Source organism: Camelus ferus, chromosome 6, assembly GCF_009834535.1.
Source record: "Camelus ferus isolate YT-003-E chromosome 6, BCGSAC_Cfer_1.0, whole genome shotgun sequence".
Lineage (NCBI taxonomy): Eukaryota > Metazoa > Chordata > Mammalia > Artiodactyla > Camelidae > Camelus > Camelus ferus.
Window position 1 is genome coordinate 88,686,935 of NC_045701.1, and position 144,179 is coordinate 88,831,113.

A 144,179-nucleotide genomic window follows, 5' to 3' on the forward strand; every position below is an offset into this window, starting at 1 on the left:
TGGAGAGTCAGACTGAGTTAAGTCCACTGGGGACAGCGAATCTTCTCCACTTCCTTAAAGCACTCGGGTGCCTTGTAAATCTCTAAAAGGAGGAGCATCTGCCCTGCCCCTGCCTCCTGGGCCTCCTTCCACACACACTGTCCTTCCAGGCATGCACTAAAGGGGTGAGGCGCTGTCGAAGGGGCTGAGGGGGGCCTGCCCGTGGAGCCAGGCAGACCCAGGCTGCAGCCGGGCTGGATCACCGTGAGCTGGGCCGTCCCGAGCATCCGGGCTGCGTCACTGTGAACAAGATGCCTAACTTCTCTCTATGCCTCAGTTTACTCATCTGAAAAGATGAAATAATAAAACCCAGCCCCTCGGGTGCCTAAAAGGGGGAAGAAATGAGCCGACGGATGTGAATCGTGGACACGCTTGCACTCGTTGCACTCTCGGGCCGCCACGTGCCCTGGCCGTCCCTGGAAGGGTGCTGGCCAATGATTAGTAGCAGCCAGTTCGCCAGGATTCTCACCGCATCCTCTCCAGAGAGACCAAGGCAGGTCAGACCAGGACAACCAGAACCTGGTCTCTCATCTTGACTCAAAAGAGTCACATTGCCTTTTTGAACATGGGTTTCCTCATCTATCAAATGGGCCTGCTGAGTCCCACCCCCAGGCCGGGAGATGAAAGGGGACAAGAAATGAGACCCAGTTTGTGAGTCACGGAGGACCAGGCGGCCAGGAGGGAAATGGATGACTTCTGAGGGCATCGGGCACTCACATCACACACGGCCCTGTCCAGGGCGCCCGCCAGCCCTCCGAGCGGCCACTGTGAGGTCAGGCCCAGGCGGCAACTCCAGACGGCCACGGGTGAGAAGGTAAACGAGGCAGGAAGGTGTTTGTCTCGGCGACAGGAGCGGACGGGCCCTCAGTCAATCCAGGAGCACGGCCAGGATGTACGACCTGGTCCTCTCTCCCCGCCCGGAAGGGCCTTCGTGTTTCACCACCTGGCGTGGCCTCGGAGCCCTGCAGACGGAACCAGAAACAATTTCAGCCCTGAGCAGCATGGCCACGGCTTAAACAAAGCACGATCAACGTTCCTGAGACCAGTTCGCTCCTGGGACAGCCACGCCGAGCCCTGCAGGCGACCTGAGGGAGACCCTCCCAACGGGCAATGGGAAAAAATGAGTACGTTCGAAGTCAGAAAGTGCCGGCCGCAAATCCAAGCTTAGCATCGCACACTGTTCGGTCAGCTTTCCAGAGGGGTCTTCAGGTTGCCCTGAGGTTAAGGGAGGGAGCACGTCACCCAGGGCACCTCCCCACCCTCCACCCTGGTCTGGAAGCTCAACGGGCCCTGTGGAGGGGCTTGGCAAACGACTTAGGCGTTTCCAGGAAAACAGGGAGGCCGGCCTGAGGCCGTGGAAAGCACGGTCCCCAATGCTGAGTCAGTCCTGAGTCATGAGCTAAACACACGCTTCTGCCAGTTGCAGCTCTGGGCGGCCGTGATTAACACGGGGCTGACGAAAACTGCGTTTTTCACTCAGCGGGGGAGGCTATCTCAGGTAACAAGGCCTAACCTCCTGTATCGGCAATGCGCCTTTCCACGTGAGCTCTGGCCGCCACGGCCCGGCCCTACCTCCAAAAATAACTTACACCCACCTTAACAACAAGATGTGTCTGATTTCAAAAGATTGCCCTTCCTCCCAAAGGCTTAATACACAAAGGTCCTTAATGGGTTTGTTCTAATCCGCCAGCTTGAGCCTCTCTGGGGGAATCCTCACCTGGGCTAGGCAGCCCCCCGGCATTGGCTGCCAACTCTGCTCAGAGCAGAGCCCGGAGCACAGCATCCCATGGGCTGGAAAGGAGAGGGAGGGGGTGGGGGTGTGTTTTGAGCCATCATTCATTTATTCATTCATTTGTTCACATCACAGCTACCAGGGAACCCACTGTGCACCAGGCTCTGGGCTGAGTAACAACTCTGAGAGCCCAACACGGAGGAATTCGAACTGGAGACACAGATGTTAGAGGCCCATCACTTCCTCTACACACGGGAGCCCTAAGGTTCACCTGGCAATGGGTGGCCGAGCGAGGAAGAGAAGCTGGGTGCCCCTCGAAGGCCCGGGGGTCCCAGCTGTGCCTGCCCTGTCTCCTGCGAGGCAAGGGCAGCCCCCCCAGCCCTCACCCCCCGGACAAATGGAGATCTCCAGGTGTGTCTCAAACTAGCCCAGGAATGCTCCTGACAGATGGTTACTTGCAGAACAAGGTCCTGCCCGCCAGGCCCCTGACTAACCGCCAGTCTCGCCGACCAGGCCCTGTCGGCCTGCAGGACGTCCCCGGGGGGAGCTCCCCCGTTGCCATGACTCAGGTGGCCCGCCCAGGACAGTGCAATTCCTCACTCCAAGCCGATGTTGCAACGTCCATTCGTGAGGCAAGAGGGACATTTGGTATCTGCCAATCCTTCCAGAGAAGCCCGGGGGAAATTGCCAAAAACTAGAATCTCCCTAGGGGCTGACTCCCGGCTCCCCTGCCCTCTACCCCTGCCTTTTTTTACCATCAAAACCCCTTTTCCCGTTCTTTAACTCTCACAACTTCTCCAGAGAGATGGAAATAAAAATAACAGTTGGTGCTGGCTGAGCAGGACACCGGGACCTTAGCACCAGCATCTGGGGGTGGGGGGCAAGGGGTGCTGCCAGCCCCACTTTATCTTGCCCCGAGGATCAGAGACTTTAAGGGATTCCCGTGGTCACCCAAGGAGTGTGGGCAGACCTCGGTGTGGAAACAAAGGTATCTCATCGTAACAGTGATCATTCCAGCTGGCGACGGGTGCTGGCTGCGGGTCAGCCCTCGTGGGGGTTACTCGTTTAATCCTCACAGGAGTGAGGTGCACTTTCCAAGCCCAGGCCCTCCTGCCAGGCAGGGCCACCTGCTCCGTCCCGAGTCCCGACGCAACCCTGTGTGCCTGTGGGCGGGTCACTTCCCCTCTCCGGGCTTCCTGTTTCCTTCTGTGAAATGGGACCAGGATGCCTCCCTCCCGGTGAATGAGACGAGAGGACACGGTGAGGAGTCCGTTCTCTTCTCCTGTCACCTCCACCTCCAAGCCCACATCTTGCTGGAGGCCCGCATGTTCTCAAAGCCGGGATTAACGCCATCAGTCCTGGAGACACCAGAGGGGCAGCTACTTTGTGAGCGTACCGCCATGTGCTGTCAGCCTGAAGGCAGCTGGGGCGAGCCCAGGCGTGGTCACAGCCACTGGCCGCCCCCTGGCAAGGCCCTTCCCTGAACCGGGCCCACTGTTCTCACCTGAGACGTGAGAGCACTGGGTCAAAATAATCAGTGTCCCCTCCAGCTTTACCATGTTGTGGTTCTAAAATTCCAAAGTGATTTGTTTTCAAGTTTCTTATGTCCTAATTCAATCACCTTGAAGTCTAAATGTATTCATTTCCCTCTCTCAGCAAAAGGCAGCAGAAGACCTTTTGCTGAGCACCTGTGGTATGCCTGAGGAATAGTCGGTATTTCTGGAGAGTATAAATGCACTCATTCACAAAATGCTGCTTTGTGCATTCCCTCATAAATAAGTGGTGGATGGATGGATGGGTGGGTGGATGGATGGTCAGATGCGTGGATGGGTGGATAGATGGTCGGATGGGTGGATGGGTGGCTGGATGTGGGGATGGGGGATGGATGGGGAATGGGGGGTGGGGGATGGATAATAGATGGGGGATGGGTGGAGGATGGGGAGATGGGTGGCTGAATGGATGAACAGGTGGACGGATGGACGGATGGATGCGTGGGTGGGTGGATGGATGGAGGGATGGGTGCTCTTCCTAGGCCCAGGGCTTGCTGCTGTAATGGATGTGGACACCAAATCAGCCACATGAATGCTCGCCCAGTGCCCTGCAACTGAGGGTGCAGCTGCCCGGCTCTCTCGCTCTTGAGCAAACTTATGACAAGCTCTGTACCTTCGCTCTTTTCTCTATAAAATCGGACTGTCAATGCCTATTTGAACCAGGTAGTCGTGTGGATTCAATGAGGCGTCTGGCTGCGCTCAGTGTGTAGTAACTACCGCCGTTATCTTTATCATAAATCACTAGAATTTAAGGCAGAGGGATGAGTGCCAGTCAGAAACTCCCCTTCTCTCAGGGACAAATGGTTTTGCGCAGAGCTGCCTGCAGGGGGCACTTGGGTGTGGATGCAGGAGCGGGCACTCCAGGGCAGGGGCGTGGGAGGAGGCAGGGCCGCAGGGGTGGCGGCGGGAGGAACTGTGGGTCAGGACGGGAGGGCTGCTTCAGCCCTTCACCCCATCACAGGGCTGGCAGTCCAGGTCCAGGGGGATCACGGACAACGCAGGTCTGTGTGTGTGTGTGTGCGTGTGCGTGTGTGCGTGTGCGTGCATGCGAGTGTGCCCCCGCATCCAAAGGGGAGATGGGATGAGGAGGGAGACGTTCACACTTAGGAGGAAGTTGACAGCCCACGCGTGGAGAGCTGTGACTCCCACACTAAGGAGTTGACATTCTCTTGTTAGCAAAGGGAGCCATGAAGGATTTTGCACCAGGAACGTATACCAGTGAAAACCGACTTGAAAGAGATACACTTCATGGTGGTTTGAGTAAATGATTTGACCCAGGAAGACCTGGAGTGATGAGGAAGAGAGGGCGGGACTCTGAGGAAGAGATGAAAACAGCACAGAAGCCATGGATGAAGAAACCATTTAGGGACTTAAATCCATCAGGACAAGATGTGGGGCTGGGGGAGAAGACCAAAAGGGCCCGGCCTAGGGCATGAGAGCAAACGGGGCCTGCAAAGGGGCTGCTGGCTGGGGAGCCCAGGTCCGGGCACGTTGCATTTTGAGCTGTGGGTGGGACACCCGGGGGCAAGGGTCTCACCAACAGTGGGAATTCAGGACAGTGGCCCCAGACAGAGATCAGGGCTGGAGGTAGGGGGTACCATGCTGTACACAGAGTGTACAGAGTGGGGAATAGTGTCATCAGCTCCCCTGGGGCACAGATCGAGCCAGTCCAGGGTTGCTGGGGAGACAGCCACGGGAAAGCCACCAGGCCACACTTAACCCTGACTCCAACATGAACCAGCCCTTCGTACATCTTCTGAAATAAAAAACCTTTCTCTTAAACTGAATATGGCCTGTGTGTATGTGTGGGTTTTATTTTTGAGACCCACTGGAGACCTCATGTTCTGGTTACAAATAAAAAGGGAAAAATATTTGGTTTCCCTCATGTTAGAGCTTCTCAGCCTCAGCAAGGTAGATGGTTTGGACCAGGTGGTTCTTTTGTGGTGGGAGGGGGGCGCTGTCCTGGGCACTGTAGGATGCTTAACAGCATCCCTGCCTCCGGGCAGTACCAAACATCCCCTGGGGGGCAAGATTGCCCCCAGCTGAAAACCACTGTCTTCTATAAAGGGGTGCTTGCTTTCAGGGTCAAGCTGTCAAGTTTCATGAGATTTTTGAGAAATAATAGTAATAACAGAGGGGACTTTGCAGTCAGACCCCAGAACAAAGCTGCCCCATGGCCCCCTGGCCACAAGGCCACAGGTAAGTGGTTGCAACCACCCCCGACCTCAGGGTGCTCATCTGTAGAATGGAAGGAGGTGAGCAAAAGGCCCCCCGGGGACAGCGCTCCCACCGGCACCGCACGTCGGGAAGCTACCCCGCCTTCCCCAGGAGGCTCTGGGCCCTTAGGCACCCCCCTCTTCCAGCTAGAGTCCCTGTGACTCAGCTGGCCGGGATGGGGCTGCTCGTGAAGGAGGCTGAGTCCCAGCGAAGCAGGAGCTGGCACTTGCCTGGGAGCTGGACTGGTGACCAGAGCCCTTCCTGGCTGACGAGGAGCTCTCACTTTCTAGAAATCTCTGCTGCCCCAGCGACAATTGCAGCACAAGAGTTAAGAGGACTCGGGCCTCGGTATTTCTTGGTGCTCCCTGTCTGGAGGCAGCCGGCATGGAGGGGCACCAGGGCTACTCCGTGGAGCTCAGCTGGCTCTCGGGGGGGCCTCAGGAGGGCGGCCACTCCGGGCCACCACAGCCCCTCTTGGGAAATTGCTTGTCAAGTCTACATTGGACACGGGCAGGTATTTATCAGGTGGGTGGGAGTAGGAGTTGGCAGGAAGGATTGGGCCCGCAAGCGTCAGTCACAGGATGGTAGCACTGGGAGGCACCTGAAAAAAATCACCGTCTGCTTTGCTCAGGAGCAGAGAGGACGAGGGATGTGTACACATGCGGGGAGCTTGCGCCCTGTTGGCTGACGGAGACCAGCGAGGACCCAGAGCCAGAGAGGCAGAGCCAGTCTCCTGAGAGCTCCGCCAGCGGGGAGTGGCACCCAGGAGTTCCTGACCTCAAAGCTGCTTCCAGACCCCGGCACCCTGTCCCAGCTGGCTTTTGGCTTTACCAAGGGGCTCAGTTTGGAGCCACCCCACTGCGCTCGAGCGGAGTCCTGAGTTAAAGCCTTTTTAACTAAAAGCCCAACCATGTAATCCCACCTGGCATCTGAACTAACTTCCACGGGGCAACGTGGGAAACAGGCCATCGGGGAGTGTGGCCAATGGGTCCAGTCAAGACGGGGAAAACATTACAGTCATTAAAAATCATTAGGATGGCTGGGCTCTGAGGTCAGATCAGCAGGATAAACACACTCAGAGGAACCAGTTCTGCCTTTTCCTTCAGCTGCTCCCACTCATCCAAGCCCTGCACCCAGCCAGCGAGACTCCCAGGGACTTGCCATGGGGCTCTGGTCGGCATCCTGCTCAGCCCCAGCTCTGAGCAACGTCTTCGAAGCCCGCTGGGGACTTGCTGCATTTTTGGTGGTCTTTTACAAATTGGCAGGATAGAAAGGCCACCCAAAGAAATGTCCTGGGGGTCAGCTTCCTCCCAGAAGTCCCCAGGCCCACCTGCCCCACCGGTTACACATGGAGTCAGAAGGAGGAATGCGCTTTCCCACGGGACAAGTCGCTCTGGGTTGTATCTGCCCGCCCAGTGTCCCCACAAGAGGCCAGCGGCGCTTAAGAGCAGGGGCCACGGCTTAGTGCTAAGGCTGCTGCCATTTGCTCCGTGCACCGCGTGTTTCACGTGCATTACCTTTAATCCTCACAAACAACTCTGCCAGGGAAATATTATTATCCTGATTATCCAGGTGAGGAAACTGAGGGCTACAGAGTTGAAATGACTTGCCCGAGGTCACGGTTAATAAATTGCAGGGACCTAACAGGCCTGAAGTTTGCCCTTTCCCACAGCCCCAAGCCCCCTCCCCGCTCTTTTCAGCATCCCTGGAAGCAGCACCAGACCTCACACGTAGCAGGTGTTCACTACTTGTTTGCAGAAGTGAAGGAGTGAATAAATGAATAAAATAAATTCAAACACTTAAAGGACTGAATTTGCCTTTTCAAAGATGAGTGTATCAGTGCTGCTGTGAGGAAGAAAACAGACTGCTGATTAAATAATCTCCTGGATTTTTTAAGTCAGTGAAAACAATCTGTAAATAATTTTGTGACTTTTGGCCCCTTCTTAGCAAAACAAAAACATTTTAATTAAAGTTTATTCTTAAGCCAACTTTTCTTTCTTAAGAGATGGGGAGCTAATGTTCACTGAGCATCTACTATGCGGATGCACAGCACTCGGTCTATATTGGCACACTCGCTCTTCCCAGCAACCCTGCCAAAGGGCACTGATACCAGGTTCCAGAGGAGGAGACTGAGGTTCAGAGTGGTTATGTGACTTGCCTGAAGGCATACAGCTAGGTGAAGCCAGGAAGGTCAAAGGCCAGGACTGTGTGAGTCCACACACTGCCCCAAACACCTTTCAGCCCCAGCTTTCTCTCTTAATGTGGCAATCTGCAAACTGGCCTTTTTCCAGAACCATCCCTTAGCCAATAGGCCTTTGAAATGCATGCTCCTTAGGACATCAGAGAAGCAGAGACACCCATCAATGAATAAAGGGAAAGAATCCAAGAGTCTAAAAAGAAGCTGCTTGTTTTTAGCATTCATTAACATTTAGCATCATTTCGGGGGGGGAAAAAAGTGTCTCCTGGGGTTTGAGTATTGACTATTGAATGGCAGGTGGGAGGTGGGGAGGAGACCTCAACCTTTTCAGTATTAGGGCCTCAGTATCCAGCCCTGTCTCTTCCAGTTAATGGGTCTTCAACCACCAAATGTTTCCAGTGGAGGGAGGGCACCCCATCCCTCAGTTCTGACAGGAGGATATACACACACACGCAAACACAGCCCTCTCCCCCTGACACCCCCATCCAGGTGATCCCACCCCATTCCACACCCACTCCAGCCCCAGGACCTGCAAAGGCTGCCAGAGGGCCCCCCAGGTGCCCCAGACCCAGAGGCCAGCCCTGGGGCCAGTCAGGGGAGTCGTTGGCAGCCAGCCATCCCAAGAGCAGCTGGAACCTGGTGGCCCCCGTGTGGGCAGTGGGAGTGCCAGAGGGAATCCCCGCCCTGGAACCAGGAGACGATCCCCATCCCCCGTGTCTTGCCATCTCCCCACCCTGGCTGCCGGGAGGCAGCCCAGTCTCCAAGATGCTGAATAGGCCATTTGTTGGGAGATCAAAGGGCCACCTGCGGGAAGCGCATGCTGCCCCGAGCAGGCCTGGGCCTCGTCCTGCCCAGCCCCCGCCTCCCGCCTGGCTTCTGCAAACAGCCCACCTTGGCCGGGCATCTCTCAGTCCCCACCTCCTACGCTCCTTTCTAATGACACCTAACCACCCTCCCGCGCCAGTTCTCTCGGGCTCTACGCCTCTACGCGTGCTGTTCCCTTGGGCGCCCCTTCCTTGCTTTCTGCAGCCAAATGAGGCTCAGGCACCCAGTCAGGCGGAAATCCTTCCCTGGCTCCTCGGGGCATTCAGGGCTCCCAAAGGGCAGCGCGACCTCCATCATCTCTGCCCGGTTCCCTCCCAGGACCTGCGGGGCTGGGGGCCGCTCAGAGCCTGCACGGCCGCAGGTATCCCTGGAGCCCCCAAGTCCAGGTGCAGCCCTCGTGTGGTTGGCATCAAACTCCAGCGCACTGAACGGGGAGGCAGAGGACACCTTGGCCGCATTCCTGAGAACATCAGCAAAGAATGGACACAGGGCACTGCTCAAAATCACATCTGGAAACAAGCTGAGATAGAGCACTGAAAACTTAACTCCACATAGACCGAGCCCTGCCGCAGCCCTGCCTTAGCCACATCCCTGCCCTAGGACTAACGCCCCCGGTCTGCTCTGCCCCTGCTCGTCCAATCAGGCCACGCCAAAGCCACGTCGTCTTTTCAAAATGCCAGTCTGATCACGGCACACACCCACCAAAAACATGCTCATGTTCCTCGCCAGTGCTTTTGAAGTACAGACAGGATCTTCACCCCTGGCTCACAAGCCTTGAGATCAGGATCCCAGGTTCCCATCTTTCGGGACGTATTGGCTTTTCCTAAATTTCTACCATGTTCTTTTTTCGTACTTCTCCCCAGAGTCCTTGGGCCCACAGCACAAATGACTCATTTTAATCCACATCCTCCACTCTTGCTAGAGATGCTCTGGTAAATTTGAGCGAGGGCTCCCCAACCCGAACGTCAGCTCCATGGGGCAGGACCTTGTCTTGCCCACGGCGCTGGGCACATACGCCTGTCCAATGCACACATGGGCATGATCGGCCACTCCATCTCGCAGACCGTCTCTGCAGAGCTGACCATCCCTGCTCAGCTCCTTAGCTGCCTGCCTCTGCACCTGTGGCCTCCCAGTGGCGGGGTGGGGGCCAGGCGCCCCCTTTGTCGGCCTGCCCCACCCCCAGCCCAGAGCAGGGAGCCCGGCCCCTTGGAAGTGCTCCCTGGGGGCCCGTCCCTGCTCGCTGCCAGAAGCCGGGGGCCCGCCCGTTCTGCTCCATTTCACTCTCCCTCGGTCCCGCCCCTGCTCTTCCTGCCCCATCTTCCCTGAAGGTGAACCTCTCGACTGAGTGGGAAGTGAACTGTGGCCAGCTGGGCCATGAAGGGACAGAGGCTCCCTACTTGGAAAAAAGGATGTTTGCCTCTTGGCAGAGAGGAAGTGCTCAGATGGGATGTTTCTGGCTCCACCTCATCACCAGCTGGGCCTCAAGCCCCAGCCCCAGCCCCAACTCTGCAAGACAGAGAAGAATGGTTTTAGGAGCAATACATCACCTTTCACACCCTATCCCAAAGGCTCCCTGCTCCCGAAGCCCTCCTGCATCCCTTGGGGGGTACCACCGATGGCTCTGGGCTCCCCCGGAGCATCAGCCACCCCCGCCCGTCAAGTCTGGTCGCCCTGCACCCGCACTTGTTCCTTCAGGCCGGGGCTGTGATCTCTTTCTTTGTGGGTCCGTCAATTCATGTAACAAACCAGGCCTTTATTCTCTGCCTCCTCCGGGACTGGGCACTGGGGAACACAGAGGTGAACTAAACGTGTGCCCTCGAGGAGCTAATGACCTAGTGGGAAGTCAGAGAATCACCCCTGCCAGGCAGCATGATCAGAGCACTAATGATGCCAGCCCCAGGCTGTGACATCAGAGAGGCCACTGACCCAGCCCAGAGGGAGGGACGTGCAGGCCAGGGAGCAGTTCTTAGAGGAAATAACATCTGAGTGGGGTTTTTAAAGATGGGCGGGGGCAGGGGGGTTTGCAGAGCCATTAAGGAGGGAAGGTGCAGCTCAAGTTCAGGAGAAGTTGCCAAGTGCTTGAGCACAAGCAGCCTGGGGACAGCCCCATCACAGGGAAGTGTCACAAATCCTACTAAGACAGTTCTTCTTTTTCTTGTTTACCTTTCCAAGGACCCGAAGAACGGCGAGGCCAGTGTGTGAGACACAGAGGGTGCTGACAGAGCACACGTGCGCTGTTCGTACAGCTGGATTTCTCCCACTGCCCCCAGCCCCCGGGAGATTAGAAGCTTCTAGTTGCCAGGTTCCATATACTTGTCTCTGTGTACGTCCCCACGGCAGTGGGCACAGTCATGACCCTTTACAAGTGGCCACTCGATATCTGCCTAAACCAGCAATTGCCCGGTGCCCTGGGTTCTTGTGACATAGGGCAGCTTTGCCCTGCCCTGAGCCTGGCCACGTGTTAAATCCTCTGTGTGGGCTACTCGCCTGACGTCATTTGATTCCCCGTAACCACACAACAAGGTGGACATGCCACCTCTAATTTGTAGGTGAAGAAACGAAGTGTCGGGGGGGCAGCTTGCAGGTCTGGCTGACTGTGCGACACGAGACCTGCACAGCGGTTCCCACTGCGCGGGCGGGGCAAGGCGAGCCCACAGCCCTGCCCGGGTGGAGAGCGGCAAACTCAAGAAGAGTCCCCGGAGCGCGATTTGTTTTGCTCGGCGGAGTTCACAGCTGAAGGGGATGGGACGGGGACAAGCATGCGTCATCACTCAGGGTCCTTCCATGGTGAATCCTCCCAGAGCCCCGCGGCCAACGGGCTCCCCCCACCGAAGCCTCCCAGCCCAGCTTCAGCCGCTCGGGCTTGCCAAGGCCCCGGCCACCGGGAAGGGCCTGGCACCCGCTCGCCCACCCCCTGCGCGGCCCTGCCCTGGGGAAGACGACCTCCCAGCCAGCTGCCTGCAGCCCAGGAGGTGAGAGTAAACGCATCAAAGTCGGCCCCCGTCCACCCTTCCATCCCCCGCAGGCCTGGCTTCCCCAGGCCACAGGGCTGAGGGTGGCCCTGACACAGGCATGCCACCTGTGCCCTGCCTCCCTGTGCCTCAGTTTCCCCACTAGTGGAACGGAAAAGCCACACAGACCTTCCCTGCGGCTGGGAGCATAAAAGGAAACAGAAGCAGCTCGGACCAGCCCAGCTGCAGCAGAGTCTCCCGGGGGGAAGCGGGTGGGGAGGGCACTGTAAAATGCAGGTTCCCAGGCCTGGCCAGCTCATCTGAGCGTGGGGCCTGGAGAGCTGTATTTCCAACAGACCCTGCAGGTGACTCTGATGAGAAGCAGGATGCAGGATGCAGCGAGGCCACAGGCATAGGAGACCCAAGCACCGCCAGCCTCCAGAAGACTCGGGAAACGGTGTTAGTCCTGTAGGCTCCGGTCAGTCCTCAGCCTCTGTCTCATGACACCACCAGGCCAGGGGCCAGAGCATCCTCCCCCACCCCCTCCCCACTTTCCCATCAGTTTTCTCTCCAGCAAGAACCTCGGACCCTCTCACTCTGCTCTCCTCTCTTGCATCCCTGCAGTGGCCACCGGGACCAGACCCTTATTCACGCTCCCTTGGCCAGCACGGTAACCCCTAACCTCCCTGGCCTCCAGCCTCTCCCCAGCGCATCCAACCTGCCATGTTCCTCTTCCCCAAACACGGCCCTGCATCACCCCTTCCTGTGAACACTGACGTCCCAGAGAGTCAGACTCTTTCGCCAGCAGGGAACCAAGCCAGGCCTTCCGACTCACCTGGCTCCCAGGCTCTCATCAGACCCACGCCTGCTCCCCCTCCCTCCACCCCTACTTGCAACCTGCAGGCTTCCTCCTCTCCAGCCTCGTGCCTCCTCTGGGACTTCTGCCACTGCCACCAGCTCCATCAGTCCCAATTCTACCCCCATCAAGACCCTCCCAAAGGTCAGACCCTCTACAAAGCTGCCCCTGGGTCACTTACGAGCTCTGGATACGTTCCATAGCTGCCCCCGTCCCCTCACTGAGCCACACTCCATCCCTGCACCGTCTTCCTTTGCCTCTCCCCATCTGCCTTCCAGTCTCCTCCTCCAGGCCCAGGGAACTGATCTGAGAACTCACAGCCCTGGCTCCCCAGCTCCCTCCCTCAGGCTGCTGCACCCCCACCCCCTTAGGGCTCCCTCTCTCCCCACCTTTGGACCAGATCGTGGGGCACCCCTTTGCAGATGGCACATCTGCTACATTCTCCTCAGATGACCCAGTTTGAGGGTGCTGTTTCCTGCCAGACCCTGACCAACACACATCCTGTATCAAGACAGCCACATTAAAATGGTCGTGTCAAATCAGCCCTCCGAAATATTCCACCCACTTCCCCAGGGAATATAAAACCATTTCTCCATCCTGGGGCACCACTATCTCCCTAGAGAAATAAACTTCTAGACCCTCCAGGATATCCAGTGAGGAGCTCACCTTCTGGGGATGTGGGAAGCTCTCTTGTTTGGAAGCAGGAAGGCGGGGCTGGCCTGGGGCTGTCAGGACTTTGGAGCCCATGCCCCAGAGAGGACAGGGGTGTGTGGGTTCCCCAGTTAATTCTAACTTCTAGAGGAGGCTTCTGCAGGCCCCTGAGTGGCAGAAAGGTTGAGGGGGAGGTAGAAGAGTGGAGGGACGAGGTAAAAAGTCCCTGGACCCACCCCACCCACCCCACCCACCCACTTAGCATCTCGAGGGAGCAGCGGGACATGTGAACATCTCCAAAGTTCCCCAGGTGGTTCTGATTAGCGGCAATAAATGACTTGAAATTCTTACCAACCCAGCATACAGTTCTATGATCTAATAATAATCAGAGTCCAAGAGGATTCCAAATTCGATTCTATTCTGGTCCTTGGAATGGCCCAGAATGAATTCAACAGGAGTATGTCATAACCACCCCAAATCTCCTCTGATTTCCCAGCCACTCTGCGCTGTGAAGACACGTGCCCCAAATTCAGACTCCATGAAGAGCAAAAGATCCCCGAACTCAGGTTCCAAAGAGGCGCAGACATTGTTGCAACACCTCGACCCATCTCAGGCATAAATTCCATCAAAGCTCCATGACACAGTACGTACACATTTGAATTAATACCAGTATTTATTGGGGTTTGAGAAGAATCCACACTTATGTGTATCTCTGAGCTTCATCTACGTGTCCTTTATAGAGTTATTAAAACACCAAAATATAATTTTAATAATAAGCAGGAATTTAATTAACGCACAATAAAGATTCCCATTCAATCGGACTCCTCAGATCCAGAAAGTCATTACTCATTCACGACACTTAATTTGAAATGTTACCACAGATGTGGCTCCTGAAGCCACAAGAAGTTAGATCATAATATTTCTTGTTAGAACTTACAGAGCGAGTTCACTTCAGAGTGAGGATGGAGACCAGGTCCAACGGAGGCAGGAAGAGATGCGAAGACCCAGGACCAGCTGTGCTTAGTCGAGCTCATACACATTGCAGGCAGGGACACTGAGGCACACAGAGAAGGGATTCACCCCCAGGGCTCAGTGGCGTGGTGCCACCACCAACCCCCAAATCCCAGGACTGTGCTTTTTTGCCTTCTAGAGCAAGGCTACTCTGATCTGAATGCACGTTAATGTATTCTTACAAGGATCTGTTCTGGCCCAAAGCACCAAACATCATGGCCAGTTAGTGTCTCCAACTGAAGGGAGAGAGGGGAGCTGAAGGCAAGCTTGTGTATTCCCCTTTCCGCAGCAATTTCAAGGATGCTTCCTAGAATAGTGCTGCTAAAAAGGGCTTCAGAGGCATCCAGTCCAGCTCCTGCCACTTGCCCTGGAAAGACTGAGATCAAAAACTGTAAAATTACTTGAGCAGATATGTGGTCATGATCAAATGACAGGTGCACCTAAAATGAGCCCTGACCCCTTGTTAGCCACCCTCATGATTAGGGAAATATTCATGAAGATGGACACAAAGGAAGCCATAGAGAAAGGAAAGAATGAAATTGATATACAGAAAACCAGATCAGTGCAGTGGAGCATTGGATATGGAAATCCTCCCCCACCAAGAAGAAGGATCCACAGCCAGTGTGATGAGCAAACTGACATAAGACGAGAAAACTCTTGTAACACAACATCTACAAAACAAGAATTTCAGAGCGTCCAGGCCAGACAGAAAGTCAGCACTTATTTAAGGACTAACAGAAAAAAAATTTCCCTTAGATGAAGAAAATCTTTTTGTGTTGAGTTTTCATGTTCTAAATACTAGACATTTTTTTTTATTTTTATTGAAGTCTAGTTGATTCACAATGTTAGTTTCACCTGTACGGCAAAGTGATTCAGTTATACATGTACATTTTTTTCAAATTCTTTTCCATTACAGCTCATTACAAGAAATTGAATATAGTTCCCTGTGCTCTGCAGTAGGTCCTTGTGGTTTATCTATTTTATATATATTAGTGTGTATCTGTTAATCCCTAACCCCTAATTTATCCCTCCCTGCCCTTTCTCCTTTGGTAACCATAGTTTGTTTTCTATGACCATGAGTCTGTTTTTGGTTTTTAAATAAAATTTGTATTTTTTTTTTTTTTAGATTCTTAATATAAGTGATATCATATGATATTTGTCTTTCTCTGTCTGACTTACTTCACTCAATATGATAATCTCTAGGTCCAGCCATGGTGCTGCAAATAACATTAGTTTATTCTCTTTTATGGCTGAGTTATATTCTGTTGTATATACACATATATACATCACATCTGCTTGATCCAGTCATCTGTTGGTGGACATTTAGGTTGTGTCTGTGTCTTGGCTATTATAAATAGTGCTGCTTATGATCATTGGGGTGCAAGTGTCTTTTCAGTTTTTTTTTTTTTTTTAATCTAAAAGATGAAAAGAAAAAATTCCACACTAGGGTTAAAAAATGATTTGGCATCAGACTTCTCCTCCACATTCCCAAATGACAGAACCCATTTTACCTTCTCCATGGACAAGGAGAAACAGTGACCCAGAGAATCTATCCCTACCAAGAAACTGCTGACTGATGAAGATAACAAAAGAAATTTCAAAAGGCAAGGACTTTGAAACTATATTCTTCACATGCCTTTGAGAGGTAAAAAGTAAACTTGAAAGAAGTTCTCTAGACAAGTTAAAACTATCAAAATACACAAAAACCAGAAGCCGTATTGATGTTAAAGATATACAACATACATTTAACCTCACTAGTACATAAGGAAAGGTAAGTGAAGATAAATGAGGCATCATGTTTGCCTATTGGTGTGTTAATTATTTGTTTAACATAGGTTCATAGTTACTTATCTGACTCTCCCAAGGCCAGATGTGTTCACAAATTAAGAAATTTTAAGATTCTAAAAAGGAATTTTGGTGCCTGTGGGCAACCCTCCACCATGGTCTGAATGTTTGTGTCACACAGAGTTTCGTAGCCCCTTCCCCCACATGAGAACACAACAGGAAGTCTGTGTCTGGTAAGAGAGCCTTCACCCAACCCTGCAGCACTCTAATCTCTGACTTCCAGCCTCCAGAACTGTGAGAAATAAACATTTGGTTTGTATAAGTCACCCAGTCTGTGGCATTTTGTTACAACCGCCCAAATGAACAAAAACACCTCCCTCATCCCAAAATATTTGAAGCAGCACCCCCAAATCCAACGCTGGGATAGCTCCAAAGCAAAACACGGATATTCACGCTAAATGATGTAAGCAGAGGCAATAAATACTTGGATATCAGTTGAAGTCAGAGTTAGCCACCAAATGCATAATGAAACAATGTTCATTTTCTGAATGTTTTGGATTTGAGAATTACAGATAAAGGCTGGAAACCTGTAAATTATACCTAGGATGATGAGGTGGGAACAGATTCCTTCTTGTACATGAATGGAAATTTCCAGTCACACAACTTTTTCTGAAGTTTAGTTTGGAATGTTGCTAAGCCTAAAAAAACGTAAATACTCTTTGTTCTAGAAATCTACTGCTAGGTATTAATCCTAAGGAGATCATCATAGATGTGTATAAAGTCTCCACTTTAGGAAGTTCAACATACAATTATTCAAGATGTCCAAAAACAGAAGATGGCTAAATAAATCATGGCTCGTCTAAAAAGGAAAACTTGGTAGGCATTAAAAAGTGGCATGATAGAAGAATATTCAGTTATGTAGAAAGCTGATTACAGAATAATGCTAAGTGAAAAAATTAAAAGACAATTTATTCTGTATAAAGCCATTTTATTTTAAAAAATAAACATAAATCTATGCATAACATAAATATATACACAGAGAAGAAAGACTAGAGGTTGTATAACCAAAGACTGAAGTGGTCATTTCTGAGCAGTGGGAATCTTTTTTAATGATTATGTTTTCTTCTTTTTGAAAATCTCTATCTTCCAAATTTTCTGTAAGTAGTATACTATTTTTATAACAGAAAAATCATTATGAAAAGTAAAATTCTTTTTTTTTTTTTTTACAAAAAATGACATGATCTTATCAAGAAAAAGGACTAAATTTGCAACTTGCCAGACACAGACAAAATATCCAATGTGGCTCCTACAAGGACGAGATTGAATATAGTCTGGAAAGGTAGATTTATTTAATGTTAGAATTGGAAGGCAAACTACTAAAATTCCATTTACAGCTGGGAGACTGAGGCCTAGAAAAGAGGAGGGAGAAGAGACTTGACCCTGAGGCAGCCAGACTCTCAAAACTCTTCAGAGACCCGTATCTGACTGTTTGTGGTGTTTGTGGCTTCTCCCCCTGGGTTCTATCTTTGACAAATCGGTTGGGCTCAAATGTGAGTACCATAACTGTTCAAATGGTAATAGTCACCATAAGGGAGAAAAATTGATCAGAAAGCATGGGGATTGTCTGTCTAGTTCCCTTTTGCTGCCTAAACTATATATGCAGACATAGACTCTGGAATTTGAGCCAAGGAGACGCTGCCATCTTCCCCTACAGGATGAGAAAAAGGTCACCTATGAGGAAACCAGACAGAGGTAACACAAGCCAAGAGGACTGAAATCTCCATCACAGTTTCTGTGCATCTATCTCTTCTACCCAACAGGAAAGGTAGCCTTGACTTCAATGCAACGTGGAAACCCCAAACTTTGTCATTGAGGCATAAAAGATATTAATTTTCCAGTAGCAAAAGGCATTTATTCATCATCACTGGTTCAATGAAGGGCTATATTCTCAAGGTTAAAAACTACATAGCCTCTCCTCCCCAATCATGTGATTCTTGCTAGTGATAAATTACCATCCCTCATACACTGTCCTTCAATTTACTCATTATCACTCCTGCTTCTAGGATGGAGAATCGGCCACATTGGCTTCTGCCTCAGTGAATGGCTGGGCACAGGACAGATTCCTCTATGTTCCTGTGAAATATTCCACACAAAAGAAACAATTCTAAATCCCACCACCCCTCCCACACATCCCCTGAGAGCCTTGGGGAGCAGCGGAAAGGGAATTGCCAGCAGATTTGTGGAGACTTGAGACTGTCCTTCAGTGAGTGGAGGCAAAATAATGTCTTTTCAGATGTACAAAAGCTGAAAGAATTCATCACCAGCAAACCCGCCCTAGAAGAACTGTTAGAAAAGGTTCTTCGTGCAGAAGGAAAATGACACTAAATGAAAACCTAGATTCACACAATGAATGAAAAGCACCAGAACTGGGAACTCCACGGGTGGACATAAAGACGCCTTTCTTAGTATTCAGCACTCTTTGAAAGATAATAAACTACTTAAAGGACAAATAAAAATAAAATATCGTGGGGTTTATAGCACACAGAGAAGTAAAACGTTTGACAATAACACAAAGGGCAGGAGAGAAGCAATGGAAGTGCACTGTCGCAACGTACTTACACCACACATTAAATTAAAGATGCGTATTCAAGGCCTTAAAGCAGCTAGTAAAATAACTCAACAAGAAGGTAAGGCTAATAAGCCAATAAAGGAGGCAAAGTGGAATCATAATAAAAAAATACTCAATCCAAAGGAAGGCAGAAAAGGAAGGAAAAGTTCACAGGACAAGACAAACAGGAAACCAATACCAACATGGTAGATTTAAACCATAGTGATAATGGCATTAAAATTAATGATCTAAACACCACAATTAAAAGGCAGAGTTTGTCAGACTGTATTAAAAAAAAAACAAACAAAGTAAGACTCAACACTATGTTGCTGACAAAAATATTCACTTTAAATTTCAAAACCCTGCTAACCCTGCACGAAAGAAAGTAGGTGTGGCTACGTTAATATCAGACAAAGTCGATGTCAGAGCAAAGACTAACAAAAAGACAACAAAGGACATTTCATAATGAAAAGGGGTTAATTCATCAAAAAGACATTCTATTCCTAAATTGAAAAAGCACTTCATAACAGAACTTCAAAATATATGGAGCAAAACTGTTAGAACTGCATGCAGAAAAAGACATATTGGCAACTTTAGTTAAGATTTCAGTGTCCTCTTTTCAATAACTGACAGAACAACTCAACAGAAAATCATTAAGAATACTTGAACACTCTCAACTAACTTGACCTAGTTGGCATTTACAGAACACTTCGCCCAACAACAGTGGAATATATGTTCTTTTCTGTTCATGAAACAGTCCCCCAAGTAGGACACATTCTGGACCATAGAACAAGTCTCAGTAATTTGAGTCATAGAAGTAAGACCACAGTGGAATTAAACTGAACATCAATGACACAAAGATATCTAGAGAATCTACAAGAATTTTGGAACTAAATAACACACTTCTGATAACTCATGGGTCAAAAGAGAAATCAAAAGGAAAATTAGAAAGTGGTTTGAACTAACTGAAAATAAAACCAATCAAAATGTATTGGATGTTTCTAATGCAACACGTAGGGTATGGCTTTAAATGCCTGTCTTAGAAAAGGTGATAGAAAGGTCTCAAATCAATTATCTCAGCTTCTACCTTGAAAAACTAGCTGAAGAAGAATAAATAAGACCAAACTTAAGCAGACAGAAAGGAAATTAAAATAATCAGAAGAGGAATCAAAGAAAGAAAACCAATAAAAATCAATAGAAAAAAATCGGTTAAACTAAAAACTGGTTCTTTGACAAGATCAATAAAATTGATGAAACTCTAGCCAGACTAATTAGACAAAAAAGAGGGAAGAAACAAATTACCAGTATCATAAAAAAAAAAAAGAGGTGACATCACTACAAATTCTACACATATTAAAAGGCTAGTCATGGAACATTATTAAAAATTTTATGGCAATAAAGAAAACAACTTAGATGAAATGGGCAAGCTACCAACACTTATACAAGAAGAAATAAATAACCTAAATAGTATTTTAACTATTAAAAACATTGACATTTTAGTTTAAATCTATGCCAAAAGAAAAGACCAGGCCGAATGATTTCATATTGGTGAATCCTACTCAGACATTTCAGAAGATAATACCAAATTTTCCAGAAAATAGAAGAAGAAGGAACATTTCTCAATTCACTGTATAAAGCCAGCACAGCCCTGATATGAAAACAAGATTAAGATATGACAAGAAAACTATAGTGCAATAGCCCACATGAAAATAAATACAAAATTTTTTTTAATTTTAGCAAGCCAAATCCAATTACGTATGTAAAAAGACATCATGTCCAAATGGGTTTTCTCCTGGGAAGACAAGGTTAGTTTAATTTTCGAAAATCAATCAATATACTTCATCACATTAACAGACAAAAAAATGAAAAACTATATGATCATCTTAATCAATATATGAAAACATATAGACCAAATCAAGCATCCAATTTTCAGCAAACTAGAAATAGAAAGGAAATTCCTCAGTCTAATAAAGGGCATGTTCCAAAAACATATGCCAGCATCATATTTAATGATGATAGACTGAATTCTTTCATCCTAAGATCAAGAGCAAGTCACAGAAGTTCACTCTCACCACTTCTATTCACCATCGTACTAGTTCAGTTCGAAGCAGTGCAACAAGGCAGAAAGAAAAAATAAAGGAATTCCAGATGAAAATGATGATGTAAAATTATTTTTATTCACAAACACGATAGTCTACATAGGAAATTCTGTGTACCATACAAAGAAAGTGACTAGAACAAATGAGTGTAGCAAGGTTGCTGGGTATAAGATCGATATGAAAAAATCAATTATATTTCTATATACTGGCAACAATCAGATGGAAAAGAAAAAAATTATTTACAATAGCATTAAAAAATAAGGAACACTGAAGGATGCATCTAACAAAAGATATACAAGGCCTGAGCACAGAAAACTGCAAAATATTACTGAAAAAAATTAAGAAAAAGCTAAATGAAGAGATTTATTCTAATCATGAACCAGAAGACTCACTGTTGTTAAGATACCAGTTATTCCCTGTAGAGCGATAGATTCAATGTAATGCCAACCAAAATCCCAGTATGCTTTCTTATAGAAATGGACCAACTAACTCTAAAATTCTTACAGCAGTATAAAGGACTGAGAATGGGAGGGAAAAAAAAAACCTTTTAAAAAGAACGCGACTGGGAGATTAACACTACCTCACTTCGAGATTTATGAAGCTACTGTAATAAAGACAGTGTGCAATAGGTGTCAAGACAAACAAACCAGACTCTAGAAATAAACCCATCTAGTTGAAACTGACTTTCAACAAAGATGTAAGGTAATTCAGTGGACGAAAGTTAGTCTTTTCAACAAGTGGTGCTAGATCAAGGAATCATATGCAAATATATGTATATATGAGCTTCAATCCATACACCATACACAAAAGTTAACTCAAAGCAAATGATAAATCAAAATGTAAAATATTAAACTATACAACTTTTAGAAGAAAACATAGAAGAAAATCTTTGCAATCTCCAATTAGGCAATGATTTCTTAGATATGGAACCAAAAGCACAGTTGTTAAAGGGGAAAAAAACAATTGGCATCATGAAAATGAGGAACTTGTGTTCTTCTAAAGAAAGTTAAGAAACTGAAAAAGCAAAATATAGAATGTGACAAAATATCTGTAAATCATAGACCAGATAAAGAACCATCAGCAGAAATTCTAAAAAGTCAATAATAAAAAAAAATAACGTTAACATAGGCAAAAGATTTGAACGTCACAAGTTGGAAACAGACCCTCATCACAGCCAAGCAACCCTCGCAGCTGGCTCTGACATTTCACTTTGAGATCCTGGACTTACACACCAACCATCTCCACAAACAGCTCTAGGAATTGCTTCAGAACCTGTAGCTCCGGGCTCACACAAAGCATTTGCGAAGAACGGTGCCCTTCCGTCCATCCAGGGTCAGACTTGCAGCCCTGTCGACAGATAAGACAGCAGTGTGCAGAGTTGCTACGAAGACACAGACATGCACGTTCACCTGTTTGTCCCAGGGAGAGGCCCTCCAGTTCTCCCGTCAAGACCTCCTTTGGGCTCTGCTGCAATAATCTGGCTCATTTACTTCTTTGTTCATGCGTAAGACCCAAGGCAACATCTGGGATATATTTGGGTTTTTCCCCAACCCAAGGTAGATTTCGGGGTTGTAGGAGAGTAGAGGGATACTGAAAGAAAGGCTGGCCAACTAGAAGAATGACAGTATCCCTCAGCTAGGAGAGACTTAGAGATGATGATCTGGGCCAGTTCATTCATTTCACAAGTGAGGAACCCAGAACCCAGGGACAAGACGGGATCTCCCTAAGGTCACCCGGTAAGTTAGTGGCCAAGATGGGAGATGAATCCCAGGTCTTTCAAATCTCCTCTCAGGCTCTTGCCTTTATGCTGCAGTTTGAGAAAGAGAGAGACCAACTCGGGAAAGCAGACAGGAAACCTGCAAAGGGCAGGAATCTGGGACTGTTTAATGTCAGCGTAAAGCAGTGGCCCATATGAAAGCCACCAGAGTATTCCAGTGTGATGCTCCCCACAGGAAGCAGGATTCCACAGACAAAGCTACACTCTAGTCCATTGCTTCTGCCTAAGAGGGAATCACTTCCTGTTTGAAGTGGTTAAAAGGAAAGGTGGTCGGTGCCTAAACGGCTGAGACTCTATTAGCTGAGCATCACTTCCAAAGTGCTTCAAATCAGAAAAGAGGAGTTGGAACACATATTTCCTACCTATATGTGTATCTGTAAGTTAAACAAAGGTATTGTTGTTTGATTGAGATTTAAATTGAGCACAAATAACAGTCTCAGCATTTTCTCCTTGTCTTCAACGAGAACTGCCTCCATGCACACCTTCCCCTTTGAAAACTGCCAGCGTAGAACATTCCATCAAACGGAACGGAGTGCCTGCCGGGGGTCAGGAGACTGGGAGCCTCCTGCAGGCTTGTGACGCCAGTCTTATCCCATTCTTACCTCCATCATGCAGATCGTGAAGCTGAAATGCAGAGAGATAAAATCAGACTTGCTCAAGGTCCCACTGATGGTGTTGCAGCAAAGTGTGTTACAGCTCAGTTGTGACAGCAACCTGGATCCGGGCAAGAGACCAAGCAGCACATGGAGGGTTGGAGAACTCAGGTTTATTATGCCAGCGGGCCCATAAGAGTTAACACGCCAAGCTCTGGACCCTGTCTGTAGGTTTACACAGGCTTTTATAGGCTACCAGTCTAGAATTTGCAACATTTTGCAACATCATATGCAAATAAGGTATAACAAAGGTGACTAATTACGAACAAGCTTTGTAGAAATGTACCAATCAGGAGTGAGGGAAATGGACCAATCAGGAGTGAGCTCCATGCAAATGAAACACTGCAAGTAGATCAATCAAGAGTGAGCTCAGGGAACCAATAGAATCTTAGGGGTAAGTTCCACTTTCCTAGAAGTAAGCCATTTCAGAGTTTAAAAAGCTAGATAATGCCACTGGGCCAGGGAACCGGATGGTACCGGCAGGAGAGTAGTGGCCCTGCCTAGGGGTCCTGCCGGTCTTTTTCATGGGGCTTCCCACCTCAATGATAACTAAAAAGCAAAATTTGGACTTGGACCCAGATCTGACACCAGAACTGGTTTTGTTTTGGGGGCTGGGTATTCGTCCCAGGAGAGACTCCTGAGGCATGGAACCAGACAACATTCAGCGAGAACAGGAGATCTCGGAGGTTCTAAGGCAGAACCACCACTACCCAGCTCCTAGAATGTCGTGGCAAAAACATCATTATCTGCAGCCTCATTGGGAAACAGACATGACCCCAGATACATAAGCTTAGAATGTGTGGACGTGCTATGAAAGGAAACACATCTAGCATGTGAGGAAGCGGAGGAGGAGTGTTTGAATTGAGAAGACTGCTTTGTGGATTTCACAAGGTGACGTCTCAGATACCGAGGGGAGGGGGGATGGTTCACAGCACTCCTCCCCCATCGGCATTCTCTAACACGGTTAAAATTTTCAGCTTAGTCCAAACCAAGATGCCAGCTTCATGCAGCAGTCTGCAAAGAGGCTAACAGTCAATTTATGTTACTAGGAAGTCTGCTGTGAACTTATCCAATTTGCTGCCACTGTATGTATGTTTAATGTGCCCTGTTAGGAATCATCTGTGTTCCTGTGATGTCTCCGTCATTTCAAGTTTGCCTCCTTCCCTCTTCTTTTTAGGATGGCAGCACACCAATTAATATTCCACAGTTGTTATGATGATTTTCCATCTCTGTGAATAGCCAACCCCCATTTTATCACTTGTTAATTTCTGAAGTTTTTAGCCTAGATTGTAATGTTCTTTTGGGGCCCGGGGTTAGGCCTGGAGCTGCTGCTTAGTAAACGGGTAAAAAGCATTCTCTCTCCTCCTTGAGAGTGACAATTCCCCCAAGCTCTGCTCCTCCCACAAGAATGGAGAAAGAGAGAAACAGGGAAACAGAGATGAAGAGAGAGAGGGAAGCAGAGACAGAGAGAGACAGACAAAGTCAGAAGAAAGCAGAGACAGAGAGAGAGAGAGACAGGGACAGAGAGAAACATAGAAAACAGAGCAGGAAGCTCCCATTGCCACTTGAGGCATTCAGAACCCTCTAGATAGCAAACTGTTTTCACAGTGCACGTGGAGGAGGTGTGATATTGGAGTTCAAGTAAGGTGCCCAGCAATGCTTACAAATTGCCCGCTAGCAGGGTCATAAAGTTTTACTTGTGAATCAGCATCAAAAGGAAGGAAGGAAGGAAGAAGGAAAGGGAGGCAGAGCAAAAAGTCATGATCATTTTGACAAACTAAATAGAAAAGGGGCACTTTTTACCCTTGTCTTCCTAGAGAACTAAATAGAAAGGACCGTGGTGATGCCAAATTAGACAAGCAGGTTCCAGGAGCACGGTGGCCTCACTGTGCAGGTACAGGACAGCCCCCTGTGGTCAGAGGCAGGCACCTCCAGACCGAGGACAACACAGCCCCGCCGCTTCCTGGGCTCTCCGCCAGGGGCCGGGGCGCCCACTCCCACCGCTCTGGCACCTCCTGCCGTCCTCCCACGGACCTCCCCCCGTTAGTGAGATGTGGTTTTGATTACTTGTTAAACTCCATCTCCCCTCCTAGTCCAGAGGGTCCCGGCGGGCAGGATAGGTTATGGCTGTATCCCCAGAGCCTGGGCGCCCCGCTACAGAGCCCCAGAAGAATCTGGAATAGAGGTCTCTGCAAGCAGAAGCCACAGTCAGGCCAGGATAACGGATGATAAAAAGTGTGTCCACCTTTTATTGAGCGTCTACTCTACACCAAGTACCCTTGTAGGAATTTCAGGCTCATTAGCTGCTGGCTCCTCACAAGGCTGCTTTGAAGTGAGGGTTGATAACCGCACTTTACAAGTGGGAAAGGAAGCCCAGGGTGGTGGAGTGCCTTTCTCATGGTCTCAAGGCAAACTGAAAACAGAGCCAGCGCTGAAACCCAGTTTCCTCCCCTGCCCGGCCTGTCGTGAAGGGTTCCTGTGTGGACCAGGTAACCGGAGATGCAGCCTCGGAGGAAACCAGAAATGCAGCCTCAGCACTTCACTGGCCAAATCAGCGGGTTCCGCCGGCCCGGCCAGCAGCTGCAGGTCTGCCGGGCCAGCCAATTGGCCCGGGGCAGGAAGCTCCTTCTGCAAGTCGTCTGCTCTTATCTCCCGGCAGGGCTGATCTGCAAGGTCATGATCACAGCACTTTATCAGAACATCTTCCCCTCCTGGAGACACAGCCCAGCCAGCTCAGAAGAGCAATTTCCTTTCCTTCTTCCCCCAGAAGCCCCCATCACTGGCATCACAAATCAAAACAAGAAACCCCAAACTGAAACTTGAGGGGAGATCTTCTCACAGATGGCCTGGCCTAGAACAGAGGCCACAGAGAAATCTATGTAGCAGAAACCTTTTCCTCTTTCTCCATCTGGTGAGCTCCTGACTACTCCATGAAACCCCAGCTCAAATGCCCTTCCCTCTGGAAGATTTCCCAGTGTCTCCCCTGCCTCCAGGTATAGTGATCAATACCTTGTTCACTTGTCTCCCTCGATTGCAATTAGTTGGTTTTGTGTCTATCTCCCCCACCATACTATCACCTGACAGGTATAAATATGGGTTATAAAATCAAATCATTTAGAATGGATGTAAGATTTAGTCCCAGTTGATCGAGTTACTAGCTCTGTGGCATTGGACAAGATTGCCTTTCTGTACCAGCTGGCCCGTCTTCAAGATGGAGATAAAACAGGTCTACCACTGTGGGACTTGATCATGTCAAGTGCTAGAAATAAAGCAGCCACGTGATAAACCTTAGAGACACCCCCTCCCACCTCCCATCTCCCACGCCTGTATTATCCCTACCACACTAAGAGTCTCACCAGTGTTTGCTGGAAGGAATCACTGAATGGGTGGAATTAAATGAAATGCTAAGGCTTTACTTAATACATGATCCTTACACGTACAAGGAGAGATCTGACTCAAGGAAGGGCCCCCAGCTCCTGGCCAAAGTCTTGGGTCCATGAACCAGATCCTACCACCCCTGTTTCCTCTTCTTGGAGTCACAGAGAGACTACATTTCCCAGCATCCCTTACTGATTGTTAGGGCCAATGGAATGAGGGTTTCATGATGGGCACCTTTCTAAGCCAGCTCTAAGCCACTCTGCATATGATCTTCATTTCTCTCTCTCTCCCTCTCTCTCTCTGGCTGGGAAAAGGCCTCTGAAATAGTGGAGCTGCATGCTGGAAGGAGCCCAGTTTCCTAAGTCAACACTTAAAGGAGAACCACAAGTCCTCAGTGTCTGCTAACATGAGTAAAAAATAAATATTTATTATGATAAGTCACTGACATGCCAGGGGTTTTGTTATAGCAGCTAGGGTTACCTATCATGACTGATCTAGAAATAGGAGACAGGAGGGGCTGAAGAGCCTCTGAAACTCTAACGTTGGTGGCATCAGCTTATCAGTCAAGAGGTGGGAAGTGAAGAAACAGGCACATTAGGATGGATGGATGGACATCGCAGTTATGCAGGGGTCAACCTTTTCTAAGACTGTTGTCTATGATAATTTGGAGGGCAGAACCTCTGTGTACTAAACTTACAGTTCAAAAAAAAAGTTTGAAAACAGAGCATATAAGATGTCTGTGTATATCAGATACAGTTGGCTGCATCTGGGGAAATAGTATAAAGAAAGAGATAAGCTCAGGAAATAATCGACCAGTTGAAAAGCAGAACAGAAGTGAACAGAAAGTCCAGAAATGTGGGGCCTTACAAGGTTGGAAAAGACACCGTCCTAAATAGAAATGGAATTTTAAAGGCAGGGCAGAGGCCCAGGAAATCCTCTGGGTTGGATAAAGTGACTTAAAGCAAAGATCAGATTAAGGGTGTGTCACTTCTGTTCAAGCTAATGAGGGACTTGGGGTGTGGTTTCTGGTCCAGAAAATGGGGCAAAGCAAGCTGGTCGGACGCTTACTAAGTTCTTGAGGGACAAACATTGCCAAAGAAATCAAAAGTAAATGTTAAAACCCTTTCACCATTCAAGGCTAAAGACATGTTTTGTTCTAGAAGAAAATGGGAGAAAATCTTTATGACCTTAGGTTAGGTAAAGTTTTCTTGGATACAGTACCCAAAGTACAATCTTTAAAGAAAAAAAAAAAAGTTGATAAATTAGATGCAATCAAAATTAAGACTTCTTCTCTTCAAAAAACTCTGTTAAGAAACTCAAGAGACATGCCAAAGACTGGGAGAAAATATTTGCAAATCACATATCTAATAAAGAACTTGTATTCATAATGTATAAAAAAACTTTGTCAATTGAAAAAATATGCACAACATAAAAGTTGGGAGTTATGTTTGATTCAGCAGACTTTCTGAGGACACACCTTCTCAGATGGCTTTAAGAGATTGCTCCAAAGAGGTAAGGGAGGAGCCAGGATATATAGAAATTTTTACAACAAAGACCAGGTAGTCAGAACATCAATAGATAAAACCAGACATCTCAAGCTAAGGAATTTAGTGCTTTTCTGTGTATGGAAAGGTGCAAAATTCTGGGCTCATTGAAATCATTCCTTTGCTGTGCACCTGGCCGTCTAGGGCCAGTGTCCTGTTCTTTCCCATCCTGAGTTCCCTCGGGGAGCACCCTGGGGGTGGCAGCAGAGGCCGGGCTGCCTGCTTGTCTCCATCCTGAGCTCCCTCTGCTCACTGTTGAAGACGTTGGTAGTGGCTGATGACTTGATGGCCCCAGCATCCTCTGTTTACTGTTATGACAGGCAATATTTTTCATTCACAACTCTCACAACTCAAAATAAGGAAACAACTCAATAACAAAACAGACAAAAGATCTGAAGAATATCATCAAAGAAGATACGTGGATGGCAAACAAACACATGACAAGATGCTCAATATGATTAGTTACTAAAGAAATGCAAACTACACACCTCTTAGAACGGCAAAACAAAAAAGACAAAACACCAAGTGTTGACAAAGAAGGAAGGTAACTGGTGTTCCCAGATGTTGCTGGTGGGGATGCAAAATAGCACCGCCATTTTGGAAAACAGTTTGTGAGTCTCTCATAAAATAAACATACGCTTCCTACGTGACCCAATAACCCATTCCTAGATATTTACCCAAGAGAAATGAAACTTAGCTTCACACAAAAACCTGTATGTGGATATTTATAGCAACTTTATTCTGTTTCTTGCCCCAGATTAGAAACAATATAAAATCCTTCAGTGTGATGTCCTTACAGTGGAATACTCCTTGGCAATAAAAAAAAAAAAAAAATGAACTCTTGATCCACGCAACAATGTGCATGTGTCTCAAATGCATTGTGTGCTACGTGAGTGAAGTTTAACTCAAAAGCTACACACTGCATGATTCTAAAATGGATCAGAGGTTGCCAGGGGGTTGGCAGGAGGGGTTGACCACAAAGAAAAACGAGAGAAACTTGAAGGATGAGGGAACTAGCATTCTAAATCTCAATTGTGGTGGTAGTTCCATCATCTTATATGTTGACCAAAACGCACATAATAATTGTCCACTAAAAGGGGAATTTTACCATACTTAAATTATACCTCGATTTGAAAAATATTTTTTAAAAAGCTCATGATGGCAGGGAGGGTATAGCTCAGTGGTAGAATGCATGCCTAGCATGCATGAGGTCCTTGGGTTCAATCCCCAGTGCCTCCATGAAAAATAAATAAATAAATAAACAAATAAATCTAATTACCTCCCCCCCAAATAAATAAATAAATAAATACCTAATTATCACCCCCCCCATCCTCCCAAAAACAAAGCAGAAAAGCTCTTGAAGGGCTACTGATAATTGAATAGCACTAAAAGCACACACACATGCACATTTAATCTCCAAACCTTTCCTTGAGCAAGAGGTGGGCTTCAAGGCTGTACAGGAGGGCACTGTCCCCCAACAACCACTTCAGATGTGGTCGAGGAGCAGAACGGACAAGAGAGAGCCCCAAAGAAGTACAGCCAGGAGCCACAGAGAACCCCACATCAGGGACTTCCTCCTGGAGACTAGGATCAGGACCTGACCAAGGACAGTCCCCAGTCTCCAGGTGCGGGAGCCTGCATGACGTCCACCAGGATGAAGATTCCAGACTTGCTGCAAACCACACATCTAAGGAAAGAAGAGTTCCTAACAGAGGAGTTTACCGCAATTGCTCAGCCCCTGTCCTAGCACCCTCCTAGTGTTGGACATCTGGGCATAAAGCTTGTCTTTTTAATTCATAGGTCCTCAAGCCACGAGGAGTCATAGCTGGACCAGATGGAGAAGGTTCTGTGTCATCCAGAAACCAACTTTTTAAGCTGGATGCAGGGACTGATGGTATTTGGGGCTGTTCCCTTGAGGGAGGACGCGAATGCCTTCTGTGTAGGGGAGGAAGAGGTAAACATTATTTGACAACCAGAACTGTGGACTGTGGCTGAGACTGGCTAGAGGTTCATCAATACCATTTCCCCCTCCAGGATGCACAGGAAGATTAGAGCTTCCAGCCCAGCTGCAGTCAGGTTTAGGTCATGTGATTGACTTCCGGCCAGTGGAATGTGGGCAGAAGTCCTATAGGCCAGTTCTACACCTGGTCACTTAACGGTCCCATATTCCCTTCCCTGGTCTCCTTCCCTCCATTCCACATGGCTGTAAGCAAAGGAGCCCAAGAGAGTAGAGCCGTGCAGTGGGAAGAACCCGGATCCCTGAGTCCCCACCCAGAGATGAGCTGCCCAGGAGAGGCCTCTGACTCTCATCAGATGGTGCTGTCAGCAGGAAGTCAACTGTCGTTTTGTTGGGCTCCTGAGAGCTGGTTTGGGGGTGGCTGTTTCAGCAATCAGTGTTACTTGTACTGACTGATACCCATGGTCACATTTAAGAAAGCATGTGTGAGCTGGGTACCAGTGGATCCAACATCCGAGCCAAGTCAAAAGGCTGGATGACATCTGAGGGGCTTGCATAGCTTCTGCAGGAGCACAGGTGAGGTGGACATGGCCAGACAGCAGCATGAGTGTGGGACAGACAGACCTCCTGCATGTAGACGTCACTTCGTTCCAGCAGCGACAGTGTGAACTGACCTCTGGATCCCAGAATGACTTATGCCACCACAGAGAATCAGAGGCGTGGGAGCGCAGGGGTGGGCAACCTCTGGATAGCCAGTCGTTCATTCATCCAGCAGAGACAGGGTCTGGTTTCTGGAGGAATTTTCTACCACCGCAAGGAAAGGCCTAGCCTGAAGGGATTGGAATGACCTGGGTCACCAAGAATCATCTCCAGCAGAGAAACCTGTTTCCCAAAGCTGGGACCCAGTTAGACAACCAGGACCTGGGATGAAGCCAAAACCCAGAGGCTACAAGTGGTCCACAAGGGCAAGGGTGGGTTAACTCCATAGAGAGGTGATGATGAGCTAAAAGAGTAGAGGGCTCCTTGCTCCCAGTCCCCACCAGCCAGGTGACACTGGTCCCAGTGGCCAGCACTGGGCTTAAGCCTGCTAGGAGGGGTGAAATGGTCCCAGGAGAGATGCTCAGGAGGTCCAGGAGCCAGGCAGGACCTGCAATTTAAGGTAAGTTTCTTTATAAAAATCTATCCTTCGTATCAAAGTTCCCTAATTAGTTACAAGGTCTGTGTGTGTGTTGGTGGGCGCTCTTTGGTAAGTGGGAAGTCTAAAGGTTAAAGCAACGGAAAGGAAATACTGCTTTTAAGAATGACTGGATTATAGACCAAGCAATCAATGGTCACTCTAACAGGATAAGAATAGATTGCAAACACCGTAAATATGAAAATGTGAGACTCTCTCTCTCTCTCTCTCTGCTAGTGTTTTGCACGCGACCTGCTTCCTGAGATGTATACACAAGGAAGTGGGTAAGTGTTCGCTGTGAAGATGGAGGTTTCAGAAAACACACTTTATCCTTTGAATAATTAAATGGCCCTTCGTGTTTCAATAGAGCAGTGAAATTCATACGATGCATTCACACTGTCTCCTGTGATAGTGCCCCGAACCCTTCAAGGCAGATGTCCCTTCCCTGCTTTCGGCAGATGCAGAAAGACAGGCTGAGTGTGGAGGGAGAAGAAAGCTGGCCTCAGGCGGGAGGGTTCTCCCTCCGGCACTGCTGCCCCTTGGGGGCTGGAGAATTCTCCGTCGGGAGGGCTGGCGGGTGCTTTGCAGGGCGTTTAGCAGCCTCCCTGGTCTCCTCCTACTGGATGGCAAAAACAGCACCGCACACAAGTCGTGGTCATCAAAACTGTCTCCAGACCTCGGCCAGTGTCTCCTGGGGGGGTCAGCCCCGCAGGAAGAATCACTGCTTTAGGGAGTCACCTCACATCGCTGAGGAAGATGCTGGCCCGGGATCCCTTATCCCAAACCCTCGAGGCCCAATGTGGTTTAGAATCCAGAATATTCTGGGTTTAAAAAGGTAAATGCATAATATCCCAGTGGAGTCGGGAGCCGCCCTCCATCATCCCAGACATGATTGTTCTACAGCGAAGTGCATGCACATCTGAATTAAATGGGATAAACAAAGATTACAAGAGTCTCACATACGTGCAGGTCAAGTTTTGCTCTCAAATGAGTCTGCTATAAACCTGCAAAAGAATTGACTTTGGGGGCTTTTTGGATCTCAGAATTGCAGAATGGTCCGTGAGCAAGGGGCTCCATGGAGAGGCTGGGTAACATGCCCGAGGTCACGTGACTATCACTCTGGACAGGGATCTCTGCCAAGCTCTTTACCATCACTCCACACCCACCTCCCCTCACTGCCTCTTCACCTGCCAGGGCCCCACGCTGCTGAAGGAGGGCCTGGACGCAGGTCCTGGCCCTGGTCATGGCCCATCTGGTCCCCTGAACTGTCCAGCTTCCCTTGGGACCCCACCTTGATTTCAGGAATCACAGTCTTACTCTTTTTCTCAGGTTGTCTCCATTTCTGATCAGGCTTCCCACGTGGTCAACCCAGAAGATGAGAATCAGTAGAGTGAGAGACCCAAGGATTTCGGAAACAGAAAAAACAGAGAAGAGCTACAGAGGCAAAGAGGAGGCACCTTCCACAGCCAGGTCTGAAGGCGCACCCGCCAAGGGGCTGCGACACTCCCCGCACCAGCCCAGAACACACTCCCTCGTTCCTGCCGGTCAGACCCCACCCTAAAGCAAGCATCGCAGGGTCAGGTCTATTTATTCAAATATTAACCCCCCAAAACGGAGCTGCCAAAACCATCCACCTCACCCAGGCCTGGGGACACAGATTTGCCTCCAGCTCAAGAAGCCAGTCTTCTGCTTTTGCCATGGGGACCAATCAGAGGCTGAGACAGCCCATAGGGCCCAGGAGTCCACGGTATCCAGCCATCTGGGGGCCCTCACTTCTCTCGGCCGGTGGTGGAGGCAAGGGAGGTTTTTTTTTTTTCCAGAGCTTGGTGAAGCTCCATATGGTCGAGATCAAAGGTGTTGCTGGGTGCATGGTTCTGCTTTATTTCCAAGCACTGCTGTTAATTAGAAAACAAGATCAGAGGCAGTATTAAAATCCAATTAAATTGATATGAACAGATTGCCAAGTGATGTTCACTAATGTATAATTGAGCACCATGCAAATTTCGGTGGCTGGCTTTTGTTTTTTCCCCCCACACTCTGGAATGAATGATGAGGCTATGAAGTTTCCCTTCATTGTAAAAAACAAACAAGTTAATGCATTGATCTAGGGGGTATCGCCCTGGTGATTGATGAAAATGAGAGAGGAATAGTTAAGTGTGACTTTTGGAAGGGAGGGAGCAAGGATGCTTTGATTCACTGTCTTTTTCTTCTCTTTGGTTCCAGCGCCATTTCTCCTGCCAGGGGTCAGGTCTAGCTTTCTGCTGACACTCCCTCGTTAGCACCCCAGAGAATAGTTCCTCTGGACTGCAAGGATGGATCAGAAACACATTTTAGAAGTTTGAAGACAAACCCCACAGATGAAAAAGGGTCTGTATGGAAGTAGGTTTGGCTTCCTTGTTAATTGCTAGTTTGGGCCTTTGTGTACTAAAAAGAGAGATTCTGTCCTGATTAGGGCTCCTGAGCAAGACCCCTGGGATCTGGAATCTGGGGGAAGATCCCAGGAAGGTGAGGAAGGTCCAGTTTTACCAACAGAGGTGAGAAGCCTCTGGGGCAGCTGTTCGCATAAACATGCGTCAGGGGTTGACTTCTGGTTGCAAAACCAGACTGTGTGCTCACTGCGGATACGGCAGGTTAGTGAGCATGCTGTCAGTATTCGTGTTAAAGAAAAAAAAAAAGGTACCACCACAGAATCGAAAAAAGACAACAGCCGTTGGCAGTGTCGACATATTCATGATATGCTGGTGGCATTGGGGGTTTTGTTTCAACTCCCTGAGAAGAAAGGAAAATCAAATTTGCTCTCTCCCAGGATTGCGATGGGTGAGGGAGGCAGTGAGGAAGACTCAGAGATACCCCTGACCCAGGCCTTGACCTTCAGGCACCCAGAAGGGGGGCAGGGCGGTAATAAGCAAGCAGCAGGGGACGCAGAGGGAAGGCGAGGCCACTTCTCGGCATCCGTATCCCTACTGCTCTCTCCCTCTGAGAAGCCCTGGCTGTGCTCAGGAGATCGCCTGCCTTCCTTGCAGTGCGGGGCTGGGGACCCCAGCCCGGGGGGAGCTCCCGATGGGGCTAAGCTGGAGGGACGACCCCAGTCCTTATGCCCGCGAGCACGGATGTGGCCCAGTTCCGGTGGTGAGATGTGAACGGGAGGCCTCTCCCAGGGGCTGCTGGGAGGAGCCTTCCTGGACGATGAGAAGCGAGGGCTGCTGCAGCTGCCGTCTGTCCCGAGGGGCGGCCGCACTTCCAGCAGGACCTGGAGAGTTCCCGAGACCCAGAGCCCACCCCCCCCCCACCACCCCAGATATCCGGCGCCTGGAACCCACACGTCTCTGGGCTTGCTCTTCCCTGTGACGGCAGAGCCCCTCGTTGTGTAAGCCTCTCTGGGCTGGATTTTCTGTTAACCGGTGCCAAAAGCACCCAGCTGATCTGGGCTGAGACCCCAGAGAGGAGGGTAAGTTTCGAGCCTGAAGCTTCCTGACAGAAATGGCTTCCTTGTTGGTCTCAGTCATGGAAGAAGGGGGTGGGTCTGGCCATTGGTTGTTCCACCAGTTCGTTTCCAAGAAAGAGCTTCAGCAGAGGTTCAGAGGGCAAAACAAGTGTGATAGCAACCTCCACTCCTTTTCACCGAAAGGGAAGGACAGCCACATTTATCAAGCGGCCCAACTATGTACTCCCCAAATAACAGCTCCCTATAAAAGGCAGGTGTGATAGACACAGTGTCCCTTTTAATCCTCCCAAAAAAACTCTGAGATGGGCTTGACTACCCCCATTTTGCTGATGGGAAAACTGAGGCTGAGAAAAGTGAAGTACCTCGCTCTGTTACAATCTCTCCTAGCCTCCTGCACATTCCCTCCATGACATTTACTACCTAGATAGACAGCAAATATTTTAGAGTTGTTTTATTGAGATCCACCTCCCTAGACTCTCAACTCCAGAAGGAAAGGGGCCAGATCAGCCAGTTCAGGGGAAGTAGGGGGGCAGATCACCCCTCTGACCACATGCCTGGCCAGCGTTCTAAGAACACTCTATAAATGTGGCCAACATCACTTGTTTAGTGAGGCAGACCCTGCCATCTGAACCCAAATCCATCTGTCTCCAGAGTCCCAGCTCATGCCCACTAGCCCACATGCCTTGCCAGGATGGCTGTCATCCCAGCACCAAGCATGCCACCCAGCACCAGGTGGGGCTCACTGAATGTTTGTTGAATGAGTGTCCCATGACGCAGCCAACAAGAGAGAGATGAGGAAAGGTGGGGCAGGAAAGACTGGGTGAGGGCTCTGGCCACCAGCATGGAAGATGCTCGGGTTTAAGGCTGAGCTCGGTAGCCATTGAGCTGTGTGACCTCGGGCAGGTCACTGCACTTCCCTGGGCATTCGCCCACCGTGAGGAGAAGCATCCCAGAGCTGCATTATTCAAATGAAAATGCGGCTTCCCAAAGGGAGCCATCCTTCCCGCCAGCTGGCTGTTCTCCTGAAGCCTTGGCTGAGCGGCCCAACTCCAATTCCGAACACCTCATTCTTTGACTTCCATGGAGTCATCATCCCGCAAGGATGTGGTTAAATATCTCTAGGTCTCAGTCCCAGTATATTTGTGGGGTCCAGGACCAGATGTACATGCAGAGACACTTGCTCAAAACGCAGGACAAACCTGTCCTGAGAGGGACTGAAACGTAAGCTCTTTCTTCCACAATCTTCTCTCTCCACTAGTCATGCTATTTTTGTTTCGTATTTCGTGTCTTGCTAAGTAAAGAAAAATTAAAATTATCAGCGATAGTTTTACCATATATCTTTATATAAATATGGATAGAATATATTCCAGGTTCAAATGCAAACATAAGAGCATCTGATTCATGTGTCAAATAAGCAAAATTACACAATTCGTAGTTGACGGCTCGTGCCTGCATGTACGTTTCCTTCTGACCAGAACAGCGGGAACTCTGCAGAAGCTGGCTCCACATTTCACTGCTCAGCATGGGTCCCTTCCGCCAAAGCACCGCGGAGGCCAGGCGCTTCCATTACCTGCTTGACAACGTCCTGAACCTCCAAGCGCCGTGGGTCCACTGGCATTCTGTGCTCCCAGGGCATCGAGAATGATCTACGTGAATATAGTAGAAAGTGGAGACACGCATAGGGTAGGCATTACCTCTGTTCACACTCAAGCCCCACCGTTTCACTGGATGTCACTTACACAGCACAAGTTCAAAGATGAAATTATTTCGAATTTTAAGACAGCCCGAGCAGAGCGTTAAAGCCAGCATGGGCCCTTTGAAGTGTCAGGCCCGTGCAACTGCACTGGTCATGGTCCGTGAAGCTGACCTTGGACTCGGTGCTGCTGTCTCTGCCATGTTTAATGGCTGAGTCGTCCAACCTGAGACCTAGCACCCCCAAGGGCACCCAGAAGGGTTCCAGCGCCCCAGGGCCAGGAAGCCTCATGGCTCATGACACTCTATTCCACGCCAAACAGCTAGATTTTTAAAATCCATATTTCTTCTAGATGTTTAATCATTTCAAACATCAGGGCTACACTGCTTTTTACTCAGCCTTGTTTCAAACATGTTCTAAATTGATTTACCAAAATACATAAAAAAAAAAAAAGAACTAACTCAGGTGAAGGGGCATTGCTATTATCAGAACTACATCCTCTATCCCCTATCAGATGGTAAGACAGTATCTTAAGCCATTTTATTCCCAACAGAATATATAGCACCGCACTGAACACATTGGTGCCTAATAATTGCAGAATGACTACATGAAATGTGCAGAGTCACCATTTTTTTAACTAAACAACACACCTTCCAACAGACAGCTCAGTTTTGAACTAATTAACCAAGCTCACTAGTTAATTAATCAGCCCACTAGGACTTGAGAAAATTTATAGGTGTTTTTTTTTAATCTACAAAGTCTTTGTATGTGCTTATCTCATCTGATGCTCAAACAGGTTTCCAATGGAAGCTGGTTTAGCCCCACTTGGCACAGGAAGGCCTGGGAAGAGAAATGACTTGCCCATCATAACACACAAGAGACAGAACAGGTTTCAAACCCAGCTCTTTCTGACGCCAGGATTTTCTATGACTTCAGCCTTTGAGGTTATGAAGTAATCATTTGGACCAGAGGAATTTAAAAATGGGAGGAAAATGATCTGCAGAGAAAAAAGAGTGAGATTCCTCCAAAAATGCAAATCACGAGTCCCTCTGAGCCACACGGAGACCTGACGGATGATTCGACACCCCGGGGGTCTGACGGGGCAGCAGCCGTGAGCGCGGCTCCAGTGCTGTGTGCACTGGCCACACACAGAGAGGAAAACACGATGGGCATCAGCCACAGAACACAGCTCGTGAGCTTCCAGGCAGAGCATCTGATACACACAAGCTACATCCCTGCAGCCAGTTAGGGGAGTGAAACCGGCCTGGGTCGCTTGACTGGAAACAGCACACACTGAGGCCTCAAGACTCGGGTTTGAGACCCTTCTCAGCCCATCGTCGTGTGTGTGGAGTGATGAAAACCTGGGCAGTCTGGACAGTGAGGAGAGCTGTCCCACAGCTGGGCTGCCCCAGGCCCTTTCCCGCAGCTCACGGAGGCTCAGACATCACAAGGGGAGGCCAGGGGCCTCTTCCCACTGGCTCCATTCAACGGCTGCCACCTGCTCACAGGCCAAGTCCACACAGAGGGCTGAATTCAGTTTCAGCCTCTCTGTCCAGCCAAGTCCGAGAGAAACTTCCAAGAGGGAAAACAAAATAGACCAGCGATTGGATGAGGTGTCCACCATGCCCGCAGGCTGTGGCCAGAGGAGCAGGGCCGTGCGTGCCCAAGCCTGCCCCTTTGGCTCCGAACGGGTCAGCGCAGGGCCCCCAGGCAGAGCACAGGTGGGTTGGCTTCACAGATGCAGGACAAGCTCCCTTGAAGGGCTGATGTAGGCATCACGGACACGCACGTTTGCACGTGGCAGGCTCCCATCCGCCAATACAAAACGCCAGTGGCACCTACACTCTATGACTGGGAGCCCGCAGAGCTGGTCCCCAGGATGTGGGGTCCTTCCACGCTATTCCGTGCCTGCGCGGACTTACGCAGGCTCCTATCTCAAAATCAGTCACCACCTGCCTGGCGTTGTTCTCTGGTTCCTGGGCTCGAGTCCTGGCCCCCTCCTGTGAGGGTCTCCTCCTTCAGTCTCAGCCTGGCCAGACCTCTCCTTTGCACCTGCCGTGAGAGCTCGCTGCATATGGACAGGTGAGCCCAGCCCAAGGATGGTGAGAATGCTGGGCCGTCACACTTCACAGATTGTCACCCATGTCTGGCCTCTGGTCCTCCCTCTCTTCCCCTTGGATGGCTAAGGAGCCTGAAGGTAGGTGCCGGAGCCAATAGGAGGGGGAGCTGGAGTCTGAACCAAGCCCATCTTCCACAGCTGGACCCGGTGCTTTTCCCGGCACATCCCAGTTTCCTCTGAGCCAGGACCCAGCGTGTTCCTAGAGCCCTTTACTGTTGCCAGAGGTCCTTTCACACCAGCGACCTCACTGGAGCCCCGTGACCTTGTGAGTTGGTCCACAGTGTTCCCACCTTACAGAGGAGCAAACGGTGCCCCCGGGAGGTGGGCTGACTTGCCCAAGGGCATACGACCTAGATGTGGGAGGACCAGACTCCAAACCGTGACGTCTGGCTCCAAACGCCCTATTTTCCATCCACACCACACCACCTCCACAGAGACGCCGCAGAACCACGACACGCTAGACCATTTTTGTGGGCAGGGAAGTCAATGGCCTATGGTTCCAAGGATCCGTTTAATACTGCATCGTGGGGGGTCGGGAAGACCCTGGTGGTGTTTGGGCTGAGGTTATTTGCTGTTGTGTGCCTGCTGCTTACTCATAAATTGTCTCAGAACTCACAATCATGCCCTGGATTTGATTGACAAATGCCCCCTGCCGTGTGGGAGGAAGGTGCTCCCAAGGCTGTTAGGGGAGAAGGAGAGGGCACTGGTTCCCTCCCAACCCTGGGGCAGCGGGGCTCGTGCAGAACCTCGTCTCAATCTCCCAGCAAGCTGTGGCCGGAGCTCCGCTGCGTGGATGAAGCGCTGAGGCTCCCCCGGGCCGGGGGCTGTGGCTGAGCTGGAGAGCAGTTTATGCAGAGGGCCAGGAGGAGTAAAGGGGTGCTTAGAGCACCCAGAAACTTCTCAAGTGCTGTCTTCTGCCACCACGAGAATACGTCCACCTGCCCTCTTTTTTGGCTTAAAGGAGGGGCTCACCGAACTTAACATGTCACTGATGCCAGGACAAAAATGTCCCCAGCACTCAAGAGAGACACATATTTCCATGCTGAAAAGGCTGGGATTGCCGTTGGGATGGCACACCCAACCATGGTGTGGAGAAGCCAGCAGCAGAAGGGCAAGGGAGGGAAGGGGGGCGGGCTGAGGCCAGGTCCCCGTGGTCAGGGTGGCCTGCGGGCCTGCAGGCGCGGCGCAGGGCGAGGACGCCTGTGGGAGCCACTCCAGGGATCTCTGCGGAAGGATGTAGACGCAGTTCATGAAGGAGCAGCTCCCACAAAAGGAAAGATAGACTGATTCCAAGATCACTGAAAACGGGCCGGCTTCCTCATCAGTCAAATAAATGTGAAGTGAAACAATCTTGTTCTCTTTTTCCTTAGCAACTTAGCCAAGTTATTTTTTTTTTAATTAAAAAGATGACAGCATTGGCCAATGAAAGGTGAAACAGAGGTCCCCAAAACTATTAATGAAAGCATAATTTGGTCCTCCCCTTCCGGAGGTGAATTTAGTAACACGTATCAACAGGCTGAAAAGTCACATTTCCCTCTCAAGAAACGTGTCCTAAGGAACTGGAGAAATAGGAAAAGGTTTATCTACAAGAACCTTCAATGCGGTGTTATTAATTATAGCTAAATGCAGAAATCACCAAAGGTCACGTAATCGTAAATCAGATATAAATAATGTATACTATATTCATACAAAAGGACATTTTGGAAAAAGATACAGAAGACTCAGTATATTGATGATATACAGTCCTTTGGAGAAGGCAGAAAATAAACAGCTATTATAGTTATCACCCAGTTAAAAAACAAAAGGCAAAATATAGTGTTACTTCTCCGAAAAAGCTGTGGGCCAGTCTCAGAGCTGCACCCTCTTTCAGAGGGACCAGACTGAAATTTTCCTTTATTACTCACACCTCATCTCCCACAACATTAAGAGGGTTCAAGTTCACAACTGATGTTTAAAATCTGATGTCTGCCTCGATTTTCCAGCACCTCCAGCAGCAGGATGCTCTACTCTTCCACTAGACAAAATGTTCTTTCTTGTGCTGTCTGGACCCACCTCCATCCTCTCCCATCAGCTCCGCACTCAGCCCCCGTGATGCTTCGCTCCCAGCGTGTCACTCCCTTCTCAGAGCTCCCTCCTCCTTGAAGCCTGCATAAGGGCACCAGCTCAGGAGCCTCCCTCCAAGATCTGAGGGTGACCTTCACCATCTGGTCTGTCACCCGCCAACCCTCAACATGCAGGGTTGGTTTCACTGCCTAGTCATGTGCTAGCTTAAGGGCAAACCTCAGTTTGTTCCTCTGTAAAATGGGAACCACACCTTCTGCCTTAGGGGAGACTTCCTGAAAGCTGTGGCAGCACCTGGCACGTTGCCTGGATCAAGGTCTTCATTAAACGTGTATTAGTTCCTTCCCTCATGTCCCTCTTGGTCAGTGCCCACACCTTGAGAGTCAAGAGTCAGACCAAACCCCACCGAGAACAAAAGCAATAAATGGGATGTCCTCTGGATTGGACGCCCCTGCATCCCAGGACCATGAGTCACACTCATAGATGGGCTCAGACCTGGGGTCCCTCAGGGAGGATGTGGTCCACCCTCCCCACGCCTGATGGCCTGCCTCCAATCCCAGCCCCATCATCAGGCAAGTGACTTACCTGCTCCCTGAGGCTCCCTCCTCATCCGCAGGCTAGGGATGGGAAGGTCACACCTGCCCTGGGGATCCGATTAAACAATGCCTGCATGCGTTTTCAATCGCTTTGAGATACCACCACACACCCTCAAAAAATGGCTAAAACTACAAAGACTGACAATGCCAGATGTTGGCAGGCTGCTGATGGGGATGAAAAATGGTACAATGATTTTGGAAAATAGTTTAGCACTTCCTAATTAAGATAAACACATACTTACCACATGGCCCAGCAATTCTGCTCCTTGACATTTACCCAGAGCATCTGTGCACGTATTTATAATGCCTATATCTGTATATACAGTTCTAGTATTCCACAGTGAGAGAATGAATAAAGAAACTGGGGGAATAACTCATACAAGGAATATAATTCATACGACGGAATACTGATCAGCAATACAGGGGAGCTAATCCCTGCGACAATGTGGGTGCATTTCCCAGGTACGTGCTGAGTGAAAGATACAAGAGGCAAAAGAGGGCAAACAGTATAATTCCGCCTATTTGAAGTTCTAGAAGAAGAAGAACTCATCTACAGAGAAAGAGTACCGATTAGTGGTTACCTCTGGCTCGGGGTGGGAAGGAGCGGTTAAGTGAATAAGGGACCAGAGGGGACTTTGTGGGGCGCAGCAATGCTCTCTCTCTCGGCTGGAGTATTGTTTGCAGGGTGTACACACTTGTCAAAATTCATCAGTCTGTACATTCAAGACCCTGAAGATCTTAAATGCACCGTTTTACCTCAATTTAAAAATCACGGTGGCATTGGCGCACAGTGAGTGTTCTGTAACGGCATCATTGTCATTGTGATGGTTGCTCTAGCTCCATGGATGAACAGGACACAAGAGTTTGAGGGACCCTTGGAAATCCCTAGCCCAGGGGACCTTAACCATTTTGTGCCGTGGGCCCTCCGACAGGTGACCGGCGCCTGGGGTGCTTATCTCAGAATATAGCTCTGCCTGCACAAAATAAAATCCACGTGATGACAAAGGAAGCCAATTATTTTGAAAGTTATCAAGTATTAAAAACAGATTTCTGATCTAGAAGTGCATTGCGTCTTTATTAACGCATTAAATAACAAGCCCGACCGGAGGGTCTGATCACCACCGTAACTTCAGGGGAGCGAAGAGTGTAAACGGCATTTTGAAATTTCTGCAGCAACAGCAGTGGGAAAGGAAAATGCCTGGGATTCCTGTTGGTAACAAAATCACAGGGGCTGCAGCCTCTCTGCGGACATCACACTGTCCCCACCCTAACAGAGGGGCTCTGCTCTAGGTAGAGGTTAAGGAAAACCAAGGTACCTTTTGATTTTCCCAGCCAGGCTCACAGGCTTGACCACAGACCCTTGCCTCCCCAGTGAGATGCCTGCCCTGGTCCAACCGTCTCTATCTGCACAGGAGGAAATGGAGGCGAGAGGGGAGTTGTTATTCCAAAGCCACACGAAGTTTGAACTCAGAACCCAGTGTCCTGCCTCCCAGGCCACCTTCCGTCCTTCAGAGATAAAATATATAAAGATTTAGCACAGAGCCTGGCATGGGGGTGTCTCATCATTCAGGATGACTGTGATTCGGTGATGCGGGGACAGACCAAAGCCAGGATGCCGACGCCTGAGCACGCGCACAAGCTCATGCTCACACACACAGGCCCTGCCTGATTCAATAACATAGGCTCAGCCCAGCCAGCCCCCCTGGACCCCACAGGCCCAGCCAGGCCCCGGCCCAGAACGTGGGTGACCCCCGCTGCAGCAGCGGTCAGCAGGCCACGTCCACCGCAGGCTGGGAGGCTGGCAGTCAGCGGTGGCCCACAGAGCACTGGGCCTCTGCCCGCATTAACTCCCTGCTGGGATAATTCTTCTCCAGGCTTTTTTTCCCCAGCCACCAAGTGGGCCTGCCACCACACTGCTGTTTTTCATCTTGTTAATTGAGTCATTTATTTTGTTAAAAGGTGAAACTTTATCAGGGTTTATGTGCCAAGCGTGAGAGGTGTATTTAATGATACATCAAATGGCCACAGCTTCAGATGCCGCTCTAGTTGGAGATGGTGCTGCTCCGGGGGAGGTTGGGATGGAGCTGGTCCCTGGCAATTCAATTATGCTCATTTTAAAAACAGCCATGAGTGAAATCCTGGACAACCTTGGCGTCAGGGTGCACCCAGAAATCACACAATGCCTGGGGGCTTGAGTGCAGGGACCACACCCTGTTCGTTTGCCCCCACTGCATCCTGGTGGCTCCATTCGGCTCTGCAGGGTGCTCAGGCCTGAACCCTCAGCATCTCCCTTTGCTCTAGGCCCTCTGGCCTCCCCAAGCCCAGTGACCAGCACCTCTTAGGTGAGCAACACATCAGCCCCGCCCACTCCTGCTTGGCTCCACCCCTGACACCCCCGTGACTCTCACCCCCTACTCCTGAGAACCAGCGTCCATCCTGAGCCCTGATGCTCCAGAGGATCCTCCAAACCGCAGAGCTCGGCTGGCCTTCCCCTGCCAAGTGTCTCAGTGTCCTCCCTCCCCTAAAATCCTCGGCTAGTGTCCAAGGCCTCCCCAGCCGGGCCCCACCTCTGGTCCGGCCTCCCTCCAGCCTCAGACTAGAGCAGCCCCACCCTCCCTGCCTGCATCGCAGCCAGGTTCTGCACTGCTTCAGAACTCGTGCCTTGGAATAAACTTCCTCGCACCCTCAACCTCTGGTCCCTCCTCACCCTAAGGTAGTGCTTCTCAACCCACTAGAATCGCTCAGTGAGTTTTTCAAAATGCCAGGGCCTCGATCCCACCCAAGACCAACTGAGCCAGAATCTCAGGGCCAGGGGCACAAGCACCCAGGCAACTCCACGTGCAGCCAGAGTCAAGAACCACCAAGGCAAGGCGTGGTTATTACCTCCTCCGGGAAGCCTTCCTGGCCTCTGCCCCCAAGTTCCTCACTGCCTGAGAGTGAGTGAGGCCCCTCCTTTGGGTCCCAGGTCTCCCTGGGCAATCTGATCCCAGGGGCTATGGTTATCACAGGGCTCCCTGTGTGGGGCGCTCTTAAGCGCAAGAGTGGCTGGAATCACAGTTTGCAGCCCAGAGCCTGGCCACGGAGGGTGCTCAGTGGGGGCCAGCCGGGGTCTGCGTGGTGTGAGTACACTGCGTGCTCCCCGTGATGCAGTACCTAGGAGAGCTCCCATCAAAGATTCCAGACCAGGGAGACCAAGGCTCCAGACCTGCGCTAGCAACGCGTGAGCTGATTCCCAAAGCGCCGCCCAGAAGACCCCCTGTGAAGATTTCAAGCAGGACCGATGGTGGGTGACCTGGACCTTGGCTGCACTCGGCCCCTGCTGTCCCTGCAGACCTGTCCATCCGGCCTTGGCCTGATCCAGATCTTTCTACCTTATTGGGTTGTTCGGAGGTTCAGCAGCACCTGAAGTGGCACTTGGTGCAGGGCTACTGCGTCAGGGTGAGTTGAATTCTTACCCCTCCCATTTGCAAAGTTTATCCCCATCCTCTGATTCTCCACAGTTTGTTGAACCCAAAACGAGGCTGATCAGAGAAGGTATCTGAGTTGGTTGCATCTGCTTAATATATTTTTTCTCGTTTCCTCCCTTCATGACCCCTGTGAAGTCTCTCCTTGGGGGTCCCCTCCTCCAGGAAGCCTTCCAGTCTGCCATGCATCTGTTCCTGTGATGGCTGAGCTTCCCTCCATCCTGGACGGCAGTCAGCTGTGGGCTCGTCCATCCCTAACCGCGACCACAGAGGGCAGAAATAGGTCCTCTCTCTCCCTCTCTCTCCACGCCTGGCCTGGCACAAGGCAAGAAGACCTTCAATTAACATTTTCTAAGGAAAGAAAGGGGGAGAGGGATGGAGGGCAGGAGGAAGAGAAGGTGGAACCTGCTAGCCTTCTGACCGGAGACCTCAGTGCTCCTGAAACATCGCACGGCTTCATTCACATCGACCCCTCCATACCTCCTTTGCAGTTGGCTGGTGTCCCCTTGGACACAGGCAGTTTCTCTCTTCCCTCAATCACGGAAAACTCAGAGCCCTCCACCGCCTTTGAGCAGCCCGTGAGGAATCTTCTAGCTGGATTTTGTACTTCCTGCTGGAACCAGAAAATAAAGGTTATAGGGTGGCTTTTTTTTTTCTTGAAAGGTATGGTGTTGTCTTTTAATAAAAAGAGAAACCATGATGATAACCAGACCCCAAGGAGCAGGAGTGAGTTGAGAAAACACCCAGGTGGGAAATACACACTTAGTTTCCATTATCGCCACTGAATTTGCCAGATCGTTCAGGACTGGGGTCAACCAGCAACTGGTCTTTCCCTTGCAAGAGCGGCCTGTTTAATTCTTAGCTGAGTTCTTCCTGGTTGTGCTCTGGGGTAAACGCCCTGCTCGAGACATTTGTATCACCCCACTTTCTACAAACTGCATGATTTTAATCAGAAAAAAAAAATGTCCTTATCTGGAGCCCACAAAATAAGTGGCTTCTCTGGATTTAAAAACATGAGAACCAGAGCAGACACAGCCCTGACTCTCAGAAGAGGCTGGACACCCACCTCCACCCCCGGGAGCCAGGTTTCCCCAGGAATAGTGGAAGGTTGGATCTCGAAAGAGGAGAGAGGCTCTGTCTCCCCTGGGAGCTGTGCAGCGTGGCTTATGTGGGGGGGTGAGCTGTCTGGGTGAGGTCAACGGGCAAGGTCAGCTTGGGAAGGGAACACCTAGGCCTGACAGTTGTGCGAGGCCCCTCCTGCCTCCCCGCAGTTGTGGGTCCCCCAGAGATGAGAGTGACAGTGATGTGGGATTCTTGGAGAGGGCCACGCTGCCGGCCACGTCTTACGGCAGCAGGGATTTCATACGCAGCCGTGGAACCTGCCTTCCAAGGACTGCGTTGACTGTCGCTAACTAGTATGAAGACAAAGCCTACAACAGCACGTGGACTCGAGCATCTGGCAGAAATCTAAGCGTTTTGGAGGAAATCAGGTGATGGCACCTGCCCTCCAGGGTCCACGTGAAGTTTCCCCCCACTGGCCCCCACCGTCCGGCTCCCCGGCCCGACTAAGCCCTGTTTCTCTCGCTGAGTGGTTCCGTTTGTGTGCTTGTCTTTGCCAGAACATCGCGGGCTCACTGTGGGCGTGGACCCATCTCTGATGCACCCTCGCACCCGCATTGTCCGACCCTGACACCGAGCAGGAGCTTATCACCCCTCAGGGCCCCGCCAACAACCAAGTCCCAGCTTTCTCTTGTCGTTTGCAGCATGCTCAGTGCTCACAGGGGAGGAAAAATAAAAGGGGACATTTGTGATCAGATTGGTGGGAACCACTGAGGTTGTCGAAACGCTTCATTTTCCAAAGAAACAACCCCAAGCCCTGATGGGAAGTGTCTTGACCAAGATCTTCAAAGAAGGTGATGACATAGCAAGAAAAGCGACCCAGAAATAGGATTAATAGTTCCCACCCCACTCCTCACTTGGGAGCTGAGGGAGAAGAGGAGAGGTAAGTGCAAACAAGGGACCCTTATACTGCTTGTGTAATTAACCGGGAGCCCTGAGGCCAAAACTCTCTCTCTGGCTTCAAGCCCATCTTTCAAGCTTCCACCAGTGTTAATTAAAAAACTTTCCTCAGCACTAACCCGACCAGACTCTGCTGAGAACTGAGTTGCCTGTGCCTCCGTGGACACACACAGTATCTTTCACCAGAACACGCTGGCTGCTCTCAGCAGGGCAGGCCGCACATGTGTAAGAGGTTAGGAGAACTCGAGAGTCATTGAAGAGGTACCTGGTCTGTGGGAGGGAGGTACCAGCCAGCCCAAGAGGACTGAAATGGGAAAGCCAGTTGAATCAAGTAGAAAGAGAGGGGAAGGGAAGAGAATGGAAGAAACAGAAAAAGAAAACAGCAAGGGCGGGGGGTGGAGGGGCAACAGAGAGCAAAGCGAGGGAGGCAGGCTCTGGGTCCGGGGCTTACTGGGGCCGTATTAAAGGGTTTGCTCTCCACTCTGCATCAGTATATCACCAAAGGGGTTAAACAAGGGAAGGGCATATCAAATTTCTTTTTTCTTTTTTAAAAGATCAAGCGAATTGCATTCAAAAGCGTTTCAGAGTTAAAAGGGAGAGTCTACAGGACAGCCATCATTTCTGACATCCTTTAAAAGTTTGGGGGTCCCCAAGCCCATCCATAAATAATACACTAAAGAGAATCATAGAAGTTGATGAAAGCTGTTAAACTCATGGTTATGTTTTATTACAGCTAAGGGACAGATATTAAAATCAGCCAAAGGGCAGAGTCCAGGAAAGTTCCAAATGCAGAGCTTCCAGTTGGCTTCTGCCCATGGAGCCATGGATAGCAAACCTTTCCTGGCATCAATGTGTGACAGTATACATGGAGACTGACAACTGGTGACACTCACATAAGCCTTGGTATTCAGACTCATTACTTGGGCTCAGTCTGCCCATGAGGCTGACCTGCCCCCATCCCCTCCAGAGGCTGAGCTGATGTCTTGTGACCCAAAGCCTCCACCCTAAATCACATTGTTGGCGTAGCCCAAATCCCCCAAGGAAACAAGGACACTCCTATCAGGGATAACATTCTAAAAGGCTTAGACATTATTTCCCAGGAATTGAGGGCAAAGGCCAGACCTCTGTTTGAGTAAGACCAAATGCATTGCTATGCAAGAATGGACTGGAGAAGGGCTGAGGTAGAGATGGGGAGACCATATAGGAGGTGATTGTGTGGTCCAAGTAAAAGATGGAGGTGGCCAGCCTAGGATGGTGGAGGGGATGCTGATGGGAGAGGAAGGCATACTCAAGAGAGACCTGATTAGTTTCATTAGAGATTAAAAAAAAATTCTTGGAGAATTTCCAGTCTAGCCATGATGGAGTAACAGGGACTAGATCTATTATGCTGCCTAAGACAGTGAAAATTTTAGACAGATAGACAGATAGATAGGTCTATATTTATATATATCAAAGGTTTTCAAGACCATGAAGGACATCAGGCAATAAAGGGCAGTGATCCCAGTGAGATGAGAAACAAGTGAAATGAGTGTCACAATTGTCCCAGTCAACTGCCTTGAGAGTTTACAGGAAGAGGTGAGGGTATGGAGCTGACACCAAAGGAGAATACAGCGGACAGAGTTTGCAGAACAGAGCACTGGAGAGAAGAGAGCTCACTGAGAGAGCTCCAGAGGACTGCGGAGTGTTCCCAGAGCATCAGCTGAGTTTGGACCAAGGCACAAGCATGAAGAAACTGCACAAGGCTGGGGAAAGAACCATGCAAACAGATTAAAGGGACTGGTGCTCACACAGAGCCTGAAATAGACTGGAAATCCACCTGCTTCATGGAGTATTTGGTAGGACAATCAGAAAGTTCTGGATTCCATAGAGAAAATAATTAGCCTTAAGACTGAATACTAGTCTGATCTTGCCTAACAAAACTTAAAGAAAAACCTGAAAATATCAAACTATTTTCATGTAAATGAATTGTGTCATGTAACAAAGTTCAAGAATATAAAAATACAAAAATATCCAGCATCTAACAAGGTAAAATTCACAAGGTCTGGCAACCAAGCAAAAATTACCAAGCATGCATAGAAGTGGAAAAGTATGGCCAATGAAAAGAGCGAAATAGAACTTCTAGTGATGAAAACTGTAACACCTGAGATAGAAGATTCACTGTGTGGGGAGGAGCGCAGATTAGACCTTGAAGAAGAAAAAAAGAATGAGTTTAAAGACATAAAATAGAAACTATCCAAAATGAAGCAGAAAGGAAAAAAAATAGTGATGCAACAAGGAGTTATGTGATGACTTTAAGTGGCCCCAAATACACGAAACTGGAGTCCTGGAAGACGAGGAGGGGTGAGGCCAAAAGTGTCTGAAAAAAAATGACTGAACTGTTTCTCCAGGTTGGGTGAAAACTCTATTTCATAGGTCTAAGCTGCTCAAAGGACCGCAAGCACAAGAAACATGAGTAAAACTACACCAAAGGCTATCATCAAATTGTTCAAAACCAGTCATGAAGAGAAAATCTTAAAAGCATATGAGAAAAAAAGTCATGACATACAGAAGAATAAAGGTAAGAATGACAATATGTTTTGGGTCAAAAATGATGTAGGCTAGTACAAATGGCCAATAGGCACATGAAAAAATGCTCACTATCGCTAATTATCAGAGAAATGCAAATCAAACCTACAAGGTATCACCTCACACCAGTCAGAATGGCCATCATTCAAAAGTTCACAAATGACAAATGCTGGAGAGGCTGTGGAGAAAAGGGAACCCTCCTACACTGCTGAGGGGAATGTAGTTTGGTGCAGTCATTATGGAAAACAGGATGGAGATTCCTCAAAAAGCTAAAATCGACTTCCCTATGATCCAGCAATCCCACTCCTGGGCATATATCCAGAGGGAACTCTAATTCAAAAAGATACATGCACCCCAATGTTCATAGCAGCACTATTTACAATAGCCAAGACGGAAACAACCTAAATGTCCATTGACAGAACTGGATAAAGACGCTGTGGTATATTTATACAATGGAATACTACTCAGCCATAAAAAGGAATAAAATAATGCCATTTGGAGCAACATGTCCTCTGTTGATGAACACTTTTTGACTTTTGCTTGTCTTCCAAAGTCTTGATTTCTCCTTCGTTTTGGAAGATGATTTTGCTGCTTATAGAATTTTAGGTTGACAGTTTGTTTTCCTTTCCAGTACATTAAAGATCTGGCTTCACTCTTTTATAGCCTATATCATTTCTTTTCTTTCTTTTTTTAAATTGAAGTACAGTTACAATGTGTCAATTTCTGCTGAATAGCACAACGTTCCAGTCATGCGTATACATACATATATTTGTTTTCATATTCTTTTTCATTAAAGGTTATTACAAGATACTGAATATAGTTCCCTGTGCTATACAGAAGAAACCTGTTTGTTTTAATCTATCTTTATATATAGTGGCTAACATTTGCAAATCTCAAACTCCCAAATTTATCCCTTCCCACCACCTTCCTCTAGTAACAGTTAAGATTGTTTACTATGTCTGCAAGTATGTTTCTATGTTGTAGATGAGTTCATAGTGTCCTTTTCTTTCTTTCTTTCTTTCTAGATTCCACATATGAGTGATATCACATGATATTTTTCTTTCTCTTTCACTTAGAATGATGATCTCCAGGTCCATCTTCCTGTCTGCATTGCTCCTCCTTTCTCTGGGCCTCCCCGGGTCTGATCCCAGTGGCACCTCCTCTGTGAAGTCCTCTGGAGCTCCCCAGGCACCTGGCCTCTCCACGCTGTGTTTATGTCTCCCCTCTGGTGTTTATCATTTCAAAAAGAGTTTATGGGTTTGGTGTTCTCACTAAATTGCAAGCTCTTTGGGTCCAGAGATGGTTTTTTTGTTCGTTTGCTTTTCATTTCCGGCTTCCCCCATCATCTGGCAGGTACCAGGCCCTCAGTGATGGGGATTTTTCTGCTATGAGATGAATCCAGGTTTCTAAGCCTCGGTGCTGTTGTTATTTGGGGGTCTGGGTGGGAAATCCCCTGCCTGGAGAAGGATGTTTAGCAGCATCCCCTGTTCTGTCTGTCAGACTCCAGGAACACCCCTACCCCAAGTGGTGACCACAAAAAATGTCTCCAAACATCTGCCCAATGTCCCTTGAGGGTAAAATTTGCTCCTGACTTAGGATCACTGGATTCATCCAATCCATGCTTACTTTTCCAGGCGGGGAAACCGAGGAACAGAGGCTGTCTGTGTGCCGGGCTCTCCCTCCCCTCTCCCTGCAGGACTTCTCATCAACAGGTAAACACTCCAGACAGAAGTGAAAGTAAAGCAAGAAGGAGAGGAAATGGGCTCCAAAATCACACAGATTCTCTTATCTCAACTCCTCTGCCAATCTAACCGCGGAGTTGACGCTCATCTTGTAAACAAGAAGGAGAGTGGTTGCAAGATAACGCTCTCCCTCCCAGGCACCAAGAAAGACCTGGCCCCTCCCCAGGCCCTGGGACAGGTGGCATCTCAGAGTGTCCCCACGGGACATGTAGGCAGCTGCGTTCGGGCTTCGGAGCCTCAGCTAAGGCTGCAAATTATGGGCTGAGAAAGGGGCCAGGGAGGAAAACAGCCCAACAGGAATACACTGAGGAATGTGATGGAGAGAGGTCATCACACGAGACTTTCCCCACAAGAAGAGCCTAGTTTAACAGTGAAGAGTGTAGACGGGGGGCCAGTTTACATAGATTTGGATTCTGGCTCAGCCTCCTCCTGGAAGCGTAATGCTGGCTAAATTATGCAGCCTTTCTGAACTCAGTTTCCTCACCTGGAAAACGGGCATAATTGTAACACCTCCATCAGTCATGGTGTAGAGCCCTTAGGAGAGTCACGGCCAAGTACGGGGCCAGCACACATAAGTGTCACCTGCTGTTACCTGTACACACACACCAGCTCAAGACCTGAAAGATTTTACATATTTTAAGAACAGGAAGGAAACAGCATGGGAGGCTGGACTTGGGGTGACAAAAGAGGGGAAGAAGCCAGGATCCGCCACATGACCAATGTGTGATTTTAGTTTCCCGGTTGGTGAAAAGGAGATAACGAAACCTCCCCTGCTTGCTTGTCAAAGCTGTGGGGAGGGTTAAATCAGAACAGTGTTTTCCTCACATGTTGGACTATGACCCACAATAAGAAACAGAGTATACAATAGAATCCAGAACACACACACAGTTGAACCAAAAATTTCACAAGACAATTCTTACTGTGCACTCTGATAAATTCTATTCTGTTTGATTTAATTTTTCACAGCCCACTAAAATGACCTTATGATCCACTAATGAGTCATGACCTTCCACTAGAAAAACACTGAATTTTAGGATACATGAGAGAGTAGTTGTAAAATTATAGAGTGATGTTCAAGCACGAGTTTTCATGTTAGCATTATGCGCAGTATTCCCGTTAAACATTGCTGCATAACAAACAGCCCGAAAACTCAGTGGTTTAAATCAATACTTTATTATTAGCTCTCACAGCTGGGAGGACTCACTGAGCTCAGTTGGCGAATCCTCTCTTGGTTCAGCAGGGACGGTAGTCATCTGACAGTTCAACTGGGCTGGACATCCAAGATGGCACACTCAGACGGCTGAAAGTCCACGCTGGCTGTCGGCTCCAAGATCAGCCGGGGCTGTCAACTGGAGAGCCTACATGTGGCTTCTCCATGTGACTTGGACTTCTCACAATATGGCACCTGGGTTCAGAGAGAAAGTAAACAGCCTGAAAAGCCAGAAGCAAAAGCATCAGGCCATTGAGGGCTAGGCCTGGAAGTGGCAGAACGTCACTCCTGCCTTAGACTCTGTTGGTCAAAGCAGTCCGGCGTCATCCCAGATTTGGAAGGGTAGCAAGTCTGCAAGGCAGAAGAGCTTATGTGATGCGAGACATGGCTGCAGCCATCCATTTTTGGAAACACAATCTGTAACAATTGGTGATAAGCCTTTCTCAGCCCCAGCTCCCTCTGGATGAAGTGGGTGGATCACTTCATCTGATCTGGTCTCAATTTTCTCATCAGGAGAACAACGGAGTTGATTAAATGTGTCAAAAGACCTCCCAACTCTCAAGTTCTGCATTCAGGATGAAGTCAAGGCATAGATACATGCCATCTAACGTGGTATGCACTTGACATAAGCTAAAATCACCCCTCACACTCACCTTGATTCTTGCTTTGTATTTGCTAAGCCCTGAAATTTTTCCATTGGTTTTAAAATAAGAAAAGACACCTCTCTTTCCTCCTATCAGTAAAGTCATGCTGAGAAGATCCTTGTGCAACAACCTGGCTTTTTACCCCTCAGACCTATCAAGACATAAACAAGATTTTCTGAAGGACCAAACCGAACAGTCACACAATGAGTATCTGCAGCAAGCAGGGTACCTTATTCGATCACCAGTACTGCATAAGCCTCACAGGAAAGAAGCAAAAACCACTAGGATTTTATGAAGCATCATTTTGTCAGGCTTAGGGAAGGTGGAAATGAAATGCAGCAGGAACAAGTGCAAAAAGAATGTATCTGCCAGACTCCAAGATCAATTCCAAATATAAACCGAAAGGAATGCTTCTCCCATGGAATCGTATTTCTGGTCCACTGTGTCAAGAAGCTGGAGACACTTAAAGTATTTGAATCCATTCTCTTTCTCCTTGGATACGATCACTAATCTTTCTTCTCTGCCTTCTTTCTCTCTTTTCTGGGGATGCAGCCCACTCATGTGGCACATGAAACACTCATATTATGACACCCAGGCTTTAGAGATTTACATGAGAATCAGCAAACTTTATTTTAGCCCAATATAGAAGATGTACGACGTGTGGAGGGAACTCTGGGCTTATTCCCCAGATAAGTAATTTATTTCTTTCCCCCAAGAAAAATCCAATATTCTGAGATCGGATGCATATTGAAGCTTTGGTGAAAAGAACTGGATGGGGCTGGATTGATATGTTCACATCAGCCTCTCCTCACAGAGTGACCGGTGAGGCAGAAGAAGGCACCCCTGGAGGACTGCCCCCTGCCAGGCAGGGCAGTGCGTCCGACGTTGTTGTTTGCCACGCCACCAGAAATGGGTGTGTCCCTCCTCCTGGTCCGAGCAATTCTGGAAGCACTTTCTAACTTACCAACTCATGAGAGCTGTGTGTTTTTTCTCTCCGTGCTTCAAGAAACTATTTAAAAGCAGGAAAGACAGCGAGCCTGGGCTTCACACCTATTCCTGACCTTCCTTCCCACCCACTGGTCCTGAGTTGCCCTCCATGTCCAGCTACGCCACCCGGGCCAGGCTGTCGCTGGCCTCTGGGCGTGACACACACTGCATCCTCTGCTCACAACACCCTCCCCGCCCTGTCCCCACGGAGAATCACCTACACATCTTTGGGTCTTCAGAATCCGCTGTCTCCAGTCAACCCTCAGGGGAATTCGCCGCCTGCACCGCACTCTCTAGCGGTCCCTGAACCGAATTCAGTTACGCACTTTTCAATGCTGTCCCCTCCCACGTCAAAATGCCAACTTCTCAAAGATGGAAACTCCAATTCTCCAATTTCTGTGCACTTGGAACCCAAGCCCCGGTGCCCACGTCGTGCAGCACGGCCGCGCCTGCCCCCTTCCTCAGTGCGCACCACCAGACCCCTCACAACACCCCCCCCCCGAGGGCACAGCTGCAAGTCGGGTGCCCGGCCCTGCACGCTGTGCCGAAGGGGACGGGGTGCTGATTAGAGCAGATGAGGACCTGCAGGCAGTGCCGCACAGCCCGCCGCTGGACCAGGGCTTATAAAAAGGAAAACTTCCGATGGTGGGCAGGTGGTCTGGGGTAGAGGCACATAGATGGATACGCGTGAGTGACATACGTGTGACGGTCTTTGGGCCACGTGTTAGCACCTGTCACCAGCCCCCGCCACTCGCAGTAACCGCAGTGGGAGAGAGGGGGGCTACTCACGCTGCTCGCGGGTTTCTGCTGAGTCGTCTTTCTCAGCTATGATGGGAAGTGGACGCATGCACGACCTTCAGCCTGAGAGGGTCGTAGTGACGGGTCCCAGGCCTCTCATCCCGCCAGCTGAGCCTTGAGACCAACAGAGGTCCCACAGGAAGGGAAGGGAATCTGAGATCAGGGGTGGGGGAATCCCCCACCATGACCAGGAGTTGCACCCAGAGACTGGCTGCATTTCACCCAGCAACATGCTCTTCTAAGCCCCCCAAGACCATGGTGACCACAGTCCTGGAGGAGCTGCCCTCCAGGTGTATAAAGGAGGGGCCCCCGGGCTGGACATGGAGATGCACCGCCCGGATCCCCTTAAACAAAGGACTTATCGCCTCCAGCTGTCACACCTTCCGGGGACCCCCATGGCAGAGACCAGCGTCCCCTAAGAGCACACCCTTCCCGGAGCGGCCCTCAGCCAGCCGCCAACTGGGGCAGGAGCGAGAAGGCCCAGCCTCGCCGCAGGGCGGGCCGGTGCTGTCAGCCCCCCTCCAGCCGGACTTCCTCCTCCGCCCGGTCCTTCCGCCTGCCCTGCTCTCCCACCAGAACGGAGCCCTGGGAAACACCCTGCGCGTCAGCCTCCCGCGCAGTGTCTGGAGGCTGGACTGCATGGACTGGGGAGGGAGGGGGAGGAGGGAGGGGGAGGGAGGGGAGGGAGGGGGTGGGGGAGGGCCCTCCCTGAGAGGCTGCGCTTCTACCGGTTTTAGATATCGGGGTGCCGTCTTAGTCCGTCGAGCTGCAGTAACAAAAACACCACGGACTGGGTGGCTTAAACACGTTGATTCCTCACAGCTCTGGACACTGGGAAGCCCAAAGTCAAGGTGTCGGCAGATTCGGTGTCTGCTGAGGGCCCGCCCCTTGGTTCACAGACGGCAGTCTTCTTGCTGCATCCTTGCGTGACGCAAGGGGTCGGGGAGTGCTCTGGGGGTCCCATTTACAGGGGCACTAATCGCATTCACCTCCAAAGACCACACTTCCTAATTCCGTCCCACTGGGGGTGAGGCTTCCACATGTGGCTTGGGGGGACACAAGCATTCAGTCTGTGGGGGTGCTGTGCTAAATTGCATTTTTCAAAGGGCTTGACTGCTGAAAATTAGAAAGTGATGAGAGCCATCGCACTGCACAGCACGTCCTCCTAAAGGCAGCATTCCCAAGGAGAGCCAAGAAGCAGCAAGAGGAACGTGGAAAGCAGGGAGGGCAAAAGGAGAAGGAAAGGAGGAGATCTGGGGCCCTCAGCCCGGCGCGAGGTCCTGGCGACGCTCTGCCTCTTCCCTGCCCTTCCTCCCACCTTGTCTCACACACACGCACGCACGCACACGCACACACACAGACACACACACACACACACAGACACACACACACACACTTTCTGCATTCAGCTTGTCTCTCCACTAGACTGGAGCCCCTTGAAGGCAGGGATGGTGTCTATTTCTCTGCATCACAGGTGGGGCTCAGACAGGGCACACAGTGTTTGCTCAGTGAACGTTTGCTGAATGATGAGTCAGAGCTCTCAGGCGGTTCGTGCGGGAGCATCGTTTATCCTGCAGGTCCACCTTTACTGTGATCACTGTAGCCGTGTCATGCCTTGAAGTCCTCCTACTTCATTCTTTTCCAAAATGATTGTAGACAGTCTAGTTCTTTTGTCTTTCCTTATACATTTTAGAATCATCCTGTCTAGATCAACAAAATTCTTGCTGGAATTTCCACAGGGATTGTGGTAACCTCTTAATCAATTCAGGGAAGAATTTCCATCTTTACTATGTTGAGTCTCCCAACATGAACCCAAAATGTCTCTCCACATACTTAGATCTTCTTCGACTTCTTCCATCAGTATTTTGTAGTTTTCAGCGTACAAGTGCCATACAAATTTTGTTATATTTACACCCAAATATTCTTGAGGATTTATAAGTGGTATTATATTTTTATTTCTATTTCCGTATGTTTATTGCTAGTATATAGAAACGCAATTGATTTTTATGTATTTATTTTGTATCCTGTTACCTTGCTGAACACACTTATTAGTTCTAGGAGTTTTACTGTCAATTATGTGACATTTTCTATGTGAACCATCCTGTCATTGGCAGATATAAGCTTATTTTGATTATTCTCTCCTATTTTTAGCACATGAGCCTCATTTTCCACTTATAATAATAGTGTAACTTTAATGTTTTAAACAAATTCATGCTGAAAAAAGTAAATGGATTTAACTTAAAATATTAAGTAAATAGTCGCAGAGGAAATGCATAAATAGAGCAAAACTTGTAAGATGGAAAATGGCTTGAGAAACCCCACAACACCCCAAGTGAGGCTCACACTAACCCCGCCGGGCAGGTTTACATGAGGAAATTGAGACTCAGAGAGGTGAAGCCACTTATGTACGATCACACAGAACAAGAGTCAGAGTCGAGATTCAAACCCAAGGCCGCCTGCCTGCAAGGCCCTGGCAGCTCCCTCTGCCCCCACGGCGTGGAAGGAAAATGATGGGCAGACCATGTGAAGGAATGAGGGATGGGCAAGGAGGACAAGGAGGGAGCAGATAGGAAGCAAGGACTGTGCCTTATCTTTTTTTTTAATTAAAGTGCAGTTGGTTGACCATGTTAGTTTCAGGTGTAGAGCAAAGCGATTTAGTTATACATACAGTTGTTTTTTTTTTTCAGATTCTTTTCCATTATCTCTACAGCACCAGCTCTGTTGCTTAAAAACCCAGGAGCTGGCCAGTGAGGCAGGCTGTCGGTACAAACCCTGAAAGAAGGCTTTCCACGTGACGTTGCAGAAGCCAGAGGGTCCTCACCAGCGTACCTGGTGCCCCAAAGCCCTTCAAAGACACAGCCTCTCTCCTCCCTCCAGTAGGCCACCCTAATTACCTGTGATGCAAACAGCCTCATCAGAGCTCATAAAAATCTCTCCCTCCCACCAGACATGTCATGATGACATCACTCCCCTCTGGGGGAGCTGGGAAGACGACCATTCAAGAGATGAAGGAGGAAGTTTATTTTTATGGTCTGCGCCTGCTCATGTGTGTTGAGACAGGGCAGGGCTGTCAGTGTGGAGGAGCAGATGCTGACCGGACTCACGGACTTGAGGAAAGGATGCTGCATCCCCATCCATTTTTATAAATAACTTTAAAGACCTATCAATCTTTCCCTGGGCACCGAGGGGCACTAACCCCCCGGGGCAGCAGCCTAGCAGGTCCCTTAACCCTTTCTGATGTCCCCGCTGCTGGCAGGAGCCATCAACCTGTCACCTGCCCCCGGCAGCAGGTCCCTGAGACTGAAGCTGATGCCCACTCCTAGGTCCAAAACTTGGCTGAACCTTTCACCCCTACATGCACACGTGCCTCACACTTGGCACGCACTTTCACAGATGCACACGTGCTTATGCAGCCTTCTCAGACACATATACAGAGGCCCTTGAAAACCTGGACACCGAGATAAAACAAAGGTCTGCAGCTCGTACACCAGCACTAGGTCTGTAACCAGCCCTTCCACCAAGACAAAAGGGCCATTCAGTGCCTCTCCAAATGTATTTATTTTGACTCAACTCCACCACCTGGGGAGGTGGGAGAAGGGTGTGTCGTGAAGTGTGCTCTGGGCCATGCCAGATTGCAGGGACAACACTCCTGTTGGTCACCCCCACCCTGCCCAGAGATGTCACCCACATACCTAACGGTTCTCAGCGGAAACACTGCTGAGCGCAGGCGCACCACAAAGATAGCTCTGGAGATGTCCCAAGCTGTTGTTAGAAAGAATAGTTTACAAGCGGGTATGAGGGTACTTTTATAACTTAGACCAGAGTTCGTCCCTGGAGTGGCATCACTGCCGAGCATTTGAATCCCAACCTGCTTTCTTGAGTTGGAAATTATTCCCCTCCATGGCCTGACACATCTCTCCCATGGCCACCCCCCATGGCCCTCCCTCACTCCAGGGGAGACTATGGGAACCGTCTGTAGCATCAGTGGGGCTGGGGTCTGCACAAGACCGTGGAGGGATAGGGTCCAGGCAGCAGCTGGGAGCCCGCTTGGGGCTCAGCGTGCAGGTGCGCCCTCAGAGCTGTGGGTGCCAGGAGGTTCATGCCGAGGTGAGGGGGCCTCTACGGACAGCCTCTGTCATCCTCAGGGATGGCTGATCTTGGGTGGCCTCTGAGAGGTCATCTGCTGGCCCTGCCAGGGTCTAGTGGACACTTCTCAGGCGTCAGGGCCAAGGGCACTCCAGGGGAAAAGAAGCAGGAGCTGGGCAGTGGGGCGGGGCGGGGACTTGCTCTGCCCTGGCACTGACCTTAAGGATGCCTCCATCCTGAGCTTGATGGCAACCAGCTCCATCGCTTTTATGGAACTAAAACCAAAACTTCCAACAGGGACACAAGTTGATGCTGCCAACTCCATAAGAATTTCATAGGAAAGCACAGGGAAGGGAGTGATGGGCGGGGCCTTTTGCCTGAAGCCCCTCCCTTCCTCAGCCCCTTGCCCCTCTCTCTACTCTCCCTGGCCCCTCCCTCCAGGCCACCCGCTCCAATTGGACAAACAGGATGGTCTTCCCAAGGCACCAACAGACCATGTCCCCTCCCACTTAAAACACTCAGTCTCCACCACAGAGGAAAAAACATCAGATATCTTTCCCAGGCTTTCGAGATCCTTCAGTCTGGCCCCAGGGAACTCCTCTGCTGCAGACCCCACCCTTCTTCCCAAGACATTCTTCCCAAATACGGATCCCTCAGGGCCCCTGCACGGGGCCCTCCCGGCCTCCTCTCATTGCTTCACATTCTTGCATCACCACCCCGGTCTTCAGGTGGGAGAACCAAAGTCCAAGAGACTGTGTGGCTGCCCAAAGTGACACGGTCATAAATGACCAAACCAGAAGCCCACGCATTTTCTCCCCGGGGGAGGGGCAGACGTCTAGGTCTTGACGCATTTTCTCTGCCCTCTTGCAGCCACAGCGGAGCAGAAGCGTCCTTCCCCTCGCAAGTCCCGGGCAGCTCCTGCAGGTCCCCAGCCTTTCCCTTCTTCCCACTGGGCGACTGATGGGTCACTGAGCCTCTCTGGACTCTTAATCTCTAAAGTGGAGCTAAGACACAGCTTGGAATGACTGGAAAGATGACTACAAGAGACAAACGTCACTTCTGGGGCCTCTTGTTAAATGTGCAGTGATTGATGACAGCAGCATGCCGTCAGCCAGATGTCGCCGTGTAGGAGATGGGAGGGCAGAATGTAGGGGGCTTGATCCAGGCGCCCCCAGATTTTAGGGAGAGCTCTGAACTGGAAGCCCCTGGGACAACCTTGAGTCTCCACTCTGTAGGATTAGAAAAAGTACACGAATGCATGCTGGAAACCAGGAGTTCTGTGATCAGTGCCCGGGCTGGGAGGACGAGAGGGAAGGACAAGGCCAGGAGGGCTGGGAGACACCGTTCTGAGCTGGGCTCTCGCAGCAAAGTGCTGATCTGGAGAATCATTTGCTTATAGAAAAATCTATTTGCCTATACTTTGCTGTGTGACCCTGGGTGAGTTCCTGAACTTCTCTGAACCTCAGTTCTTACTGCTATAAAACTAGAATATTGAGCAAGCCTCTTAGATTTTTCTAGGCATTAAAAGTCCATGAAGTATCACCTCTGTTCCCCAACTCTGTGCCGTGAGACACCTCAGGAGGTGTCACCGCTCCTATTTTTCAACTTGAGCAAACTGAGACTCCTTGACCCACATTGGCATTGTTCCCAATGTTGCAGAAAAGGGAGGGACCAGGCCAGGAGCAGAACCATCTGCCTCCAGGGCGGTGCCCTGCCACGGCCCCAGGCAGCGCTGCCCTCCCTCCGTGCAGGCGCAGGCCTGAACTGGCTGGCCGGGCCCCGAGCCTCCCATGCTGGTGGAGGGCCGCCAGGCACAGCCAGTGTGTCCTCCACGGCGGCGGCCCGTGCCAAGTGGCCCTGCCCAGACCGCACGAGGAGCTGGCCGCGGCCTGCCAGCCTGTTTCTCATTTAGAGTGAGCCCCGGCTGCAGCCCAGACATTCCAGAGGGGACATCCAGACGCCAATCCCGCCCAGGGCTTGGGAAACCGGGCTGCAGGCAGCCCCGTGGTCAGAAAGCATCACGATGTTTTTCCTTCCCATGTCGGCATTTTTCAAAGTTGCTTAACCCCTCGAGGAGTTTGGTCCACAATTCGGGGGCCCTGACCTTGGCATTCGAGGTCCCCAGGGGCAGGAATGAAAGTGACCCGGCAGACCAGGCCGGGCTCCTCTTGGGTCCCCCGGTCTCCCCAGTCAGGCCGCCTCTGCCTCTGAGCTCAGGCTGGTCTCCGCCTCCGAGACAGCCTCCCTCCAGCTGCGAGTCCGGCGTCTTCCTGGGAGAGGCGACCCGCAACAATACAATTGCCACTAATTACGTGTCAGCTGCTGGCTGAAGGGAGGTCCCCTCACCTCCTCCCGAGCGGTGCAGGTGGAATGGCTCTATTGTCCCTGGAAGAGTCCTGCCCCGCACACAGCCTTGAGTGAGGTAATTGCAGACTGCCGCCTAATGACAGAAGTAGCACTCCTGAATTCCGGCAAAGTGACACTTTGCCATCAACGTGGAGCCAGCTGCCCCTGCTGCTGGCCGGCCGGGCATCCAGGCGCGAGGCTCCTGGTTGTCCCCGTGCCTCCCCCACCTTCCACTCGGCCCCGGACTCTCCCTGCTTGGTGTGTTAGTCAGAGTAAACTCTCTCTCCTGTCAGGGCTCTCATAACAGCCCCAAAGGTGGAGCTGGTTCCTTTTTCCCTTTTTTTTTTTTTGGATTTATAAACCCCTGCTCATGAGACTGGGGGCTTTACAAAACAGTTCCTGCAGTGTAGTGGGTCCTCAAAAAATCAAAAGGAGAATTATTACAGAACCCAAGACTTCCACTTCTGGGTACACACCCAAAAGAATTGAAAGGAGGGACTTAAATAGATATTTGTACACCCATGTTCACAGCAGCACAAATCACAAGAGCCAAAAGGTGGAAGCAACCCAGGTGTCCATGAAGGATGAATGGGTAAGCAAAATGTGGTCTATTCATACGGTGGAATATCATTCAGCCTTAAAGAGAAAGAAATTCTGAACGTGCTACAACGTGGATGAAACTTGAGGACATCGTTCTAAACAAAATAAGCCAGTCACACACACAAAAACCAACTATGGTATGATTGCACTTATATGAGGTCCCTAGAGGAGTCAAATTCATGGAAACAGAAGGTAGATTAGTGGGTGCGGGGGGCTGGGGGAGGTGGGGAGGGGAGTTAGTGTTTAATGGGGACAGAGTTTCCGGTTTACAAGATGAAGACGTTCTGGAGATGGATGCTGGTGATGATCACACAATAATGTGAAGGTACTTAATGCCACAGAACTGTGCCCTTAAAAATGGCTAAGGTAGTACATTTTATGTTATGTGTATTTTATCACAATAAAAAAAAAAGTTTTGAAAAACAAACAGTTCCCTAGGGTCCCTGTTAGTCACCTCCAAGCTGGTAGACAGATCACAGGTCAATCTGATGCTGGAGCAAAGGGCATCTCTGCAGGGCAGAGCGTCCCCACCTGCAGACACAGGGCCGGGATGCTCAGTTCCCACCTCACACAGTCCTCATGGAGAGAGAGGGACGTGACCAGCCCAGGGACACGCAGAGCGAAACCAAACCCGGAACCTGCCCTGACACCACAGCTGTGCTCCCTCTGCGGGACAGGAAAACACACCCAGAAAAGGGAGACGTGCCCTCCCCGACCCTGAGACCGCCCCTTGGGTGCGGCAGCTGGGAGAGACTCGGGGCAGGCAGTCGGGGGCCGGGCTGTGGGTCCTGCCCCTCCTGACCAGGTCGCTGCAGTTCCCCCAACCCCTCACATGCAGGGCATGCTGAGAGTGCACAGAAACTGGCCCAGGGACGAGGATGGACCTTCCTCAGACCAACTTAAGTACCTTCCCCTTAACTACATCTGAGCTGGGGGATTTGACCAAGGCCAACCCCACCCCTAGCTCCTAGGGTGGGCACAGGACCCAGGCCTGGCCAGTCAGAGCACTGGAACCCCCACCACTAACCACAGGATGCATCAAAAATGGGCATATGACAAATGACAAATGCTGGAGAGGCTGTGGAGAAAGGGGAACCCTCCTACACTGCTGGTGGGAATGCAGTTTGGTGCAGCCACTGTGGAAAACAGTATGGAGATTCCTCAAAAGACTAGGAATAGACTTACAATGTGACCCAGGAATCCCGCTCCTGGGCATATATCCAGAAGGAACCTTACTTCAAAAAGACACCTGCACCCCAAAGTTCACAGCAGCACTGTTTACAATAGCCAAGATATGGAAACAACCTAAACGCCCATTGACAGAGGACTGGATAAAGAAGATGTGGAATATTTATACAATGGAATACTACTCAGCCATAAAAATGACAACATAACGCCATTTGCAGCAACATGGATGTCCCTGGAGAATGTCATTCTAAATGAAGCCAGAAAGAGAAAGAAAAATACCATATGAGATCACTCATATGTGGAATCTGAAAAAAAAAAAAAAAAAAAGAACATAAATACAAAACAGAAACAGACTCATAGACATAGAATACAAACTTGTGGTTGCCGGGGGGAAGGGGGTGGGAAGGGATAGACTGGGAGTTCAAAATCTGTAGATACTGACAGGCATATGTAGAATAGATAAACAAGATTATACTGTATAGCACAGGGAAATATATACAAGATCTTGTGGTAGCTCACAGTGAAAAAAAAAAGGTTACAATGAATATATGTATGTTCATGTATAACTGAAAAATTGGTGCTCTACACTGAAATTCAACACAACACTGTAAAATGACTATAACTCAATAAAAAAAAGTTTTTAAAAAAATGGGCATGTGACCCAAGTGGATCAACTGAGTGGACTCCAGGCCTTTTTCTCAAGTAACTGAGAGAAATATTACCTCTTACTTCAAAGATAAATGAACTCCTAAGTTTGGAGCTGCTGGTGGCCATCTTTGCCACCTTATTGAGAATGAAGCCTAAATAGAGAAAAGCAGAAGGGAAAGAGCAAGCGAGACAAGAGAGTGCTTGCCACTGTATCTGAGCACCTAGATGCAGCCATGCCTGAGGCTGGCCTTATCCCCCAGACTTTGATAAATTCCATTTTCTCCTTAAGCCATTTTGGATGTGGTTTCTGTCACTTGCAACCAAAAGAATTCTATTTGATACAGAAATGGATCCTTAGAATGAATCGCTGCAGCTTCCGCCCCCAACTGGTGTCCCGTCTCCCTATATCAGTTAGAATGTGCTAGCTGCTCTAACAGATGACCTGAAAACCTCAGTGGCTGAACATAGTGAGGGTTTATTTCTGACTTACATCCCAGTCCACTGCAGGGAAGCAGGGCTGGCCTGGTTCCAAGCAGCTATCTGGGTGCCATCCATCAAGTGGACCCATCACCTTCCCTTCCTTGGACCTCCGAGTGTCCAGTGGGGTCTACCTCTGCCCCCAGTGAACAAAGAGAAGACACACCTGCTTTTAATGGCCCAGCTCAGAGGTGACAGTCACACATCTGCTTGTCCACCCTCACAGGTGACCCTCACGAGTGTATAGCACCGTCTGTCCTACCCACCCCTCCCTGGTCCCTAGGCTGAAACTCTCTGCCTCTACCCAACTCAACTATGGTTTCAACGTGGTGGTCTGGGGGGCCTTTGCCTTCTCTAAAGCCTGGCATGATTTGACCTCTAGCTCCCAGCACTTCAGGGCTGGCACCCACCCCCCAACCTTGTGGAGGGGAAAAGGCTGGGTAGGGACCACGAGAAGGACGATGCCTGCAGATCCTGGTATGCCCACTGTTGCCTTGCCCTGCTGGCCTCTGTCTCCTGCTCCTCCCCACCCTCCTCCTCCACACCCTCCTCCTCCACCTCTTCCCCCATCACTACTCAGTCAGGACCCTCAAACAGAGACCCAAAGGCACTTGCCCAATGTGTGGTTAACCCAGCTCCTTCTACAGCCGGGCAGTGAGTGGGGTATAGAGATAAGCCCAGAGTCAGACTCCCCTTGCCATCCTGGGCTTGTCCGCTGGGCCAGCTCCCAAGCCCTGATCCAGGACAGGAGGCAGGGACAGAAAGGAACCTGCATTTCCGGATCACCTGCTGAGTGCCCCAGCCTGTGGAAGCTGCTCTTTGCATCATTTCACTTAATCAGTTCCCGATTCGACGTGACAGGTAATAAGGCAGGTCCCTCTGGAGAAGGGGGATGTTTAGGCAGAGAGGGGTGAAGAGGGCAGCCGGCCAGCCATGAGGGCCAGGGGCAGAGCCAGAGGGAGCCCAGAGCCGCTGTCACTCACCCCTGCGCCCCCACCCCAGGGACACCAGCTCCAGAGAGCACGTGAGCTGGTCTCATGCAGAGAAAAACAGGGGTAGGGGGAGCATAAGAGCCCATCACACAAGGGCTCAGCCGCCAAGAGGGAGGAAGGGAGAGAAAGAAAAAAAGAAACGTGGCCGAAGCGAAGGCACTGGGAAAGAAAAGCCAGGAACAAAGGCCGCTAGCATCACTAGTTAAAGCCCGTTTCCCCGTAAACTTGCGTTCCCCTACCGGATGTCAGGCCCACACTCTCCCTCGTTAATAGAGACTGGGCAGCAGAGGGGACCAGGGGCTCCACAGTGACACCCTTCCCGCCCGAAACACTCCAGATGAACACTTCTGTCTGAAATTGAAGGAGAATTCTTCGACAGCTGCAACACATTACATAAAAGGCCAACGTTTGGAGGGCAGCCTTTGGCTTCTGCTGCCCCCCACCCATGGCCAAGGGGCTCGCGCCAGCACGAAGCCTGGGGAATGTGGCCACGTGCGGTCAGTGGCAGAGGAACCCATGACCCACGTGGCCTGAACCTGAACTATGGGATTCTGCTAACCCTCTGGGGCCTCCCGTCTGCCCCCCGGACCTCCACCCTCTCCCCTGTGGCCACCAGGACAGTGTCTGGGGACCCCTCCCCAGAAGGTGGGCACAGTAACGGGTCCAGGCTCTCGCTCCAGCCCCCAGACCATCTCAATAAGAGCAGAGAAGGCTGCTGTTTGGGGACCACAGAACATGAAAAATAAAGTCTGCTCTTTGTCTAAAACTGACCTCTTCCTCCAGGACTGGGGTGTCCATCACCTTCAGTTTTTTGTTCTTTGTTTCATTTTTCTTGAAGCCTGTGCAGGGAGGAGATGTAATTAAGTCCACTACACCTCCCCGTGTTTGTCAGGGCCTCCGCCATTGCTCACCATGCCTGTCGCACTAATCCACAAGGGGTCTGCCTGCCTGCAGTCCATCCTCTCCCATCCAAGTCAGGTCAGGGTGATGGAGAACCTTCTAAACTCCAGATCTGACCAGGTGACACCCCAACTACAAACACCTCCTGACCTGCTCAGCCAAGAATCTAAGACCCTAAAAATATTCCCCATCCTGCCTCTTGCTGCCTCTCAGCTCACTCATCCCAGGCCTCTCATCCTCCCTCCTGTGGCAGGACTGAGTGACTCATGGTTCCTTGCAGTAATGCGAGTGCTTCCTTGTACCTCAGGGCCTTTGCACATGCTATCTCATGGACCCTCCCCTTCCTCCTTCTCTGCCTGACTCCTGCTCCATCCTTCAGTCAGCCCCTTCTCCAGGAAGCCTCTGCTGATCTCCTGTGCCCCCACTGTGAGCCCACAGCCTCATGCAACCCTTGTGGTGACCTCAGCATAAACATTGCCTGGCTCTGAACCAGTCCCTCCCACCAGCCTGGCAGGTCCTTAAGGCCAGGACTGAATCTGAGTCATCTCTGTGTTGCCAGCACCTGGCACAGGACTGGCACATAGTAGGTGCCCAACAAAAGTATGTTGAATAAACTTTGAAGTTATGGTGAACTAGACATGCCCCGCTCTGAGCGGTCCCAGGCAAATGGGGCAGTGATGCATCAGCTTGGCCAGGCGGGGCTCCGTGTCTCAGAATTTCACTCCCCTAAGGCTTCCAGTAGGAGGGGCCACAAGACGCATCTTCATGTGACACTTGGAGGGCAGGAGTGACACCACAGTCTGCAGCCCACACACGTTGTCTTCCCTCCACGTGGGGCAGTGGAGGGGGTTGGGGGACCGCACTGGCTCCAATCCCCACACGGTCCTCACTTCTCCGACTCCTGAGCCATGTTTCCTTCAGGACAAAGGGTGCCTGCTTCTTTAGGCAGGACACACCCATCACCATGGGTTCCGCTGTGGGGGCTCTATTTGACTCCTGACTTCCCCGCTTCCCACGTCCCAGCCCTCCTCCCTTCCCAGCTACCTGCTGTGCAGACCACAAGTTCCAGCATCAGAAATGAAGCCAACAGAGGCACAGGGGCTGCTGGCCCAGCTCCCACCCTCGTGTGAGGCCAAGTCCCTGCAGCGGGTCCCCTTATAACTACAATCATACACCTCCTAGGGGTTCAGCTTCTCTGTCTCAGCTCTGACTGACACAGGAGACAGGCCCCCACCTGGCTTCACAGCCAGACTCGAATGTACCAAATGCTCTGAGGCCGGGAATGCTGAAGCATCATGGGGCAGGATGTGAGGGAAAGGGACAGACAGGGGTAATGCTAAGCTCAGCCTCGAAGAGCATCTGATGGAGGAGGTGAAGTTTGCCTCCAGGCTGAGGGAAGAGGCCCACGTGAGGACTGGTGGTCCCACCGGGCCCCACTGGAACCATCCCTCCACCCAGGAGTCCCCACCTCTGGCTCGCAGGCCTGAGGGTACGGCCAGCCCAGACCTGGCTGCCTGGCCTCCACCGGAGCGTGCGGTCCCCATCATCGTAGAATGAAGGGCATCGCAGGTGGAAAACACTCTGAGCCAAACGTCAGCTTACAGAGTTGGGGGCTAGCACTTTTGATTGAGAAGAGGGCCGGGTCCCGAGTGGCACATGGAGGCAGGGTGTGGCCAGTCTGAGGGCAGAGTGGAGCTCTCCCTCCTTCTAGGAGAGTGTGAGGAGACAGCCAGCCCGTGGTGCTCCTTCCCACTCGGCAGGGCTGCCCGGGAGCAGTGATGCGACCACGACTGCGTGAGGGCCTGCAAAGCCACAAACAGCCCTTGGTGGCCGGGGCCGGGGGGTGCCCCTGGGCCTCCCTGCAGGCCTGAAGGCAGCTGGGCAGGGCCCCTTGGGAAGGCACGGAACCTGACAGGGACCATGTGGAGTAAGGAGGTCTCAGTGGTGCCAGCGTAGACAGATGATGAGCACAGGTGGGCCATGCACGCTTCCCTCCACAAACCCCTTAGGATGCAGACTCAAGCCCAGGGCGAGGGGGTCACCTTAGCTTAACTGGGCTACATTTCTGTCATTTAGAGCTAAGTCCAGTCATAAAACCTTCCAGGAGGTCCCTGCACACCCCCAAGTAGCAGCCTGCGATGCGCACAGAAACAGGCCTCCAAGTTCATATTTCAAAACGACCCCCATGCATCCACCAGCATTAGAAATGTGGCCGCCACCAGCGAGGGGTGAGGGGGCCGGGGGAATGGGTGGTGGCCGACAGCCGGCGGGAAAGGATTTCCAGCAGCAGTGGAAAAAGTCAGGCCAAGATTTAAAACCAACCAGCAAAACCAATTGGAAACAGCAGGGGAATTTGCTGTGGACGTTGGTTTCAAGCGTCCCCATCCACAATCACTCATCACGAGAGTCACGATTCCTCTGCCAAAATGTGACTTCCCTTCGCTGATGCAGCCCCGCTCACACCACTCCTTCTTTGCTCTGCAAAAATGAATTTCACTCAAAAAAGAAGTTAGAAAAATAATTGATGTAATAACCATAACCTTGAAAATACTTCAGCCGGAATTTAAGTACAGAAGGGAGAGGAGGCCCAAGATAAAGGCGTCACACTGGAAGTCAGAAACCTTAATTAGTTCTAAGCACAGGCTGCACCCACTTCCCTGCCAACTCTGAAGGTGAACAGGAGTGATCCCTGCTCCCACGACGCAGGCAGCAGGACCAAGGTGCTACTCCAGAAAGCACAGTCCTTCGACCTCAGTGGCCACAGCTAGAGAGAAGGGGCCAGCTGTTCCTGCCTCCTGTGTGTACAGATGGGGAAACTGAGGCCCCCAGATATAACAGTTCTCTTTCCAGGACATGATAAGACTGCAGGTCATCACCGACCTTGAAGTTATGTACGATCCTGTGACTTGCTTTGGCCAACCATATGTGAGTGGAATTAATGTGTCATTTCTGGGTGGAAATTCTAACCGTCTCTGTAGAATTCACCGTATTTTCTTTTTGCTGCCTCGGTGATTATGAAGGGCCAACCTGAAGTGATTCTGCATCTGACTGAGTTTGTGAGAATCTGTGAGAAACAGAGCCCTCCTGCTGACCAGTATTCGACAAGTAGCAAGAGCCAAAACTAAGCCTTGTGTTTAAGCCGCTGTATATGAGGGTTGTTTGTTACTGCAGCACAACCTGCCTCGTCCTGACAGATGCACACTATTATGGTGGTGCTACTGAGTCATGGCTCTGGTGTTTCCTAGTAAGGTCCATTATGGCAGGATTCACATCTCATTTTGGCTATCATGACACCCAATGTCCAGCACATAGTTGGGCTCGGAAGGTTTTTATTAAATGAATGAATGAAGACTCATTGGAGAATGAGACCCCAAAAAAAAAACCAAGATGATGTAAACTGACATTTCCTGGCTGGGGGAGTCGGATCTGACATGAGTTCAGATAATGACAGTCCACGCCCCAGGGGTGGATGAACATGGCGCACGGGTTCTTACCTTTAACAAGAACCCCACCTGAGTCACAATTAGCTGCTGCTTTGTAAAGGGAAGGTGAGGAGGCTTGGAGTGCTGGGGGGAGTCAGCCAAGGTCACAGCTGGCCTCTGAGCTGCCAGCCCACCTCCAGAGCCAAGACTGGTCCCCTGCCTGCCACGTGCTCACATTCCCAGGTAAAACTCCAACCCTCGCTGTCCACCAGCCCCTCTCTCTCAAAACCAAGGAAGGGGGGGGCTCAAAGTTGAAGTGAGCAAACACATGGCAAGTGTCCACCTCAGGTCAGCCTTCAGGTGTCTTTTGGAGAACGTGGAACCTGCAGAAGTCAGAGCGCAGCCAAGTCAGGCAGAACTGGCTCTCATCGGGCCTGCCCGCCGGTCCGGCCGGCTGCACCATCTCTGGCCCCAGCCTTCGTTTCTCCTACTGGTACAGCAGATGCTCCGGACAAAGTTATCCCAGGATCCATTCCAGCTCTGAAGTTCCCCAGTTCCTGTGAGCATACCTCTGGCTGATGCAGGAAAGAAAGTCAAACCCTTTTAAGAAAATCGCTAAAGCCCTGAAATTACGTGGAAGCCTTTGAGATCCCTGAAAGGGAGGCATTTGCTAAATCCCCACTATTATTTCCAAAGGATATTTTCTATTATTATTATTTACCAAAAGAATTTCTGGACAGAGTTTAAGTGCCCCAGAGCCTACAAAATAATTATCTCTTCGAAACAGAACAAAGGGATCTGAATATTCTTGGCTGATGATTTTTTTTTCTTTGAAAACATGTTCTCCACTGAACAAAGGATATTCTTTTTTTTTCCAGTTTTTCTAAGTTGAAGTGAAAAACACACACACAATCTCATTATGATTATCAAGCTAGTAAGTTTTTACATTAGCAAGCAGCCTGAGAACCCATTCATAGTACTGGTGATTCTCATTTCAAACATGGTCAGTGTCACCCCCTGTTCTGAGGATTGGTTACCAGGAACAAGACAAAGATGGTATCTATTTATTAAGAACTGTGAGCCGGGCTCTGTGCCAAGACCTTACAGGCACTAGTTCATTTGAACCCCTGCATAACCCGATGAGATGGGGAGACGGAGCCTAAGAGGTGTTTAGCCTTTGCTGGCCAAAAATCATGCAGCTCTTAGGAGCCAGCGTTGGGGTTTGAACTTAGGTCTTACAGACTTTCAAGTCCTTGCTTTTAACCATCACACTACATCCTCACCAGGCAGTTTCCTCACACCCAGCCCACAAGGCAAGTGTCGGAGCCCTGCTATACAACCAGGAAAACTGAGGGTGAGCTAGACCAAGTTATTGGCCAAAGGACACGCAGAGTGAGTGGCATTCAGTGAAGCCGGGATTCTAATCGGTCCATCAGACCGGAAAGCGCTTTCCTGCTTCCACACTACTTCCGGGAGATGCGGGCAGCAAGACGCATGCTCCTCTGGCTTGGTCCTAGCTTGTGGCCCAGTGCGCTGCCAGTGCCGACTCCCCAGACTTCCAAGTCTTGAGTGAATGAAAGAACAGAGAATTCCTTGTGGTGCCAGCGAGCATGTGTGGCCAAAGGACAGATTAAGTCTCGGGAGCCAGGGTGGAAAGCTCTACGTTTGGTGGGCATCACGGCGATGCCTCCTCTTGTCCAGGGACCCAGGCCCAGGCAGTCATTTCACTGCGGGCAGCTGTTTGCAAAGGTTAATAACTCAGCCCATAAAAATGTGCGGCGAGTTGCAACTTGGCACCAGCTGCCTCAGACTGGGAGAGGAGCTAGCGTTTGCAAAATATGGTTCAAATAATCCCACTCTTCCCCCTCCTTTTCTTTTTTTTTTTTTTTTTCTTCTTTAGTTTAAAGAGTGTAAGAAACATAGAAGTTTTGTGGTTTCACACTGGTCTTTTTATGGTTCGAAAGGCTCCAAAACACGGTTGATTAAAAAAATGCCTCCGCATAATGCCTACAATTGTGTGGGCATTTCCAGGGAAGCGTGCCATCCGGTGCTGGGACTTCGGGGACTTGGATGCGCTCTTCGTTGGCTTAAAGAAACGGTTTTGTTCTCAAACAAAAGAGACATCCTGACTCAACAACTGTTTGTGTCTTGACCTCTGCACCCAAATCCCCAATCTGCTCACGAAAAGCAACTTGATACAAGGAAATGGCACAGACCTCGGGTCCAGCCAGGAAAACCAAATGCCTGACTCTGCCTCTTTTTGGCTCTGGGACTCCGGGACTCTCAGGAATCTCAGAGGATCCTCAAGTTCCTCATCCCTAGAATGGACACAGCAAGTTCTACCTGTAAGTTTGTTGAGAGACTTGAAAGAGATAATATATGTTAAGCATAAAAGAGATTTGCCCATTCCTCCCAGAAGTAATTGTTGAATACCTAATAAGTGCCAGGCTTTATTCTCAATACCTGGAAGTCAACAGCGAACAAGGCAGACTCCATCACTGCCCTGGTAGGGCTTATATTCTCGTCAGGGCTGGGGGAGTGGGGAGACCATAAATAGGTAAAGACATAAATGAGATGACATTTGATGACAAAGTCTTGAAAAACAAAGCAGGATAATAGAATAGAGAATGACTGGGAGACTAGGGGGTGGGGTTGGGCTGCTTTAGCAAGAGTAATCAGGGAAGGCTTCTCTGAGGAGCTAGCGCATGAGCTGAGACTGAATGATGGTGGCCATGGAAAGATGGCTAGGCAAAGGGTCTGCAAGTGCAAAGGCCCTGGGGCATAGTGAGAAGGCAAGCTAGAGCGTGTGAGCTATCAGGGAGTCGAGGAGAAGAGGCTGCAGGGGAATGCAAGGATCAGATCAGGGTGGGGAGCCCTTGAAGGCCATGATATGGGGTTGTGTTCTAAGTTCACTGGGAAGCCATTGGTGGGTTTTAAACAGTGGAATTGCAGGATTAATTTGTATTCTGACTCTGCTAAATGGAGTCAGGATAATGGCAAAATAAGTTGAGAAACAAGGAGATCAGTTAAGAGAATGTCTCAGTTTAGCAAAAGATGATGGACTATCACAGCAGCAACGGGGATGGATAAAGCATCTGAAGTTAGGGATGCGGCTGGGAGGTGGGGCCATGGACCAGATGGCACCCAAAGAAGAGCCCAGGAGCAGCTGATCTTTAGAAGCTGGGTAAAGGAGCGTAGAAACAGTGGCCAGTGAGGTGGGAAGAAATCAGGGCTGTGCAGTGTCCTAGAAGCACTGCAAAGAAAGAATCTGAGGAAGAAGACAGTGGTCAGCTGAGCCAAGTGAGCAAGAGATGGACAGAGAACTTCCCATTGGATTTGACCAGATGGAAGTCATGTCAGTGACCTTGATACACACCCTTTCTGTGAAGGAGATAAAAAAGCAGGGCTTGCAAATACAGGGAACTCTATTAATAAGTTCAATACATACAAGACATTTTTTAAAATCTCTCCTTGAGGAATGGAAATTGAGAATGTCATACCATCCATTGATAGAAAACTTTATAAACTTTACAAAGCAGATTTACATCCATTGTCTTATTTCTGGTGACCTAGGAGGCTCCTTTCATGATAATAAAAATATCTGTAATAATAACCCTTGATCCTGAGATGTCCAGCCAATATGGTGGACTGAGCGAATGCTGAAAGGCTGTCCACCCCACTCACCCCAAGTCCAAACAAACAAAAATGCTGGATACAGTGTAACAACAAAGTATCTAACTACAGCGCCAACGTCAAAAGCAAGGAAAGGAAAATCTCCAGGAGCTCAAATGAAGATAAACCTCAAACCAGAGGAGATGATAAAAGCTGAAGACAAACAACCCACAGGGTATCAGAACCGGGGATGACAGGAGCTCGCGTCTAGGGGAAGAAATGAAACTTCAGACTTAAGTGGGACAGGGTATGTCTCTGACCCCCTTCCTAAAGCCAGGAACCATGAAGCACGGCACCCCCATGAAACTCTAAGCTAAAACATTATAAAATTTGTCCAGAGCTGATAAAACCCACAGGATCCCAGAAGAGGAACATGTGAAACTTCTCAGAAGGGTACCTCTAAAACTGAAGAGAACGAGGCTCTGGAAATCTGTCCCATTAAAAATGAGCTCACAGTAAAAATTACAATCCACAGGAGCAAAAAAATCCACCCTGAGGTCTGGTACAATCAAAAGACGTAGCAAAATAGAGAAATTCACTTCAAGAACTAGAAATAAAAAGTTGAAAGAAACTTTAAAATAAGCATATGTAAAACCTTCAAAGAGAGGAAGAAATGCATACCAAAACAAGATTGCACGGAAAAGCAAAGGCAACTCTGAAAAAAACTAAATAGAGATTCTAAAAATGAAAAATGCACTGATTGAAATAGAAAATTTCAATAGACAGGTTAAATAGAAAAATAGATAGATTGAATCAAAAATATTGAGCTCTAAAACAGACATTTGGAAAGCACATGGAACGCAGAAAGAAAAGAGATAAATTCAATGGATAATATGAAAGAGTAATTTGAGATCTGCAGGACAGAAAGAGGAGCTACAAGCTGTGAAGATGAACTGTCTTTGTAGGTCAGACATGGTTGACTGTCAGCGATTTTCACACAGTTCTACCTCCCATGTCTAATGTAAGTAGTGGAGAGGAAAACAAGAAAGAATGTGGGAGAGACAATGTTTGAAATGCTGAGAGTTGACAGGTTTTCAGAATTGAAAAAACATGAGGCTCCACATTGACTCAAAGCAGCATAAATGAAGTGTGGCGGACCCATCGCGCATCAAAGACCAAGAGAAAAGCTGAAGAAGCACCAGAGAGAAGAGACAGGAAGGACTGAATGATAGCAGACCTCTTGTCATCACTCTTCGAGTTTAAAGACTTGCAGGAGGTACTACCAGCTCGCTGTTCAGGAGTGAGGACTGTAAAGGACATCTCCAGATGCACAGAGCTGTAGGATGCACATCACCCACAGACGCCTACGCAAGATACCGCAACAAGAAGGCAATCAGTCAGAGAGAAAGAGGAAACAGCAAGAAGCAACATGAATCTATAAATTGGTAAGTAAGCTGGAAATCTAAATAAGAAAGAAAAGAATGACTAAAACAGGAGTTAGTGAGGTAGAACTAAAATATTAGACAAAAACAGTACTTTTTTAAAGGAGGAGGGAGTTCAAACTTAAAGAGGTCACTGGGTAGTTAGGGCAGAGGATGGAGATAGCTGAAGATCTTGCTCAATATTCACCTTAAATTTTTGAGGACTACTGCTAAAACATTAGCTGTAGAATATATTACTGCCAAACCAGTTTGGTTACAAAAAATAAAATCACCCCTATAGACAGGAATTGGCAAACTTCTTCTATAAAGGGCCAGATGGTAAATATTTTCAGCTTTGACAGCCATATAGTCTGTATCAAAATTACTTAGCTTTGCTATTGTAATGCAAAAGCAGCTGTAAAAAAAAAAAGGTAAATAATTGAGCAAGACTATGGCATCTGATCCTGGAGGGCCTTCGTGCTATGCTACATTTTTTCAATCAAGTTTTATTTACAAAAACAGGTGTTGGGCCAAATTTGGCCTGCAGGCCATAGTTTGCCACTCACTTCAAAAGAAGACAAATGAAAGGACTAAAGTGAGTAATAAAGAAAATGCATGAATGTAAAAATCAAAGAAATAAAAAGTCCATCAGGAGTCAATAAACGTAAATGGGTTAAATTCATCTTTCAGAATATCCAAGTGGCAGAATGGTACATAGTGATGCCATTTATACACAGGTTTAAAACACACAAACAATAGCATTTATTATTTATGGAAATGTTCACGTGTAATAAAGGTACAGAAAAGGACACATCCAATTCCAGAGAGTGATGGCCTCAGGCAAGAAGTGAGAAAGGCAGCCTCAGAGAAGGATACAAATGGAACGTCAACATAATTGTCAAAGATTTTTATTCCAAAACAAACAAAAAAGCCAAAGCCAACTTGGGAAAACATTAATATTTGTTTATTTTAGGCAGTGGGCACATGGGTTTTAGTTACACTGCTCTCCATAGTTTTCTTAAGTTTGAAAACATTTGATATTTTTAAGCACTCATATCTGTTTGAATTTCAGCAATCATTGAGGGACTAGTATATAAACTCTATGTTTCCAGATGAGGAATTTGAGGTTCTAGAATGGCAAGAGGCTTGGAAAAATGAGACCATAATCTTCCAACCCAATTAAATGTGCTCTAGATACTACATGACATTTTGTGGGAACCGAAGACATATATTTAGCAAATATCTCCTCTCTCTGTAATCCCTGAGGCCCCAGCCTTTTCCAAACACTTATTTTCTTCCAACTGGTCTTCCTGCCTCAAACCCTTCCCACCCATCCTCTACCCTCTGGACATTTATGGTGTGAAAATATAGCTTGAATCACACCACACTTCGGCTCTTGAGTGCTAGCTGTGGGGCTGAGGAAATAAAAACAAAGAAGATGTAGTTCTCTCAATGTGGTTTAAGATCCGACTCAACAAATCTCTACCTGAGCAAGCATTAACTTCTCTAGGCCTCCACTTCTTCATCTGTAAAGTGGGAATCACTATCCCTACCCTAAATATTCTCTGGGGTTATTGTAAGAATAAAATAAAATCATCTAGTAGACTTTTGTTCTAAGGAAAAGTCCAAACTCCTGAGCATGCCATCCAGAGCTGTCTTATATCTCATCGCATTCCGTCTTTTAGCCTTATCTCGCATTACCCCCTACATCTCTAGTCCACTCCCAAATTATGGCAGTTACTTTACCCCTTCAAGGTGTTTCTCAGGCAATTGGTTCTCTCCTTCTGGACTTACTTCCAGCCCTCCATATTAGTCAAAATAAATTTTACCTGGAATAACAAGACTTTCAAGAAGCTTTCTCCAGCTAGTTCATTTTATTGAGTTTCATTGTCTTTGCTTCTCTGTTAGTATCAACATTCTTTTTCAGATCTAATCTACTAATTTTAAAGCCTAAAATTTGAGTTCCTGGGGGACTCAACCTTCAGAGCACCTAAAGTTGATACTCAAAAACTGCCTCTGTCATTGACTGGACATAGCTTTGACCAGTTGAGCTCAGCTACATTGTGCTGAGTTGAGCTGAGCACGCTGAGTATGGCCGGGTTGTGCTAGTTGAGCTGAGCTGGGTGAAGTCGAGGTGGGTAAGTTGGGTAAAACTGACTCATCTCAGCACTGAGCTGAGCTGAGCTGAGCTAGTGTGTGCTGAGCTGAGTGAAGGCGAGTTGATTCCCACTGAGCTGAATTTAGTTGTGTCAAATTAAGTTGAGCTCAGTTGAGTTGATCCAAGCAGGAATGAATTGAGCTGCTCTAATCCACTCTTAGAATCTCAAGGTCTCACAACAGTTTGAGCTCCTTAAGATAGAAACCCCCTGCTACCTAGTCCCAGTGACACACCAGTGATACACAAGTGGTTTCCCCACTAGCAAGATTCTCTTGTCCTTTCCTCTAAACTACCAGGTCGGGGGCCCTGGATAGGCAAGTTGCTCAGTGGATTGTATACACATCCCAGGCTGTGGGACCACAGAAACCAACTGGAAAGAATTCCAGAGGTTTTGTGTGACCACCATCCTCTGTCTGGCTGTCCCATTGTGGAAGCAGAGCCCTTAGATGGGAAGGCGCATTCACGGGAATGGCTCTCACCTCATGAGTGCCTGCAAAGGCAAATTCCTCCAAAGGGGAGGTCAAGGTTGAGTGCTGCCTGGCCAAAAAGTGATAAACATCTGCCACATCTGGTGTCCCTCACAATCAACTGAAATCAAATAATTCCATCGGAAAGAAATTGGGTTTATAGAGGCAGCATGTTGAGGCAGAAAACACGGACTTTGGAGTCAGAGAAACCCATGTGACTTGCGGGCCGTGTGAACTTAGGCTGATGATTTCATCTCTCTGAATTTCAGTGGATTTCAGAACTAAATTAAATTAAAATGAAACCACTAAACTCACAGAGTGGCTAAGAGAATTAAATAAAATTCTCTTTAGAGCTGGGTAGAGTTCAGTGGTAGAGCACATACTTAGCATGCATGAGGTCCTGGGTCCAATCACCAGTACCTCCATTAAAAAATATTTTTCAATTAAAATTAGAATGATCTTTATGAAGTTCCACATACAACATTTGACACACAGCATGGCATTTAAACAGTATTTATCTACCCCTCCTATAGTGATTTCCTCTATCACTACTGTAGATGTTTTTTTGAGACTATTATCAAGTCAACAGGGCCTTTTAGGGTCACATAGGAGATCACAACTGGAAAAAAAACGGTGTGCTGTCTTGCACACATCTGCCAACCCTCCGTCCCCACCCAACCTGGCACACCCTAGGCTGGCTCCACTCCCTCTCCAGGACTCTGCCTCCCAGTCAGTAAAGGACGGGTTGGACCAGACAAACTCCAAGAGCCTTTTCAGCTCTGCCGCTAGGACCACCCACTTGGTTCCCTGGAAGACATGAAAGCAGAGCCTTTCAAGGCTTGTCTTAGGCAAACACTGGCCACCGTGAAGAACATGGCATCTGCCATTAGCATTGCTCATGGGAAGTAGGATGTCGAGCGTCCCAGAAATGAAAGGCCTTATTTATTGAGGCATAGGAAGAGGCCCTGCATTACTGCTGCTGCAGCCCACCACCCTGGACACTTCAGCTTCTGAATGGGCCATGCTGCTCCCTCAACTGGGCCTTTGCACACACACTGTCCTCTCTTCATAGAATGTTCTTCCTCACCCCTTCACCTAGTTAACACCTCCTCTATCCTGCCACCAGATCTCAGCCCAATCTCTGTTTCCTTAGGGAAGCCTTACCTGACCTCTTAGACTAGTAAAATACTCTGATTATGCATCTTCCTGGATCTCCCTGTATCAGCCATGCTTTGCCATGATAATGCTGCTTAACAAAACCACCCCCAAATTTAATACAATCACCATATACTAGGTCTATAAGTCTATAAGACAGCTGGATGGCTCTGTCCATCTGAGCTAGGCTCAGTTGACCTCAGGTGGGCTCATGCTTGTACCTGTGGTCAGCTGTTGAGCCAGGCTGGAAGCTGACTTAGCTGGCATGGCTGCTATGTTCCATGTGTTGTCTTATTCACAGCAGACTCACCCGGGCACGTTTGCATGGTGGTGGCAGAAGCACACAAGACCTCTTGAGGCTTCGACTCAGAACCGGCATAGCATCGCTTTCACTGCCACTATTGGCCAAAGCAAGCACAGGCCACCCCACATGCAAGGGGTGGAGAAATAACCTCCACCTCTTAAGGGGAGGAGTTGGAATGTCACATTGCGCAGGAGATGGTAGGGAACTGGAGCCATTTTTGCCACCAGTGTACCACCACCCTCCCCTTTGACATGCAGGTCATAATTACAATTTCCCTTTTATTTATCTGACTGTTATTATCTTACTCACTGAACTGTAAGTCCCAGGAAGACTGGAACCAAGTCTTGTTTTTCTCACCATTCTACTCCCAGTATTTGCTCATTCATTAATTTACAAGTGACCTAAAAGGAAAGGCACCTTCTCCAAGGTATTACTTCATTTCATCCTCAAATTAACCTGTTGTATAAATATTATTTTTCTGACTTTACCCATAGGAGACTAGGACTCAGAGGGAGGAAGTAACTCCCCAGAGCCCTACACTGGATTTTAAAAGGATGAAGTAGTGACCATTACATAGTACAGCCAACATTTTAAGCTTTTTTTCCTTCTAGGACTTGGTAGGGTTGCACTTTTCTGGCCACTTGAAGTTACATGGGACCATGTGACTTGCTGATGAAATGCTAGCAGAAGTGATGTGTGTCACTTCCCAGTGGAAGCATTTAAGATCCAGTGTTCAATTCATGCTTTATAGCAACAGGTGACACTCCAGACAATGCCTGCTCTGTTGGCATGAGTCCCCAAGTGAGGACAACCTACAGCCCAGCCTTCAGCTGACCCCATTGGACATGTAGTGTGAGTAACAAATAAAGCTTTGTTGTATTCCTCCATTGAGATGTTGGAGATATTTGTTGTGCAACATAACCTAGCCCATCCTGACTGATACAAATGCCTATGGCTGCCAGCAGACCCAAATCACCAGCTCTGTTCCAACCTTACTAATCCAACAGAAATGCACATCCCTGTGGTTGTGTGGAGGTTAGCACTCTGACCCTAATTGAGACTCTCAGTCCATTGGGCACTTTCATGGGTGCTGAGCATCTGTGGTGTAACTTTATTTCTTCACACACAGTATTCTCTGGGAACAAACACAGGGGGTGCCGGGACAGGGACCAGGGATGGAATGAAAAGATCCCTGACTTGATGGTTTGAGTTCCACACCAGCTAGTCAACTCAACAGACATTAGCAAGCACCTATTATTCAAGGTCTTGTGCCAAATTCTAGCATGGAAAGGGGAGAGACTTGTGTTTTAGTGGACAATCAGGTCCGGCTTCCTGATTCAGCAGATGTTGAGCACAAGACCCTTTCCCTGTTACCAGGACACAGCCATGGATCAACAGTGGCTCATCTAAAATAGAGCCAGGTTAAGGCGGAATCACTCAGCATCCACTGACCCATCCCTGCATCTGTTCATTCAACTTCTTGAGCATCTGCTCTGTGCTGCTCTAGGCATTGAGGGTACGTCAGAGAACAGGAGAGGCAAGAACTCCACACTGTGAAGTGTCCACTGTGTCAAGGGGAGGACAGAGGTAGACAAAGCCCTCTGCCGGGCATCATGTCAGAATCCCCAGAAGCACTTTGGGGCCCACTCTGCCATATTTTCATCTATATCCATAGAAAGTTCTCCAGGAGCTGGTCCCAAAGCAGAATTTGGAAACACTCAAGGACAGAAAAGGATGCTGACCTGGGTGTGAGGGATTCTATGCACGCCTCCCAGAGGAGGAGACAGCCTGCAAGCCGGCATCCAGCGTGGTCTATCCTGCGAGCCTTAGCCAAGCTCGGAGGGGCTCTGCACAGTTCTGAGAGGAAGAGAGACTCAGGCAGAAGTCCCTGGGGTGATAGCACGGGAAACTGTATTCAATATCGTGTAATAAACTAGAAGGGAAAAGAACTGAGGAAAAAAGGACTATAAATATACAGGTACATCCGTGTAACTGAGTCACTTTGCTGTGCACCTGAAACTAACACGATATTGTAAATCAGCTGTAGTTCAATTTTTAAAAAAAAAAAAAAAAAAAAAAAGGAAAGAAAAGAAAAGAAAGAAAGAAATCACCATGCGTTCCCAACCAAGAAAGAAGAAGGGAGAGACCTAGGGTCCCACCACACACGGGGGCTCTAGCCTGACCCTCCACGCAGACAACAGCGAGGCGCTAAGAGCAGGTTGTAGCTGCCACACTCAATTAGCCACTCAGCTTGAAAAATAAATCAACAGCTTTTGCTGCCAGAAAAGCCACAGTGGCCAAACCCTCTTTGAGGCTTAAGGGCCGCACATGCTTTGAGGCTTCCAGTCCTGGGAACCACATGTTTGCCTCTCCAGAGGGAGGGTCCTCCCAGAAGCATCCATAAAACTGGCTCCAGCTGGTTGACCTGAGATTGGATTCCCCAGCTGACCCCCAGAAGCCCACCTCTCCCATCAGACCCACTTCAATGTGCTGCCAGCCCTCGCCGTCCCAGGGGACCCCCTGGACCTGGGCTCCAAGGGCGGTGGCAGGGAGATCACACTGGTGGATTTGGCAAAATCTCGGGGCTTCACTCAGCTATGTCACCCCCGCCCTAAGCCTTGGTTCCCTTATCTACAAAATAAAGATGATATTAACTCCCCCCCACTCTGGGTCATCGTGACTTTTTTAAAGTGAGACGTAGAGATATAGCTCAGAACTCAGCCTGTTTCCTGACCTGCAATAGTGGTACCTTCCCACTGCAGCATCCGCTGGGCTCTCACACTGTCTACATGCATCATGCCACTGAATCGCTTAACTGTACGGGTGGGCACTTTTATTATTCCCCTTTCATAAACACTAGGGCTTGGAGAGATTGCCCATGGGCACGTGGTTAGACACAGGGCTGAGACCCAGCACTGAGGGTGTGTGAGCCTCTCCCTGAAGGAGCAGCAGTGGGTGCACGGTGCGGCGGAGTCGGGGCGGGGTGGGGGGGTGCCGCTCTTGACCTTGACCCCGCCTTCTCTCTTCCTGTTTCAGTGGCCTGGGCCTCTCGCCTGGGCTGTCCCCACACACCTTCCGTTCCCAAGCACATCGGAAGCGTGGGCTTCGAGACAGTGGGACCCCCAGCTCCAACACGCCCAGGCCTGTCAGGGAAGAAGCATGAAGTGTATTCAGCAGAGTGGGAATGGGTTTTTATGATTCCGCCAAATGTCTGATAGTGGGAACATCGCCCACGACAAGTATGTATCATCTCGAGAGAGAGGCAGAGAGCGTTTCAGGACACCCTGTGCTCGCAGCCTGGCGATGGCAGCTTCTGGGGTGTAGGACAGAGGGGCCCGAGGGCCTCCCTCCCTCTCCTAGGAGGCCCGTTCCAATTCTCCAGAGGAGCAGAGCACTGGCCCAAGCACCGTCTGCATGTCCTCTCCCTCCCCCTTTGCCTGCCCTTTCCTGCCACCCTATCGGCACCTTCAAATCCCCATTCTACATATGAGGAAACTGAGGCTCAGAGAGGGCCCATGGTTAATAAGCAGTGAAGCCAGGACTTGGCCCAGTCACACGCCCCTCACCTTGACCACCTTCACTGCCCCCTTGGGACAGTTCCCAAAGCTGGGAACCAGGTGACACACAGGTCAGGGAACTGATCCCAGCTGGCAGGCTAGGGTAAGTTTGCTTGAACTGGGCTCCCGGGAGCTGTGGCCACTGCCACATGCAGGCTGTGAGACCTTGCAGCAGGCATTCTCCTCGGCAATCCTCAATCTTCTCATCCGTAAGAGGGGCCCATGAGCTCCTGGGAGGGTCAAGTGGGGCCGCGTTGGTGACTCTGCCCCCCAGCCTGCAGGCAAACTCAAACTTCAGCTGGTGTCTGCAGAGCACGCACCCCGGGCCAGGGGCAGTTTTAAGTCCTCCACACGCATTATCTCCTTGTCCTTGCCCTCACAGTGATGATTCTCCTCACCCACACGACAGCAGACCAGCTCTGGAAGGCCTCGAGCGGAGCAGGGCTAACTCCTAAGGACGGATTATTTCCTTGAAATAATAGTTGATGTGTTTGTGAAATTCACCATGTTCAACCTCACCAAATTCCAAAGTGTCACACGGACACACTCACAGGCTAGGATGTCCAACAAAATCTGACACGCTGACCAGAACACAGACTTCTTAGAGGAATAGATGCTGCCTCCCCCTCTACTTCTTCCTCCCTAGGGTTTAAGTAGGCCTGACACTAGTAGATGTATTTCTTGAAAAAAACTAATGAATGGAGTAATAATAATGGCCATTTGTATGAAAACTTCTAGGGCACAGGCCAAGGCACATTTCCAGCCATTCGATCCTGATGAGAGATGGTTGTCATGTTCCCATTTTGCAGATCAAGAAATGAAGACAGAGAGAGGGGAGAACAGGAGTCTCCTCAGTTGAATGGCAAATCAAACCCTCTCTGCTTATTGGATTCCTTTTCACCCATCATGGCTTAGCTTACATGTCACCTCCTCCAGGAAGACTTCCCAGTCTTCCCCACAGTTCATCTTTCCCTCCCCTATGTCCCAGAGCCCTTCACCAAATTTCTCTTATTTTTGGTTCACATTCAAGAAATATTAGGATTGGCTGTGTACATGCCCATCTCCTCCTAATGGCCGTGTCTTGTACTTCTCACATTCCCAGAGCTAATGCAATTCCTAACACGCAGTAGGTCCTCAAATAGTGTGTACCTTAAGTATGTCCTCCATCATTTACTTGTGGCTAACGTGTCAGATCTGCAAAAGACTTTAAAGATCACCTATTGTTCCCTCATCTGACAGCCTTACTTGTGTCATCCAGAAAGCCGGCAGCAAATGCGTCTCATGAGTCCTCACTCAGAGCCCTTACCAACCACCAGACCCCAACTAACACCTAAACTCACCCTCCTGTGCCAATTCCAATGGATTGGCGAAGGTTGCACCTGGCTGAAATAGAAAGAGTGCCATGATCGATTAGTAATGTCTGCCACTGATGCAGGATGGGTGTGTAGTAGAGGGTTGTCAGATGCCCACAGCATCGGACCAGGCTATTTACATCACTTCGAATTATTATTTATTGACAGATTCTGCAACCAGGAAGAAACTTAAAAGGGACTCATCCTGTTGGCAGGTTTCCCCTATCCAGCCCTTCTCTCCTAGTCTGCAGCTGTTTGTCTCTCCAGTTAGTTTGGGGTGTCCCTCAAGGGCAAAGACTGTGTCTGATTAATTTCTGTACTCCTCCTGCCTGCACATAATACAAGGTCCTCTGTGAGTGTGGAGAGAAAAATTATTAAACTTGGTTCAACAATGATGGGTCCATGAGGTAAGTGGGTGGACATGCAAATGGACAGTGGAATCTCAGATAACACGCCCCCAAATGTCCTGTCTGCATCAGCCTCACCAAGAAGGGCGCAGGAGAGAGCCTGGCTCCGTGGGGTTCCCGGACGCAGGACTCTCACCAGCCGCTCTATGCATGAGCTCACATTTCAGGGGTGTGGAAAATGCACGCCCATCTTTCCAGCTGTGGGTTGGCACATTAGCAAAATATCCACAAAATATAGGTTTGGGAAAATCATCCTATAAAATGGAATGAACCATTTTCCAAAATAGAAAATTGCCCAATCATTAAAGTGTTTTTTTTAAACCATTCAAATATCCATGGCCTTTATTCCCAACAGCCCTGTTCCTGCTGTGTTACGGAGGAGAAAAATGTGGATTTATTTGCATTTTATAATATCCCATTCTCTGTACCGGGCTCACATGCCAACTATGTGTGAAGAGACATAAATATTCCAATTCAGTTATAAGAGGAGGGAGATTTGGAATTCCGAACCTCCTGATTTCAATTGTTTACAAATTCTTTCTCTGTGCTGTGATTTGTTCGAGGTACTTAATAAGCAGACAGGTCTATAAAAAGACAGAAGGCATATTGTTTTAAAGATGACCCTATGATCTCAGTCCTTCAAAAATAGATTCTTTCCCAGAAAAAATGGAAACCTCTAGATTTTTACAAGCAAGGAAGGGGAAAATTAAGTTCATAAATTAGAAACAAACAATCCGAACGGAGTGAAATATTTTTTAATTAAGTCTAAGTTAGAGTTCCATAGGGTGTCTCTTGCAGCTCCATCCCTGCACGTAGCTGGGAACCATAGAAAGGAGGGTACCACACCATGGGATGCAGACCTCATGTTGGTTGAACAGGATGCTTGTAAGGAGAGAACTAGTTGCTGCTGGGATCCCAGGCCCAGACACTGGTTCCAAGCCTTCCTGTGATCCACCTTATCTCATTTGGAGAGAGTCTCGTTTCTGTGTTCCCTGTGAGTGTCTTTATCAAGCTTTCATTCCTTATTCCAAATCATGTGCAAAGCACCTCTTTGATACAAAGCACTGGGCAGGGCTCTGAAGACCCAGAAATAATGAGATCAATTCCTGCCCTTCCAACACCTACAGCCAAGATCAGACCTCCCAACCCCACTGAGTATAACTCGAGGGGCCTGGTAAGCAGGCTGGAGGTGCCTGGGGCTGTGATATTTTGGTTTATAACAAGAAACATCCATTTGGTCTTCCTCCCTGCTTCTAGCATAGAGGTCCTAAAACTCATTGTATTTCCCAAATGATAAGAGGGATAAAGATGTTTTGAGATTCATAACAGACCCCTTTCAACCTCACCTGTGTTTATGTAAATGAGGGAACTTTTGGAAAGCACCTAAAGATGGTTGCCAGGGGAACCAACCACGTGACCGGAGGGCTGGAACTTTCAGTTCCACCCCCCTGACCTCCAGGGAGGGCAGAGGGGCTGGAGGTTTACGAACACGTGGAGATTCAAGGGGAGAAGCAGCTTGAAGCGGGCATGGAAACCCCGAGACCCTTCCCCGCTGCCTTGCCCTACACGTCTCTTCCATCTGGCTGTTCCTGAGTTACATCCTTTTCTAATAAACTGGTCATCTAGTAAGTAAAATGCTTCTCTAGTTCTGTGACCTGCTCTAGCAAATTAATTCAACCCAGAGAGGGAGGGGCATTGAAATCGCCAATCAACAGCCAGTCAGAAGCACAGGTGACAACCTGGACTTGCGATGGGGCCAGTCTTGTAGGACTGAGCCTTTAGCCTGCGGGATCTGATGCTGCCGCCGGGTGGGCAGCGTCAGACCTAAGTTGAATTGTAGGACGCCCGGCTGGTGGCGGAGAATCGCCTGATGTGGGAAAAAACCCACGCAGCGTAATTGGTGACAAGAACTGCAGGGGTCCAGCGGCCTGCGTGACACACACACAAGGAGTCGTTTTCTTTAAAGACTTCTCTGTGCGCTTGATAGTGCCTTTTTTTTTAATTCATGGCTTCAGTGACCACCGTGCGGCAGGTCCCCCTGGCTGCTCCTCGGAGGTGAGCTCATTTAGTCGTGTAGACTCGGGACTGAGGCTCAGAGATGGAAGTAAATTCTCAGGACCAGTGGCTGACCAGGATCCAAGCCAGAGCCTCCAGGTCCAAACTCAGGGCTGCTCTCTCCCCAGAACCACATTCTGCCTTTGGAGATGAATCCTGGGCATTTTTAAATGCCTAGGTGACTCCCAAACTCCATATGAATGAACATGTCTATAGAGTATGTATTGGAGAGAACACAGACACTAGCTGAATGATGCAATCACTCTATCTTACAAAAGAGGAAATGTGGCCCAGAAAGGGAATTGACCTGCCCAAAGCCACACAGCACTGGGCCAAGCCTTGACTCTAAGTTTCCTGACTCAGTGCTCTGTGCACGGCTCCACGCCACCTGCATGTCTCCTGTCCCTCCTCCATCCTTCAGTGACACGTGGCTACGAAGTCAAAACCCCTCAATGGAGTCACTGTCAATATTTTCCACTTGATTTGCAGGTTAGTAAGATTCCTTTTCTGCCTCGCAGTTTTAGACAATTTACGCTTCCATTCTCAAAATGGACTTCTATCCTAATAAAGGCTTTTATACTATTATCCACCTGTCATTACAAGGCATTAGACAATTACAGAGCACAGACTGGCTCTCCCACCACGAACCTTCCCCGCCGCTCTCGGCAGGGGGAGGGGCACACATAAACAGAACATTTCATTAAAAAAAGAGAGAGATGAATCTTTAATTTTTTTAAGCACTGCCAAGACTGTTACCTACACTTTTTAAAACTTTGTTGTGAAAAGTCACTGGCGTAAGCGAGAGGTGGATAAAAAAGAAGTGTGGGCTAGAAACCGTCTCCAGCCCCATTTTGATTGCCAGACGATTGACAAAATAATTTGTACCCGTCGATGCTCATGAAGGGAATTTTTACAATGGATTTGCCAAGCAGATTTTTAATTTTAATCAGTAATGAAAAAATGACAACCCGGATCACAACAAGACATCAGTTGCCGAGCCGGCTTTGCAGTCTCTGTCAGGCAGCCTCCATCAGGGACCTGCACCTCCGTGAACATCAATCACTGGTTTCAAACTCCTGTACATCTTCGGGATTTAATTAGACATTTAAGTTCTTTACCCGCAATTTGCAAAACTGTCACTTACCAAAAGTGCAAGATGCTAAAAAGTGTTCCGCGTGAGTCCCTGGGGATTGTTCATCTCCCTCCTGGGAAAGGACAGGAAGTTAACCTTCGGACACCCCATCCCCTCCCACTGCCGCTACCACCACCCTGCCAGGCACCCTCACTCAGCTCCAGCCCCTGACCCACAGCTACAGCTATTTTCAAAAGTAAAAAATTCAAGGTTAATGATGTGGTTCAAAAAAAAAAAAAAAAAAAAAAAACAGCCCCAAACTCTGTCGTGGAAGGACAAGGGAGAGAAGAGGAGAGGAGAAGATGGAGTGTAGGCTTATGCTGAGCCCTTTTCAGTCATGATGGCTGGCCGGGGTATGGAAGACGGAAGGACTTCATAAGCACGTTCATGTCTTGGCTCCGTCCTATACCCGCTGTGTGACCTTGAGCCAATCGCTTGGCCTCTCTGAGCTTTTGTTTGCTATAAACTTAGAAATAGATGAGTAAATAAATAAATAAATAAATAACCACCCCTAGTTAATGAATTGCAGAAATGTATATAAAGTTGCCGTCAAATGCTTTAATAGAGGTTAATTCCATCTTGCTTAATCGGTAATTTAAGCTAGTGCAGAGAATCAGGAAATGTCCCACCCATCTGAAGAGGTGGGTAGACAGACACTTGACAAACTACCTGGGTCATGAGAGCAAAAGACAGATCAGCATCACAACCTACTCAGGCAGGAAGAAGGTTCGCACCTGCCCGCCAGGCACTGTGACCACATGTCCCGGGATGGCTGGTCAGCAGCTGCGACCAAAGACACACACGATACATAGTGTATTTACTGTCTGGGGCTTGCACCGTCACCTTCAAAAGCCCCTAAAGCTGTGTTTGCTTTCAAATCTTTGGGGCTTGGTGCTTTTCATTCTGTTTGGCTTTCTGGTCTAGATGAAACAGAAGTATGTATTCTTGGTTTAATTTTTCATTGATGAGAGAGTGGGCCGGAAGATAGGGCTTCCAAAGTTTGCCCGTCAAGGCTTTTAGCTGGGTTGCACCACTCAGGAAATAAACACAGCCTTCTCCTTTAAGAGAACCCTGGCTTTGCAAGGCGCATTATTGAAATGAACATAAAAGGTGGATTGTGAAAAACCTATTACTCACAGATAAGAAATGCACCCCAGGCAAAGCCGAGGAGCATAAACTTCTTTTCTAGTTGAAGTTTCTTTCAAGTGATGGTTCCTCCCCACCCCTGAGAGTGGGGGGCCTGGAATTACGGGGCCGGGAGGGATGTTGTCACCTTGCGCTCTGGTCTCCAGTACAATGGGTGAGCGCAAGTGTTAAACCACTTCACTGGTCAAAGTGACAGTGTGGATTTCGCAGTTTCACCCCTGCCGAGATGACCTGTCTCACCTGGGTGAATCCCCACCGCCCTCCCGCAGGAGACAGACGAGGTGCTGTCTCATCACCCACTAACCGTCCTGACAGTCTTGTCTGCCAAGTGACCACAAGGTCTTTTCCCGGAAGCACACAGCCTGCCCCATCTGAGCTGCCGACTCCCAGAACTCAAATCCCATGACAGAAGCATCGGCAGGCACTGAGACCTGGCAAGTCTGGGCTGGGGCTCTGAGGCCAGCGCTCTCAACTCCACCCAGGTGCCAAACTCTGCTGTGTGGCAGTGTTAAGCCATGGCTCCTCTCTGGGCCTAAGCTTCCTCAGCTTCCAGAGGCAGTCTCCTGATTCTATGAAGCCATGGCCTTGGATGGAAAAACATTAATCTAGGGGGAAAAAAACAGACACAAGTTTTAGAATCAGCAAACCTGGGCTCCAATCCCAAACCTGCCATTAGTTCCCACCTCTGTGTGTATGTGTGTGTACTGGTCCTCCTGCACCCATAGGTGTCACCTCCTCCAAGAAGCCCTCCAGGACCTCTCTTCTCTGGGTTCTGGGGTAGGGGGAGTGGAGCCTGTCAGGAATGCTCGACCCAGACCCTCTGCCCCTACCTCATGGCTCCTTCCTGGTCCATTTGGTGGTAGAGATGCCGGAGGGGGAACAACTCACATCACACTGTCGTGATCTGTTAACCTGTCCCTCCCTCAGCAGGTTGTGTATCCTTCCACCTCTTCTGTCACCCCAGGCCCCCGGGGTCCTCTCCATTTCCGTGTGTGCACTCCCCCGGCTCCACCACTTTGGCCTGTCAGCCAGCACCTGGGACTCCCTTCAGAGAACAGGTCTGGGTTACCTGAGCTGCCGCCCTGCACTCAGAGAGCAGAAGTGCCTGGGAGTTTACGACCCCCTGGACGAAGAAAGGGGAGTGGTTCCTTGCCAGCAGCTGGCCCAGCGACCCAGCCTGCAGACGGACAAGCTCAGAGATACAATTTATGCTCCAAAGTTCCCCATCGGGAACAGGCTGAGGCTGGACCTTCCTTTGCCTGAAATCACACCCTCTCAGCTCTGCCCCCACCCTCCTCTTCTCATCCCAACCCCCCGCCTCTCCCTGGTTCTCCTGGGAGCACTTCCTTAATAAATCACTTAACACAGGAGTTATTGTCTCTGGAATTGTTTCTGGGCAGCAAAAGCAAAGACATCCGATTGCTAAGAATGGGCATGGCACGTGGTGGGTGCTACTCGATGAATGTTTGTTGAATGAATGAATGATGGGTTGATGGATGGGCATCTCCGTGGGCTCAAAAGTGCTGGGTGGATAAATGAATCATTTCATAGAGCTGGAAAGAGCAGAGGAGGTCTTCTAGAAGAACTCTACCTTGGAATATAAGCCTCATGAGTGTGGAGATTTCGACCTGTTTTTGCACATCCACAGAGCTGACCTATCACAGGCACTCAACAAATATTGACCAACTGAAAGAATGAATGTGGTCCTCCCCACTGCTGCCAACAGTGCAGCATCCTCCAGTTAAACACCCACTCCGTTTTAAAAGAAACTCTGGGACCTGGCTTCCCACCCTGATGCTGAACAGAGCCTGGGAGCACAGCCTGGGCATCCTTCCTTCCGAACTCCTCCCTCCCGCCAGAGCCTCAGCCTGCAACTTGGATCACAGCAGAGACGCAGAACAGCTGGTCCCACCTCAGCAGCAGCACATTCAGGGTCAATACCCACAAAAGGCCGCACCCCTGGGCAGCATCACCCTGGGTAACCTCCCTGGCACTGTGGGAACAGTGGCTGGGCAGAGCGCTCCCAGCCATCCGTGGGCCGGGGTGGGCCGGGGCGGCAGGTTCACACACTTGAGACCTGTGGGCGAATGCCCTTCATAATAGGGCTTTGTTCTGGCCCCAGTGAGCCAGCGTCTGCAGAGCCCTCGCCGAGCGGAGGCAGCAGCCTACATACATGACCCCGCCTTCCAGCTCTGGGAGCCTGGAAACACAAGGGCACCCAGGGAGGGGCGAGACGAGTTCCAGGAGGCCACCTGCCAACACCTCTCCCTGGGGCTAGAGGAGCACCAGGAACTCAACCCTTATTCCCTGGCCATTTGCAAAGAGGGCCATAATGTGGACCAGGAGGAAGTGGAAGGAAATCTCTATCCACTGAATGCTTACTATGCTAGGCCCAGTGCCATGCACTTTGTAGTCTTTATCTCACCTCTGTGAAGGCTCCTTATCACACCCATTATACAGATGGGTAGACTGAGGCTCCAGGTAATCATATGACCTGCCCGCAATCCTCAGGACCCCAGGTGTCTCTGCCTTCAAGGCTTGTGCTTTTCCCCCTCTACCACATACACTGTCCCTCCCACAACGTCCATTGACCTCTCACCTCTGCCAGAACAGACCCAGCTGGGTGGAATGGGGTTTGGATCCAGTGGGCACCACACCCCCTCGCCCCCATTCCATCCCCTGCAGCTTCAACTTCGTTCAGCCTCTGGCTCCATCTGGGTCATTCAGAGCGTGGGGAGCTCACTACAAAATCCTCCTGCACCGGCCATCCCTTAGCTGCCCTGCAGCGCTCCCTCTTCCCCGGGGATAGGGCAGGAAAGGCACCAGAACCTGCCTCTCTCCAAGGCTCCGTCGCTCACCCTCCACCAGCTGGGCTGCGGCTCCCTGGAGCGGGGGGCAGATGCTTGGCGCTCTCCCCACGACAACTGAGGACCGGGCTGGACACCCAAGTAAATAGCCAACCAGATTTGTCAAGCAAGTGAATGAGTGATTCAGGTACAGATGAACTTCTGAAAGCCCGGATTTGATCTTGTTCCTGCGCCATGTGAAACTCTTCTGGGCCATCGTGACCTTCAGACTCCAGCCCAGGTCCTCGCCCGGCATTCAGAGCCTAGGTCCTCTGCCCGCCCGCAGCCTCCTCGCCCTTACTGCCCAGGCCACGTCAGGCCCTGTCCGGCCGCTGCGGGCAGCCTCCTCGGCCAGCCGAGCTCCCTGAGCTCAGCACTTGGCACCCAGAGAGCACCATCCACCCCCTTTCCTGGAGACCCAGCAAACCCCTGCTCGGCCCTGACCTCTGACCTACGTGCATCCTCCTGTTGAAGCATCCAAATCCTCCGAAGCAGAGTCAGGTACGACTCTCCTGCTCCCAAGTGCCCTCGGTCCAACTGCTGTGCTCCCCGGATCCCGCCTTCCCCGCCCACGGGATCCTAGCGTCCGGGGTGGAACTGCATCGTCCCACATTCATACATTGGAGTCCTCACCGCCAGCATCTCAGGTTGCAGTCAGTCCTCACCCCCAGTATCTCAGGAAGGGATCACGGTTGGAGAGGACTTGATTATAGAGATCAACAAGTGACAATGAGGCCATTAGGGTGGGCCTTGGTCTGATCTGATGGGTGCCCTTACGAGGAGGGAAAATTTGGACACACGGAGAGACAGGCACTCAATTGTCGTCTGGCCAAGGAGGGAGGCCCAGCTAGACTCTCCCTCAAGACCCTCAGAATGAGCCGACCTCAGGACACCTTGATCTTGGACTTCTGGACCTGCAAGACAATACATTTCCGTTATGTAACTCACCTGGGTCATGGTACCTTGTCCCAGCAGCCCCGGGATACTGACCCACCTGGGAGCCCGAACTCACCTGTCATGTTAGCACCGCACACCCTCCTCGGTGCCCACGTCCCCGAGGAGTAGACCCTGGTGAGTAAACCGAAGAGTGACTGACACGTGAGTACAGTGTCTTAGGGTCCAAACCTGAACAGGTTTTTGCACCAAATTCATCTGATAATTGAGGCTTCTTTTCCTCTACTGGCTAGCAATTTCCAAATATTACACCCTGGCCAAGAGAAGTGGGGTGTGAAGCAGAGAGTCTCACCCAAGAGCGTTTATTGAGCACCTGCTGTGTACCTAGAATAGGCTTCAAGGGATCCCTGAAGCTCTGCAGCAGAACCATGGTGAGGCTTTTTCCAACACATTTGCTCACACACACACATACACACAAACACGTGTACATATGACAGTAATTGGTAGAATTTTCCCAGTTTCAAGTTCTTCCTCTCCTAAATTTCTCTTAAACTTTTGACTTTTGGTGCTAGTATAAGATACCACCTAACATAGCTTCAAACTATATTTAGCACGTTCAGTCATTTTAGGCTTAAAACGCCAGCCGTTCCACAACGTGCCACAGAGTGCACGCATCATGGCCCTTTCCTTTTTTAACCTGACAACCTCTGGAGCTTCCGAGATGCCTCCGAACACACACACACATTTTGTTTGTTTTGAGGCCTTAACTAGGAGCTTACACACCCATTCATCAATTCAAGTCCCGTCACTAATTCACAAAACACTACTGAGTTGTACCCTGTGCGGGGCACACGCGGGTGCCAGGCACCAGGGCAGGCGAAGGAACTGCGAGCAGGTCACAGCAGAGAACTTCCCGCCAGCCAAGGCCACAACTGTTGAGTCTGAGCACAGGACCAAAGGCTTCCCGGGTGCACCCATCCACAGGGGAGGGGAGCCTCCTGCACCCAGGCCTCCCTGCGGGAGGGCGAGCTTCAGGGCCTGGTCCAAAGCCAGCTGCTGCCGTCTGAGAGCCACATGGCCTGGAGAGCACCACAGAAGCTCCCCGAGTCCACTGCCCCCTGCAAAGAACGGAGATAGAAATAATTCTCAAGACTTGTGTATAATTTCAAAGCATCTTCTCCCACAGCGGCTGGTGCTTAGCAGGAAAAGCAAAGCCCCTTTTCTCTGGAAGATGCTAGAGCCTTCATGCGATCCTTCTCCCAGCCCCTGTCTTCTGGGTCCAGGTCCCCCAGATAATTCGGCTGAGCTGAGTCCTTGGGGAAGAGGCTGCAATGGTAGCCTTCATCAGGGCTTCCTGGGTCCCCCAGGGACCCCACCATCCCACGCCCTGAGCTTGTCCTTGGCATCTGAGAGAGGAAAGAGGAAGTACAGGCCTCCATCCCACACCTCATCTTCCCTTTGACCTTTACCTGTCTCTCCTCGTAGACTCGCCACCCAACTCTCCAAAGACACCGTTCTTCCCATTCTACAGATGAGGAGACCGAGGTTCAGATGCCGGTCTCGCTCAACCAAAGTCACAACCATGGATGCGCCAGGATCCAAACCCAGCGCAGCCAAACCCCAGCACCCAGCCACCTTCCCCAGGCATTGTGGGCGACTCAACCTCACGGCGGCTTCGTCACACACACAACAGCTCTGGAAACGAGGAGAGATCCTCGGCTGGAAACAGGCAAGAGCCAGCCCGCACTGCGCCAATCATCAGGGGAACAGATGCATTTCAAGGAGAGAGCAGTTGTGTGCTCTTTTTCACCCAAACTGAGTGTTTCGCATGTTCCTCTCCCACCACCGCAAGCTTCCCTGTCACCATGTTGCGTCAGCCCCAGAGATGTTTTCTGTCTTCTGTTTTACCCCACACAGCGGCTGTCTTCTGAGAAGAGACATCAACCAAGGGACAAAATCTTGTCAACGTTCCAGCCAGTCACTTATCCAGCATAATTACCCTGCAAAGAGCAGCATTTGGGCCTCAATTCATGAGCAGATAAGTAACCGCATTAGGCAATTCATCGACATGCAATTAGCAGGGTGGGCCGCGTGCACACGCTCCCAGGGGCCTTGCAGGCTTCGGGGACCCCTCCCTCCCGGAGCAGACACCTGCCCGGGGAAGGTGTCTGGAGGAGGGTCTCTTGGAAAACTGAAAGTGAGCACCTAAAACTGAGAAATTCACCTCTTCCCCTCCATCCAACCTGCCTTCGTGCTGGCCCAGTGACCTAGCTGCTCAGGCTGCTGTAACAACCTGCAGACTGGGCGATCTAATCCTCCTCTCATCTTCATCCTTCTGAAGGCTGGGAAGTCCAAGATCAAGGCGCTGACCAAATCCGTTCCTGCTGAGACTCTTCCTGTGGACAGCCGCCCTCTCACCGTGACTCATGTGGCAGGAGAGAGAGCTCCGGCCTCTCTTCCTCTCCTTATAAGGTACCATGCCAACCGAATCAAGGCCCCACCCTATGACCTCATTTAACCTTTATCACCTCCTCACAGGCCCTGTCTCCAAATACAGTCACACTGGGAGGTTAGAGCTTCAACACATGAATTGGCTGGGAGTGCAGTGTGCAGACATTTAGTCCATAGCACTCAGGGTCCACATTTCTCCTTTAGGCTATCACAGCAGCCTCCTTCCTGGCCTCCCCGCCTCCGTCCTCCACCCAGCAGACAGTGAGATCTTCCTGAATCCAAATCTGATCATGTCCCCTCTCTGATTCAGTGTCACCCTATCACCTTCAAGAGAAACTCCCACGTGGCACAGAGGGTTGTCATGACCTACAGCCCCCACACATCCCTCCAGACTCTGGTTTTGACATATCCAGGGACACACCCACCTACTCACTCACACCCTTGTGCACACACATGCGGACACACACGCACAGGCACACACGCACAAACACAAGTCCACCTCCTCTGCCTGGGCTGCTTGTCTCCATCCATTTCCACTGTCTCATCTGTTGAATGAACAGCTACTGACCTTTCAAGCCTGAGGTCAAGAATCACATCTCCGGGCGGGAATCCCATATGAGAAGGTACTAGAATCACCTGGAAGCTGCCTTCCTCACAAAGGTGACGCTCTGTGTTCCAAAGAGTAGCCATGATTATTATTTTTAATTTTGCTACTCTAACGGGCACTGTGCCTGTTCTAGTTTGCGAGGTCGGCCATTTCTTTACATCCTTGCCAATTGCCTCCCATCCTGTTAGAATTATCTCTTTAAAATGTTTGCTACTGGTGTCTGCTTGTTTTCTCATTCGTCTTCAGGAGCTTACTACACAAACCAGGAGCACAAACATATTCACATCAGCATTATTTATAGTGGCAAAAATAAAGACTCTCAATGAGGGAGTGCTTTAAGCATCGATGGAATATTAGGCAGCCATCAAAAATGATGGCAATAAAGCCTTTGTACTACAGACACATGCTCAGTGTATGATGGGAGGCCAAAAGGGCATTATCCAAAATTGCTTCAATGTTCTGATTACAGCTTTGCAGAATGTATTGTGTGTTGGGTCCTAGAGATAAAAGGATGAGGAAGGCAGCCCAGGTACAGGGATACACGAACACACTGCTCTAAAGCAGTGTGAGGATGTTTCAGTAGAGAGGAACATAGAAGGTAGCGGAAGCCTAAAGAAGGCTTCTTGGAGGACCTGGAGGAAGGCTTCATGTCTGAGTTGAGTTCAAAGGACTAAATTATCAGTTATGTAGCTGGTGTCTGCCAGACTTGGAGCCCCAGTCACCTGATGTTCAAGTATCACTAACTAGTCCTCCACTTGGGGGCTAGGTCTACTCCTTGCAGCCTATCAATGCAGAACTAAAGCAGCTTTACATGCATGGCCGCACGGTCCTCCAACAGCCCTCCAGTGGGCACACCCTTATGGCTCATTTTACAGCAGGGGGAAGTGATGCTTGAAGAGGTTAGATCTCTTGGGTTGGGTCATAACAGCTTCAAACCCACAACTGGAAAACATCAGGTCACACACTCAGACCCCCACATGCACATTTCTCAAACTTCCTGCACTAGAACCCCTTGGAACAACTAAAACATTGAGATTCCAGTACCCATCCCACCAGGCTGAGTCAGAATCTCTGTGGGTTTGGTCAGAGAATCTGGATTTTGGGAACCACTGAATGACGTGCCACGTGCTGAGTTATTCTAGGAAATACCAGCGCCTGCCTGGTTGGAAGCAGTCCGTTCCCGCGGTCTAACCCTCTAGGTCCCTGGTCATCACTGCCGGTGTTCTACCTGCTGCTCAGGACAAGATGCATTCGAGGCATTTCTAAGAGCCAGCCCACACCCTCCACTCAGTCCTCTCCCAAAAATGCATCTGCTACAGCTCCGGTGGGGCTAGTGGTCTGTGCGGAGTTACTGTGCAGACTGCCTTCCTTTCTCTCTCCCTCCCTTTTTTTTTCTTTTGACGCCAGCAGTCATGAGGCATCTTCTGTACCAAATGAACTGTGTCCTCCATCACTAGGAGAAATCTGCTTAGCCCCGCCGAGCCTGGCGCGTGACGGAGAAGCCCACGTCTCGCACGCCTGCGTCAGCAACAGAAGCCGAACGCCGGGAGCGGGCAGAGGAAGAGAGATGGACGCCAGCGTATGTCACAGGTTCCAGGCCTTGGCTTCATCAGCCAGGGCTGAGGGAACGACTCCGAGTCACGTACACCCCAGGTTCCAGTCCCGTCTGCCTTCTGCAAGCCCTGTGACCTTGACCACCTCCTTCACCTCTATGGGTCTCAGTTTCCTCATCCACTCAATGGGCGTAGTTACACTGCCCTGCAGGGCTGTCATGAAGGTTACTCGACCTGATGGACAGAGTGGAAAACTAGACAAGCACACCGCTTCCAAACGTGCCAGTGGGATGAAAGGACGCAGATGTACCCGGCACTCCAGAGTAGGGGCACCCCCTGTTCTTGAGGGAAGAAAGCAAGCCCAGCCCCAGCACCTTAGCTACTCTCCCAGGACTTAAATGCACCCCTAGTGAGGTCTTGGCCATACTGTTCCCTGTGCACAATGCTCTTCCTGCACAGAGCCACGGGCTCCCTTCCCCTCCCTCCAGGCTCTGCTCAAGGCCCACCTCATCAGCGCAGCCCTCTCTGCCCCACCGCACAATCTCCGCCCGCCACCAAGGCATAGGTCACCGACTGATGGGTAGCATCCTGACTCCTCTCTCTGGCCGGGTCTGCGTCTGCTCCCAGAGCACCTGGGCCTTGTCTAGTCACATCTCCAGCAGCCCAAATACGGCCCCGACTCTCAACAGACACCCAGTCAGTGCTGTTTGATTAATGCCTCAATTGCCCTGGCTTTATCCCGTTTCATCCGCGCCGCCAGCCTAGCAAGGTGGTGTCAGGGCACCCACACTGTAGATAACATAAACAAGCCTCAGCTGGCCAAGCCTCACAGTCAGCGAGTGATGGTACAAGGGCTAGGAACTCAAATCCATGCTGTCTGGGCCCTAGGAGCAAACTTTGCCGTTTCACCTGCGGCCTCAAAGGGCAAGCACGTGGTAGTTAAGCTGGGTGGCTGAGGACCTACTGGACTCGTCAGAAAAACAAAGCACCCCTCGCTCAGCCTCACAAAAGGTGCATTGGAGCCTTGATAGGATGTGGACCACAGTGAGAGAGCCATTGTCTTTGTGCCTCTCTTCTTAAAGCAAAAGCTCCTTTCCCAGGGCTGCGGGGGTGAGAAACAGGATGCTGCATCTCCAGGATGAGCCGCCGTGACCCGGGAAGAGACATGTTTCCAATGAGCAAGCTCCTCCATCGGCCCAGATCAAAGGGCTGTGGGAAGCGCAGCTTCCATCGTGACTTTCACTCCAGTAAACCCACAGTCTTTGGTTAAAATCATAACCATCTTGAGGAACAGGGACGGCGTGCTGCAGGGTCATCCCTGAACACCACGCTCACCTGCAGGAGCCTGCCAGACACGCCAGGAAAGGAAAGAGGGAGAAACACCTGCAGTAGGTGAGGGATGTCCCCCACTCCCACCCACACCCTCGTCAGCCAGGCCCTGGGTGGCCCAACGGACCAGAGTGCGGGCCGGCTTGTCCCAGGGCAAGTGTGGTAATGGTGAAATCAGAATCGGAATCCACGCCATTCTGACTCCCACATCCAGACTCTTCCTCCCGAACCTCACTGTCCATCAATGTTATTCCGTCTATGCTCACAGCAACCCAGATGCCCACTCTTGCTGTATTTCCAGAAGTGACCACAATACTTCCCATCTCAGAGCCTTGCCCCTCTCCCATCGAGAGCTGCGGTCTGGGCCCCTTCCCCCTGCGTCCGGTGGCCGTGGTCAGTGTCTAACAGCAGAGGACAGCCGACGTGGCGCTGCATGACTTCTGACCTCGCATGGACGGCAAAGCAGCTCCCTCCCGCCTCACAGGACGCTCACTCCTGGAACCCAGCCACCATGCCGTGCGAGAGCCCAAGGTCCATGGGATGACCATGTGTGGACGTCCCGACCCACAGCCCTTCTGAGGTCCCAGCCAACAGCCCAAACACCCACCAGACACGTGCGTGAGAATGACTTCAAAGGCCTCCGGTCCAGCCAGCGTCTGACCACAACGCCCTGAGCGATCCTGAGTGAGGACAGCCAGCGGAGCCCTGTGACCCGCAGAATCATGAAAGACAACAGTAATAAATGCGTGTGGTTTTATTCCACCGCGTGGGTGCTCTGCTCCACAGCCGCAGACAGCCAGAACCTCACCTTATCAACGAGCAGCGGGCTCAGGGTCGAGAAATGACACATCCAAAGGGGAAGTCGGATCTCCACGCTGCACAGGTGACCCAGGCGGCTTCCCGGGAGCAGGCAGGAGGAGGTGGAGGCCACTACTTTGCCCATCCTTCACCCCTCGCCTCTGTTCCTTTCAGCTTCTTAAACCTCAAGGTTTTCTTTGTCTCAAGGAAATAAAGGAAGGACGTTTGCTGGTATCGTTTCTGCACAGTTAGATGCATCCAATATAATCACGTCCTAAGAAGACTACTCATAGGAAAACTATGTTTTCTTCACAAAGAACCTCTCTCCGTTTTTCTCTCCCAAATCCACCCCAGCTGCAAGAACTATGAAAAGTACAGCCTCCGAGCTGATAGTCAGTCTGTCAGATCCGCAGCTCTTCATAATAAGCATAATCACAGTAAATAAAAGATAAGGCTTCGTGTGGCCAAGTTCATCATCAGAAGGTGCAAATTCTCCAGCATTTCTGCCCGTGGTCATTGCCGGACCACATCGGGGAAGTGGGGGGAAATAAAACCAGGGGGCAGGAGGTGGTTAATGTCCCCATCAGCAGAGGATGCCAGGAGGCAGAGCCCAGCAGAGCCACCATGGCCGCCCAGGCTGAGGCTGAACCAGTTCCTTCCCACACACTTTCTGGTTTCTTCTCCAACTTCTCCAAGGCAACAGATTGCTACTTTCTTTGAAGATTTCTTTTTGCTCCGATAGAGGAAGAAGGCGGCACACGCTTCGTGCTGACATGCTAGATACTGTGCTGGCCACGCGCACAGGATCTCCAAGCTTCGTAACCTCCCTGGGAGCTGGGTACTGCTACTGGTGGCAGGAGCGGGGGCTGCAGAGTTGAGACCAAATCAGGTCCAGGTCCCCTTTCTGACTCTCGGCAGCTGTGCAAACTTGCTGCTCAATAGATGAGTGCGCTTGTTGGATGATAAAGATAAAACACAAGGCTTGTCCTTATTCTCTGCCCCATCCTCATCCCTCTCACCATCACACATACATGTAAATGCACATAAAAGGTTTAACCCCGCTTACAGGCTGAGTTCCCAGTTCCCAAGGCGGAGCCATGGCAGATGGCTGCTTCTAAGCCACGGATCCTTACTCACCCTTGTCCAGAAGCCTTATGCCTTGATCTGTCTTCCCCAGCCTGGGGGGACCTGCAAGAGAGGGTCCGACTCCCAGGCACAGGCCTCATCACCCCAGCAGACCATCGGACCCAAGACATGGGCGGGGGCAATGTCACAGCAACCTGAAGGCACCTGGAAGAGCTGGGTGTGCTGAGGAGTCACAGAAGACTCCAGGAGGTGACCAGCAAGACCCAGAATGCTGTGCACTGCCTGTTGCCCAATAGAGATCCTGGGGAGACCAGGAGGACCCAATGACCATAGTCCTGCTCTTACCAGGAGCACCTGGTATTTATGAGACAGGCTGCCCACACCCAGGTGTCCGTCACGCCCTTCCAGTGACATCACCAATTCCCAAATATCATGATGCATTGTAACTCACACGTCCCCTCTGCACCTTAACTCAAAATTGCATCATTGCGCTTATAACCCAGGGCCCCGAGGCCCCAACTACATTATGGGAGAGTGGTTATTACTGGGGGCCATTGGCTTAGAGGGTCTGAGTCCACCTCGAAGGAGACTTTATCCCCGACCCTCCTAATGCAAACACTGTAATGGGGCTCTGTAAGTATCTGCTGAGAGAATGAATGAAATACGCACTACCATGTATTTTATATCGTTTAATACAAATGCTGCTTATTATCGTCTCTGCTCTTCAATTTCCTAGTCTGTAAAATAAGGAGAATGTTATCTGCCTGATTGTGTTGCAAGATTAAGAGACGTAACATAGGCACAGTCTATGCATCTACAACAATCCATGTATGTTCAATTAAGTTCAGCAAATACTGCAGGGGAGGGTGCAGCTCAGCAGTAGAGCACGTGCTTAGCATGCACGAGGTCCTGGGTTCAACCCCCAGTACCTCCATTAACAATAAATAATTTCTTGTAATGAACTGTAATAACAAAGAAACTGAAAAAAAAAAAAATATATATATATATATAACCGAATCACTTTGCTGTACACCTGAAACTAACATTGTAAATCGACTACACTTTGATTTGAAAAAATAAGAATAAATAAATAAATAAACCTAATTACCTACCTCCACCCAAAAAAAGCTCAGCAAATATTTAATCACCATCATCATTGTTATTGGTGATCGTTTATTTAGCATCTGCTAGAGGCTTTCTAGGCTTTCTAATCCTCATCATAATACTTCGAGGTGGATAGTATGATCACCTTTGTTAAGCAGTAGTTATGAGAGCTAGAGAAGTAAAGAGGTTGGTACCGACTACTAGGATAACTTTCACTCTGGAAGTATGGCAGACCATGTCCCCCAAGGCACCCGCTCACATCAAAAAGTAAAAGACTATCCTGAGAAGCATTCACTTTTGACATATTGCTGAGTTCGCCTGCCTTGAGGGTGAGCACCACTCACAGCGTTGCAACTGGGATCGTGATCCTAAGGCCAAGAGCAAGGTGGAGGAGCTGGGATGGGGGTCCTGCAGAGCTGGGATGCTCAGAGGTGGCACACCTGTCTACAGGTCTTCGGTGGCCCTGACTCACAGCAGAAGCAGATAGACATCTCCAGAGGAAAGCATTCCCAGTTTAGGCTCACAGGTGTCCCACCGATTCAAGGGTTAAGCATGACCTCACAATGAAAGGTCACAGAAACAGGAGGAGGCAAGTCTCCATGAGTGGCAGTGAGAATGAATTTCAAACGCCCAAAGATTGCAGACATTGAATAGTCCGATACCTAATATATAACAACAGTGTCTGAAAGGTATAAAGGAAGCACAACTGGAGTCACAAAGATGAACAATCAACCAAAGGTTATCAACAATGTCCAAGAGGTTTGAAAAATAATTAGATCTTCTAAAAATAAAAATTTTAATTCATTTTGAAAAACCTCAATAGGTGGTTGATTACACACAACTAAAATTAAAGTTTGTCAACCCAAGAGTCTGACTGAATTACCAAAATGGTGTATTAGGAAACAAGGAACTAGAAAATATAAAGGAAAATATAAGAGTTATGAAGAACAGAATGAGAACTCTAATACATACATAATCAGAGTCCCAGAGGAGAGTGTACAGATATTAGAAGAAAGCTCATATTTGAAGAGATGATAGCTGAGAATTTTCTAGAACAGATGGGAGATGAAAGTCCAAAATTCAGAAATCAACATTTTCCAAGTAAGATTAAATATCTTAAATCTTCTCACCCATCCTATAGTGAATCTTTAAAATACCAACAACAAAAATAATATTTTAAAAGTAGCCACAAAAAGAAGAGATCATCTTCAAATAAATGACACAGAAAGGCTGGGAGCAAACTTTTCAGTTCCAACCACGCAGCCAGAAGTCATAGAAGAGAGACTTCTGAGAGTGGAGTTGCGTTTATTGACGATTCATAAGCATGCACTTCCCAAAACTGTGTTCCCAGAAACAGCAAAAATGAAACAAAGATACATTTGGATAAACGTGGTTGGAGGTGAACCAGCAGACCTCCCCTACGGAAGGAAAGAAAATGATCCAAAAAAAGACAGTGTGAGATGCAAGGAGCAATAATGAGCAAAGAGGCTGGTAAACACATATGAAAACTTGCAAAGCAATGTGTGTCTAAAAAAATGATAATCTTATTTATAAAGTTTTAGAAAGTAACAGAATCAAGATATCAGACAACAGTAATATGTAAGTTGGGAAGGTGGTGATTTCATTCTGGGTATTCTAAGATCCTTTTATTATTCAAAGGAGTTCAAGATATTGTTTAATTTAGGATGTTGCCAAGTTAAATATGCGTGGTAAAGTGTCCAGGACAACTGGAAAAACCATAGGAAAAAAAGAATAAATTTCAAAGCAATGGAGGGAGAGTAAAAATGAAATAAGGAAAAAGAACAAGTGAATAAGTTTGAAAAAAAAAACAATCAAAATGCAGGAAAGAAGACAAGAAAATCATGGAAAAGGTGGAAAAAGAAAAATCACAAACTAAGGTAACAGAAACAATAAAAATAAATCAACTATTTAAATAAACATAAGTGACTAACCAATTTGAGACAAGATTTCCCAAAAGACTTCAAAACACAAGAAACACCCACCACCTAGTTTGAGAAGTAAAATATTATCAACAAAACTGAAGAATCTATGTGCCCTTCCCTAATCACAAATCTATACTCCACCACCAGAAAAAAAGAAAATGACTAATCTGGTGTCTATTGTAACTTTCTATTCCCATGTATTTTACCACCAATGTAGTAAGTATCGCTGCACACACATTTTTTTCCACATAACATTTTTACTTAACGTTGTGTTCATGAGGTTTGTCCATTTTGACACATGTTCATTAATTTTTACTGTGGGTATTATTTTTTGTAAGGCTATGCCACAATATATTTATCCATTCTCCTGTCGGTTGGCACTGCTGTTATAAAAACTGTTTACATTTGCAAAAGTTTCTCTCTAAGGTAAATATCCTGAAGTGTGGAATTCCTGGGTCATGGAATGCAAATATCTTCAACTCCCCTAGGTATTGACAAATTGAAAGTAGTTGTACCAGATTGCCACGTTTTTGGCAATGGCAGACTAGGTAATTAGGACCAACATACCCACTGCAAAACCTAGAAAATCTGGATAAACTTTTAAATTAAAAATTAAATGCCTGAAGGCACTGGAGAGTTATCAAGACAATGAAGAATTAAAACCACAATCCAGGAAAGAAGGAAACTCAATGAGACAAGCTCAGCATTGGGACAGTTTTTCCCCTAAAGGTGCTCACTGATTCTGGACGAGGAGGCTGAGAGTCTGAAGTTTTGACAAGTTCATAAAACTAGAGGGACAAAAGTCAAGTTCAGGGACCATTAGTAAAGGGGATTTGCAAAACTACCAACACCAAGTGGTATTCACTTTCCCCATGTTTCTCTTTCTTTTCCTTCTTGCCTTTTGTGGAGGAATTGATTGGGTTTTGTTTCTTAGCTGATTCTAAAAGGATACATTCTAGGCATAAGGGCAAACCAGAAATACGCTGTCCTTCAAAGGGATGGAAGCCCAATTTAAAATTTCTCCATTACTAATTGGATTCAAGAGATCTGGCACTCCTAGACCGCCTAGCTGGCCTGTGTTAGGATTCAACATACAAACCTAGTCCTCAGTTTATCTCTACAACATTTCAGTCCTCAATCAAAACCAGGCATGCAAGGAAACAAAATAGTATGTCTGAAAACAAAGGGAAATCACATCATATGGAAACTTCCAGATAACAGAGTTATCAGACCCAGACTTTAAAAATAACTAGCTTATTATGTTCAAGGAAATAAAAGAAAAATTGAGAACTACACGAGAGAACCAGAATCTATAATGATAAATCAAATATAAATTCAAGGACTGAAAAATAGAATAACTGAAATTAAAAATTCAATGAATGAGTTTAATAGGAAATGAGATACAGCTGATTAAACAGTCAGTAAACTGTAAGATACCTCAGAAGAAAATATCTGTAGTGGTCCATGGAGAGACATGAAGATGGGGGAAAGTATAAGATACATATGAGATACTGCAAAAAGATCTAACATACGTGTAATTGGAGTCCCAAAAGAACAGGACAAAGTGTGAGACACAAACAATATTTCAAGAGATTAAAGGTATAAAAGTGGTCAATTATATTTAGAAAGATTCAAGAAGCACTATGAACCACCAAGCAAAATAAATACAAAGGGAACCATTCCTAGGCATTATACTAATGCTATTGAGAACCAGTGACAAAGAGAAAAATCTCAAAATCAGACAGAAGAGGAAGAAAGAAGCAAGACCTTTACAAGAGCAAGAATAATACTGACATCTGACTTCTTGACACAAACGGTGGAAACAGAAGACAACAGAATGTTATCTACAAAGGACTGAAAACAATATTTGCCTAGAATTCCCCAGCAAAAATAGCCTTCAACAATAAAGATGAAATAAAGGTGTTTTCAGATTGGGAGAAATACATTTTCAGGCTGAGAAAATTCACACCAGCAGACCCACACAAAAGGAAATGCTGAAAGGTCTTCTTCAGAGAGAGGCTTGGAAATGCAGGAAGGAATGAAAAGATGACAGAAAGGTAAATGTGTAGACAAATGAGTATCAACTATATAAAAATAATAATAATGACTTGCGGGTATGGAAGAGGTAGATAAATATAATACATGAAAACTATAACATTAGTAGGAGTACATGAAGTGGAAGCACTGTAAGGAGCTTGCATTATCCAACAAGTGAAGTGAGTACTGTTTTGTATTAGTCTTTGAAAAAAAAAAAAAAAAGAAGATCAAAGATGCCTGTTGTGATTGCTGTGCAGCAGTTCTCAAAATGTGGTTCATAGACTCTCAGGAGTCTCAGAAGAGTCCGCAAGGTCAAAACTACTTTCATAGTGATATTAAGACATTATTTGACTCTTTTTATTCTGTTGACATTTGCCCTGATGATGCAAAATTACAGTGGGTGAAACTACAAATCACGGCCATGCCATGAAACCACACTACTAGTCACTGCCATCTTCGCTGTCATGCACTTGAAGGAGGAAAAGAAAAAGGAACCAATTTCATTTGACTATCCTTGATGAAACAGTTTTTTAAAAAGTATTAATTCTTATTAAATCATTACCCTTAACTACACATTTTTAATATACTATATGACAAAAATGGAACATGGCCATAAAGTGGAGCTGTGGCATCCTGAAATAAAAGGTTATCTCAAGGAAAAGCACTTGAGTTATTAAGTCAGGAGGTGAACTAACCACTTTTTAATGTAGTACCATTTTTACTGGCAAGACCAGCTGACAGACAAACTATGGTTATTCCAACTTGGATATTGGGCGGGCATCCTCTCAAAAATTGATAAAGTGAATGTGTCACTTTAAGGAAAGCAACTTACAGTATATGTTATCAATGAGCTTCGAAAGAAAAATTAGAATTTTTGGAAAATTTGTGTTGGCCTTTGTGAGCTTAATGGCTCCCTAATATTTAAAGACTTTTCTGATAAGATCAATGATGATATAAACAAATGTAATTTTTTATCTTAAATAATCAACATTTGGAAGGCTTCCATAATCCAATGAAGTAATATTTTCCAAATGACTGATTCCCATTGTATTATGCCTGGAAATTATGCATCAGTGAAAGATCTGTTCAAATTCAAATCTATTCAAAGAATAGAAAGAAGTTATTTCTATCAACTGGTAATAATTATTATAACTTTTAATAAATATTTTACATTTTTCTTAATTGTAAATTATAATACAATTAAATATCAATAGGTGTAACCCAGCTGCATAAAACAATTTTGAAGTTCTCAACAATTTTTAAGTGTTAAGGCATTCTGAGACCAAACACATTGAGAATCCCTATTCTAGGGTTATCATTAAAAAAAAAACAGCAAAAGGATATACAAATACTAAGAAGTGGAGGAAAGAATAATAATAATAAAAGCTTCAGTGAACCCAAAAGAAGGCAAGAGAGGAGAAAAAATTACATAGATCAGAATATCTATATCTGATTCAGTCATTACATTAAATGTAGATGGACAAAGATTGTCAGACAGAATTTAAGGGGAAAAAAGAGTGATCAAATCCTATGCTGTTTAGAAGATACATGCTTAAAATACCAGGATACAGAAAGGTTGAATGTAAAAAAAAAGTTGATTTAAAAAAATAGCAAAATATCTCAGTACAAACACTAACCATGAGAAAGCTGGTATAATGACATCAGTATAAGACAACGTACACATCAGGGAAGAAATGTGACTAAATATGAAAGGGGCCTTTTATAAAATACAAAGTCAAGTTTATCGGAAGTATATATTAAATCTAAATGTGTATGCACTTAATAACATAGCCTCAGAATATATAAAGCAAAAACTGACAGAACTAAAAGGAGACATAGACAAAACCACAATCATAATGAAAGATTACGACACATATTTCAGTAACTGATACAAGTGGACCAAAAACATTAGCAAAGATTTAGAAGTTTTAAATAACCTGATTAACCACTTTGACTTAATTGACTTTCATAAAGCACAGCACCCAACAACTGCTGGTATACCTTTTAAACATTTACCAAATCTGACCATGTGCTGAGCCATAAATCGAGTTTGGGCACGTCTGTCAGGATTAAAATCCCACAGAGCTTGTTCTCTGACCAGAGTGGAATTCAGCGAGGCCTCGAGAGCAAAATAAGTAGAATATTTTTGGAAATTAAGAATTCTGGAGAATTAAGAGGAAAACTTCTGAGAAATACACTGTGTCAAACAAACAAAAAAAACACAACAAAAATTAGAAACTGTTTCGACTAAATGATAACCACATTATATGATGCTCAGAAGACACACTGAGAGGTTAAATTGGTATAACCATAAATGTATATATCAGAAGAAATGCTGAAAGACTGATCCAAACTTCCATCTCAAGAACTGGGAGAGAAAAATAGCAAATTAAAGACACAGAAAGTGACAGAAGGAGTGGCAGCTGAAGGGGGTGGGGTCTGGCCTCTCCTAGAGTCTGCAAAGGGACATTGCTCTGGGGTGGCAGTGATGGGTGGCCGGACAGGTTGTCAGCGCAGGAGGCCAGCCCTGCCAGGGTCAGCTCCAGCCACCGCCTGGCTATTATCTTCCTCTGGCAAATATTTTTGCTAATCTACTACATACGGTTTTAACTCACATTCCCCTGGTTACTAAGAAGGTTGAGAATCTCTCTGTATGTTCAGAGCCTCACGTGGTTTCTCTTCTGTGAATTGTCAGTTCAGATCTTTTGCCTGATTATCTATTTATTTTGTTTTCTTTTCTGATTTTGATCTGTAGAAGTTCTTCCTATATTCTGGATACAGATCCTTTGTTTGTTAGATGTATGGTAAATATCTCCTTCCAGTGTGTAGCCCGTCTTTTCATTTCTTTTAGGGTAACTTTCATTGAACAGAAGATTTTAATTTTAAAGTGGTCAAATATATCAATATTTTCCTTTGGCTTTTCTTCTGAGTTTGTTTTGAAAGTTCTTCTATACCTCCAAAGGCATAAAGATATTCAATTATATTTTCTTGTAAATGTGTTAAAATTGCTCTTTTCCCATGTAGGTCATAACCCACCTGAAAGTTATCTTGGGGGTGGCATGAGGCTGATTCCATTTTTACAGCAGAGGAAATTGAGGTTCATTTGGTGAATGGACTTCTCCAGCTATAAATGGCAGAACCTGGAATCAAACCTAGATCTGCCTGGTCTAAACCACAAGGCCTTTCCCGTATGGCATCTATCCAGGAGCCTCTAATCCGATCTGTGCTCAGGTCCTGGCCCCGTGGCAGGTGCTGGGGCCCAGATAAACACCAGGACAGAGGATCCTTGGATTATACGTTCCTGAAGGATGGGAAAGTTTGAGCAAGGGCAGCAGCGCAAAGTGCCGATTTCCTAGTGACCAAAGGGCAAAGCAACGCCCAGAAGGCTGAAGTGAGCAGCCCCAGCTCACACCCGGAGGGAGCCGGCCGAAGTGAAAACAGAAGCCAGGCTGATGGAGATCAAGTCTAGTCTCTCTTGCTCTTTCAACACTGCTGTGCGGAGAGAAAGAGACGGCAGGCAGACGGGGCAGCAGCTGTGGGCAGGCAGCCCGCGCGCCCCAGCTGCCCGACCCCCATCCCTGGCTTGGGGCCTCCCGCGGAGGGAGCTTCCGGGTTCCACGGTGCCCTGAAGCCACGTTGGGGTTCTCACGTTTCCCAGCAATGCCCGGCCTGGCCAGCTGCAGCCGGGTGTTTCCAGCAGCCCGCCCTCAACACACACATGCGCACACACACGCACACGCGCGCACACACACGCACACACGCACGGCCCTGACACCTTACGTTAGAGCCACACTCCTCCAGCCCTGAGCACTGAGCTCATATTTCTGAGTCTTAATCCATCAGCTCACCCTTCTGTCCAGCTGTCCAAACTGCTCTGTGGCCAGTGGCTGGGGTCCCCAGAGGCAGACCAGGCACGTGCCTAGGGCCACAGGGCCACACACACACAGCGTTCAAGATCACAGGGCTGATCAGAAGTTTGCAATCAGCAAACCGAACCAGAAGTGATTTTAAATCTCACCGTACATGTAAGGTCTGTGTCAATATGAAAAAATGCAGTGTGAACTTGAATCACACGGGGCTCTGGGCAGCATTTTCTCATCTCAGCTTAGATCTTCTAAAAGGCTGAATTTTGCCCCGACAGCGGCTCCGCCCACAGGGAGGTTTTTCCAACTTGATTCCGAGTTGCTGCGTTCTCTTTCCCTCTGCCCCTTCGTCCTGAGCCTGCCTTCCTCCCTCTCCTCTCTCTCATCCGTTTCACCCTGAACTCCACGTAATCATTCCCAACCCTAATGCACTTCACATTTGGTGAAAAGCACTTCAGTTTCCAAGTGATTAGAGGTTGAAAATCCGTCGTTTAAAATTTAAATTAAACCAATTAAAATTATGGGAGCACTTCACGTATTTTTAAGCAAATAATGATTTTTTGCACACAGATCAGAGAGGTTGGGCCGAGCCAAGTACTAAACAGGAGTGAGAGAGTGCTGGGAGCTGACCTCTGGGAGGGCTGGGCTCACCGGCTGGACTGTCCTGCCACCCCTGTTCCAGTGGCCTGTGGTGGCCTCCCACGTTCTGGGAGAGGACAGGCCCCAGCCCACAGCAGGGCTCCTTCTGCTTCCAGAAACCAGTCAGGACCCTGGACCTTCCCTCCAGGGTCCCTCAAAGAGTAAGGCTCTGAGCATCTATGGGGAGCTTCCGGTGCATGGGGATGAGTCTTGCTCACGGAGAACAGGAGGGCCTCCTTCAGCTCCCGTGGTCCCTGCCAAGTAACCCACATTCTATATTCACATTCTATTCCCACACATCCCAGCGGAGGGGATGTGGACCTCAGCGTCACCAGAATGCAAGAGGATCTTACATTTATCAAGCTTATTTTGTATCCTGGACTCAAAAATGAATCAGCGAAGTGCCCACCCTCAAAGAGCTTAGCCCAGCAGAGGTGTAAAAGTATCAATTACAGAAGGAGGCTGTGAGCAGTACAGAAAACTGTGTGAGATACTGAAATAGAACAAAGATGGGAGTGATTCTTCTTCTGGAATCCTCTGGGTTGGCCTCACAGAGAAAGGACTATGTCCGCTGGGGTTTGCAGGATGAATAGGAGTTTTCAGGTGGGCAAGAAAGGCAAAGACTTTCCAAAGACCACGACGTCATGTTCCTGCTACAGAAGTAAGAAGTGTAGGATAAGATACTCGAGTTATCTTGTCTTACCAAGTTGGAAACTGAGTCGCAAAGGTTTGAAGTCTGAGACAACACAGCTAGAAAGTTGTAAGCTCAAATGAAGTTCTGGCTTCAAAATCTCAAGTATTTTCATTCCTCCTTTGTCAATATCTGAGGCCAGAGATCGGTGCTTTAAGTCTTTTTTCTGCTTCTTCTTCTTTGTTTTTGGCCAAACTGCAGCCTAGGATCAAGACCAACAAAGTAACCTTCCCCACAGCTCCACCTCCCACCACCCCACATTCGTGCCCAGCTCATGGGAGCGGGAGCTGGTTGTCAGGTCCAGGAGGCAGCTGGAACAGAGAAAGAAAATAGTTCACGGTCTGCGTGGCGAAGGGAGACAGGCAGGCCAGCCACGTCCAGGAGAGCCAAGAGGCCAAGCCTAGCCCAGACATTTCAAAAACAAACCTCCATCCAGGTTTCCATCACCTCAGGCGGACCCCGCCCTCCAGGAGGAAGGTAACTTCAAGCCGCCCAGGTTCTCTCCTCTAGAATCCTTGTTTTGTAGTTTTCCTTTTTCCCTAATTAGGTTTCAGAGACTAGAATAACCTGGGCAGCTTCCTGTGCTCAGCGTGGTTGGATGTGTGCTGTGGTGTTTAGCTAAAAATATTCCCCAAGAGGGATGGGGGGGAGGGGAGGGGAGGGAGGCATTTTTGAAATAAGAACGGGCCCTGGGGCCAGGGTGGGGGTGGAGGGTAGCTATTATTCATGGGTACCGAGTTTCTGCTGGGGCTGATGAAGTTTTGGGTAGAGATAGTGGTGGCAGTTACACAACAGTGTGAATGTATTTAGGGTAACGAACTGGCTACTTAAGAATAGTCGAAGTGATTAAGAGGGCATTGTGGATATTTTACCGTAATAGTAATGATTGGCCCCATGGTATCTTGTGAGTGGGTGAGAAATAAAGAAATCCACAGGGATAATTATCCCACCAGCAGTGACAGAGGCGGAAACACTTCCGTGCCTTTGCAAGGCACTGACCTGACCGATCAGCCCACCGGGAACGGAAGCCACCGGCCACGTGGGCCATGTGGGCGCAGCCGTGAAGCAGGCGACGCAACACCTTCGGGCTGAAGACGTGCGTCTAACCCGCAGGTCCGCGGAGACATTTCTCTTGTTTCAAGGGACAAACGGACACCCGTGCTCACTGAGAAGGACCTCAGCACCCCGCCCGTCCTCAGAGCCGTGTCCCTGTCCGCAGAGTGAAGAGGGGCGTTGAGGAAGCCCCGTCCCTTCGTGGTGTGCAGGGTCGTGGGAAAGGCACGGGCTTAGCAGACCAGAGGCATCACGGCACGACCTTGCATTGGTCCCTCCGCGTCCCTGAACCTCGCTCAGCACCTTCATCCTTTGAACGTGACAAGAATCCTTGAATGGACCGAGTCACCACTTGTGTGTGTACCTGACACATAAGAGGTGTTGACAAGGGCTGCTTCTCCCCTGCTGTCGTTCCTAAGGGGTCCCTCCTGCCTGGCTGAGCCACAGTTTCTTCTTGGGGACCAGGAAGGAGCCTCGCTGAGGCAAGGGGTTCGGAATCCTTGCTCTCGCTGTTCAGTGCTCTGTCTGATTCCAAGGTGAGATGCAATGGGAGGAGAGGGGGACATGAAATCAGGAGAAAACCACTGCTGTCGGCCTGGGCTTCCAGGCAGTGAGGGGCTGGTATAGCTGCTTGGAGGGAGAGAGGCTTTGGGTGAAGCTTCAGCAATCTGGAGGCCCCTGAAGGCTCAGCTTTGAAGTCAAAGAGGAGGAGGGAAGGTCGACCAGCAGGCCAGCTGGCTCCTCTCCGGCTGTCCCTTCCCTGCAGATGAGGAGCTGCAGGCTCAGACAGAGGACCGTCTGTCCCGCCCAGTCCAGGGGGTGCTACAATTGCAGGGGTCACATTGCCAGAAAGACCTCTGTCCAATCTCCACCCCAAAACAAGCCGTCTCCTCCTCACCAAGACCACTCCCCTCACTTAAAGAAGAAGCAACAGGGACTGTTTTGAAAGTCCACTCAGAAGCCTTCTCCGTGTCACCCACCACCCCTCTGCACAGCAGTGTCCACAGGGAGCGATGGGAAGAGTCCCAGGAGAGGCTGCCGCTGCAAAGTGTCTCTGAAGCTCATTTGGCCTAAAAGTCTTTTTACTCACAGTGTCTCAAGTTCTAGAGACATTTTGGGGGAAATGTGGCCTTTACAGATCTTAACTATAGCTTAATCTGGCCTACATTTTTCTAAATTCTTCCGGTAGTTGTGAGCAGCCTTGACAACTGAAGTTCTTGGAGCCTCGGTTTTGACACCTGTAAAATGGGTTTTATGTATGGATCGTATCCACGAGACAGCTGTTGCGGGAATAAAGGAAACAGTTTCATGGAATGCACAGGCCTGGGTTACCTCAGCTGCCCAGGGAGTAACTAAGCCTCACATTTGTTACCCATTGCATACTGCCTTATTTGTTTATTTACATATTCAACAGATATTTACTACCAACAGAGCAGGAAAGGTGTAATTAGCCCTTTTTTTGTCGTAGCTATTTGGTTTGGGAGGCAGATGCTGGTGGGGGTTGGGGGTGAGTGGGGCAGGATGGAGATGAACTTGCCTAGTGTCCCACAGCTGTAAATTTCCTGCTCCAGGGTTCAAATCCTGGTCATTCTGAGCCCAAATGCCGACGTTGTCCACCACACCAGGTGACATGGGCTCCTGCAGGAATAGAGCAAGGAAGAACTCAAAGGTCCTTCTCCAAGGAGGCCACAGCTCCACAGAGACATGGAAGTCACAGTGGGAGCCTGGGAAGGACCAAGCCAGGTGGACAGGCAGGTTTGGAAAGCCCAGAAACAGAAAGCATAATTTTCTCCTTTTGAGAGAAAACTGTGAGTAAGGAAGGTTGATCAAAGAGGAAGACTGTGAGGAGAGGGAAGCGGGGAGACACAGCAGGAGGCTCCAGCTAAGCTCACATTATGAAGCTGCGGGCTCTGGAGAGCTTTGTGGATTTCTGATTTGGGTTGTCAGATGTTGTGGGGCACAGAAAGACTTATCTGAAAACCACATGAAGGATCGTCATGCACAGATGGTAGGAATGTAAAATGGTGCAACCACTTTGGAAAACAGTCTGGCTGTTTCTCATATGACCCAGAATTCCATTCCTACACCCAAGAGACATGAAAACATATATCCACAAAAACCTGTACACAAATGTTCATAGCAGCATTATTCACAAGAGCCAAAAGATGGAAGCAATCCAAATGTCCATCAACTGATGAATGAATAAATAAAATGTAGTCTGTCTACACAATGGAATACTATTCAGCCATACAAAGGCTGGATTTCATACTTAAACATACTACAACACGGATGAACTTTGAAAACATTACATTAGTGAAAGAAGCCAGTCACAAAAAAGCACATATATGATTCCATTTGTGTGAAAAAATCCAGAAGAGGGAAATCTATAAAGATAGAAAATAGATCAGTGGTTGCCAGGGCTAGGGTTCTTTTAGAAGTGATGAAAATGTTCTAAAATCAACTGGGATGATGGTTGTGGATACCTCTGAACATACAAAAAGCCATTCAACTGTAAACATTACATGAATGAATTGTATGCTATGTGAATCATATCTCAAGAAAGCCATTCTCAAAAAAAGTATGAAACCACTGAATAGTTTATGTAGCTTAGTTAAACCTGACCTCTACCTGGGGAGGTTTATTTTGTTCCCATTTTACAGATGAGATAAAAGAACGTTCAGAGAGGTCAAGTGACTTGCCCAAAGTCAGAGCTAGTGAATGGTCCCTCCAGGAGTCCAGCCGATCCTCCAAAGTCCAAACTTTTCCCAGGACGGTCATTTCAGTCCCTTGGGGCTGCTCCCCTATTCGCTGAAGGCCAAGGTCTGCAGTGCTTCTCCCCACCCCCCCAAATCCCATCAGTCGCTCTGTCTACCGGAGGCTCCCCTCTCTTGCTCCTCACCGCCCACCGCCCCAGGAGAGGGGGCCAGGGTGGGCTTTGCTTCTAGTCCAACTCTTTATCTTCAAAGGCAATTTCCGCTCCAAATATTTATGGCAAAATACAGAGAGAGCCTTCATTCATTGGGGCCTAAGTCTGAAGCTGTCTCCCCAGCGTGCACGTGTTTGATAGTCAAATCCCTCCGAGGGCGCGTTAACACCTCTTGGCTGCCGGCTAGCTGTCCTGGCACCCACCCGCCCACACAAGTCATTAAGGGCCCCAGCAGCGTTCCGCAGGAGGGGGGCACTTCCATGAGCTTCTAAGATGCCACACCCGGTGTCCACTGGGTCCCGGGACCGAGGGTAAGGTCCTAGGCAAAGTGTCCTCTCCATGGTGAACTCACATCACCCAAAGATGGAGACTCCGGGGCAGCCAGTTGAAATCCAGCTCCACCGTTTACCAGGGGTGTGACCGCGAGGAAATCTCCTCACCCCGCTAAGCTCATTCCTTTAACGGGAAAGTGGGGACAACAGTAACTTCAGGATTTACAAGATCATTTAAGGACTTTACGGGATCGTTTTGTAAAGGGCTGAGAGCGTAGGCAGAGGCACAGCGAGAACTCAGGAAATGTTTTCTGTTTTCATTTTCTCCTCTTCGTTCTCCTGTTTCTTCCTTCTTTTTCATTATTAGGCACAGAATTCCACGAATAAAAATAGCCACACATTTTTACTACACGTCCCACCTTTCGCATAAGGGTCTCTACTCCTCAAAGGACCCTGCAGCGCCAGCCTCCTTAGTGTCTTCATTAGAGAGAGGAAACTAAGGTTCAGAAAGGGGCAGTCAGTTGCCCAAGTCAAACAGCCGGTCATGAGTCCGCTGATTCAGAAGCCCAAGTGCATTTGCTACGGCCCCCGCTGTCCTATTCTTCCCCAAAGGCCACTCTAGTAAGCCTGATTTAGAAATAGCCAGGGTGCACGAAGGACCAATCATTCTTCTGAGTCTTGGAACCTAGTTAAATTGTGAATTGCCGATGAAGACTTGGGGGACGCTAAAATCAGAACTGTCAGCACATTCCTGCAGTGGGAGAAGTCAGCCCCCGCAGATGACACAGCCAAGCATGTCCCCCCGCCGCCCCCCCTCACCTCACCAAGGTGGCCAGGCCAGGTCAGGTGGCCCCAGGCCAGTGTCTCAGAGGCCCCTGGTGAAAGCATCCCAACCCAAAGAACTCTTCGGGAGAGGCGGCCTGGGTCCAAGGGATTGACCAAGGGCCCCTCCCCAGCCTCTGCTCATCCAAGACCGCATTTCTGAGGACTGGTCAGGACAAGGCTAGGGGAGTGGTGCCAGTTCCCCTGGGGCTCTCTGAACGCAATGGAAAGAAAGCTCTCAGGCCCTGGAGGCCAGGGGTGGGACCTCTCATTTATGGAGATTCCCAGCGCCACGCCGGGCGCTGAGCTCTACAGGTGCGCTGTTCAGGCAGGGAGCCAGCCCGTCCCTCCACCAGGGCCACACCCTGAGGATAAAGGCTCCAAAGGGGATAGCAGAACACCCCAGAACAGAGAAGCAGGCACTCGATCCAGAGTCAGACAGACCTTGCTTTGGGCGTCGTTTGCAGGAGTGCTAAAGCAATTTGACCTTGAGATTCAGTCCCCTCCCTGGTAGGAAAGTGTTGGCACCGATCACCTGCCACCCACCCACCCAGCTGGGCTTTGTTGTGGAGACAGGAGACCGTCCCCCAGCCTGTACCACGTGCTCACTCAGTCATCTAAAACCTGGTCTAAGAACTACCTACACCACCCAGCTCGCCTGCCCCTCCGTCTAAAATTCACTCGTTCAGAAAGTTACTCACACTTTCATTTTTGACATTTACTGAAATGCACACTGCCAGCATGACTTCCACTCTCCCTACACCTCCCTCACTTATTCATTTATTCATTTATCCATTCACTCAACAGATATTTTAATTACCCAGACGTCTAAGGCAATACCATCTCTGAGCCTGGAATGTCCTTAGAAATGAATGAATTTCAAGCTAAGGGAAAATTAAAATTATGGTTTTTCTTACCTTTATCTCAGCTATGAAACAGCACTGCACCAAGGTTGGGTGAATTTTGAAATCATAAATTCTGGCTTTCAGGGGTCTTAGGGTAAAACCTTCTACCAAGATTGACCCAGTGGCCCTGGACCGCCGCCTTCTCTTCCCAAGCAGGGATCCACGTAAGAAATGTGATTGAACCGAAAACAGACTTCAGAATTTCCCTTTTACAAGTACAGCCTTTATGAAGACACCCACAGGGCTGACGCCCTCAAAAAGAAGCGTTTCCCCAAAGCAACTTAATGGTTACAAAGAGTGTGAGCAAACGAGATCTTCGTATCTTAAAAAAAAAAAAAAAAGAAAACTGAATCATAATAATAATTCCATTCACCACCCGTACCTGAGTCAGCACGCCCAATTTTAAAGGCAGAATGCTGTGGCCTGAAGGCGCAAGCGTCGTATTCTATAAATACAGAAAGAAGTTGCAAAGTCAAAAGGCCAGACTGTCCCAATCTGTCACCCTTTCCACGTTGATAAATTATGTACACCCCTAGGATGGAGACGCCCCGGGGCCTGAGGTCCTGTCTGAGAGAGTCAGACCCTCACGTGTCAACCCGGGGCCCCACTCTGCCATTCCCTCCCCCTCCCCTGACCCACTCAGCCTGCCCCTCCCTCCTCCTGTCTCCTCTGGGCAGACCAGGTGTGCGTGGTGATGGATTGCCCAACGGGCCGCCATCCGCCGAGCCCCAGTGGCGGGGAGCATCGTCCAGGTCTTTCTGACAGCGGCGAGCACGTCAAAACTGGAAATGAGCCTGTCTCGGGGGGACATGCATTTTATTTGAGTTGCAGTTCCCCTTCTCAGCTTTTCCCCTGACCACACCCTGCACCTTCACCTCTCACTCCTCCTCTGCACTCCCCCCTATACCTCCTTAGGGCCCTGAATGCATTTGGTACGTGTGTGATAACCACATTTCAGCCAAAGAGCAACAAAAAGGAACCAAGTTCCCTCCCATTTCAGAAGACTTTTCTCTGTGATCTTAAGACAAAATCAGAAGGGTGCCATGTCTCCAGTGAGCTCCTTATAATTCAGAAAGGTGGTTGCAAGTCATTTAAAAGGAGACACAGCATCTTTAATAAATTTAATCCACGTCTGATTACAGAGGAAGAAAGCTTGCTTTCTCTCTCTCTCTTTTTCATCTTCCAGGGCTGGAATATTGCAATAACTGTTCCATCTGATTTTTTAAAAACTAAGATTTGCTAAAGGTCAATGTATCTCCTGGCCACACATGCAGCCACATTCAAATTTCCCTGGCCCAAGAATAAAAAGATTCTATCATTAAAAATAAAAGCATAAGGACATCTCCGAGCCCACGGGGAATTTTAGAAAGAAGAGACATTTCGTTATCAAGACGCAATCACGAGATTTTTAAGCAGTATCTCTCATCTGCTTCCCCCCCTCCCGCCCCCCGCAACCCATCCACCCCCTACTCCCCTCACATCCCCCCTCCTTCTTTTCACATCAAGGTCTTTTTATCTTCCAATTTTGCATCTAAAGATGAGGTGAATACCATTAGCTCAATTCAACCTCAAGTGTAGTCAGATGGGCCTGTGATTTCTGAAAAGCACTCGCTAAGGTCACATTAAAATGTATAAGAGCATTTCGATTCCTGAGAAGGGGGCTTATTATCCACCCGTGGTGTAAAAGAGGAATGTCAGTGGCCACAGACTTGGGTGAAAACAAAAGAGATACCGGGATTTCAGTCTTTTGTCAGCAAGCTTCTCTGGTTTCTTTTCACCGCTCTCCCGCCAGCCCCAGATAGCTCTGCAGACTGCAAACTTAGGCCTCTTGCAAAAAAAAAAAAAAAGGAAAAAAAAAAAAAAAAAACAAGTTTAACTGGCTCCCTTTGCCAGTTTTTGTTTTAACCCTTCCAGCAAGAGTCAGCCATGTCACTTGCTTTCAAATTATATATGTGTTATCTCCTAGAAAGAGAGAATTTGGTCCGTCCTGTTCTTGTGGCTTTTTCCTTTTTTCAGTCTGTCCTTCAGTAGCCGGGAGTCCGCATGCGGTGAGGAAAGACAGGCTTTGGGGTGAGACCCCCCGGGGTAGGAAGCCCAGTCGCACCACTCATGAGCCTCGTGACCCTGGGTACGTGCTCATTCAGTTATCCCACAGCCACCCACTGATGATCTGCTAGAGGCCAGACGTGGGTCTGGGTTCTAGGAACATGTAGATGGACCAGACAGGCGTGAGAGTTTGCATTCTCACCGGGCAGGGCCTCCATACAGAGGTAAAGCAACAAGACAGGAGGAGATGACTATTTCGGAGGAAGTACGCAGAAGGCGCTAAAAGAGGGAGCGTGAAGAAGGCGGGCTTTAGGCAGGGGCACTGAAGAGGAAATGGAATTTGAGGTGAGACCTTGAAGTTGAGACTCAACCAGCAACTCGAAGGGCATCCTAAGCACTGGGTAAAGCAAGAAAAAGAGTTTGCATTGCTAGCGTCTTTATTATTATTTTGCCCGCCAAGCAGCCACTCCTCCTCTTCCTTCCTTCAGCTCTGCCCTGACTTCACTGACTAAGAAAAGGGTGTGTGACCCAAGACAGGCTATCAGACCCTCACCTGGGGGAGGGGGTCCCTGTCAAGTGGAGGAACATAAAGAGGGAGACCAGTGGCGATTGGCTTCTGACCAGAAGGTGATTTGGTTCTGCCTCTTACATCCCTGAAATTTCTCTAGTTCCTTATTGTTCCCAATTTTGATTCTTCAGCTTTCCTTTAGATTCTGTGAGCCAGTCAGCCTTCCGATAAATACACTTGTTGCTCATGTTAGTCAGAATTTGAAAACCAAGAAATCATGACCAACATAGAAATCAACAGCAGAGAGTAACGCTCTGGATAAAAGAACGCCAGGAAAATGTACGGTATATTGACGTGACTTTCTGGCCAAGAGGATTCTGATTTATATCAAGAGAGAGAACCTAATAGTCGATGGTACATAAAGGTGAAATAGCTAATTAAGTTATCAGCTTCAGAACTCTCAAAGGGAAGCCGGGAGAGTGAAGACCTGGCATGAATCAGACGGGGTTAGAACGTGGAAGTGTGCTCTGAATTCATGGTTTTCAACATAGAGAGATAGGTATCACTATAGACGTGAACATGTGTTTGCATGTATCCCTTGGCGGACCCGAGAGCAGTGACACCCAGTAACAGTGAGCACGCTCAGCACCAGATCTTGGTTTCTAAAAACTATTCTCCGTTCAAAGGAACAAGGGCTCCTTAGACAACTGCTTGATTCTAGGGGTGAGACAGGGAAAAGTACAGCGTGTACCTGGAACGTCTTGTGCCAGAAAATGAGGAAATGCTCAAGGAACAATCAGAACATGTAAGAGCAGAGACCAACTTGAAGAGGCACACACTGACCAATTTGGGAATTTTTTTTTTTTAAGTTTTACTCAAATCTATTCTGATATAATTTACATGCAATAAAATGGACCTACTATAACTATAGTTCAATGAGTTTTGACAAATACATAAATATATACAAGCATGTGGCCACCACTTTAATCAAAATACAGAATTTAACCATCACCCCCATAATTCTCCCACATCCTTTCTTAATTCATCCCTCCCCAGAGGCAACCACTGATCTAATTTTTGTAACTATTGGTTAATTTTGTCTTTGTTAGAGCTTCATATAAATGGAATCATACCGCACGTATTTTTTGATGTCTGCTTTCTTTGGCTAACATAAAATATTTGAGATTTATCCATATTGTTTTGCATATCAGGAATTTGTTCATTTTTAGTATTGGTAACTTTCTAATATAAGAATAATACAATTGGTTTATCCAATCACTTTTCGATGGACATTTATATTGTTTCTAGTTTCTGGATATCATGAATTTAGCTTGTTTGAATATTTATATATATGTCTTCATGTGAATATGTATATATATATTCATTTCTCTAAGGTAATACCTATGATTGGAATTCCTGGGTTCTGGGATGATTATATTTAACTTTATAATAAATTTTTGCACTGTTTTCCAAAATGATTGTACCCATTTCACATTCCCACCAGCAATGTTTGAGAGTCTCTATTATTCCATATTCTCACCAATATTTGCCATGCTTGGCGTTTTTTATTTTAGCCGTTCTGTTATATGTATAGACATCTCATTGTGGTTTTAATCTGAATTTCCTGATGGCTAATGGTGTGAAGCATCTTTTCAGGACCTTACTGGCCAATCATGTAGCTTTTTTTACGTAGTACTTGTTCAGATTTTCACACAGATTGATTGAGTTTTCTATCTTATTATTGAGCTTTAAGAATCTTTCTGGATATAAGTTCTTTGCTAAACATATGTATTGCAAATATTTCCTGTCAGTTGTAACATGCTTTCCATTTTCTTAACGGTGTCTTTGAAGAGCAGCAGTTTTTAATTTTGCTGAAGTCCATTTTATCAAATTTTATTTTATGATTTATGCTGTTGTGTCCTAAGTACCTAATGCCTACGCCAACATCAGAAATGCATGTCCTATGTTTTCTTCAGAAGTTTATAATTTCAGTCTTTGTGCTGAAGCATATAATCTAATTGGAGTTCACTTTTATAAATGTTGTGAGATGGAGGAGTCGAAGTCTTATTTTTTTGTGCATGGAAACAGTTGTTCCAGAATCACTTGCTGAAAAGATTATCCTCTCTCCATGAAATGACTTTTGCCCCTTTGTTAAAAATCAAAGATCAAATATGTCTGATTGCATGCCATTAATCTATATCTTTACTTTTACACTGACTTGAACATTGTAGTTTTATAAATGTCAAAATTGGGTTGTACAGGCCCTCCGAATTTGTTCTCCTTTTTGAAAATTATTTTGTCTACACTAGGTCTTTTGCATTTCCATATAAGTTTTATCATGTTTGTCAATTTGTCCCAGAAACATACTGATATGTTGATTTAGAATTACATTAAATCTATTAATTCTTTGGATAGAATTTATATTGTGGTACAATGAGAAATATATTGAGTTTTTGTCCCTGGTTCCTGGCACAGGGCTCCTAAAATTATTGGAATTTCCCAAGTGATAGGAGTGTCTTTCGTTATTCATAACAATCTCGTTTTGATCACTTCAGAGTTTATGCTAATGAGGTAACATAGGGTGGATTGGGACGGGTTGGTCTAAGTGATTAGAGGGTTGGAAATTTCAGCCCCACTCACTGACTTCTAACCCCTGGAAATGGAAGGAGGGGAGCGCTGAAGAGTGAGCTCTATAAAAACTCTTGAACTAAAAGATTTGGAGAGCTTCCAGGTCGGCGAACACATCCGTGTGCTGGAGGGCGGTGGGCAGGGAAAGCGCAGGGAAGTCCGCACCCCTCCCCCACGACTTTGCCCTCTGCGTCTCTTCCTCTTGATCGTTCCTGTATTGTCTCCTTTATAATAAACCAGTAAATAGAAGTCAAGGGTTTTCCTGAGTTCTATGAGCCATTTTCGCAGGTTATCAAACCTGAGGAAGGTCGTGGGAAGACCCAAACCTGTAGATGGCCCGGCAGAAATGTAGGTGCTGCGGGAACCCCTGTACAGCTGGCTTCTGCAGTAAAAGCAATCTTATGATACTGGGCCTTTGACCTGTGGGGTCTGCACTAACTCTAGGAGTTGGGGTCAGCATTGAATTGAAGCATTGGATACACAGCTGGTGTCAGAGAATTGGAGAACTGTTAATGGAAAACACACACACATCTAATGTCAGAAGTGCTAAGGAAAAAGCCTTTCAGAGATCTTAACAACGCTGTGTCTTGCAATGTATCTCCCCATCATTAAGTATATCTCTCCGTACATTTAGGTCTTCCTTAATTTCCTCCAGAAATGTTTTGTGGTTTTCAGTATCATTTTTGTTAAACTTATTCCTAAATATTTGTTTCTAATTATTCTGTCTTTATTTTCCAAAAATTTTTTATGGAAGTATAGTTGATTTACAGTATTAGTTTCAGGTGTACAGCATAGTGATTCAGTATTTTTACAGGTTATACTCCATTAAAAGTTACTGCAGGTTAATGGCTGTAATTCTCTGTGCTATACAAGATATCTTTGTTGCTTATCTATTTTATACATAGTAGTTTGTACCTTTTGATCCAATACCACCTATTTTCCCCTCCCCCCTGCTTCCCTCCTTGGGTAGACCAGTTTGTTTTCTATATCTTTGAGTCAGTTTCTGTTTTGCATATACATTTATTTGTATTATTTTTTAGATTCCACACATAAGTGATATCATACACTATGTCTTTTTCTGACTTATTTCACTAAGTATAATGTTTTCTAAGTCCCTCCATGTTGCTACAAATGGCACTTTCACTCTTTTCAAGGCTGAGTAATATTCTATTCTGTATATATACGCCACATCTTCTTTATCCATTCATCTATTGATGGGCACTTGGGTTGCTTCCATATCTAGCTAGTACATAGAAATATTGTAGACTTTTATGTATTGACCTTGTATCTAGAAACTTTGCAACATTATTCACCTCATAGCATTTCTGAAGATTCCTTAAGATTTTCTATGCACGTAATTATGTCACCTGTAAATAAAAATGCCTTTCTTGTTTGTTTGTTTCCAGTATTTATGCCTTTTACTTCCTTTTCTTCCTTTATTGCATTGGCTAGGACCTCTAGGCAGTGAAAGGAAGTAGTGAGAATCATCATCTTTGACTTTTCCTGATTCAGAAGAAAAGCATTTAGTCTTACTATTAAGTATGGTGTTAGCTGTACGTTTCTCATAGATACCTTTTATCATGTTGAGGAAGCTTCCTTCTATTCCTAATTTTCTTATAGTTTTCATAATCTTTGCATGTCAAATATTGTCATGTGATTTTTATGCAACTACTGAGATAATCCTATGATTTTCCAACTTTTTACTGGTAAGATTGTGATTTGAATGTCAAATCAAACTTGCATATTAACAGTATCCTGTTAATAGTTCTGGGTTTGATTTGATATGTTGTTATGGACTTCCCCTCAATATTCATTAGATAAATTTGTACTTTTCTTATATTGTCTTTGTATCATAGTATCACAGAATCAATTAACATAAGTTACCTTTTCCTTTATTTTCTGAAAAACTTAACATAATATTGGTATTATTATTTCATTAGATGTTTGATAGAAGTCATCAGTTAAACCACCTGGGCATAAAGTTCCTCTGTGGGAAGGTCTGCAATCATTAATTCAATTTTAATAGATACAAGGTTATTAATGTTTTCTGTTGTTTCCTGTGAATATTTTGAAAGTTGTGTCTTTCAAGGAATTTGTCCACTCTATCTAATTGATTGTAATTATTGGAATAAAGGTTTTCATGATAGTTCCTTAGTGTCATTTCATGTCTGCAGAATCTGTAGTGATATCCTCTATTTTATTTCTGATACTGTATTGGTAAACACTCACAGATGAACTCATTGATGAGTCAATCCAGAAATTTATCAAACTATCACAATTTTTGAGGAATGAACTTTGGGTTTCATTGATTTCTTTTGTTTGTTTGTTTGTTACCATTTGTTATTTCATTGATTGCTGCACTTTTTATTTTCCTTTTCTATGTTTTTTGGATTTTAATTACTCTTCTTTGTCTAATTTCTTAAGATGGAAACTCAGATTATTTATTTTAAATCTCCCTTCTTTGCAAATACAAGGATTAACAAAAATTCCCTCCCCCAAACATGAATATCACAAATTTTGATGTTTGCTTTTATTTTACTTCCTTGCAAAATATTGTCTAAGATTTCCTTTATGATTTTTCTTTGCCCCATAGGTTATTTACAAGTGTACAGTTTCATTTCCAAATATTCGGATATTTTCCAGGTTTATTTTATAATTATGTTCTCATTTAGTGTCATTGTGGTCAGAGAATAACCTCTATTGATTGCAATATTTTTAGACTTGCTGAGACTTATTTTATGGTGCAGCACATGGGCTGTCATAATGAATGATTCACTTTAAAAGAATGTATTTTCTTCTTTCTAGTTGTGTAGAGTAGTCTACAGATGTCAATTAGGTCAAGTATGTTGATGATGTTGTTCAAGTCTTTTTTTGCTTACTGATTTATTTTCTGTTCTATTAATTACTGAGAGAAGAGTGTTCAAAATCTTCAACTAAAGTTATAGATTTGTCTATTTCTCATTTCAGTTCTGTCCATTTTTTATTCATGTACTTGGAAGTTCTGCACACATTTAAAACTGTTAGGTCTTCTAAATGAATTGGCCATTTATAATTTGCCAATGTCCCCCTTATCTTTGGTAATATCCCTTTTATCAAAGTCTACTTTGTCTGATATTGATATAGCTCTTCCAGCTTTCTTGGTACTAGTCTTTGCATAGTGACGCCTTTTACATCCTTTGGGTTTTGCCTATATATTTCTTTATACTTAAAGTGCATTTCTTGTACACAACATATAGTTGGATGCTATTTTTAATACACTATAAAATATCTATTATTGGAATGTTTAGTCCACTTACAATTCACATAGTTAATGATGTGGTTGGATTTAAATTCACTATATTGCTATTCCTTTCATGTTTGTCCCACAGGCTTATTAGCTACAGCTCTTTGATTTACTTTTATTGGTTTCTCTAGAGTTTTACAACATGCTTACTTAGCCTATCACAGTCTTACCTGCAGGTCATATCGTGTAACCTTACGTGTAATGTAAGAACCTTACAACAGTGTACTTCCATTTCCTGCCCATGTCTTCTGTGCTATTGGCACCATACATTTCACTCCTATGTATGTTGCAAGTCCCACAGAATACTGTTATTTTTATTTAAACATTTAATTACCTTTTCTTAAAAATATAAATGAGAACAAATGTCTTTCCGTGTATCTATACATTTGACATTTCTGAAACTCTTTCTTCTTTTCTGTAGATTTGCATTTTCACATAGACTCATTTCTCTTCAGCCTGAACAACTTGGTTTAACATTATTGTAGTTAGTACAGGTCTGCTGGTGACAAACTTTCTCAGTTTTTCTCTGCCTGAAAAACGTCTTTTTTTAATCTTCACTTTTGAAGGATATTTGTGCTAGATATAAAATTCCAGGTGGCAGGTTTTTGTGAGGATTTTTTTTTTTCCTTTCAACACTACAGATGTCATTATAATATCACCTGGCTTGTATTATTTCTGAGAGAAGCCAGAGGCCATTTTTTAAATCTGTTTTCAATATATAATACATCTTTTTCCTCTGAAGGCTTTTAAGATTTTTCTCTTTGTCATTGGTTTTAAGAAACTGGATTGTAAAGTGTCTTGATGCTGTTTTAATTTATCTTGTTTGAGGTTCATTGAGATTCATGGATATTTTGTTTTATATTTTTCACCAAATTTGGGGAAATTCTGACTATTATTTCCACGAATATTTTTTTCTGCCCCGACGTCTCCCTCCTCTCTTTCTGAGACTCAGGTTTACATCTATATTAGACTGCGTGCTACTGTGAACAGGTGACTGAAGCTCTGTTCATTTTTTCAGCCTTGTACTTTCTGTTCTTCATTTTGGATAGTTTATGTGACTATGTCTTCAATCTTTTATTCTGTGGTTTCCAATATACTTTTAAGCTGATCCAATGAATTTTTTTTAATTCATAGATTATACTTTTCAGTTCTAGAAGACCCATTTGCTTCTTTTTTATAGTTTCCATTTCTCTTCTCATTATGTTCATGTTTCTTTTAAATTTTTTAACATATTTATAGAACCTCATATATAGTCTTGCCTGTTAATTCCATTACTTCTGTCACTTCGAATCTGTCTTTACTAATTTTTTTCCTCCAGGTTATGGCCCACATTTTTCCTGCTTTTTCACATGTCTAGTAATTTTTTTACTGGATGCTGGACATTCTGGCTATTACATCGTAGGCTGGCTGGATTTCGTTTTCCTTCATCAACGGGTGTTGAGCTTTGTTCTGGCAGGCAGTTCATTTACTTCCAGATCAGCATTACACTTTTGAAGGTCGTCAGAAAGCCTTGCCACAGTGAGTCTAGAGCTGATTTTATGCTGTGGCCCATGTAGTCATTTCTGGGCCCTCTGCTAAATTCCTTCCTATTGAAAAAGGTCTGTCCACTCTAATTGGTTGAAATGTGAATGATTCTCGACTCTGTGTGAGTTCTGATAGGCTTTTGGCTTACCGCGCTGCAATAACTGTTTTTTCTCCCATGGTTTTCTTTGCCCAGCCTCACAGGGTCTCACCTTGGGCATGTGGAGATCAGTGTTCAGTCAAAGACTCATGAGACTTCTGAAGATTTCTCAAGATTGCTCTTTATGCAGCTACCCTCTTTCTGGCACTCTGTTCCACAGACTCTAACCATCTCAGTCATCCTTAAACTCTGATTTTTGTGACCTTACCTCACCAACTCTGCTTTGCTCTACTTGAGCCCCCTTTTCCTGTATCAGGATCATAAAATTCCTCTGTGAAAAAATCTGGGGTCATTATAGCACTTGTATTATACATTTCACTTCTTCCAATGATCACAGTCCTGCTCTGCCTGTTGTCAAATATCGGAAACTATTGTTTTGTATGCTTTGCCGAGTGTTCTAATTGTTTAAAGTAGAAGAATTAGTCCAGTACCAATTATTCCTTCACAGAAACACCACGTAGCAGACAGTTGAGAATCAATAAAATAATATTACTGAAAGATTATATCCACTGAACAAAATGGAACCCATGATTCTGTTCTGCTGTGACTTTTTTAAAAAATGGGGAGAGAGGGAAGTTTTTCTTTAAAGTAGCACACCAACTAATAAATGTGCAAAGAATGATCAAATTCAAAAATCACTATTTGGCAGTCATCATAGTAATACTTAAATTTAGTCAAGAAACATCAGTAAATGATAAAATTTGTAATAAATATCTGATGAAGAGTGTGATATTTACATACTTGCCAAGTACTTTCTCCCTCCCCCCAAAAAGTACTTATTATTTACCAAAGGAGAAGGAGGAACTGTACAGTGGAGAAACTTGACAGACAGCACCAGTGATAAGTTTACAAAGCCAGTAACGGGACACGTCAAAGTCATACCCCGCCTGGTAGTACGTGTCATGGACTGCTGGGTAAAGGAGAGAGGGAGCAAAGTCAGGTAAGAGGCTATTGCAATAGTCTAGGGGGGAAATGTTGAGGCTGGATGCTATGGATTAAATTTATGTCCCCTCCAAAATTCACATGTTGAAGCCCTAGCCCCTATATTGGGAGATAGGACCTGTAAGAAAGTGATCAAAGTTACATGAGACCATGAAGTTGATGCCCTAATTCAATATGCTGGTGTCTTTACATGAAAAGGAAGAGACACCAGAGCTCTCTCTCTCCACCTTGTGAGGACACAGTGAGGAAGAAGTGGCCATCTGAAAGCCAGGAAGAAATCTTACCAGAAACCAAATTGGATAGAACCTTAATCCTGGACTTCTAGCCTTTAGAACTGTGAGAAATAAATGTCTTTTGTTTCAGTCTGTGGTAGTTTGTAATGGCAGCCCAAGTAAACAGATGAACAGAGCATCACTTATGTGACAATCCTGACAAAGATGCATATCCTGAATCTAATCATCAAGAAACATCAGACGGATCCAAATTGGTAAACATTTTGCAAAATAATTGGTCTATAATCTTCTAAAGTGTCAAGGTCATGGAAAGCCAAGGAAACACTGAGAAACTGTTTTAGTTTTAAGAAAATAAGAGACATGACAACTAAGTAGAACACATGCTCATGAAATCCTTTTGCTATATAGGACAGTACTGGGACGACTGGGGGAAAAAGGAACGGGATGATTGTCTGACTCTGATAGTTGTGGTTATGTGCAAACATATCTTTCTTTTTCCTTTAGGAAATACACCCTGAAATATTCATCAGAGATGGGACATAGCATCAGTAACCTATTCTCAGATGGTCCAGGGGGTTGCTCTTTATATGATCTTGCACACTTACAGAAGTATAAGTTTGAAGTTATTTCAAAAGTAAAAGATAAAAATAAATATCACATCCCTTGGAGAATTTTAATCATCAAACATTTGACAGATGCTGATGAATTTGGAGAGCACCGTGGATTTAGACAAGCTTAATTAGGTAATGAATCCAACTGCACTGATAACTTACAGGAGACAATATGGGATGAGGGTGCGCTGTTCTTTTTTTTTCTCTTTTATTTCTTTCGTTAGACTGATCCATATTTCTTCTGTTTTCTGCTACTGGTTCAGAAGTTACGCATTCCATCATTCTGGTATTTACTCTGAAATTTTAGTATTGTTAATTTTGCATCCCACTCCTTCCTTCTGGAATATTTTTTTTCTTTTTTTCTTTTCCCACATAACCTCAACTAAACCCGAACAGAGCACTGAAAGGTAAGGCCATGGTAGAAAGTGGTGAACACCTGGACACAGATGCTGGCCCCAGACCTTAGCACCTACTGGTGTGTGATCTTGAGCATGGTTCCTGATGCCTCTCTGCCTCAGTTTCCTCATCTGGCTTAGCACAATACCCAGGGTCTAAGAAGTCAGTTTATCTGGAATTGCATTTTTATATATGAAAAATTAAATCTGTAGATCAAAAACCATACTTTTAAAAAAATAAACTAGATACAAAGGAACATAAAAATGTCAGTGTGTGCAGCACCAGCGGAGGGTATTACTCTAAGGCAGCGCCATCCAATAGAAATGTAATATGAGCAACAGACTTAATTTTAAATTTCCTAGTAGCCTCCAAAACATAAACAGAAACAGAAGAAATTACTTTAATTTTTAATAAGTTGAATGAACATCCATCACCTTATATAGATACAAAATTAAATAGAAAAAAAAAGTTTTCCTTATGATGAGAACTCAAGGTTTACTTTCTTAACAGCAGTCATATGTCACACAGAGCGGTGTTAATTACATTTATAATGTTGTGCATTGCATCCCTAGTACTTAATTATCTTACAAGTGGAAGTTTGTACCTTTTGACCACATTCATCCAATTACCCCTCCTTTCAATCCCTCACCTCTGGTAACCACAGACCTGATCTCTTTTTCTATGAGTTTGTTTGTTTGTTTGTTTGTTTGTTTTTAAAGTGTAATTGACCTACAACACTATTTAGTTCCTGTTACATAGCATAGTGATTGATATTTCTATACATTTCAAAGTGATCACCACAATAAATCTAGTTCTGACATGTCACCATACAAAGATACCACATAGTTATTGACTATATTCCCCATACTGTACATTTCATATCCATGACTCATTTATTTTGCAACTGGATGTTATCTCACACACCTCTTTCTTTCCTCCCCCCATCTCCCTCCCCTCTGGTAGCCACCTATTTGTTCTCTGTATCTAAAATTCTGTTTCTCTTTTATTATGTTTGTTCATTTGTTTTGTTATTTTAGATTCTACATATTAGTGAAATCTACAGTATTTGTCTTTCTCTGACTTATTTCATTTAGCCTAATACCCTCTATGTCTATCCATATTGTCACAAATGGCAAGATTTCATTCTTTTTTATGGCTGAATAATGGTCCATTGTGTATTTATACCACATCTTCTTTCTCCATTAATCTATTGATGAGCACTTAGCTTGCTTCCATATCTTGGCTGCTGTCAATAATGCTGCAATGAACATAGGGGTGCGTGTGTCTTTTCTGTTTAGTATTTTCATTTTCTTCAGATAAATACCCAGGAGTAGAATTGTTGGGTCATATCGTAGTTCTTTCTCAATTGTTTAAGGAATCTCCATACTGTTTCCAATACTGGCTACATCAATTTACACTTCTTCTAACAGTGCATGAGGGTTCCCTTTTCTCCAGATCCTTGCCAACACCTGTTATTTGTTGGGGTTTTTTTTGATAAAAGCCATTCTGTCAATGTGAGGTGATATCTCATTGTGGTTTTGATTTGCATTTCCCTGATCATTAGTGATGCTGAGCATCTTTTCAGGTGCCTGTTGGCCATGTGCATGTCTTCTTTGGAAAAATGTCTATTCAGGTCCTCTGCCCATATTTTAATCAGGTTGTTTGGTTTTTTCATGTTGACTTGTATGAAGTTCCCTGTGTGTTTTGGATATTAACCCCTTATTGGATATATCATTTGCAAATATCTTCTCCTATCCAGCAGGCAGCCTTTTCGTTTCATTGATAGTTTCCTTGTCTGTGCAAAAGAGTTTTAGCATTATGTAGTCCCATTTGTTTATTTTTAATTTTGCTTCCATTGCCTGAGGAGACATATCCAAAATTTACTACTAAGATTAATGTCAAAGAGGATACCACCTAGGTTTTCCTCTAGAAGTTTTATGGTTTTTTCAGGTCTCACATGTAAGTTTTTAATCTATTTTGAACTTCTGTTTTTGCATGGCGTGAGAGAGGAGTCCAGTTTGATTCTTTTGCATGTCACTGTCCACTGTTCCCAACAGCATTTACTGAAGAGGCTGTATCTTCCCTGTTGTATATTCTTGCCTTTTCATTTTTCCCTGTTTAAGTAATTCATTTCATAATGATATTACAGAGCATCTGTATGTAGTTTCTATTCTATGTTCCAGTTTACCTAAAAATATCTTGGTCATCCTGGCCCTTAAATTATAGTTTGGTTGGGTATAGAATTATAGGGTCACAGCTACTTTCTCTCAACTTCAAGGAATATTACTCCATTTCTTTCTGGCATTTGTTGGTGTTCTGCTGAAAGTAATCTCTGTTTTATTCTCTGGTGGCCTTGAGGATTTCCTCTGTCTTCAAAGTCTGCAGTTTCACTATAAAGTCTCTAAGTGTGGAGCTTAATGGGTCTTTCTGCACTTCTGAGACATTTTTAGCTATTTTTGTTTCAAATATCACCTTGCAGTCTTTTACCCCAGTGTCTCTCTCTTGACCTTGATAGAGGTTCATTTTCTATCTTCTCTGACTCTTAAATTCTCTTTTACATTTTCTATTTTAATGATCTGCATCCTATTAGATTTGTGTTGAAATCTCCTCATTCTATCTTCTATGTCTCTTAATTTCTCTCATAATTGCTATTTCTTTCATGTTTGCCACCTCTGATGTATTTACCCTCATATGCTGAAGGGCTTCATTCTGTCTTCATATTTTCTTAAGTTCTCCTTTATATTTTCCATGCCTTTAATACTTTGTAACTCCAATTCTGTGGCCTTAATTCTGCAAAACTTAATCAGTTCAGTCTTCTAATTCATTGTTCATTTCTCAGTTGTGTCTGGTTGATCATTTATCCATCTCTGGAGAAGTTTTGCTTTTAATTCCAACAAATATTTTTATTTTTTACCTCAGATGTAGAGAGTTGTGCCAACAGTGACCCTCACTTGCAAGCATTCACTCTCCCATGGTTTTTATAAGGTCTTTGTCCCTTCATTCCTGATCTCAACAACCAGTCCTTTCTCACCACTGATAAGCATTCTGCAATATGGAATACGTAGAGTATAATTTGGGGGTGGCTTATGATTATGGGCAAATAGTCTGTGGCGGAGACTGGCTAGATGCCTTTTAATCTCATGTCCACATCCTGAGCGCCTCATTTTCCAGCCTCCTTTGCAGTTAAGTGAGGGTCCTATGAACACTTCTAGTCAACAAAATTTGGGTGGAAGTGATACGAGGTCAAATTGTATGCAGGGGGAAAGGGTGTATGGGGATGATGGACTGACACACACCCCCACTGTGATCTCCTCCCACCAAAGCTCCCTTTGCTTAGGATACCCAAGTAAGTTTCTGTTTCTTGCAAGAAAGACCCCAGACTACTCTGGAGAGTCAACTCTACATCCTCCAGAAGAGCCAATCTTGGGGAGCCAAGAGTAGGTGAAGATCCAAAAGAATTAAGCCCAGGAGTGGGGATGGGGCCTAGGTTTACCTACTGAGTGGGATCAGACCCCAAGGAGAAGGAACCCATAGCTCCAACCTGGTGCTTTGTGGAGGGAGCTTATGGCTTCCCACCGGAATAGATATTATGGTCCCCATCTTCCAGAGCTGGAAACTAGACTGCATGGACTTAGATGATACACCAATAGGTAGGAGAGCTGGGATTGAACCACAATCCCTCTAAGGTGTTATTTTGACAGCTGAAGGGCCCATATTTTCAGATAAAAGGTAACTCAGATTTATTAAGCAACTGCCAAGTGCCAGGTGCTGCCCTTGGGCAAGGACTTTCCATACATTATGTAATTTAATTCAAATAACTCAAGCTCTGTTTCTTTGTCTTTCCATTTACGATGCTGTCATTCTATTTCAAATACGTTCAATTGTGGGAGTACATAGTGTGGTAAGAACGGTACCCAGAGTAAGCCCGATTTGTGCCCTGCTGTTAGGAAACCATCCTCCAAACAAATACAAGTAGTCGAGTCCATGCATCGCATCTTAGGGGTCGACAGTGTAACTTTCATATAGAAGACAACATATATTGAAGGGCAAGTAATAAAAAAGTGTGAACTTGAAGCTTAAAGAGTTAGTATTTAGACTCACCATTAAAGGCAACAATTGTTTAAAAACGTAGACCAACAAAAGAACATTTCGGGGAGGAGTATTTCATCATCGACATTATTTGGAATTGTCAGTGCGGAGTGATAATTAAAAGCCAATTCCATTTGGAGTGGGGTTTATTTGTTTGTTGAAATTCCCTGCAGACAATGCGTCCCCTTGCCCCCTCGGGCTCCTTGATACTTCATTTCCACTTTACAGACGAAGTCAGTGGGCTTTGTAGCGGCTCAGCAGGTGACGTCACCAGTAAGAGGGAAGGCAGGAATCCAAGGTCAAGGGCTTAGGGATGCCAAGCTGGCCTTCGTTCAACTCTACCCCACTGCTGTAGGCCGGGAGGTGCAAAAGCTGACTTCTTCCTTGGGGTGTGAGATGTTCACCCCTCCGTCTCCCCACACTCGCTCCTTGCTGCCTTTGAGAGGGGCACTCGTGGAATCCTCCCAAGACCGCGCACTCTTCCTGTGAGGGAGACAAAGTTCAAGAACGCAGCTGCGGCGGCGCTGGGTTCGAGTCCCAGCCTCACCTTGGTGTCATATGGAGCTTCCCCCGTCGGTGGTCCTGACCGCGCCTCCACCTCCCAGGTGATGCGACGAGGCCCCAGGTGGGAGAGCATGTCGTAAACGGTGGCCCCGCGAGCGTCTGAGGGACCGCCCCGTCTCTCACCCAAGCGTCCGCATCTGCATCCCTCATCTTGAAGGATTCTCCTGCCCGCCATCTGGAGGGAGAAAGCCGGACCCAGGGCGCCAGGCCAAGAAAAGCGCCGGTGCTGGCGCCTCCTGGGAGCCAAGCGGCACCATGTGTCTGAGTATTATCATTTACACTGAGGAAGCGGGTATTTAGAAAACAGGGCTGGTCCCAAGCGTGCCATCTGTGGCCAAGCTTTCGCGGCCCACCGCACCATATTGTGGAAGGCGCCGGCGGAAGGAAACAGCGGCCGTGGCGCGCAGTGTTTGTTTGGTTTGGGGCTTTTGTTGTTTTTTGTTTTGGGGTTTGTTTGTTTTTTTTTTTTTTTTTTTTTTTTTAACAAATTCAAATGTGGCTTCCTCACTTCGCGAAGCAGGCTGCATGGCCCCACAAGTCAGAGTCGCTGGAGGGAGAGGATTGAGGCGGCGTGAGGTTTGTACAGCGGCTGTGGGCGGTAAGGCAGGATCCCGCCCGGCGCGCACTGGCTGTCCGGCTCTTGGCTAAATGCGTTATACATGTGTGCATGTAATATATTCTATGTGTGGTTCTAATTTCTTTAATCGGCACAACAGTCTTGAGTGCTAGATACGATTGCTACTCCATTATGTAGACATGGAAAAGAGAGCCCAGAGAGGTTGAGTAACTGACCCACAGTCACACAGCGAGGAAAGATGGAGCCCAAGCAGGGAGCCAAGTTTAGTCCGCATCCACCCTGGCCTTCCTCTGGGGGCCGTTCTGTCCTTAAGATACACAGAGCTCATTTCTAGGCCTTTCTGGCAGCTTCCACATCTCATGGGGTCACTCTTTCATGTGGTCCTGCTGGATTTTGCTTGGGGCACTGATTGAATGTGAAATCATCTTCCTTATGAATTTGTTGTCTTCTGGTCCCCTGGCCAGACGGTCAGTTCCTTGGAGGCAGGGCTGCATTCTTCATCACTGTATTCCCTGCAGTGGGGGTGCCGGAGCAGGCCACCCCCAACCCAACTCCAAGCATTGCTTTCTTAACCATAAACTGAGCATAATACCCGCCCCCACACCTGGGCTTCCTCATCTGTAAAATCAAATACCTGCCTTCAGGACTGGGAAGATTCATGGTGAGGGCGATCGGGGCCGGGGGAGGGGGTGTGTGGAGGAAGCCTCACCATTGAGCTCACATAACCCCTGTGTGTCCACTCTCCTGGCCCTGTCACCCTGCTTTCAAGTACTCCATGAACCTGGCTGTCCCCCACCCTGCTTGGGGCGGAGCCGTGTCTAACTTCTTTGCTACTTGGCACATGATAGGTGCTCAAGAAACTACCACTGAATATTGAATAAAGAACCTTTATTCCTTTTTCCTTCCCTGAACCTCCATTTTCTCATCTGGAACATGGCCCACTGGTCTCTAAACCTCTGTCTGCTCTGACAGCCTTCAGCCCAACTCCTCCAGCCCTGTGAGAGCTCTGGACAAAGGTGAGGCAAGAGCAGTTCGCTGGTAAATAATGCAGGCCCCGAGGAGCTGCCTCCCCATGCCCTCCCCCACCCCTACCCCCCAACATTTGCCAGGCAGCCACCTTTGGGAGGAGCTGGCCCATTAAGGCACAATTATCTCCCCACTGTTAAGGAGACATTGAGTTTGGAGAGTGGCAGGCAGGCGCTGCCTCTGGAGCACATGGTAAAATTTGGTGCCATTAACAGTGAGGGAACACACATTACTATTATGATTATGTTCTCTGGGCGCCCTGGCCCTGTTGCGGGCTGTCTTCTTTCTTTAATTTTTTTTTAAGGAAGAGAAAAAACGCTCTTTGGGAACTGAAGCAAAATAAAAATGCCAAGAATTAAAAATGCAAATTCATCCAAGATGTTTTCTGCCCAAGACGGCAATGGCCACATGGCTTGATAACATTTTAAATGTTAAAAAATGGGTAATTTTCAGTAAAAATCAAATTTGCCAGAGCCCGAGTTTAAACGAATCCCATACAGCACTCGGGCGGCCGGCCAAAATTCATGAACAACGAGTCCTTTCAGAAGGTTATGTACTACTAAAATGAGGCGAAAACAACAAACTTCACATAGGCCCCGCTGGCGCTGGGGAGACTGGGAAGCCACGGGTGGCTGAGTGTGGCTCCAGCTCAGCCTGGGCGATTTCCCTCCCCGCACCTGGTTGCCCCGTCTGTAAAATGGGCATAAATAAAATCCATCTTGGGGTTTTCATTAAGAGCAGTAAGGCTGTTATAAAACCCCAATAAATGTTTTCTTAATAAACATTGAACAAATATCTCACTAAGTGGAAGCTTCTAAGGAAAGGGTTGAATTCTGAAGACCAAAGTGATTCTACCCAGCCCCCAGGACCACAGAGCTCAGCAAAGGATCTGGCTCCTAATAGCTGACCAGTAAGTGAATCGAGTGGGCTGGGGGCCTGCCTATGTCCAGCACCTGGCTCCAGGGTTCAAAGAACCCCCATCTACCCAGAGGGGTCTGGGCTCAAGACAAAAGCAAATGCCCCCCCCCACCTTCATTCCACTGTATTTCAGATGCTTGGTTAATTACACCCACCTGCTGACAGGAAGTGGTTGGGAGCACCGGTCTTACCCCCGAGCACACCTGGGCTCAAACCCCCTGCCACCTTTTACTGGCCACGGGACCTTGGGTAAGGCAATAAACCTCTGCAGGCCTCAGTGTCCCCAACTGTAAAATGGACCACCGTGGACCCCACCTGCCGGCGCTGTTCTAAGGACAGCTTTAAACCCCTGTGATAAGTGCTGAAGGCAGGAAGCTATTTTGGTCACTGTGTTAACGTCCTTCCTCAGAGTAGCTGCTGCCCTGGTGTCCCTTGGTCTGAAAGGAATCCTGCCTCTGACCAAGATGCTCTCCCTTAGCCGACGCGGTGGGTGGGGGACCAGCGCCTGCTTGCTTGGGCCTGGTCAGGACCCAGCTAGAGACGCAACAGGTACCTCTCCACGGCCTTGATTATTCTCTCCTCCCAAAGTCAGATGCTGAAACAGAAGTGATCCACGCCAAGGTGGGGGCTGGAGCCCTCCGGACGAGGGAGATCGGCCTCAGCTCTCAGCCAGGGAAATGCAGGCACAGAGAGGGGAAGGGACCTTCAAGGCCACATGGAGTCAGTGGCAGGGCTGCCCCCTCGCCTGCAGTTTCTTTAGGAGCTGATACACCGGACAAGCGGGATTCACGGGGTACAACCACGGGATCGCTTTGTTTTGCCTCCTGTCGCCCCTTTAGAATGTATTCAGTGGGAGGAGCTCTCCTCCTGCCCCTGGACGATCCTCAGAAGGCTCATAATTTTGCAGGTCACCCAGGTAGTAAAAATGCTACTGTCACTCTAAGTCACAAACGCTGTGTCACTTTAGCAATTAAAAGTGCCTTGTTGGAACCAAAACTTCAGACGAGATGTAAAGTTAACTCTGGTCTCCGCCCTGGACCTGCTCCCCTCTGCCACTCTCTTCCCTCTCACCCACGTCCCCAGGTCCCCCATGTGCGGCTTCCTGCTTCGGACCCCCTCCCTCCAGGATCCGGACTTTGTCACATGAGACGGTTGCAGGTTGGGGAAGAAACAGAGTGCGAAAGTTCTTACCTGCTTGACACTGCCCTTCGTCAGCTGGCTTCTTGCTCTCTTGTCCCTGAACACGTGCAAAGCCAGCTCCTGCCACTTCCTGCAGAAGTCACCCCTCTGGCAGTCCCTTGACCAGCCCTGGTACATCTCTCTGCTACTGGTCATGTCCCTTCCCCGGCCCAGGGAATCCGGGGTGTACCAGTTTCTCCCCACTGAGTCTGCTTCAGCTGCCCAGGCTGCTTCTCTTGGGCAACAGCCGGCCACTCAAGGCTGGACCATGCTGTGCGCGGCCCCCCACCCCGGGTCTGTGGAACATGAGTGCATCCTTGTCTCTGGTCTCTGGGAGTGCAGGGCGGTATCACCGCAGCGTCTCGGTTTGGCTCCTCCCAGAGCTACCAGACAAGCTTTACTTGTCTACGACAAGGAGGCGGACGGCAGGTCCCTGTGTCTGCTCTGCAGGGGACAGACCCGATCCAGATCCTCGGGTCCCTCCATGTGGTGGGGGGAGGGAGCTCCTACCAGGGAATCTTCCCCCCAAATCTTTCCCTTTATTCCACCAGAACCCACCTTCGACTCTCAAGGGGAGTGAAGAGTTTTACAGCTCTGACCAATTTCCCTTTGAAAATGTGCGTCGTCTTCTGGCACTCCGCCTGGGAGGGCGATAGCTCTTAGACCGTGATGCTTGCGTTGAAATCTCCAGTTTAACCACCTGTCACAGTTTCCCATTGGTCAGTGTGTTTCTTTGGGTGGGGGTGGGGGGTGGAAGTAGCTGATGAAGAAGTGTGTGACACTAACAGGGCAGATGATTTTTGCATATTTTCTGAAGTTAAATAAAGTACAATATGTTGGAGATGTAGCCTGAGCCGGAGCTGGTCTGGTGTCCTGCTCAGAAGCATCTTCCCGTGAGTGGGGAGGCAGAGCTCCGAGAAGGCCACCTGCCATCCCCCTCTCCTGCCCACCGGCAACTGGAGAGCTGCGGCAAAAACAGTGGCCATTTCCTGGGCACCGCTGGGCAGGGAGCGGTCAGCTTGCACATGGTCACTTTATAGGGGGCTGTAATTACTCCCATTTCACAGAGTAGGAAGAGCTTTCTCACCATCACATGGCTATTTAGTGGAGGAGATGGCATTTGAACCCACAGCTCTGGGGTCCTGAGCCCGTGCTCTCTGCCCTCCTCCTCCTCCTCTGCCTCCAGGGAGAGGGCCAACAGCCCAAGAGCACTCTGAAATGAGGTCCCTGTTTTCTTGTGGATTATCCAGGCCTGTGAGAGACACCTCGGTGGGAGCCCTGCCATTAGAAGGAGGGGCTGCAGCGGACATTGGGGCCCTAGACCCCACAGCGGCCACCCCGATACAGTCAACCAGCCCTCCCAAGCCCCTTGCCGGGCCAGCCCTGGGCCGGGCTAAGGGGATATGGAGAAGGACAGTCTGTGGTCCCAGCCTCAAGAAGCCATGTTCTGGCTGTGGCAGGGATCAAATAAACTGAGATGCCAGGTGTGGGGAGGGCTCTGCTGGGCACTGCAGGGCTGGGGGTCCTCACGGCAGCCTTCACTGCGTAGGGAAGGTCTGGGCTTCTGCAAGGGGAAAGCAGAGGTGTGTCTGCAGATGGAGAAGGCAGGAAAGCACTTCCAGACTTGTCCACCTGAGTCCTTTCCAGGGCAGAGGGAGCCGGCCCCCAGGACTGCGGGATGAAGCCCAGAGTGAGCCGCAGCCGCCATCCCATAAAACTGCATCCAGCTCCACTCTACGCCTGTGCTTGTTTTACTGTGAAAACAATGCTTTAAATGCCCCAGTGTCTGGGGTCTGCATGTTGGCCAGGCCGGGTCAGGGTCTGCTTCTCTGAGCCAAGAATACGGGAACAGCAGTGAGAGGTTGTAAGCAGAGAAAGGACACCATCATCTCTGCATTTCAGGGAAAAAAAAGACTGGGGCCACAGTGTGTCCAGGGAGAGACTGAGACAGAGACAGGAGAGCAGTGGGGTTGTGGGGGGCTGTCACCAGGGTCCCCAGGAATGGATCTGGGAGCTGGAGCCTGGGGCGCGGCTGGGAGAGCAGGTCACCAGCGGTGACGCCTGGGCCCCTGATGTCAGACACTGTCCCACTGCTTCTCACTGTTGCTCCTCCTCCAACTCCCAGCCTTCAGGACCTCCCTGCAAAGTCAGCGCCCCCCATCCGACCCCATACAGGCTCTCAGGGCAACGTCCTCCCCGCCTTCCCAACAACTCACCTGAGGGTCATTTCAGATTGATTCTGGGACTTCTCAGCGGAGGGCCCTCCCCCGCGAGGCGGCAGGCTCCACTGTTCAGCTAGCTGGGTCGTCAGTATGTTGTTGGGTTAGTTCGTTCGTTGATTTCCTTTGAGTCCCCGTCGTTTAACACGGCGCGTGGACACAGGAAGCTGGCAGTAACAGCTGCTGCGTGCGCCCTCGCAGCCATGTTATCGCATTTGGTTCTTACAGGATCTCAGAGCTCTCAGCGTCGGAGGAAGTTTCCGATGTGCAGGCTGGAAATCCAGCCAGACCAGCCTGGGTTCCAAACCAGTCCGAGGGGGGGTTGGGTTGGGCTCCAGTCCGAGGCAGGGCAGGCCCTGTAGAGGTCTGACTGTCAAGGGCTCTTCCTGCTGATGGATAAGAAGAAACCCTTCACGGCACAGTTAAGGGAAAAAAAGAGAGAGAGAGAGAAAATAGCGTGGTTGTTCCTTATTACTAATCGTGCGGCCTTTGGGTTTTCTTAGTCTGTATTTTTGGTCCACTGGTTTTGCATAAGCACATTACCCTCACACCGCTTTGCAGATTCAGTTAGCTGGCGCTCTCTCCTGCGTCCTCACCACACACCACTACACTCGCAGCTCGAGTGGCACTGTAGGACCATCCCTTTCAAACGAGTGAATCCACCTAGTCATTGATTACCTCCTGCCACGGGGAGCTCCTTACTGCCACTCTCAGCTGGAAGCGGCCCCTCAGCACCCGCCGTCCATTCATATGAAGTTGGCGGAGCAGTGTCTCCCCCTTGGCCAGCAGCGTGGAGATAGCGAGCACTCCCAGCTGAGACCCTGCAGGAAGGGAGGCCAGCTCCCCTCCCCAGGGGACCTTACTGGCTTCGGTAAACTCCAGTCCCTGCTTCTCCACCAACTAGTTGAAGAGTCTTGAACAAGGCACCAGACTCACACCATCTTCCCAGGGATAATGAGGGTGCCCTCTGCAGCATCTCTTAGAGAGGATGCCAGGGGACGATTTCTCACGGAACTAGGCACGTATAACAGCCAACACTTCCTAGGGTCGGCCGCGTACCAGGTGCTTCACTAAGCACCATCCATTCATTCTCTTGTGTGGTCGATACCACCTTCTCACACAGATGGCTCTAACACCACCATCCCTGCTTGTCAGAGGAGGAAACTGAGACACAGAATTAACTAACTTGCCCAGGATTTGAGTGAAGGATCAGGCTTGTTCTGACATCCAGGTTTGTGGCCACTACACTGCAGGCCCAGAAGAGAGAGACCCTGTGTGTGGCCACTGTCGTCACTACTAGGCGTGGTACCTGCTGGCATGGGAGCTGTCAGTCACGCTCAGATATTCTGAGTGGGATTTTGATGCTGGCGTCCAGGCTGTCTCCCCGTGAGGGATGAGAGTCTCTCTGGCACACTGCCTTGGAAGCACGACCAACAGTAAAAGGAAGAGAAACCTGAGCTTACAAAATCAGCCTTAAGCACAGTGTTTCCCAAAGTGGAAACGATCAACAAAGACCTCCAGGGGTGTGCTGCCTCTGCCTGGGCCCTGCCGAGCCCAGCCACCCAGCTCGCGGGAACGCACGCTCGCACCCGCGCTCGCTGTTGGGACTTGCCCTCCATGTCCCTCCCCTTTACCCCTGTTAGAGGATCGGAGACTAATCCAGCTGCCTTTCCTCCCAGCACGTGGGCTTCGAGTGCCCGGGCTGCTCACGGAAGGGGGAATTCGCTAACGCGAGCCCCTTCCAGGATAAACAAAAACTCCTGCCCATCCATCTCCCAAGGCCAGTGAAAATGAGACACGCTTTCTCTTTCACATCGTGTGTGCGCGCACATGGGGATGTGTGCGAGTGTGTGTGGGCGTGCGCTGGTGTGTGTACGTTTGTCAGGCTGGGAGTGTGGCTAAACGCGCATCACTCGTGTGTGTGGCACGTGTGCGGGTACGTGAGAATGTGAGGGGCGGGGCGGGCTGCTGCGTGCCCCACCTGGGACATAGTTGTTAAGAATCAGGAGCCCAGGTGTAAACCCTGCAGAAATGCTTCTTTGAGTGAATTCCTGGGGAAATTACGTCTCCTCTTCACATCTTTCCATCCATCCCCAAATCCCCTGGGGCCGAAAATCCTGAGCCCCTCCCAGCTTCTTTGTGCTAAAGAAGTCAAATTTGGATGGGCAGAGATACAGGACAATAAATCTGTGTGTGGGAGAAGACAGCGCCCAAGCTCCACCAGCTGAATTGGTCCAGCAAACCCTTTGGCATCAATCACATCACTTCGTGTCAGAGTCAGAAAGAGCTGAGGAGCCTGTGCAGTCATGCTGACCCATTTTACAGATGAAGACACTGAGAATGAGAGAAAGAGCAAAACCCAACGCAGGCCGTGGGCCTCCAACATGCCTAGTGCCTTGACCCCTGCTACCTTACTGAACCCGGTGACAGCCCTTTAAGGCAAAAGTCCACTGCTGCAAAGGAGGACGCCTAGGCACCAAGAGTTGCATCACCTGCCTGTTAAGGTCACAGAGCTGAGAGGTGACAAATGAGGACCAAGGTCCCTCTGAATCCAGGCCTGTTTGTCCACCAGGGAGGCCCAAGAGGGGAAGGAGAGGCGCTGATTTGGCACGTCTCACCCAACTTCCAGCCGCTCGAGATAAGACTTCCCCTTTTGTTCGTGACAAAGTACGGCGTTCTGATTTGGGGCTTGAGGGTGCTACATAGGGAGAGAGAATGTTTTGGGTTTGGTGGCTTTTCTTGTTGGTTGGCTATTCATTCAGATTCAGCCTGGGCACCAAAGCCTGGCTGAATGTGCATCATTGTCTCATCCCCTCCAGATGGCCCTTCGGTGGATGCCCTGGTCAGTTTCAGCCGAGGGGCTGCGATGCTGTGAAGTTGGGGGCGGGAAGGCAGGTTCCCATGTGCAGCTCTGGGTCCAGCTGCCCAGGCCCCCGCTGCCCTGGCTGTCCCTCCAGTTCCATTTCCCAGCAAAATCCCCTCTGGGAGGCCCGGGACATGGAGCTCGGGGGTCCTTGAAAAAGACAAGGGTCCGCTGCAGAGGAGCAGGCCAGGGCTGACGTGAGATTGCAGGCCTTTCTCTGGGAGGACCGCTTCTCAGGCCCTGCGCTGCTCAGGCCTCCCCTCCTCGCTCTTCGACCTCTCCTTCCTGTCCTTTATCGCGGGTGTGGCATCTCTCTCCCTGAGGCTCCATTCTCTGTGTCTTCTCTCTTCCCTGGGTTTTTCTCTGCCTCTGTCTCTGGCTTTACCTCCATTTGATTCCATCCTTACCTCTCCAGGCCTCTCTTCCCCGTGACAATCTTTCTTTTCCTTCTTTCTTGGTCTCTTCCACGACGGGACAGGCTCAAGTTCAAATCCAGGCTCAACCCCTTCCTGGTTGTTTGACTGAATGTGAATCATTTTACCTCCGACGGCCTCCGTGTCCTAATCTGGAAAATGGAGATAGTAACATCAGTCTCACCGGACGCAGGGAGGTTTCAAGGCGTAACAGAAGTGTAACACCTGGGAAGAGGAGGCAGTTACGACAGAGCCGGGCGAGGACAGCTGCGGAGGGTGGCCCAGGCCTGAAATGGGAAAGGGCCTTCCCTTGGCTTGGAGCCGCCCAGGCTGCCCTCCCGTCTCTGGCCCTGCCTCTGGTCTCCTCGGCTTCTCTCCCGCTGCCTGTGTCTTCATTCCTGGAGGGGCTCAGTAAATGCTAGGCAGTCACCCCCTTTGCTCCCTGTCCTTCTCCCAGAGACAGAGCAATGCCTGGAGCCCATTCAGCATAAAGCTAAGCCTATGGAGAGTTCTAGAAATAACTTCTTTGCCACGTGGAGGGAGATGCTTCTTTCTACCTAAAAAGCTGCCAAAATTAAAGAAGACGTTCTTAGCATCCAGGCTAGGAAAGGGAGCAGGGGCTTGCAGGCCCCTGCGTTGCTGGGGGACAACAGAGCAGAGACCGGGTGTTTATCTCCTACTGTGTGCCTCGCGCTGACACTGAGCAGTGAGTGACGGGCTAATGGCGACCACTGACTATCACAGTAATGTTTTACTAAGGGAGTGTCACAATAAGACTTGGTCAATTCTTATCAAAATAATTATAAAAAGATGCTTTCATTTGTTATTTAAAAAATCTTATGTTATACTTACTGCGTCAGTAACTTCCATAAGCTCAGAAAGGTTAAGTAATTTGCCCAGAGACCCACAGCTAGTAGGGAGTGGAGCTGGGATCCAGGCATTTAAAATTATAAAAGTATATAAAATATAGAAAATATCTAAGTGTATATATTAATATATCATATATAACATATAAGACCATATAGAGCATATATATCTAATAACTTATATTTTATATATGATATATAATTTTAAATTTATATGTGAGCATATATAATTTTATATAAATATTTATATAAAAGGCATATAAAAAACTGCAAATGAGAACACTGCAACAGTATAAAGCGGCTGGAAGTGTCACTGACTACCTTGAAAAGTAGGAAGTTCCCCATCATGGGAAGAGTGTGTGCAGAGGCTAACGCGCTGCCCGTCGGAGCTGCTTGAAGCAGGAGCCTTGTCTGGGAGAGGCAGGTGCAGAGACCGTGCGCTCAGTCTTGGCAGCTGGCCCGCTGGGGTGGGCTGGGGAGACACCCGTTAAAGGGTGGGTGGGTCTCTGAGCCCAGGGCGGATGGAGAAGAGCAGAGGAGCCGTCAGGAGCGTCAGGAGCTGCCCGCCTGGCCTTCTGATTCTAAGTCTGGGGTTTCAGGCTACCTGGAACCCAGACAGTGTGGGGATGGTCAGCCTGGCTGCGGCATCCACCCTGCCGGGGAGGAAGCTACTGGCAGTGATACCAGAGGGGAGCCCTCTGCCTCGCTGACAACCCCATGCCAAGCTCCCTGCTCAACACCAGCAGCCAGGAATGAGTTCATCCCCATAGAATCAGCAGAACACAGTGGGGGAACTGGGGTCACGGAAATGAACCTGGCACCAGCAGACAGTACCAGGGCTGTGGGAAAAGATGCTGGGAACTGGCTGCTTCCTCGTGTTCTACTCCCAGGGAGTCAGAGGCCGAAAGACCTGGTTCTGGATCCCAGCCCTGCACTCACAGGTCTGTAAGCCACTTGTTCTGTCTGAGTCCTACTTTTCTCCTTTGTGAAGTGGGATAACACCAGGCCCTTTTCCACAGGGTTGTTGACGATGTTCAACAAAATGCCCTTTAGAAAGAGGCCGGCTCAGAACTTAGCACTGCGGGTACCTCCCCTGCTCCTGTGTGAGCCCATGAAGATGCAGGGGATGAGTGGGTGTGTGGTCCCCAAACAGACTAGAGTCAGATGTAACGGTGCTTACTCCAGGCCTGGTCTGTCTGCCTCACAGAGTCGAGTCCCTTCAATCACAGCCCTCACCTCTCTGTGCCTCACTTCCCTCTGAGAAATGACAGGCCTAGACCTCAGAGCTTTCCGCACGCCTTGCCGTCTGAAGGGGCTGATGATGAAGGAAGAGTCTGGACTTCTGAATCGGCACTTAAAAAGAAGCACAGGGGTGCTGATCCCCAGGGATAGCTGAGACCCACTGCTCAAGAGGATGCCCCACGTACTGATTTCTTCCTTTTACCCTGATAGCCATCCTGAGAGGCAAGGGGTCATGGGCCTCATCCCCACGAAAATGAGAAACAGAGACCCCAGGAGCCACATCACTCCAGGTGGTAGGGAAGTC